Source organism: Paroedura picta, chromosome 10 (genome assembly GCF_049243985.1).
Source record: "Paroedura picta isolate Pp20150507F chromosome 10, Ppicta_v3.0, whole genome shotgun sequence".
In the NCBI taxonomy this organism is placed as follows: domain Eukaryota; kingdom Metazoa; phylum Chordata; class Lepidosauria; order Squamata; family Gekkonidae; genus Paroedura; species Paroedura picta.
The window spans coordinates 21494039-21618532 of NC_135378.1; the positions used below are offsets into that span (position 1 = coordinate 21494039).

Sequence of the window (124494 nt, forward strand, 5' to 3'; positions counted from 1 at the left end):
TGAGAGCTCAACAAAGTAGAATTGACTTCAATAATTTATTTAACTGCCAAGGACTTTGTGTTTGTTTGAAGCAGTATCAGAAAAGCATTCTCAGCACCCGTGTGGGAGGGATGGGGTGGGGAAGAGAGAGAAACAAGAATCAAAACTATGAAAGAAGAATGAAATCTGCCTCCCAATGGTTCAGTGGGGAAATCGGTGTGTACAATGCCTGAGACATGGATTTGTATATTCCCAGGTAATTGGATATTTCAGTTCAGTTCTCTGATTTTTCTCCCCCTTTTCCTTTGCCTCATTGGTCCTGTCTGTGGTGTCTTCTGAAGCAGTAAATCATGTAACTCGCATAATTGCCCTTCCTCTCAGTTCAGAATTTAGACAGAAGATCAAAGGATCTTTTTAAAAAGCTCCATTTCTGATAATTCACCAAGGAAAGGCATTTTGCTTTCTTTTCTCCCTGTCTCTCCCTACCCCATCCCACCTGGCTTTTATAAACCATTTGGTTTTCAGAAGGCTCTTTTAAAATTAGGCTGGCGACAGCCTAATTTTATCCCACCCCCCCCCCCCATAACAGGCAATGAGATCAGGACAATTTTAAAGATATTTAAAAGAACCTCTTACCTTTTTAAAAAGAACACATTTTACCTATTGTCATTGATTAGCCGAAGCTGAAGATTTGTCCAAAGATACAGATTTCTTAAAACACACATTTTTTTCTAGTGCAGAATTAAGGTGCCAACGGATTAAGTGTAATTTCTCATTTTTACCCCCTCATTATGCCTTTGCTCTTGAACATTCTCTGTGTTGTGTTAGGCAGTGACAGATTTTAATCCTGGATACCTTCGAGATTATGTCTGAGACAACTATTCTAATCAACAGGGTGGTACAAGGACATCATTTTTTTGAAGAAAAAGAATGATGAGGACAAATTAAGATATATCTTAGAAGCCTTCCCCACCCCCAACCACCACAGAGGGATGTGGGGCATACAAGTGCTCAACAAGTCTTCAGAGGAATCAGGACCAGGCTAGGAGAGACAGGAGTAGTTAGACTTGGCAAATTTATTGTATATAGAAATGTAGCCTATTAATCTCAGGATATAGTTGATGTGCTTATTTTCTAAGGGCAAGTATTTTTGCATAGAGAGACGGAACTTTGAGCTGCCCTTGCAGTCTGAAGTGATGCATGCCCACAGCATTATATGCCCACAGTCTCCTGGCAACCAATGGGCAATGGGGAGATATACCAAGAACATGACAGCTTTCATTTATAGGAAGTACGTCTTTGTTGAGCCTCAAGAAAGATGGCTGGAGAAGAGTTTAACTTGGTATAGTGTTTAAGAAAACTCAAAAATTTGGAAAACTCAGCAATGGCCACAGGATTGGTAAAGGTCAGTTTACATTCCAATCCCAAAGAAGGGCAATGCCAAAGAATGTTCAAACTACCGCACCATTGCACTCATTTCTCATGCTAGCAAAGTTATGCTCAAAATCCTACAAGCTAGGCTCCAGCAATATGTGGACCGAGAACTTCCAGAAGTACAGGCAGGATTTTGAAGAGGCAGAGGAACTAGAGATCAAATTGCCAACATACGCTGGATCATGGAGGATGCTAGGTAGTTCCAGAAGAACATCTACTTCTGCTTCATTGACTATGCTAAAGCCTTTGATTGTGTGGAGCACAACAAATTGTGGCAAGTTCTTAAAGAGATGGGAATACCAGAGCATCTTATTTGTCTCTTGAAAAACTTATATGCAGGTCAAAAAGCAACAGTGAGAACTGAACATGGAATCACTGATTGGTTCAAAATTGAGAAAGGAGTTCGGCAAGGCTGTATACTGTCGCCTTGCCTATTTAACTTGTATGCGGAGCACATCATGAGAAAGGTGGGATTAGAAGAGTCACAAATTGGGATCAAGATTTCAGGGAGAAATATCAACAACCTCAGATATGCAGATGATACCATTCTAACAGCAGAAAGCAAAGAGGAACTAAAGAGCCTGTTGATGAGGGTGAAGGAGGAGAGTGCAAAAGTTGGCTTAAAACTCAACATCAAGAAAACAAAGATCATGGCATCCAGCCCACTCAATTCCTGGCAAATAGATGGGGAAGAAATGGAGATAGTGACAGATTTTATTTTCCTGGGCTCCAAGATCACTGCAGATGGGGACTGCAGCAAGGAAATTAAAAGACGATTGCTCCTGGGAAGGAAAGCTATGGCAAATCTAGACAGCATCCTAAAAAGCAGAGACATCACCCTGCCAACAAAAGTGCATTTAGTCAAGGCTATGGTATTCCCAGTTGCAATGTATGGCTGTGAAAGTTGGACCATAAGGAAGGCCGAGTGTCAAAGAATTGAGGCTTTTGAACTCGTGCCGGAGAAGACTCTTGCGAGTCCCTTGGACTGCAAGGTGAACTGCAGGGGATCAGGAAACCAGTGGAGTCCTAGAGGAGATCAGCCCGGACTGCTCCTTAGAAGGCCAGATCCTGAAGATGAAACTCAGATACTTTGGCCACCTCATGAGAAGGAAGGACTCCCTGGAGAAGAGCCTAATGCTGGGAGCGATTGAGGGCAAAAGAAGAAGGGGACGACAGAGAATGAGGTGGCTGGATGGAGTCACTGAAGCAGTAGGTGCAAACTTAAATGGACTCCTGGGAATGGTAGAGGTCAGGAAGGCCTGGAAGATCATTGTCCATGGAGTCGCAATGGGTCGGACACGACTTCGCACCTAACAACAACAACAGTGTTTAAGAATGGCATCTTCTAATGTGGTGAGCCAGGTTTAAACTCCCATTCTTCCATATACAGCCAGCTGGGTGACCTTGAGCTCATCACAGCCCTGAGAGTGCTGCTGTCAGAGAGCAGTAACATCAAGGCTCTCTCAGCCCCACCTACTTCACAGGGTGTGAGTTGTGGGGAGAGGAAGGAAAGGTGTTTCTAAGCCTCTTTGAAATTCCTCCTGGTAGAGAAAAGTGTGGTATAAAAATCAACTCTTCTTCTTTTCATAGAATCATAGAATCATAGAGTTGGAAGGGGCCATACAGGCCATCTAGTCCAACCCCCTGCTCAACGCAGGATTAGCCCTAAGCATCCTAAAGCATCCAAGAAAAGTGTGTATCCAACATTTGCTTGAAGACTTCCAGTGAGGGGGCACTCACCACCTCCTTAGGCAGCCTATTCCACTGCTGAACGACTCTGACTGAGAAAAACTTTTTCCTGATATCTAGCCTATATCGTTGTACTTGAAGTTTAAACCCATTACTGCGTGTCCTTTCCTCTGCAGCCAGCAGAAACAGCATCCTGCCCTCCTCCAAGTGACAACCTTTCAAATACTTAAAGAGGGCTATCATGTCCCCTCTCAACCTCCTTTTCTCCAGGCTGAACATTCCCAAGTCCCTCAACCTATCTTCATAGGGCTTGGTCCCTTGGTCCCAGATCATCTTCGTCGCTCTCCTCTGTACCCTTTCAATTTTATCGATGTCCTTCTTGAAGTGAGGCCTCCAGAACTGCACACAGTACTCCAGGTGTGGTCTGACCAGTGCCGTATACAATGGGACTATGACATCTTGTGATTTTGATGTGATGCCTCTGTTGATACAGCCCAAAATGGCATTTGCCTTTTTTACCGCTGCATCACACTGCCTGCTCATGTTTAGTTTACAATCCACAAGTACCCCAAGGTCTCGTTCACACACAGTGCTACCTAGAAGCGTATCCCCCATCCAGTAGGCATGCTTTTCATTTTTCTGACCCAGATGCAGAACTTTACACTTATCTTTATTAAATTGCATCTTGTTCTCATTTGCCCATTTTTCCATTGTGTTCAGATCTCGTTGAACTCTGTCTCTATCTTCCGGAGTATTTGCCAGTCCTCCCAATTTGGTGTCATCTGCAAACTTGATGAGTAGTCCCTCCACCCCCTCATCTAGATCATTAATAAATATGTTAAAAAGTACCGGGCCGAGCACCGAACCCTGAGGTACCCCGCTACTCACCTCTCTCCAGTCTGATGAAACACCATTGACAACAACTCTTTGAGTGCGGTTCTCTAACCAATTCCCTATCCACCTAACGATCTGAAAATCCAGATTGCAGTCCTTCAACTTATCCATCAGAACATCATGGGGAACCTTGTCAAAAGCTTTACTAAAATCCAAGTAAATGACATCAACCAAATTTCCCCGATCCAGCAAACCTGTTACTTGGTCTAAAAAGGAAACTAGGTTGGTCTGGCAGGACCTGTTGGAGACAAATCCATGCTGACTTCCTTGGATCACCAAATTGTCCTCCAGATGTTTGCAGATCGCTCCCTTTAATATCTGCTCCATTATCTTCCCCACAACAGAGGTTTTGTTTAGTATTTCACCATCAAATGATGGTGTAGTCTTTAAGCCTTGTTGTGGAACATAGTAAGGTCTGCTGCTCTTAGAGGACATCTACAAATGTACCAATTGATCAACACTGTTCCATATGAGGATATCTCTAAACTCTTTCACCACATCTAATAGACTGCTGAACATACATTTTGATGGCTTACAAGTTGTGCTACCCTGACCAGAAAGGGCCAAGCTAGTCAGATCTTGGAAGCTAAGCAAAGTCAGTTATGGCTAGTTATTTGGATGGGAAATTTCCAAGGATTTGAATCCCATGATCATGATATGGAGGTAGGCAATGGGTCAGCTGTGACTTGGTGGCAGGGAAGAAAAATGATGCTAGGCATGTGATTTTGAAAGATTTCTAGACTCCAGTGTTTACAAGGTGGAGGTTAACTGTCTTTGTATACTTCATTGGTTTTTTCCCATGATTAGCAAATGCACGCACACATACACACAAGCATGTTCTCCTTGCATACAAGTAAAAATAATTCAAAAAGTAAAAATAAAAAATACATAAATAGAAGTAAAAGAATACAAAGGGTAAAAAGTAAATATACACCGATGTTCTTGATTTATATTTTGCAGGATTCAGCTTCTTGATGTAGGAATAAGTTACCTCATTTAGATTTGGATGCTTTTAAAAATTTTGGACATGTGTTCAACAAGTCTTCAAAGTGCAGCTTTTGAGTTTACATAGAGAAGCCTCTCTCAATATTTTTACTATTGAGAAACCCCTGAAACTATTCAGCCTTCGAGAAACCCCAGAAGTGACATGATCATGCAGAATATGGTTGGAAAGCACAGCTGTGTACATATCCACCTGGGGTCGATAACATTGCCACCTTCTGCAGGCCATTTTGGAAGGGGATGGGTCGACATGATCATGTATGGTCATATCTGTCAGGTTACTTCAGTTGCCCAGAAAACACAGTCTTTGACTTGATGCAAAAGATAGGTTTATTCTAAAGCAAGAAAGTGAATTCGACATATACTTTGTTGGAACAGGGGATCAGGAAATTAAACACAGCATATATCCCTTTCTCCTTCCACCCTCACCTGCGAGAACCCAAATAATGTGGGAAGCTTCAAAGGGAAAACAAACCAAGCAGCTGGGAGATAGAGGACAGGGAAGGACAGGGAAAGATGGGGAGGGAGAGAAGGAGGTGCAAATGGAGAAGGAAAGGAGAGAGCAATAAATTTTCTAGAGTGGTCTACACATCTAACAACAATAAACCGAATAGCCTAGGCATGCTGGTGAAAAAAGAACAGACATTCCAAATGGTTTGTGACAGTGTCCAGACTCAGGAATCTCCAGACGTGAACTGGAGATTTCAAAGCTCTTACAGTCCAATACATCAATGAATCCCAACAAAATTTGCAACACAAAAGCAGTTGTCCACAGGAAGGCAAGGCAATTACCACATCAGTTGGTTACTCTTCAAAGGCCAATAGTAACTATATGCAGAATAAGGTGGGTGGTGGTGGAAAGATACACCTTGTAATCACAATAATTTGACAAGAACCAAACTGGTTCTGACAGTATTACCCAATAACTATTTAACAATTTATTTATTTATATATATATACTCCCACCCATTCAGGAAACCCTTCCAGGGCTGTCAAGAAACCCCAGGGTTTCAGAAAACCCTAACTGAGAAAGCCTGATCTATAGCTGTGCTACAGAATGTGATCATGCCAAGAAACAACACTATTTATTTATGATGTGAATATAGTATAACCAGGAGCTCTGAAGACTGTCTGAATGAGGGATGTTCAGAGGTGGTTTGCCATCACCTGCCTCTGTGTCATGACCCCTAGTCTACCTTGGAGGAACTACCGTCCAAATACTTGGAGGTCTCCCATCCAAATTTTATCCAGGGTCAACCCTGCTTAGCTTTCAAGATTTGACTGGATCAGTCTTGCTTGGGATATCCAGGTCAGGGCAACAACGACACATACAGAAACACAAGCAAACACACAAACCCTCATTTTGGATTTCCCCCTTCATGCTGCAGATTGCAGAGTTATCAGCATTCTAATCCCCCTACATCAGTGTTCTGTCTGATAGAGGAATATTTGTTTTCTTATCATTGCCATCACATCAGGGATTACTTGTACTCCTTTGAACTGCTTTTTATGGAAGCCGAAAGTGTTTGGTCCCTTGTGGGTGGTAGCACATAGAAAATCAAATCGCTGAGTGAGTGGCTGTATGCAACAGCAAGACAGAGCAGGGGATAACATATGGGAGAGAACATGGTGACTCAGAAGATTTGCTTGTTAAGATGCATGGATCCCTTAATCAACAAAGGAGGGAAAATGAAAAGAAGCAGAGGACTGTTGACAGCTGATTAGGCATCACAAATTTCCACAGGCCAGAGTCCATGGGCGAATCACTGCCATCATTAAAAAAAATGGAATGACAAAGCTCCCTTATTCATTGAAGAAGAGTTGGTCTCTATGAAGAAGAAGAGTTGGTTCTTATATGCCACTTTTCTCTACCTGAAGGCATCTCAAAGCAGCTTACAATCACCTCCCCTTTCCTCTTGTCACAACAGACACCCTGTGAGGTGGGTGAAGCTGAGAGAGCCCTGATATCACTGCTCAGTCAGAACAGCTTTATCAGTGCTGTGGTGAGCCCAAGGTCACCCAGCTGGCTGCATGTGGGGGAGCACAGAATCAAACAGCAGGCATTTTCTTCACAAGAGCTGATCTATTTAGTCTGAAGATGAGCCATAATTCTTAGGGATTCACAGGTCCCACCTGGGGACTGTCATCCCTATATATAAGCTCTTGCCAGAGGCCTCTGTGTAATGCTCAAATCCCCATCAAGACAGCTGTGTTACTAAAGGTGTGGGTATTACTTTGTGAGATATATAGTAAGGTAGCATTAAGGATCATTTCCCAAAGTTTGCAAGGTAATTGAACCCTTTAGAACTCAAGGCAGACAACAGGTAGTTATAGTTAAATAATAACAATCTTTATTGGAAAGAAAATAAGGGGGGGGGATTGCAATCAGTATATTTACCAGTCCTGAAGAGCAGAGAGGCAGAGAGCGATACGACCAACCAGTAGCGTGAAGGGTATTCTGAATGGACCTGAATCAGATGTACACCTTGGCTTGGCAAAGCCAGAGTTTTTATATCTATTGGGGAGGAGGGTGTCATGCTGAGCTCATGATGGAGCATGATAGAGGCTAGGTAAGCACATGATGGAATTTTCCATGGGTGAGAAGTTCTACTCCAATGAGGTCCCTCCCTGCCCCCAAATCTCACCCAGCTCCACCTCCAAAGTCATCAGTATTTCCCAATCCAGCATTGGCAACTCAATTTATAAGTCATTATTTATAACTTACATCTTAGCTTTTTGTCCCTTTGATACAAAGCCATCACAAAAATTGTAGGTAAAGATCACACCAATATCCAAATATGTTTCCTAGTCTAAAAGCATTCACTACTATACACATGCAAGTGTTTAGCAAACAGCATTTCACAGCGGTGCCATAAAGGGACAGGTGTGTGTCATTGTTGTTGATTTTAAATTGGGAACATTGTTCAATAGCCCTGTTGGTGCACTTAGTAGGAAATGATGTACAATACAGTTGTGTCTGTGCTTCAGAATGTGGATCAATGCCCCACCATCAGGTTGGTCATTGAGGAAAATGAAAGACATTCAATTAAAACATCTGTCTGTCTAGTACACACTGAGGCAGAAATGGCAAATGATGTATTCATGCAAATCTCTTCCTCCCCATAACTGCTTTAGCATATCAAGGTGTCATTGGATTTCAGTGCTGAAGAAAGAAGAAAGCTCTGTAAAACTCAGCTGGAATGTATTTTCCCAAATCCTCAGTTAAAGGAGACAAACTCCACTTTCCTGAAAACCTGACTCACACCCTCCAGTCCCCAAGGGCAGGACACGGAGAAGTCCAAGACAGAGCTGAAAGGGGAGCTCTCTTGCCTTCCATTGTCCACAAGTAACATCTAGCTCATGTCTCCAAACCGCAGCTGGACAGCATTGACTAGGCCACTGATGCTTGGGACCAAGAGTGCAAGAAGTTAATTCTTGAGGGCACCCAAAAACCTTGGCCCAGCCCTGGAATGGTCATCATATTGAGTAGATAAGGACTGGTGGGTCACCATACCTTAAATGTTGCAAAACTGAGATCTACCTCTGGAGTTCAATACTCATACTTCTAAGGTATGAGATGTGTACAGAATTTCCCACATTGATTGTTTCTCCTGCAAGATTCATCTAAACCAGGTGTTCTCAGCTAGAGTTTCATGAAACCCTGGAGTTTCTTGACAGCCCTGGAAGGGTTTCCCAAATGGGCAGGAGTTAATTATTTTTTAAAATATTTTTAAAAATTGTTAAACGTTTATTGGGCGATATGACCATATATGCTCATATCAACCTGCCTCCCCTCTCAAAATAGTAAACGATGGACCTGGGGGTGTGTGTGAAGGGGAGGACTCCCAGGTGGGTGTATATAAAGCTATGCTTCCCAATCATGTTGTATATGATTGTAGTACTTACAGGGTTTCTTGAAGCCTGACAAATGTTTCAGGGGCTTCTCAATGATAAAAAGATAAAAGTCTGATCTAAACCCTTAATCTGGAATAAAATGAGCTAAAATAAGATGATTCTCTGGGCCTATGACTTTAGACACTAGTCCCAGGAGAAATAGCATACTTGATCACTTCTTTTGAGACAGATTCTAAGTAGGGTTGTGCATGGTGGTCCCTTCTCAGGTTGCCACCTGTGTAGCTTAAGATGGGGAGGGAGAAGCTGAAGCAATGCCTCTAAAGATAACCAAGGTGGTCCTATTGGTAGGCTTGTATGGGAGTATAGAGTTCTTAAGCTAGGTTACCACTAAGCCATGTAGACCAGCACCTTGATGCAAATTGGGAGGTAGTCTTGGTGTGTGTGTGGGGGGGGGAATTGATGTGTGACATATGACCAAGCTAAGCCCATTCTGCACATTTTGGATTGTTATTGTTATTGTTATTGTTATTGTTATTGTTATTGTTATTGTTATTGTTATTGTTATTGTTATTGTTATTGTTATTGTTATTGTTATTGTTATTGTTATTGTTATTGTTATTGTTATTGTTATTGTTATTGTTATTGTTATTGTTATTAGACCACCCTTCTCCAAATAGGTCTCAGGGTGGTTTACAACATAAACAGTTAAAACACAATAAAATCCGCATAAAAACCCCATAAAAATTTTCAATGCATTTTAGAGGTAGATTTTCCTGCTTCATGCAGGAAAATTCAGCTGCAAACGCACACGGAAAGTGCGTTATCCAACAAGTGCAGAATCTGAGCTAGTAAGAATTCTGTCTACAACATAATGCATCAGTTGTAGCTTCTGGACATTTTTTATCAGACAGCCCCATATTGCGTGCATTTCAGTAATCTAACTTAGATGTTATCTGGTCATGCACCATAGTCCTAAACTATTTTTTGCCCAGGAAAAGCTGCTACTTCAGTTCTTTAACTCTGTTGGAACGATTACTCAAAATGAGGTGCCATCTTGGACGAACCCATATCTAATTGCCAAGGAATCAAACATTTCTATTTAGTCAGCTCTGAATCTCTCATGCGGGAGTCATAATTCTTGGAACTACATGCAAAATCACTTAGAATGCAGTCAAAAGCCAAGAAACTGATTCCTTTTTTTTTTTTAATGTACAGCACTATACGTTATAAAGCAGGTACTTTTTAAGGTCCTTCGTCATAGGGATAGCCTGTAAAAATAAATTTGCAAAAGCTTGTTTCATGTTAAAACAAAAAGAAATAAAAACAAAGCTAACTTTAATTGTAACTAAGGTCACTGGTTACAAAAAGAATAATTATGCATCACTGAGCCAGAATCAGTGAACTACAGAGGGGGAGGGGGACTGAAGTGAGCAATGAATGCAATCCTTTCTCCTTTCAGTCTAAAACTTACATAGCAAATTAAGAGGTCAGCAGATTGAATTAGTTGCCAGAGTTCAATTTCCATTTTGGGGGTCAAATTTTGAACCATGCTTCAAACTGTTGGCAGAGTTTGCATCACTAAGCATCACCAAAGTTGCTTAAAAGGATGAAATAGTTTAAGCATGAAGAGAAACTACTTTCTATATAAATAAGAGAAATAGAAAATCTTGTCTAATTGCTCTGCATTCATTCAATCTGCTGTGGAGGCAAGCAGGTATGAAGTACGCTCAAAGGAGGAGAAAGTTTCCAGTAGAGCCAATCAGGACACAGGAGGAAAGACTTCTTATTCTAACTATATGCTAAATAACCATCTCCTCTGATGTTTGCAGTAGGATATTCTTCTTATGCTTCTGAATCATGTACACTCTGGCCGTAGTGCTGTATTAAATACATTTGATTTGAATCATGTGCACTAAAGATATTGCATGTTCCAACCCAACCAAGAGATAGAGCTCTCTTAGTTAAATACTATCAATTGGATTGTCTTCCACTGTAACACTTGAGGCAGTGTAGTCTGGAAGGACAAGCTAAGCCCACTGCAGGGTAGCACAGGAAGGAGGAACAAACTGTGCAATTTAAACAAATTCAAGAAGTTACTAAAAGACCAAACTGACATGGAAATGCCAAGATTAATACAATATAGAAAGCTCTTTTATTGTATCTGAAAATGTTGCGTTAATGTTTTGATGAAACAGCATATGTTAATTCCTGTGCCAGGAAGGTGCCAAGCTGTGTTCTCCTATGATGTGCCAAGATGTGCCTTGCATTTTATTATGAGATTTATTATTTTGCAGTTATGTGCTACAAGTGTGATCAGGAAAGGCTGATAAATCGATGTAAGAATGATAGCATAGGTAGAATAGATAAACCAATGGCAGTTAAGGATTAAAGAAGGGGCTGGATCCAGCCAGATTTGTCAATCAGCCTCTCTAAGTTTTTTTTCTTTTTGTAGCTCCTGTTTCACAGTACTTTTGTGCAGCCTGACATTAGCCTTTTTGTTATCAGAAATGCACAAACGTGTCCAAGACACATGTCTATAAGCAGTGGGGAATTGCTTTATGAGAGGTTGGTAATGTAGCATTAAGGATTGTTTGCCAATGTTTATGAGGTAATTGAACCATTTAGAACTCAGGCAAAAAACAGGTAGTTATAGTAAAATAATAACAAACTTTGTTGGAAAGAAAATAATAAAAGAAATAGAAAAACATATATCAGGCACACTAACAGTCAAGTGGATAGGAAAATAAAAGGGGGAAAATAATTGCAATCATTTTATTTACCAGTCCTGAAGAGCAGAAAGGGAGAGAGCGACAGCGTGAAGGGTGTTCTGAATGGATACTAATCAGATGCACACTTTGGCTTGGCAAAGCCAGAGTTTGTATATATTTTTGGGAGAGGGAGACATGCTAATCTCATGAAGGGAAGTGAAAGTCAACTTTGGACAATCTCATGAAGTGGGCATGATAGGGGCAAGGTGATTGCATGATGGAATTTTCCATGGGTAAGAAGTTGGGAACTGGCCTAGTCAAGCCCAGAGATGGGTTTTAATGGGTCTAAACAGAGAGAGTTAGACAAGAGATGGGCAGGGAGCCCTGGTGTTGGTCCTTGGAATAGGCAGTGGAAACACTACCAATGCCTGGGGCATGCTTGCTGCCCTTCTAACCTTCATCTCATCCCTAGATATGTGAGGGTGGAGGCTAAGGTGGATCCGATTTTGGTCCTATGCAATGCAAGGTTGATCAATAACAAGACCTCGACTTTGCAACAGTTTTTTGTGGAGTCTGGGGCTGACCTTGCTTGCGTGACCAAGACCTAGGTTCACTTTGAAAGAACTTGCCCCGCCAGGCTTCTTGGTCCTGCACCAATATCAGATCCATAGCAAGGGAATGGGGTGGCAATAGCAGTCCAGGAGGCTTTCTCCTATAGGGCTTTCCCAGCCCCAGGGATCAGTGCTGTGGAGTGTGTCAACACTGTGTGTTACTCAGTAGAGAGATTGGCAATCTGGTTGGTATACCAACCACCCAACACACCGCCAGATGCCCTGTCAAGCCTGCTGGAGGCAACGGCTGGCTGGGCATTGGAGTTTGCCAGGCTTTTGATACTGGGGTACTTCAACATCCATGTGGACGCACCATCCCCAGGACTTGGTTCGGACCTGGTGCCCTCCATGGAGACACTAGGGTTCTTGCAATTTGTTGCCAGGACCACCCATCAAGCCAGCCACACTGTTGACTTGATCTTTGGTGCTGAGATAGAGGTGATTCTGGATGCAGCCTTGGCTACAAGCCAAGATCAAGCTACCACCCATTTCCCAGTTGGGCAGAGGGCATATTTTTGCCCCCCAACAAATACTTATGGATCCACTTGGTTTAGGGAATTCTCTGCGGGACTCAATGCCTCCTAGCATCTATTTGGAAGCTTTGGTGGAGGACTGGCATTCCTGTCTGTCAGCCGCCATAAATAAAATTACTCCTAGAGGTCCTCTCAGCCCTCAACTCAAACGGGCACCCTGGTATATTGGGGCGTTCCAGGAGTGAGAGAACTAGAACTCTTAGTCTGACTGCATTCTCATGTGTCTCATATGATGTACTCAAGTAAGTCACTGGGAAAAAAGTGTTTACATCCTATCTGCTGATCACATGCCCTTAAGTCAATTTGCTACCTAAATATGTGGTTATGAGGGTATGAGGAATTGAGGGAAGTTTACTTAAAGAAGCAAAAGCTTTTTTTATCTTTCCAGGAGACCACTGACAAGAACTTACCATTGAAAAATTATTTTGACAGAAAGATACCTTGCTGTCACAGTAGTGAAACAATGCAATGTTTAAAAAGTAGCCATTCAGTCCATATGCTCATTTTAGCCACATGGGGAAAGGGTGTTGAATCCAGAAAAGGACTCTTTTCCTTAGCAGCCATGAAAAAAATGTCAGCTGGAACCTGAACATGTTCAGTCACCCAGAATCTAAACTCTAACTCTGTGTGGCCAAACATTATAATGTGCCTCACCAAAGGTGTTGTCAGCCTCCTAGACTTGATGTTCCTGCGATCTTCACAAATTCTTGTTTTGATGGCCCAGGATGCATATCCAATATGCAGTTTTCCACATCCACATTGGATCGCATAGATTACAGACTTGGTTGAAAACTTAGTGAAATATTTTTTTTTTTAAAAATGACTCATCTTCTGTAGCATTCTGAAATGTAGGTTTTACAGAAAAGACACAGACTGAACAGTGACCACAACTAAAGTGGTCACTGAGGAACACCATTATTATCTGTAGTGTCATTCTGTGTCTTATTGAGGTTTAATCTATTTCTGACCAACATGTCTTGAATATTCCTGGACCTTTTATATGCAAAGAGCCCTACATCTAGGAATATTCGATAATAAGTGCCAATGTTTCTGAATGGTTTCCTTGATGTACTTACAAATTCTTTTATAAGTGAAATAGAAATTAAACCCGCTATAAAAAAAATACAGTGGGCACTAGCGGGGTGGGTAGATGGATAGATGGAAGGAAGAAAGGAAAAAAGAAAGAAAGGCACGGGGTTGAGTGGTGAGGGGGGACAGGAAGGAAGAGTTGGGGGTTGAGAAGGGTGGGTCTCTGGGTGTTTGGGGGTGGGTAAGTGGCAGCGGTGGAGCGTGGGGTTGAGTGGCAAGGGGGTGGGGAGTAAGAGTTGGGGGTTGAGAAGGGTGGGTGACTGAGTGTTTCTGGGTGGGGAAGTGGCGGCAGTGGAGCGTGGGGTTGAGTAGTGAGGGGGGCAGGGGGAGAGGGTGAGGTTCAGAAGGGTGGGTGCCTACCTGCCTTGTTGGTGGGCAGCCGCGTAATGGCAGCTGTTGGCCAAAGGCGATGCAACTTGGGAGGGTAGGCGGTTCAGGAGTGCTTTGTGCCTCCCGATTCATCAGTCCAAGGGCAAGGGGCCAATCGTTGCCCCCCCATCCCGAACTGAGCCCTCCCCCACACCTCTTACTGCTTTATTTATATCACTCCTGCTATGTGGTGTAAAGATATTACGATCATTGTGTCAGGGATTTGTTTTTGCTCCCTGGGTGCCAGAAGAGATGACCTAGGTGTATTTTTTACTCTATTAAAGGCCTGTTTTAAATAGAATGTGTAAGTTCATAAAGGGAACCATTCAGAAGCATTTACACTTAAGAGGATTATAACATTAAACACCCATTCCTTAAAACCAGACTTAATGAGTTACTTTATCCCTCCTTCAATGGCTGCAGTTACGTCCTCGCGATTGTTCTCAAGAATGTAATCACATGCAAGTCCTCAATAGTGAACTGCACTTTTAAAAGCTTATAAGTGCTGTACAAACAGCTGAAGAACTGTGAAGGGTTAATTTTTATTATTATTATATTTCTTCTCAGAGCAAGAGAGCCTAGGTTTACAGGCTGTTCCAAGCATCAGCTAAGCAGCGACCGTTTCCGGAACAGGACTTTTGTTGCTCTGGCTCCCATGTGGTGACACAAATCTGGATTGGATGAGGTACACTGGGCCAAACGCTCCCCTGTACAGGAGCAGGAAGAAGCGGGGCAAACTACCCTGGCTCAAACTCCAGCCTGCATCCTGGCATGGATCCTCTAGTGTAGAAACAGTCTAGAGAGAAATTTTACAGCTGAATGCTGAAGAGGAGAAATCAGTTGAAATTCAGCCCTGACTGAGAACAGTTTAACACAAACAGGAGAATGGGGGATAGTTGACAAGGATGGGTGGGTACTTAGTTAGAGACACCCATTCAGGCCAAGGAAAGGGGATATATTTAGAGCAGGGGTGGGCAACTGTGGACCTCCAGATGTTCATGGATTCTTGGCTTTGCAACAACTACATCTCAGCTCCTTACCCTCGCCTTGGCTACTGACTCCTGAATCTGGTTTGGCTTTGACTCTCTCTCTCTGGTTTTTTACCACAGTTCATCCTGACTCTGCTCCCCTCCCTGCTTGCTGTGAATCCCTTGACTCCCAACCTTCTGGACTATACTGTGGTCTCTGGCTGGCCATCTGTCTCAGCACAACCACCCAGCCAAGTAGTTGCAGCCCAACGGGGATGCACATCCTAACACAATTGTCTGGCTGGATCCAATCTAGAATTATATTACAGTGGTGGCCACTCAGATCCTTCTAGATGATCACTGGCAAAACAAAATGAAAGGAACCCCATTAAATTCATTATAACAAAATGGAAATAATATGGTGCCACAACAAACCATCCAAGAGAAAGTCACCCTTGGAAACTCAAAGGCAGCATGAAGAGGACATTAATCAGAGAGTTGCTTCTTCTTATAATAACAGTAATAGTTATTATTTTATTCTTATGTCCTGCCATTCCCTCATGAGGGCCGGTTACACCAGAAATTAAAATATTTGAGTACAAAAAATTATAGTGTAGAATAACATGGCAATCAAATAAATTCAGGTTTTTAAATTAAATTAAGTTAAAAACTCCATCCTTATTGTCACTAGAAACTAACCCCCCCCCCCCGAGGCAGTTAGTATGTGTGTGTGTGTGGGGGGGGGATGCAGATAGATTTTCAGTTAGAGACGCCAACATCTTGATGGTGTTAGTTTCCGGACCTCAACCATAGTTATTTTTTTTAGTTGTTACATTTATATGTGTATATATGGAGTAGAGCCTCTTGTGGCACAGAGTGGTAAGGCAGCAGTCATGCAGTCTGAAAGCTCTGCCCATGAGGCTGGGAGTTCGATCCCAGCAGCTGGCTCAAGGTTGACTCAGCCTTCCATCCTTCCGAGGTCAGTAAAATGAGTATCCAGCTTGCTGGGGGGTAAACGGTAATGACTGGGGAAGGCACTGGCAAACCACCCTGTATTGAGTCTGCCATGAAAACGCTAGAGGGCGTCACCCCAAGGGTCAGACATGACTTGGTGCTTGCACAGGGGTTACCTTTACCTTTACCTTTACCTTATATGGAGTAGATTTTATCTTTAACTTGGCCATATTGAAACCTATAGCCAGTGTCCAGAAATGACATGTAAGGTGGAATATTTGGAGATGATAAGATTAATATGTACCTGCAGGGTACAACATTTGCAAAGTTTGAAATTTGGAGTGTTTGAGTTGGGAACTATTTTATGAAGAAATTCCTGTAGAGATTAATGAAGGGGAGGTTTGGGAAAGGTATTCCCCTCCCCTTGTTCTATTTGTCAGAAAGTGTGTATTTTTTTTAATTTATAGGGCTGGTTGTATGATGCCTCTTTTTGTCTTGTTTCCCTTTGTATCAGTGCCTTTATATATATATAAATTAAGAATTTTGCCTGCTGTTTCAGTCTTCCCACGCCAGAATTGATCTCCTTTTATGTGCTCATCCTTCTTCTGTTACAGAAAGACTTACCTCCCTTTTTTCAATAAATAAATTCACCACAAACAACTTTTTCCCTGACATAGTTGATTTTGCAGATGATCATAACATGGCTAGGAGAGGCTGGAATAATAGAAAATATGAGTGTCTGGAAGAAAACTATTGTTCCAATCATCCATAAATAATAGCACATGATTAAAATGCTGCAGGGGAATGGACTGCCATTACTGTCAACTGGCTACAAGCATTACTGGGGTTCAGCTGTGTTTTTCCTGTTTATTCAACAGGGAGCTCTCCTGTTTTGAACCATGGGAATTTTTCTTTTAGAGTTGCTTGCAAATCTTCTTTTTTCTAATTTATTATGATACATTGTAAATTGTACTGGTCAATGATCGTATCAATAAAAGTAGAAGTAGTTCGGTGTCTAGATGCCCCCTAGTTCTGCTGATAATTTTTATTTATTTATTTATTTATTTATTTATTTATTTATTTATTTATTTATTTATATTATTTGTATTTTGCTTTCTTCATCTCATCTCAAGGTGGATTACACAGAGTGGATCTACTGAAAGTCCCATTCATTGGTTCAGTAGGCTCACTCTGCATAAACCACCTCCAGACCAAATCCATGACAGTGGGAATGAGAATTGTAGAACCAACCAGAAATCAAAAAACAGAACTGAAGCAAAGAAGTATTAGCCTAACCTTTTAAATGAAGCAAAATTCCATTGTAGGAGGGAAGTTGCAATAAGGTAAACAGGGTAATGTGGTCCACAGTCCCTGATAACATTCTTTTCTGATTAAGTTAGTGAATCATTTTAGCAGTGAGAGACTTCCCTGTGGAGAGCAGCCATCTTGAGTAAAGTCAGGTTGGCATAGCTGGCAGAAAGCCATGAAAGTGGGACCCTTCCTGACTCCTGCAAGGAGATTGTTCACAGTAGAGAAGGCAAGTTGCTGGTTTTGCCATAATATGAAAGAACAAAGGCAAATCATCCCACTTAATTGTGTGATAGGAAATTCTAAGGGGCTTTTTGCACGCCTACAAAATAGCACAATGGTTGCCAATTGAAAACGCTACTGATTTGCTGTTATGCACAACGTCGTCGACAATCTGCCACACACCTGAAACCAATCTGCAAAAAGCGCTTCCTTGTAGCGCTTTCAGGGAAATCCCCAAAAGTGGATTCACCCTCCGGAAAGCGATACACTCCTGCAACCAATCTGCAACACTAGCGAAAAAGACCTGTGCATTAACATTGTTGCGGTTTCTACAAAGTCCCTCCCCCTGGCTCTCTTCTCTGATCTTCCGGCGAAGCGATCGCCATTTTTTTTTTCTCCGAGCGAGCGGGGATAAACGCACCAGCGAGCCTCTTTCAGTTTAGAGGCTTCCCCGACTTCAGTCCCTCCCCTTCAGTCACTAAGCACAAAGAACAGAGAAGCCCGTTTGCTGATGTATTTTCACTTTATTTTTTACACATTCATTCAGCCGAAAATCGGGCCCGTGAGAGAGGGGGGGATTTTTTTTTTTCACTCGGAGGGAGCGTGGCAACGATCAAACGACAGCTCAAACACACTAGGCAGCGAGATGGGCCTCTCCGTTGCAACGAATTAACACAGATTCGTTGCAATGGGTCTGTTTTTTTTAAAAAAAACCTTTCTTAAAGGGAAAGGGGCTGTTTGGGAGCATGCTAACGGCTGCCCATTGGCTGCTTGACGGCCAGGGGCGGGACGAGCTTGGCAATAGCGCTTCCTTTCTAGCGATTTTTGCCGAGACCGGAAGCCTGTGGGAAACGCTACAAAACGCAACTGGATTCCACTACAAAGGCAGGTATGCATAACGACGAATTCCACTATTTTAAATGGCGATTTTTCATTCAGTGACCAATTTGCTACAAAGATTCCGGTGCGTAAAGCCCCTAAGGATATGCTTTTCTACAGGATCCAGTGTAATGGCTACATGTTCATTGACCAGTCTTTTTAGACCTTTTGAATGTGGAGGTGCCATAAAAATATTTTTTGAGTCTTCAAGGTTCCCGGAAGTGATGTCAGCTGGCCATGCCTACCACAATAGCTGCCCCTCCCCCCAGAAGTGAAGGCAGCAAAGGTTTAAATTATTGAGGCCCCTCCCCTTCCTACTCCCTCCAGGACCATATTGATGCAAATTAGATGTTTATGATAAACATGACTTTGATAGATTCAGAAACCCTTTAATGGCATAATAGATATACTCATAAAAATACAATATAATGAATAAGGTTTGCAGACAAATGCATATAAGATGACAATTATGGTTCCTCATTTTATACCAATAGCTTTCATCAATGAGAGATTTATTCTTGGAATGGCCAACAAACGTTTGGCTAGCCCCAAAATAGCTGATGGATCCGTCTCACTCAGCATCATTTTTAACTAGTTGCTTCTCTTCTATGCAATCATATATCAAGTACTTCATATAATCACCCAGGGAATGCTGTACATCAAAAATGTTGGATAACCAAACAAATGTATATTTTATTCATACAGATTAGAATTTCATGATAAACATCATGATTGGGAAAATTCCAACATTATCTTGTTTCTTTCCCCTTGCCTTCAACTGTCCAAAGCAGGTTATGACTGGGGAACAAAGGTTTTTGTATCACTATGGAGGCAGCCAATCAGAGAGGAACCTAAGCTGATGGGAAGAGTTCCAGAATGTGTCATATCAAAGGCAAGGCCAGTTGAAGCCAGCCATTGGAGGAAGCAGGCATGGCAGGAAGAAAAGACAGAGAGAAGAACTGACCAAGGTGCCAATGTTTCTAAATGGGAACCATCAGGAGGGGTTACAGCCAACATTATGGGGCACATGACAAGTGAAAAAGGAGGCAACAATCTTTTGGTTCAATAAATGGGGCCAAATTTTACTGATCCATAAAAGATTTTCAGAGACCTAGAAGTCAACCTAGGAATGAGTTCTTGTTTTTCTCTATTGGAGAAATCCCCTCCCTCTTCTCTAAACCAGGGATAGTCAACCTATGGTCCTCCAGATGTTCACGGACTACAATTCCCAGGAGCCCCTGCCAGAGTTTGCTGGCAGGGGCTCATGGGAATTGTAGTCATATGGAGGACCACAGCTTGACTACCCCTACTCTACACCACCATTTATGATTTCTTTGTGGCAGTGCAGAATCCTTTCACAGAAGAGCTATGGAAGTTAGTCCCCCATCAGTTTGTCTCTCCTCCACTTTTCAGCACTCCTTCAGAGAAGAGGAGTTATTAAGAGGAGTAATTAACTCTTTGGAGTTTTGAGTTCATTAAAATGGTTGATAGTTTTTAGGCACTTGGAGTTCCAACTGGGCAGAAAAGATCCAAACGAAGAAATCAATATTGTCCTGATCTGGAATGATGGCTGGTGCAGCCATTGAGGGAGCAGCCAAAGAGAAAGATGAATATGCAGATGGAGCAGTTGTTGTCACCTATTGGAGGAGGGAATAACTGCAGGAAGAAACTGAGGCAGAGAATGAACATTGACAGAGGAGTCATAGGCAGAGGAAGCCCTAGGAAGGGTTAAAGTTAAGGAATATTATTGGGTGTACATGAGTAAACAAGAACCAGGATTCAACTTTTATTTTTTTTAAAGGACCAATATTTTGTTGATGCCCCTCCTCTCCCCAGATACATGGGTCAACTGACAGTGGAGGGGTTGAGAAAACACCCAAACCAAGAAGTAGTTAAGATAATTGCTTCTGATACTTCAATTAAGAAACGGGTAGTATAGAAATCTAAACAAATAAATAAATAAATAAATAAATAAATAAATATGCTAAGTGGTGGTGGGAAGGGGGGACTACCCCTTTCCTCCTGAGCACACCTTAGAGCAGGGGAGACAATCAGCTGGTTTCCATCTTATTGTGAAGATTGAAGCAAACATTTTTCAATGAAATGTCAAGGGCTTTCATGGCCAGTGTCATGTATCCATCGTAGACTCCCCCCCCCCTTGGCTTTCACAGCTTCCCTTCCTTCCTCTCCATCGAAGTTGTTTCTCTTATAGACTGTGAGGGGTACTATTGGGTGTCACTAAGGAATGTCAGTGTTCTTGCTAGGCAGTTCACTTCGGAGTGTGAAGGCATTTGAATTTTGATTTCATTCTGCATAACTGTGGGAATCCTGTTCAGCAGGCAAACCTCTAGGAGAGGGAAGGGGACACGGGATTTATATTCCTGGAAGACTCCACAAGGTGCTTTTCAACTGCGTGCCTTCTGTGATGAAAACGTCCTGTAGATGTTCTCTCCAGGCTTCCAATATGGCTATTTTATTCATTTCTAAGACAAGCTCTGAGTCTGCCTTGGTGTCTTCAGAGGTATGGTTCCCCAGGGACATGACAGCCAGAGTCAATATGCTGTTGTGGGTATTCTGAGCTGTGTGGTCATTGTTTCCTAGGATAAGGGGGGGCATTCCCTGGCCAGTTCTCATCATAGGAAATAATGGAAGTCAGATGGGACTCCCTCGGCCAATCTTCTGCAGTCATGTTGCAAGTTTAATGCCTTTACCTCAAACTTCCACCACCCAAAAGTCTGAATAAGTCACTTTCCCAGGCTCAGAGTAGTGGGGAGTTGGGTTAGGGAAACTCAGAATCAGCTTCTAGGTGACTTGCTAATCTCACACTGTAAAGAAAGGAAGTTGCCCCCTCAACTGTGTTAGAAAGCTGGATACATGGCTTGTCTCCCAGAAGCTGGAAGACTGGCAGCACCCAATCCTTGTGCCCCTCCCTGTCTCAGCATAAGGTTGCCCCTCTACAACTGTCCGGGAGAGCCCAATCCCATCAGCAGGAACATTCGGTGCCATGCTTCCACAACAGTATCTACAAATTAAATAACAATAATAAGAGCTATTTGGGCTCCTAAAATCTCCCAGAGCATCCTGGTACCCAGTGGGATCCATAAATTGCTGTGGCCAGGGTTTTTTAATTGTGCTCTGCCCCTGAAAAAATTGGGTGCCACATTTACACATGCTTCAAGGAACCATATGCAATTGTTGGTTCAATATTAAGTCCACGATACGCCCACCTTAATGAGCTGGGCAAGTCCCAACTTAGATGAGAGCCATGGTTGGCAAGGAGGCTAAGAAATCTTGAGCTCAGACAAGGTACTGTTATCTTGGACAGTGAAGTCCTCAGAACAGTAAATCAGGGTAGGGGTCTCCAGCACCAAGACCAAGAACACCTCCACCAGACCGGACCCTGAAGAGCTAAGTGGCTAGTTTCTAAGTAGAATCCAGAAACTATCTCTAGATGCTGTCCTGAGAACAAATTTCCTTTATGCTGCTCCAAAGGGCAAGTCCAGATCAAATGGACAAAGGTTACAGAAGGGTAGCTTTCAACTGAACATTGCAAAAAAGTTATTTTCAGTGATAACAATTTGACAACATAACCATTTCAAGGAGAACTTTACCTGAAAAGTTTAAAAGCAGGGGCTAGGAGGACATCAGCTGAGAACTTCCAAGCTTGAGATTTCTTAAACTGATAAAATGCCATCTAGTCTGAGTCTTTTAAGCCACTTCCACCCTCCTTAGTATGTGCTTCTGAGGCTGGATCTTGGCCTGCATCTTCTGTGATTCTTAGAGAGGGTTTTGTCACATAAACACTTTGCAACGTGCTGTGTGCATCAGGTGTTCTCTACTTTTTTACCAATGCTAACGTTTGTATTGGTGTTTTCATTATACAGACCATTTGCAAAATCACCCAGTGTCTGGTTAAGCTGAAAGAGGAAGAAGAGCAACAAGGGAAAAATAAATAAATAAAAGCTCCAAGATGAAAGAGGAAGATGGGGGTAAAAATGAAAGCCCCAAGACAAAAAAGGAAGAAGGTGGAGGTAAAAATGAAAGCCCCAAGACAAAAAAGGAAGAAGGTGGGGCTAAAAATGAAAGCCCCAAGACAAAAAAGGAAGAAGGTGGAGGTAAAAATGAAAGCCCCAAGACAAAAAAGGAAGAAGGTGGAGGTAAAAATGAAAGCCCCAAGACAAAACAGCAAGAAGGAGGAGGTAAAAAGGAAAGCCCTGAGGTGAAACAGCAAGAAGGTGGAGGTAAAAAGGAAAGCCCTGAGGTGAAACAGCAAGAAGGTGAAGGTAAAAAGGAAAGCCCTGAGGTGAAACAGCAAGAAGGTGGAAATAAAAATGAAAGCCCTGAGGTGAAAGAGCAAGAAGGAGGAGGTAAAAATGAAAGGATGTGTAAGCTACCAAATGACCAGTGATGTAGAGACAGAACTGACAGAAAGGGGGAGGAGCAAGTCTAATTGGGGAGGGACAGATTGAGGGAGAGATTTTGAAAGCTAGGGTTTCAAGGTCTCCTCTGGTCATCAGTGGTGGACGAGGAATACAGCATTAGCCTTAGAGACTTGGGAGGAACCTGGAGAAGACAAGGTCCTCAGTGGAGTACAATGCCATATAGTCCACCCTCCAAAGATTCCCTTTTCTCAATGGGATCTGATCTCTGTAGTCTGGGGATTAGCTGGTATTCAGAGAGATCTCTGGGCCCCACCTGAAGGATGCCCTTCCTAGTCCTAGTCCAGCACCTAGAAAGTACTAGGTTTAAGTTCAGTCTATAACCTTTGTCCCTCCTCCCCCCAAACCAGGAAAAAGTTCTAGTTGCTAAAACACCAACTGTATTGAAGTCTGAGCATAGGAACACTGGCAGCTAGGGTCGCCTGGTCCTCTCTTACTGTTGGGATTGGGAACAGGGTAGGGTTCCTAGATCCATGTTATGAAACTACCAGAGATTTGAGGGTGGAATCTGGAGAGAAATTGGACACCAGTGGGGTACAGTGCCATAGAGTCCACCCTCCAAAGCTGTCATTTCCCCCCCCAGTGGAATCCATCTCTGTAGTCTGAAGAGAAGCTGTAAAAATTGGGTATCCCCAGGTTCCACCTGGAGACTGAAATCCCTAGCTAAGAGTCCTGATCCCTCAAGTTCTACCACAACAGCTGCTTCGATGCCCTAGTCCCTGAGCAGTCAGCAGGGCAGAATCTAGCCCCCCAGGTTATGAAGTTGATTCTTGCTGACCTATGATGGATGCCTTGGAGCTTGGGCATTATTGAGATATTTCTTTGTGAAGACTATGGACAAACTGTCTTTCCTTTTTGCTTTCAAGGATCAAAGCTTGCCAAGATGATTGCACTTCAGAGCTGTGCCTTCCTGATTACCATGATCCTGTTTGCCGGAGCTACTGTGATGATTATGCTATGTAAGTTCAACTTCATCAGCAGAGACTTTCATAATTAACTGGACTGACATGACTTCTATGTTGACTCATTCCAAATGAGGACAATCTGGCCTTTGATATCCCATTGATTTCTAGGGGGAGGGGGAATAAGCATGAGATTTCCATTGGAATCCGTGAGATACTTCTGTTGCTCATGACTATTTCAATTGCTTATGTTTGAGATACATTCTAAAGACCATGAGAACTTAACCATGAGCAAGGGTGGTATAGTGGTTGAGTGGTGGCCTCTAATCTGGAGAAGTGTTTTTGATTCCCCCTTCCTCTGCATGAAGCCCACTTGGTGACCTTGGACAAGTCATTGTTTTGTTAGGGCTGTTCTTGTAGAGCGGTTATCTCTGAGCTGTCTAAGCTCTACCTACTCCATAGGGTGTCTGTTCTGGGGAGAGGAAGTGAAAGCGGTTTGTAAGCCATTAGGGGACCAGGTAGTGATAAGCGAGGTATAAAAACCAGCTCTTCCTCTTTACTTACCATACAGAATCTTCCTTGGTTTGCAAGGCTGATTGTTAGATACATTTTTTTTCCTGGAGGAGCAGTAGAGTAATTTTACATCAAATATATGATATTTTTAATTCTCCCCTGACTTCATCAAGACTGAAACATGGGATGTACTTCCATTGGTTGTGGTATCTCAAATGCTTCCAATGACACTGTGTGATCCTACACAACAACCAACAAAACTTGACTACATGCTGGGACAGCCTTGTTGATTACCATTTCCTGATTCCCCCCAAAATAGCTTCAGTGGTGACTCAAAAGCACTTCATGTCTAACAAAGCAAGAGGGTTGTGAAGTTCATGTGCCAGGAATACATTGTTTCTCTTTCACTGATTGCCAAAAATAAGACTCTGAGTTCAGATTGGTGAGGGAGGTTTACCATTGGTTAAGTATGGGTACCTGGCATGCATGCACAATCAGTTTCAGGCCTGATAGTTGCCATCTTAAATTTGGGAAATGCATGGAGGTTTTGGGGTGAAACCTGAGGATGGTGGGCCTTATGGAGGGGAGAGGCTTCAATGGGTTTCAATACTGATCCACCTTCCAAACTGGTCATTCCTTACAGGTGAGCTGATCTCTTTTGCCCAGCTGTCATCCCTGGGCATCTCCAGCCACAAACCAGAGGTTACGCAATTAAGCTGTATATTCCATTTGTGTGTGTACCAACTGGAGACTGGCAGACTTACCTAATCACTGAGGAATAGCTGAAGGGCGAGGCCTAATGAGTCTTCTTTCAAATGTAGGTTTCGGAGACTCCAGTCCAACATTGCAGAAGACATGGACATTTGAACCAGATTTATTTCCTTCCTTTCTCTTGTTTAGATGTCACTGAAATAGAAAACTTGGAAAACAGAATCAGAGCTGCCAAACGAATCCAGGCATTCATTGGCTGTAACAATGATTCCTTCCAAGATGCAAATGGTAAGCAATTTCATTGCAGTAGGGATGCTTGGGGCCTCTGCTTCCTAAGCCCTGTTGTCACTTCCCCGCATGGAAAACTTTATCCCAGGTTAGTGATCTCATTCAGTAAAAGGGGATGGGGTTGCTGGATTACAGGGATAAAATGTGGGATGGCTTAGAGTTGAACCTTGATGACCCATTTCCCCTCTCCCAAGTATCTTGTGAATATTCCTCCCATGACCAAGAACATACAATCAGAGATTGTCCTGACAAATAGACCCACAGTGGATTAGAGACTATGGATATGTTTCACTATTAGTAGCATCTTCCTTCAATTCGAGATGCCTTCCCCTAATGCCAACTATTGTTAGCAGAACAACTCTAGAGCAGTGGTCCCCAACCTTTTTTAGGCTGGGGACCGGCAGGACAACTGCCCCGCCCACGCATCGCGCATGTGCGGCCGCGGCCGCGCATCGCACATGTGCGGCCGCAGCTGTGCATCGCGCATGTCCGGCCAGGCATGTGCGAAAGTGCCGTGCATGCACGATTTCAGCCACGCATGGCACATGCCATGCGTGGGCACGGCCCTGATTCCCTCTCCCCCCCCTCCCGCAGTAAGAAGCTTTCCGGGCCGCAAGCTTGTGGCCTGGGAAGTTTTTTACTGCGAGGGGGGTGGGGAGAGGGAACCGCGGCCCGGTGCCATGGCCTTCGCAGCCCGTCACAGGGCCATGGCCTGCAGGTTGGGGACCACTGCTCTAGAGGATCCAACCCCCATCTATTTCATTGCTTGGCCACAGCAGAGAGTAACAGAGGCCCTTTACTAGTGACATAACGATGTATGTACCAATCAACATGCACAGAAGGAGAAACACACCACCTTTTGCTCAAAGGAGCATCCCTCCCTCCTCTTCCCTGCCAAGTATGTTGTATATGGGCACAGAGTACAAACTGCCCAAAACTATAACATTTGTACAGGTCTTAAACTTCAGGAATCCTGACCTGGATGGGTCAGCCTAGTCTTTTTTGTTCAGATCATAGAAGCTAAGCAGGGTTGGCCCTGGTTAAGCCTCAGATGGGAGACCACCAGAGAATTCTTGATTCACTAAACAATGGCAAGTAGTGGTAAACCACCCTTGAGTGTTCCGTCTCACAAATCACATAGGGTTGTTGGGATGACCATCACTGGTTTCCCCTCTTTTAAAGAATCCTGCCATTAGAAAAATGGAGAGTGAACTTTGTACAGGCAAAGATATCTGTGATGTGCTTGCCAGTTTGCCTGATATAGGAAGAAACCCCTGGAAGCTTGCCCATACAAGGAAAAACCCATGAACATGGCAAGAAGGATGCTAATATGTCTTGGATGATGTTTATCAAGCAGAAGTACATAGTTGTTGCTGAGATTCTGACCTACTTTGGTTGTCTTATTCTTTACAAAAATTAAAAAGTTTATTTTAATATGTTATTGAATATGTTATTTAATATGTTATTGTAATCTATACTGACCTCTTTCAAAATCTGAATCATAAATAACATCAAAGAGCAGTTTGTGGAAGGGTCACATCGTCACTGTTGTGAGGGCTGAGCTTTGTTGTTTCTGTTTTTAAGACCTAAGAATTCTGTCCTGAGTTCTCCCGGTTTGGGCGGAATTTCAGGTATTGTAAGATCAGGCCTGTAATATCTATGGACAACTTCTGCTCCAGCAAACATAGCCAGCAAACTTGCGGTCAACAGTTTTAGGTAACGAGGCCAAGACACTCCTGTGGGCATGTCAAAAAGGCACCTGCGACTTCATCAGCCCCCTATGGCTAGATGCCCCCTCAGGGAAAGGACTCCTCTGCACATCTGAGGCACGAAGAACATCTGGTCCCAGTTGTGTTATTCCGAATGTATAAAAATCTGTTTCTAGGGCAGCTCAGGAGTGCTGATTTTGGACATGAGTCACAGTGTCACTCTTTTAGTTGTCTCAGCTATTAAAATAGCATCTTGGAATAATTCTCTGTCCTGGTGTGGGACTGCATTTCTTTCCCACAACAGGTGAAAATGAACCTAAGCTCCCTAATGGCAGATGTATCCGGGTCACCACAAGTCAGTTGGGACTTGACAGTTAGTTGACCTGCACAGAGGGCTGGGAACTCAAGACTGTTTGATATCTCTCTGATGAATTTTTGCCAATCATTTAGCAACAGAACGATTTGGAGAAGCTAAACGGCTCCTGGAATATTTGAACCAGCTGACCACAAGAAATGATGAACTGAAAAAATTAGTCAGTAAGTGTCTGTGAGCTTCTGATGCATGCAAGAAACCCACCTTGAAATCACACCTGCTGAAAATACCTTCATTTCTTGCCTCCCCAAAATATTTATCTATTTATTTGATTTATTTCCTGCTCCTATTGTGGAACATCTTGCAGTGGGTTTCAGTGAAGATTTGTACCCCAAGACTGAATTAAACTAAGGCTTAAGTGACTGTTTAATAGCTGTGTGGCAATAGGTAAACAAGTCTACTGTGACTAAGTAGGGTTGCAAGGTCTGGGATGGGAAATACCAGGAGATTGAGTTTAGGAAGATGAGGGACCTGCAGGGCATAATGCCATAGAGTTTGCCCTCCAGAGCAGCCATTTTTTATCCAGGGAGACTTATGTCTGGTTTTTGGAGATCAGTTGTAACAGTGGAAGTTCTCCAGCTGCAATCTGGAGGATGGCAATCCTATATCTATGCCTTTTTGTTAGTCCTCCATAATAACTGGTTGGTCACTGCGTGAGAGGATGCTAGACTAGATGGTCCCCTGATCTTATCCAGCAGGGCTCATCAGATGTTATTATGAAGGTCTTGGCCTCCATGCTCTGTTGTTGGACCTCCAGTGGAACTGGCTGGCCAATGTGAGATAGGATGTGAGATAATGTGTCTTATCTAGCAGGGATCTACTTATGTTCTTTCTTTCTATCTTTCTATCTTTCTATCTTTCTATCTTTCTATCTTTCTATCTTTCTTTCTTTCTTTCTTTCTTTCTTTCTTTCTTTCTTTCCTTCCTTCTTTCCTTCCTTCCTTCCTTCCTTCCTTCCTTCCTTCCTTCCTTCCTTCCTTCCTTCCTTCCTTCCTTCCTTCCTTCCTTCCTTCCTTCCTTCCTTCCTTCCTTTGAATTATAACCTGCCATTCCTATTACCATCTTATGGCAGGTGACAAAGTTGTTCTTGTTCTTAGGTGCGAAGTCGTGTCAGACCCATCGTGACCCCAAGGACAATGATCCTCCAGGCCTTCCTGTCCTCTACCATTCCCTGGAGTCTAAATACATCAAATATGATTGTTTCATGTTTTCTGATTGTTATGGGGCGGGATTTTATTATGGGGTTATTAATAAAATAAATAAAGACACTATATCTGCCCCATAACTTTTCTGATTGATGTCTGAATTTCCAACTATTAGGACATTGTGTTGGATATTCTTTTTGCTTGGGGTTGAGATTTCTTAGCGAGACTAGTGCTTTTCTGCCAAGGGGAATTTGGAGCAGGCATGGCATTTCTATTTCCATTTAAGCTCTGTCATACAGCACTTGTTTGCTTTGTCACTTTTGTATGCTGGTGGCCTGAGAATAATGCTTATCCTACTTTTACAGATGCTTGGCTTCTGTGGGTTTTTGCCAGCTCTCACCAACCTGTAAGACTCAGAAAGGAGTATTTGGGCAAAGTTTCCCTCCCCTGGTTTGGAGTAAAACCTTACAAACATACTCGGGGATTTGACATAATAGTCCCTTGACAAGATGGAAAAGCTCTGTTAGATGGAATTACATGTGCACAGTGGTGGTGGTGAATATGTTGCCTTTGCTGCTATCACTGATAGACAGAAGGCCTAAGAATATGTTTTCAACTGTGCTTACTTGCGTTCATTTTGACTTTTCCTTCACTTGCATTATAACCTTCCACCCAACTGTTTCACCTACCATGCTTCCATATTGCCAGCCATAGCTGCACTATCTACCAAGGAACATGGCAGGCTGCACACAATAGGAAAGGACACTCGGGAGCAATAACTTACACCATTTGAATCATCTGTGAATTCCACGGATCAACCAGATCTGTATCAGGACTGCTGACCAGAAAATGGCTTAAGAAAACCTTCTCGTTCAATCTGCCTCCTTAGGTGAACCATTGTAAGTGACCCTCCACCCATGCCAATGTTCCAAGCATCAGTAAGCCCCAAACTCACCAGGTGATGGTCAATCTGTGACAATGAATTCAACAGTTATTCCAAGATTGCTATCCTTGTGGGTCATAAAATAATTCATCAGATTTTTCATGGAGGTCCTTAATGTCCAGTCTGTCTTGGTCAGATCAGACAGGGAAAATGATGGGCAGTGTGGTGAGTTGTAAATCAACAGAATTCCTCTTCGGTACTATGTCTAGAGAAACATCGATATATAATTTGTGACCGCGTTTTTAAAATAATCTATGTAGTTCTACTGGCTGGCTTGTACTGAACTATCTTTCTTCTTCCATTTCCTTTCCTTACTCCATATGCTCCTGACTCGGCTGAAAGATGATATTAATGGGAAGCAAAATAAGGGCTGGAAGCTATTTCTAGGGAACTTCTATTTCCTCAGTGAGCGGAAAGGCAATTTCGAGGTAGCCAAGAAGGACTGTGAAAATCAAGGTGGCTTCCTGACTGACATCACATCTGAGAAGGAGGAGGTGAGAAGACAAACGGGTGATGTAAAAGGCAGGAATAATATTTTTATTTCACAAAACTATGATGTTTTACAACCTGGGCCTTTCCTTAAGCTATATAGCTCTGGGGCATCGTCTACATGTTCTATACCTGAACATTCAAATGAGCCTTGTTCTGCTTTTGCAAGGGCAGAACCCCAGAGTTCAAGAGTTAAATACAGAAGGGGTAGCCTCTCCCAATATAGTATCTCATTTGATTGCTGAAAAGGAATGGTTCTTTCTTGCATCATGAACTCTTAGTGGTGAGAAATTTCCTACCTGGGTTAGTGCTCCTGGCTGGAGCACAGGTGGGCATGAGGGACAGAGAGTAAAGAGTGGACAGAGAAATGCTCATACTTGCCTGATTCATGCAAGTATAGATTCAGAGGTCTGAAGCAGCAGAACTAAGTTTGAGTTCAGTGGCATCTTTAAGACCAACAAATGTTTATTCAAGGTATAGCTTCTTCTTCTTCTTCTTCTTCTTCTTCTTCTTCTTCTTCTTCTTCTTCTTCTTCTTCTTCTTCTTCTTCTTCTTCTTCTTCTTCTTCTTCTTCTTCTTCTTCTTCTTCTTCTCCCTTCTCCCTTCTCCCTTCTCCCTTCTCCCTTCTCCCTTCTCCCTTCTCCCTTCTCCCTTCTTCATCCTTCTTCTCCTGTAATCTCAGAGCTCTCTCATCCTCAACCACCTCACAGGGTGTATGTTGTGGGGAGAGGAAAGGGAAGGTGAATGTAAGCCGATTTGAGACTCCTTCGGTTGGAGAAAAGCTGCATATAAGAACCAAATCTTCTTCTGGATGGCTTCTTTTTTTCTTAGGGGCTACTGGAGGATTTCCCCAAAATCTCAACCCATCTGACCTAGGCAACATTGAATGGAGACAATGATCACAGGGAGTTTATATTTCTTAAATTAGACCAGCCCATAGTTGTCTTGGAAACCATCTGTCTTGTACTGAGCTACTATAAAGAAAACTAATTCACCTTCTCTGCAGTTTCTTGTCCTCCCCCATTCGTCTCCTTACGCATTTTTCAGCTAACAGTCCAACTATGCACTAGGTCCCAGGAAAGTGTTAAGCCACTTTAACACAGGTGAGGCTAACACTTCTTTTAGTTTGCTATAGGATGGGGTAAGAATACGTCCCAGCGCCATCCCATCCATAACTCTCAGACATAAATGATTTTGTTCAGCCATTACACATAAAAGGGTATCTCATCTGAAACCTGATTTTTTTAAAAGTATGAAACTAGTATGAAAGACTGATTTCAGTAATAACTTTTCTCTCTCAAAAGAAGCTCTTTTTTCTTTTAGTTTGATTGCCTTTTTATTAGGCTTCTAAGTAGCCTTTGTCAGACTTTGCAGGGCTTGTGTGGGATATTTGACACCATGGGATGCTCCAGCAGCGGGGTATGAACACCTGGGAAGACAACGCTTGACATTTAACATCACCAGAGTGAAATTCAGAATTTTTAAAGAACCTATCTTCCTCCTCTCTTTCAACTTCTATTTTGACGAAAATTGAGTGGATTTGATACAGACTGCAAATTCCTGAAAATAAGAGGAAAATAAATGCACTGTTGATTTTCAGAGAGAAAATGGGTAAAAAGGAATCAAGAGATTTCCTCTAGACTAGAAAAACACATTCCAATCATTTACCATTCAATATTACAGCAAATTTGAGCCTGAGCTAATTTTGACCTGTTCATAAAGTCCATACAAAAAAAGGGGAGGAAGGATGGAGAATGAAAAGCACACCCATACCCTACAACAGGGGTGGGCAAACTGTGGCCTTCCAGATGTCCATGGACTACATTTCCCATGTGCCCCTGCCAGCATTCACTGGCATTGATGTCCATAGAGGACCACAGTTTGCCCACCCCTGCCATACAAGGGATCTTTCAGTGTTCATTATTAAAGAAACTATTGCTGGTGTAGCTGTTCAGACAGATTCTAATATTTGGGCGTCCGTGGTGCTAATGTGGTGCAGGGGGCGGTGTTACTATTAGTAAAAGAAGGTAGAGAATAAAGATGCTAATTAGAAAGACTACTATTATTGCGTGGTTTGTTGGTTCATTGAGGCCAGTTCACTGCAAGGGAAACACTTTGAGCAGAGAATCTAGGTTACATTTTAAATATGGCATTTGTGATTGTGCAGGAATTTGTGGAATCTTTACTCCAAAGTCATGACTTTACTTGGATTGGAATTCAGAGGATAGAGGGAGTTTGGTCATGGATTAATGGAGAGGCAGTGTCGGGCCCTACGTAAGTCTCTTATCAAAAGTTGTTTCTGTCTTGTATTTTAGGAACTGCCTTAAGATGTGCTTTCCAGAAGGACTTTAATGTCAAATTTTCACATGTGTAGAAAACACAACTACATTCCTGTTCAGGCTTAATTTTCTAAAAATTTGGGCTTAGGAGGCAACATCAGATGGTGTTGTCAAACAAGACAACACTTTTAAGAACTCTAGTAATCTACAACGGACAGTGTAGTAACACAAGGCTAAGCAATAATGGGAAATGGGGGAGAAAAATATGTAAATACACATAATGTGTGTACAAAATTTCAAGAACGAGATGACCCTGGGAAGAAGAGAGAGTGTAAAATGGGGAAATCTCTTTCTGGGATTCTGACACAGGCCCAGTTCAAAACAGAAGTCTATATAGAAAAAAATATATAAATGAGTTATAATTAAAGTTCAAGAAAGTTTAAAAACCATAAAAGAAGATCTAATCTTCTGGACACACATAAAGCATCTGAGAGTGTACACCACTACCAGCAAGGTTAGATCTAATGCATTTCAATCATAATTATTGTCCTCAGAGATCAATATGAAGATATACAGGGTTGTACTTTCCCCCCCAATTTTCAACACAAGGTGTAAATACTTTTTAAATCTGTTATGGCTGGTTCTGGTTGTGCAGTATATTTGTATGTGTTGATACGCACCCAGCAGAATTATCAGCCAGAAACTATTTATATTCTTCCCCTGAATAGTGGGAATTCCAGCTTTGTGTTTTTTTGCAAAAAGGTCCAATGTAGAGAAACACACAGCAAGATTTTCTGATATTTTAATAAATCTTGTTATTTATCCCTTTAGTCATCTTTTCTTTAAACGAAGAATCTCTAAACATTTTACCTCTGCCAACCCATTCATACTCTTGATTAAACTGTTTGCACGTAAGGCAACCAGTACAGTGGTCACCTTTCAAATGCTGCCATATCTTTGGACCTTTTCACAGAGATTTCTCAATATTCAGAGGAATAATAAGAAATATTTGCTGGCTGAGATTTCTGCCTGGCATATTTCAAGCCAAACAATAAATTGCAGGACCAGAACCAGATTAATGAGGTATTTATCCAACTGTTCTGTTTGATGAATACCTCAAAATACCTGAAAACAAATTAGCTGATAAACACCTTTAAAAAATTATGTATAACTGTGCATATTGACCTCTGAGGAAGATCAGTATTATCAAAACACACTAGGTCTGAACATGTTGGCATTAATACGATGCTTCATGTGTGCCCAATAGATAAGATATTCTTTCATGTTTTCTACTGCTAACCTTCATGGTTCTCACCTCTCTTGCGGATTGGCTTTTGTTTCCCTTCATGTTATTTTTAGGTCAAAATGAAGCAGTATCTTAATGTCATAATAGAAATTGTGTGCTGTGACTGCATTCAAAAGGCTAGCTTCTGTACTGGTTGCCTTACCTCAAAGTACATTTCATGGCTACTCGACATAATGAATAAGTTCACCTTTTAAAGGAAAGATGGCCAAAGAGACAGATAACAGAGGTTTATAAAAGTAACTAGCACTAAAGTCCATTTCACAAAAATTTCAATGGGCTCTAGGTTGCTCTCATTCCCTTTCAAAACTCCCCTCCCCCAGCCTACAATGACAGGGGGGAGTATTTAAAGGGAGCATAAGCTGTGTAACAGCTGACCAGGACAGCTGCATGGATGAAACAATCAGCTGTAATACAGGGGCCACATACATTTAAACATAGAATCATAGAGTTGGAAGGAGCCATACAGGCCATCTAGTCCAACCCCCTGCTCAACGCAGGATCAGCCCTAAGCATCCTAAAGCATCCAAGAAAAGTGTGTATCCAACCTTTGCTTGAAGACTGCCAGTGAGGGGGAGCTCACCACCTCCTTAGGCAGACTATTCCACTGCTGAACTACTCGGACTGTGAAAAATGTTTTCCTGATATCTAGCCTATATCGCTGTACTTGTAGTTTAAACCCATTACTGCATGTCCTCTCCTCTGCAGGCAACAGAAACAGCATCCTGCCCTCCTCCAAGTGACAACCTTTCAAATACTTAAAGAGGGCTATCATGTCCCCTCTCAACCTCCTTTTCTCCAGGCTGAACATTCCCAAGTCCCTCAACCTATCTTCATAGAGCTTGGTCCCTTGGCCACAGATCATCTTCGTCACTCTCCTCTGTACCCTTTCAATTTTATCTACGTTCTTCTTGAAGTGAGGCTTCCAGAACTGCACACAGTACGGCAGGTGTGGTCTGACCAGTGCCGTATACAATGGAACTATGACATCTTGTGATTTTGATGTGATTCCCCTGTTGATACAGCCCAAAATGGCATTCGCCTTTTTTACCGCTGCAGCACACTGCCTGCTCATGTTTAGTTTACAATCCACAAGTACCCCAAGGTCTCGTTCACACACAGTGTTACCTAGAAGCGTATCCCCCATCCAGTAGGCATGCTTTTCATTTTTCTGACCCAGATGCAGAACTTTACACTTATCTTTATTAAATTGCATCTTGTTCTCATTTGCCCATTTTTCCATTGTGTTCAGATCTCGTTGAACTCCGGCCCAGGGGATATGAATTCATCCAGTGCCGCTAAATGCCTCTCGACAACCTCTCTATCCATGTTAACCTGCCACCCAGACACTATCCTTTGGCTACTGCCATCTCTAGATATGCCTAAATCCTTTGACCTGTGGGAAAAAACAGATGTAAAATAGGCACTAAGCCTTTCTGCTTTCTCTGCATCTTCCGTTAGAGTTTGTCCATCCGTACCCAACAGTGGGCTTATTGCCTCCTTTACGTTTGCTCCTCACATAACTGAAAAATCTTTTCTTGTTACAATGGGCTTCCCTGGCCAATCTTAGCTCACTCTCAGCTTTGGCCTTTCTGATGATTGATCTACAGTGCCTAGTAACCTGAAGGTACTCTTCTTTAGAACTCTGTCCTTCCCTCCATTTCCTGAACATTTTCCTTTTCTTTCTTAGTTCCTCTTGAAATTCTCTGTTCATCCAAATAGGCTTCTTAGAGCCTGCCAGCCTGTCAAGGCACAACAGAAGAAAAACAGATCAACTTCAGGTGTTGTTCCAGAACTAATAATGTTTAAATTCTATTATATCAATCGTTTTTTACATCTCTTTTACTTAATATTTGGTGAAGCCAGAACGAGTTCTGGATAAACAATATCCCGTTTTCAATTTTCTCTCTTTCCTCAGTGACTTACACCTTTTTAGTACACATCCCAATTATTTATTTATTTGATTGATTTCCTGCCACCCACCGAAGGCTCATAGCGGGTTACAAATTTCAGATAAAATATTTTAAAAACCCATTAAAACCCCTGATATCAAAACCATAAAATACAACAATATCAACAGTATAGTATAAAGATGTGGCAGAAACATTGTCCCATCCCTAACATCCCCAGCAATACCTCTAGGGGCGGAGGAGAAGGGTGAGGAGGGGACAGATGGAACTCCCAAGCCACTGCTCCTATAGGGGGGCCATGAGCATCCTTGCTGCCCAGCCTCAACCATAGACCTGGCGGAAGAGCTCCATTTTGCAGGGTCTGCGGAATGCTGAAAGCTCAAAGTCTCTGATTTAAATCTTTCTATTGACTCTTATAGTATTCTTTGGCACCTGTTCAACAAGTAAATGGGATTTTTTAAAGTATAATTCTCTGTCAGGCCAAGACAGATGGGGAGCATTTAAATTCAGCTGGGCCCTACATTACAGCTGATCATGGGGCCCTTCTGGACCCTTCAGTATTAGGGTGATCTCCTCAGTTTAAGCACTCCTTGCCTGCCTTGTAGACAGGCAAAAAGCATTTAAAGACAGCCAGGCCCTGCTATATAACTGATCATAGCATCCCTGCAGGTGGGGAGACGGGGAGCATTTAAAGGGAGCAGGGCCCTCTGCATTACAACTGATCATGACAGCCCTGTGACACTGATAATCAGCTATAAAACATCAGCATGCTCCCTTTAAATATTCCCTACCATTGCAGGTAAGGCTTTGCCAGCAAAGGTGGGTATGATATATATCTTGAATATTCCAAAGCCTCTTTGCATAGACAGGGTGGGGTTAGATGAGTCACAAATTGGCATTCAGATTGCAGGGAGAAAAATCAAAAACATCAGATATGCAGATCATACCATGCTAATGGCAGAAAGCAAAGAGGAACTAAAGAGCCTCTTGATGCGGGTGAAGGAGGAGAGTGCAAAAGTTGGCTTGAAACTCAACATCAAGAAAACTAAGATCATGGCAGCTCACCCTCTCAATTCCTGGCAAACAAATGGGGAAGAAATGGAGGTAGTGACATATTTTATTTTCCTGGGCTCTAAGATCTCTGCAGATGGGGACTACAGCAAAGAAATTAAAAGATGCTTGCTTCTAGGGAGGAAAACTATGGCAAATCTAGACAGCATCCTAAAAAGCAGAGACATCACCCTGCCAACTAAAGTGTGCCTGGTCAAGGCTATGGTCTTCCCAGTTGCAATGTATGGCTTTGAAAGTTGGACCATAAGGAAGGCCAAGCATCTAAGAATTGAGGCTTTTGAACTCTGGTGCTGGAGAAGACTCTTGTGAGTCCCTTGGACTGCAAGGCAAACAAACCGGTCAGTCCTAGAGGAGATCAGCCCTGACTGTTCTTTAGAAGGCCAGATACTGAAGATGAAACACAAATACTTTGGCCACTTCATGAGAAGGAAGGACTCCCTGGAGTGATAGTTGCTGGGAGTGATAGAGAGCAATGCTGGGAGTGATAGAGAGCAAAAGAAGAAGGAGACGACAGAGAATGAGGTGGCTGGATGGAGTCACTTAAGCAGTCGGTGTGAGCTTAAATGGACTCCGGGGAATGGTAGAGGACAGGAAGGCCTGGAGTATCATTGTCCATGGGGTCACGATGGGTCAGGCATTACTTTGCAACTAACAACAACAATTATTTATTATGAAATGTACATTAAGAAGACTAAAACTGACGAATCAGAGTCTGTGCCATATTGGATGTACAGTCTCAGTAGCTACACATGGTATTACCAGGGACCACATGTGTTTCAACCAAGAGGGTCTTCATCAGTTGTCATATAAGATATATACACCCTCATAATGATACATAATGAGATCGGGTTGGTAGTATAATAATTATAAACTGTGAAGCTTTCAACAAAATATAATAATAATTCCAGATGTGGAGTTCACAATTAAACATCAAAGTAGTTAAGAACCAGAGTACTCAAAATTCAAAATCAAAGCAGCCAATCTTCAATCCTTAGGGTGCATCTTCATGTTTAAACAAAAAGGAAGTGACATTCTGTTGGTTTACACATGAGGATACACACTCAGGATTGAACCTTGACTACTTTGATTTGAACTTTGGCTACTAGGAGAGCTCTTCGTGTGTTTTTGCTTGCTACAGAACAAGTGTCCTTGTGAAATATACATTCTTGAGAAGGAAGGTTTGTATGGTTGGTTGACGATGTATCATATACAAGGGACAGCCACATTCTTTATAATCTTTTGTGAAAAATAAAGCACTTCAAAAAGACATGGATAAAGGGAAAGAAGGGCAATATACCCAATCCATGAGAATCCAAAAAGAAAGAGAATATGAAGTACTGTAAATGTTTCATTCTAGAAGCTCATTGTGTTCTTTGTAATGCATGCTACCATGTATGTATCCACAATGAACTGTTCAATACTGCCTTTATTTTTCAGTTACTGGTCAATGTCACCACCATTGGACATACCTGACTTTGACTGTGTATATGTGGGCAAATGCATCCCCCCGAAAAGCTGCTGGAATTCCCGTGCATGTTCGGATTCCGACGTCCTATGGACTTGCAAGTTAACGCCTGATCCAAAATGGGGCTAGTCAACAATGCCTCAATGGGATTGAAATGGTTGCCTAATCTCCATGCAATCTCGGGAAATGATCAAGTCCCACGGGAACATGAAAGACAAGAACAACAAGAATTACAAACAAGGACATTGACTTAGCACGGATGAGCACATTTCAAAGACAGCCACAGAGCATGTTCAAAATGCATCCATTTCTTGTTGCAATAGATCAGTGCAGAGGGTCTGTGGACATCTGTCTGTTAACTTTTTATGATTTTTACCTCTCTGATGCACCTCTTATAATAATAATTTTTAAAAGGTCTCAGGCACAAGGTCTAGGGCATGCCAGAGAGACCCATAGTGTGCAGTCTGGCAAAAAAAGAGAGAAAGAAGAAAATACATAAGAAAGAGACCACCCCACTCTTGAATAACAACTTAGCAATGCCAAAATGGAATTAACACAATGGCAGACGGGATTCCTGGCTCTGTGGAGACAACACTGAGTCTACTGTATTCTGCAAGGCTGACACTGTGGGAAGGAATTCCCTTTTCTAAAATCCTCATAGGTGTCAAGTGTAGATGGTGATCTTCCTGTCCTTCACAGTCAGCAGTCTTTTTTTTACAGGTGCCAGCAGTCAGCCCGAAAGAGCCCATCTCAGCAGGGAGGGAATCCTTGCAGAACTTCCAGATTCCACAATGCCCACTGCTGACGCTCTTCATCCCCAAGTTGCCAGCTTCCTTACACCTCTCCCACACCGACAAGAGAGGCAATACAGCTTCTGCTTTTTCGGTGTCCAATAATACAGAACTAATTTAGAATTAGTTCCGGTCAAGAAAAATGCTCACATAAAACAATTTCAAGTAAAATAGTTACATACACAGAGACACAAATTCTTCACGTAATCTGAGATGTCCAGTTTTATGGCAAGTGGTATAACTAGCAATCCACTCCTTCACATCTTTGGAGACTCCTGGGCCAATTCCGCACACATAGGATAATGCACTTTCAATGTGCTTTGGCAGCTGGATTTTCCTGTGTGGAACAGCAAAATCTACGTCTAAAGTGCATTGAAAGTGCATTATCTATTGTTTGCAGAATAGGCCCTGATCAATAAAAGGGTGAAGTAATCTTTGCAAGGGTCTCTTTAAATCCTAGGTTCCTGAGAGGGGAGCATCATGAGTATCTCTCTTAACTTCTCTTTTCTATAGTCTAAGGACAATTATTTGACTCTCAATTGGCAAAGTTGACTGTCTTCCCTTAGGAACATATTTCTGATATAACAATTCATTGACTCAACAGCTTTTACAGCTGAAGGACTGTGAAGGGTTAATTCTTCACAAACCCAGAGTGCCTAGGTTGACAGGCTGTTCCCAGAGATCCGATTGGTCAGCATCAGCTGAGAGATTTTACAGCTGAAAGCTGAAGAGGAGAATTCATTTGAAATTCAGCCCTCACAATGTGTCATTGGAAAGGAAGATGTTGGCCACTAACTGAAGGCCCTTTATCAAAGTGAAGGGTGCACTGATGAAACTGGGGCTGAGACCTGTGGCTACCCAGAATTCATGCTAATTTATAGAATTGCCTACAGGGTTAGGAGGCTGGTGGAAACAGAGCCTGCTTGGCTTCATTCTGTGAAGGTTGTTTTGTGTGGTATGGACCCTCTTTGGGGTGTCTGATCTGTGCATAAGAGGCAGTACATATGCAAGCACGGTCAAGTCATGTGGGGAGGCAGGTGGGGTAGCTTTGTCAGGTGGCCTGGAGTTAATCAAATGAGGTCTGCACCCATTGATACCCCCATACCTGTCATTTCTTGGGGGACTCAAGCAGGCAAGGGGATCTGCATTCCAGGTTGGGAATGGGTATGGACTTCCCAGGGTGCTTCTGGGGTTTGTTCTTTGCATTTGGCTGACTGCAAGTTCAGGCTCCTTCTCCTATGATACACCAATGTTCCTGCTAGAGTTAATAAAGGTTCAGGCATGTTTAAGCCAAAACTCTGTGTTGCATCTTCTTTGGGACCAAACATGCTCTCCTGCTAGTCTAGTGTTAGTATTCATATTAGTATTTGTATTTGTCAGGACGACAGGCTTCAAATAAAAACTTCACTTGTGAAAAAGTTATAAGTTTATTCGAAGCAGTTCTCCCAGGACTAACAAAGCCGAATCTGAGCAACACAGGTTACACACCAGTTCTTATCCACCACAGTTTCCCCCCTTTCCCAGGCTCATTAGGATTCACAGACCAGCCAGACACAATGTTCCCCCCCCATCCCAGGTGCCTAGCTGGAAGCCCAGCCAGACATGATAGCATTCAGTGAAATGACCTTGACGCACATCACCTAATTCTACAAGCAATACAACTGCTGCATATGGTGACCTGTATGGCCCCTTCAACTCTTTGATTCTAAGCACCATGTGTTACCTATGACCAAGCTAAGCCCATTCTGCACACTTTGGATAATTCACTTTCAATGCACTTTAGTGGTAGATTTTCCTGATTCACACAGGAAAATCCAGCTGCAAAAGCACACTGAAAGTGCATTATCCAACAAGTGAAGAATTTGAGCTAGTAAGCTTTCTGTCTATAGCATACTGCATCAATTGTAACTTCTGGACATTTTTTATAGGGCTGCCCCATATTGCGTGCATTTGACCCATTATGCACGGGGGTTTTAGCGCACATTCAGGGTGGAATGGCGGCGACTAAAATCACCGATAACGCACGGAGCCGGCTGCAACCGGCCGCAGCTTCGGTGCATGCTGCCGAAAAAGCCGCGTCAGTGAAACGCGGAAGAAAGCGCAGCTTCCGGGTGACCGGGGTGCAACCAGAAGCGGCGCCCGGATCGCCGTGTGCATAATCGGTTACTCTGGGTTTTGCCGCCGTCGCGCCCCACCCCGTACATAACCGGTATGCATCGCGTCTTCCCCCTCCGCGTTTTCCATGTGACCTGAAATCACCGTTTCGGCGGCCGTGCATAATGGGCCTTGCAGTAGTCTAACCTAGATGCAGTAGTCTAACCTAGGAAAAGCTGCTACTTGAATTCTTTAATTCTGTTGGAACAGTTACTCAAAATGAGGTGCCATCTTGGCCTAACCCATATCTAATTGCCAAAGAATCAAACATTTCTATTTAGTTAGCTCTGAATCTCTCATACGGGAGTCATAATTCTTGGAATTACGTGCAAAATCACTTAGAATGCAGTTAAAAGCTTTTTTTTAAAGTACACTATACATTATAAAACAAGGTACTTTTTAAGTTCTTTGTCATGGGGATAGTTTGCAAAAATAAATTTGCAAAGCTTTGTTTCATGTAAAAACAAAAAGAAACAAAAACAATGCTAACTGTAATTGTAACTAAGGTCACTGCTACAAGTGTGCTCAGGAAAAGCTGATATATCGAATGATAACATAGATAGAATAGATATCCCAGTGGCTGTAAAGAAGGGGTTAGATCCAGCCAGATTTGTTAATCAACTTCCCTAATTTTCTTTCTTTTTATAGCCCCTGTCACAGGACTTTTGTTCCATATCCATGATCCTGACATTAGCCTTTTTGTTACCAAAAATGCACAAACGTGTCCAAGACACGTGTCTATGCTTTACCAGATGTTGGTAACATAGCATTAAGGATTGTTTGCCAATGTTTATGAGGTAATTGAACCATTTAGAACTTAAGGTAGATAACAGGTAGTTATAGTAAAATAATAACAATCTTTGTTGGAAAGAAAGTAAAAAAAGAAATAGAAAAACATATAACTGGCACACTAACAGTCAAGCAGATAGGAAAATAAAAGGGGGGGAAAGGATTGCAATCAGTTTATTTGCCAGTACTGAAGAACGGAACGGGAGAGAGTGGTAGTGTGATGGGTGTTCTGAATGGATCCTAATCAGATGCACACTTTGGCTTGGCAAAGCCAGAGTTTTTATATATTTTTGGGAGAGGGAGTCATGCTAATCTCATGAAGGGAAGTGAAAGTCAACTTTGGACAATCTCATGAAGAGGGCATGTTAGGGGCAAGGCGATTGCATGAAGAATTTTCCATTGGAGAGGTTGGGAGCTGGCCAAGCCAGGTCCAGAGTTGGGTTTTAATGGGTCTAAACAGAGGGGGCTGGACAAGAGAAAGGCAGGGAGCACTGGTATTGGTCCTTGGGCCAGGTCATGGAAACATGACTGACAACTGGGGCATGATGGCTGCCATTCTAACCTCCGTCCCATCCCCAGATATGTGAGGGTCGAGGCTAGGATGGATCCGATTTTGGTCCTATGCAATGCAAAGTTGATCAATAACAAGGCCTCAACTTTGCAAGTTTTTTGTAGAATCTGGGGCCGACCTTGTTGCGTGACCGAGACCTGGGTGTGGGATGGTGAAACAGTCACCTTGAAAGAAGTTGCCCCGCCAGCCAGGCTTCTTGGTTCTTCACCAATCTCAGATCCATAGCAGGTGAAGGAGGTGGCAATTGTGGTCTGTGAGGCTTTCCCAGCCTCAGATATCAGTGGAGTATGTCAGCATCGTGTGGGACTCGGTTGAAAGCTTGGCTATCTGGTTGGTATACCATCCACCCAATACACTACCTGATGCCCTGTCAAGCTTGCTGGAGGCAGCGGCTGCCTAAGCATTGCAGTTTCCCAGGCTTTTGATCCTGGGGGACTTCAACGTCCAGCAGACACTCAATCCCCAGGACTTGGTTCAGTCCTGGTGTCCTCCATGGAGACAATAGGGTTTTCGCAATTTGTTGCCGGGCCCACTTACCAAGCCAGCCACACCCTTGACTTGATCTTTGGTGCCGGGATAGAGGTGGTTCTAGATGCAGCCTTGGCTGTACCATGATCAGACCACTATGCCCTACAGGCCCGGATCAAGATATCACCCTTTTCTCAATTGGGCAGAAGGCATAGTTTTGTCTGCCTGCAGAGACTTATGAATCCATTTGGTTTCCAGGTAGCTCTGTGGGACAAAGACTCCTGGCATCTCGTTTGCAGCTTCGGTGGAGGACTGGCATTTCTGTCTGGCAGGTGCCATCAACAAAATTGCTCTTTGATGTCCTCTCTGCCCTCGACTCAAGCAAGCACCCTGATAAACTGGGGTGCTTCTGGAGGAGAAGACGGAAGTGAGACAACTAGAGATTTCTTGAAAATCTAATAAAGCAATAATAAAAAATAAAAAATTAATTGAATATAATAATAAAAGTATCTGTCTTTAAAAGTATCTGTCAGTATAGACAAGGAGTCTCTGAAATCCTTTCACAGCTATGCTATAAAATGAAGAGCTTTTTTTTAAAAGTCACAAATGCCATATTTAAATAGTGGACCTAGATTTTCTTCTCAAAGTGTTTTCCTTCTGGTGAATTGGCCACAATGAGCCAACAAACTGTAATAAAATGTAGTTTCCTTAGCAAAGGGCACCAAAAGCTTCTTTAAAGGGTTTTGTTCCTACCCTTTCTGCACATGGAGCTTATGAACAGGTCACAATTAGCTCAAGGTCAAATTTGCTATAATATTGTATTTGTTGATATATACCAGGAAGAATTTTCATCCAGGGAATATTTATATTCCTCCCCTGGGTATTGGAAATTCCTGCTTTGTGTGTGTGTGTGTGTATTTGTGTGTGTGTGTTTGCAAAAAGTTCCATTAAAAAGAAACATACAGCAAGGTTTTCCAATAAACCTCTGTTATTATCTCTTTAGTCATCTTTCCTTTTAATTAAGAAGCTCTACACACTTTAGCTCTGCCAACCCATTCATCCTCTTGAGTGACCTGTTTTCACATAAGGCAACCAGTACAGTAGTCACCTTTCAAATGCTGCCATAGCTTTGGACCTTTTCACGGAGATTTTCCGATATCCAGGGGAATAATAAGAATTATTATTATTCTGCCTGGCATATTTCAACCAATACAATATACTGCAGGACAGAACCTGCCATAACAGATTAATGAGGTATTTCCCCCCCTGCCCTGATGAATATCAAAATGTATTAGGTCTGAACTTGTTGGCATTAATGGTCTACGTCCTGAGATGCCTCATGTGTGTCACAGACCCATTATGCACGGGGGTTTTAGCGCACATTCGGGGTGGAATGGCGGCGACTAAAATCACGGATAACGCACGGAGCCGGCTGCAACCGGCTGCAGCTTCGGTGCATGCCGCCGAAAAAGCCGCGTCAGTGAAACGCGGAAGAAAGCGCAGCTTCCGGGTGAGCGGGGCGCAACCAGAAGCGGCGCCCGGATCGGCGTGTGCATAATCGGTTACCCTGGGTTTTGCCGCCGTCGCGCCCCGCCCCGTGTATAACCGGTATGCGTCGCGTCTTCCCCCTCCACGTTTTCCATGTGACCCGAAATCGCCGTTTCGGCGGCCGTGCATAATGGGCCCAATAGATATTATTTTATGGTTTCACTGCTAACCTTCATTGTTCTCACCTGTTTTCCAGGTTGATTTATTGTTTCACTTCATGTTATTTTTAGGGCAAAATAAAACAGTATCTTAATGTCATAATAAAAGCATGTGTTATGGTTACATTCAAAAGGCTAGCTTCTGTACTGGTTGCCTTACCTCAAAATATATTTGATGGTTACTAAACAAAATAAATGGGTTGGCAAGTATTTAGAGCTTCATCTTTTAAAGGAAAGATGACCAAAGAGAAAGATAACAGAGGTTTATAAAGTAACCGGCAGTAAAACCCATTTCACAAAAAAATACAATGGGCTCTAGGTTGCCTGTACTCCGTTTCAAAGTCCCCACAACCTACAACAGTAGTGAGGAGTATAGAAAGGGAGCATAATCCATTCAACAGTTGACCATGACCCCTGCATGGGAGTGACAATCAGCTGTTACACCAGGGCCCAGTCTTTTAAAGACTCCCTGCCAACTTGTCAAAGCAGGCTGGGAGCATTTAAACTAAGCAGGGCCCCCAGGTTACATCTCGTAATTACAGACACATAGGGTTGTCATGATCAGCTGTAATGCAGGGACTGGTCCACTTAAACACTCCCCACCAGCCTCCCAAGGCAGACAGAGAATATTTCAATATAGCTGGGCCCTTTAAATGCTCACCACCAGCCTCCCACATACTCACACACATACTTACATATGCACCTTATTAATGCTCGCTCTTAGTCTGAGTGCATTCTCATGTGTCTCATATGATGCAGTCAAGTAAGTCACTGGAAGAACAGTGTTTACATCCTATCCACTGATCAAATGACCTTGAGTCAATTTGCTACCTAAATATGTGGCTCAAGTGTATCAGGGAATGAGAAGGTTACTGAAAGATGTGAGGAAAAGCTTTTTTTTTTTTTTTTTCAGGAGGCCACTGACAAGAACTTACCACTGAAAAATTATTTTTGCAGAAGGCCACCTTGCAGTCACACTAACAAAACAATGCAACATTTAAAAAGCAGCCATTCAGTCCATATGCTCATTTTAGGCTCATGGGGAAACGGTCTTCAAGTTATTATCTGTAGTATCATTCTGTGTCTTATTGAAATTTAATCTATTTCTGACCAACATGCCTTGAATATTCCTGGATCTTTTAAATGCAAAGAGCCCTACATCTAGGAATACTTGATAAGTGCCAATGATTCTGAATGGTTTTCTTGATGATATCTTAACCAAAAGCCTTATATATAAAAGAAAAAGGGCCATGTACGGGGCCCAGTCTGGGCCTGGACACCACCAATGTCTGGTTGGTATCCAGGTCAGTGGGCCAATGTGGATGTGCCCAGCAAAGCTGGGTGCATCCAGATTCAGCCGGCCCCTGGAGCGCCCACCTCGAAAAGCTGACTGAGAGCCACTCGTCCAACCTTGCAACCAGAAAGCTCCTAGCTGTCAAGGTGGGTGCTTCGCCGGCTCCCGCCATAGCACTGCGCACAGACCACCTGCCAACTGGCCACCCTGGCAGGTCACGGACTCCAAAGATGAGCCTGCTATCAGCCTGCCCTTTCCACCGCTGCTTCCTGCCAAAACTGCTCGCCTCACATTGCGCGTGCTGCCTAAGCCGTCTCCCGGAAAGGCCGCACCGCCAGGGGATCACCACCTTCCAGGGGGGAGCTTTCCTTCCCTCTTTGCCCCCCCCATGAATTCCGTCATGCCGCCACCACCCCCTTACCCCTTACCCCTTCCACGGCCAAGCTGCACCGCCCAGCGATATGTGTGTGTGTGTGTGTGTGTGAGTGTGTGTGTGTGTGTGTGTGTGTATGTATGTATGTATGTATGTATGTATGTATGTATGTATGTATATTAGATTTTCTTTTTAACTTGGCTATATTGAAACCTATAGCCAGTGTCCAGAAATGACAAGTTATGTAAGGTGGAATATTTGGAGATGATGAGATTAATATGTACCCATAGAGTACATCAGTTGCAAAGTTTGAAAGTTGGAGCATTTGAGGTAGCGACTATTATATTTTATGAAGTATTTCTTCAAGAGTTTAATGAAAGGGAAGTATGGGAAAGGTGTTCTCCTCCCATTGTTCTATTTGTCAGAAAATGTGTATTGTTGTTGTTGTTTTAATTTATAGGGCTGGTTATATAATGCCTCTTTTTGTCTTGTTTCCCTTTGTATCAGTGCCTTTATATATATAAATTAAGAATTTTGCCTGCTGTTTCAGTCTTCCCACGCCACAATTGATCTCCTTTAATGTGCTCATCCTTCTTCTGTTACAGAAAGACTTACCTCCCTTTTTTCAATAAATAAATTCACCACAAACAACTTTTTCCCTGACATAGTTGATTTTGCAGATGATCATAACATGGCTAGGAGAGGCTGGAATAATAGAAAATATGAGTGTCTGGAAGAAAACTATTGTTCCAATCATCCATAAATAATAGCACATGATTAAAATGCTGCAGGGGAATGGACTGCCATTACTGTCAACTGGCTACAAGCATTACTGGGGTTCAGCTGCGTTTTTCCTGTTTATTCAACAGGGAGCTCTCCTGTTTTGAACCATGGGAATTTTTCTTTTAGAGTTGCTTGCAAATCTGTTTTTTTCTAATTTATTATGATATGTTGGAAATTGTACTGGTCAATGATCATATCAATAAAAAGGAGAAGTAGTTAGTGTCTAGATGCCCCCTAGTTCTGCTGAGTAATTTTTATTTATTTATTTAATTATTTCTATTATTTGTATTTTGCTTTCTTCATCTCATCTCAAGGCGCATTACACAGACTGGGTCTACTGAAAGTCCCATTCATTGGTTCTATAGGCTCACTCTGCATAAAACACCTTGAGACCAAATCCATGGAATGAAGATTGTAGAATCAACCAGTAATTTAAAAAAAACAACAACAGAACTGAAGCAAAGAAATATTAGCATAACATTTTAAATTAGGCAAAAATCCATTGTAGAAGGCTAGTTTCAATAATCTAAACAGGATAATGTGGTCCACAGTTCCTAATAACATTATTTTCTGATTAACTTAGTAAATCTTTTTAGCACATTGAGTGTCTGTTCCCTGTGGAGAGCAGCCATCTTGGATAAATTCAGGTTTGCATAGCTAGTAGAAAGCCATGAAAGTGGGACCTTTCAGTACCCCTGCAAGGAGATTGTTCCACAAGGTCTCAATGGAGAAGGCTCTCATATGCACATTTGATGAATTTGCCATAACAAGAAAGAACAAAGGCAAATCATCCCACTTAATTGTGTGATAGGAAATTCAAAGGATATGCTTTTCTATGAGATCCAATGTAATGGCTACATGTCCACAGACCAGTCTTTTTAGACCTTTTGAATGTGGAGGTAGCACAAAATTTTTTTTTCAGGCTTCAAGCTACCAGGATGCCAACTGGCCATACCTTCCGCAACACCCCCACCCCCAAGAAGTAAAGGCAGCAAAAGTTTAAATTACTGAGACCTCTCCCCTTCCCACTCCCACAATTTGTATTGATACAAATTAGATTTTCATGATAAACAACATGACTTTGATAGATTCAGAAACCCTTTAACGGCGTAATAGATATGCTCATAAGAGTACAATATAATGGTTTGCAGACCATAGGCGGGCCCATATCCAGCCTGTGCTGAGGCAGCTGCATTGGTTGCCAATTACTGCCCGGATCAGGTTCAAGGTTCTGGTTTTGACCTTTAAGGCTATACGCGGGTTGGGACCCACATACCTGAGGGACCGCCTACCGCCCTACATCCCCCGCAGGGCTGTACAATCTCCTGATTGTTCCTGGCCCTAGAGAAGCGCGCCTGGCCTCGACCAGGGCCAGGGCCTTTTCAGTCCTGGCCCCTACCTGGTGGAACGAGCTCCCGGGTGAGCTGCGGGCCCTGCAGGATTTAACAGCTTTCTGCAGGGCCTGCAAGACGGAGCTCTTCTGCCAGGTTTTTGGTTGAGGCCGGGGTCAGCGAATGAGTGCCAACATTCCCCCCCCCCCAGACTTAGCATCTCCTCCCCACCCTCCCTGCCGCTCTGATAGCAGGGGTGGGAATAATAAGTTCCGCCATGTTGGGATTGTTTTAAAGTCTTTTAATGGGTATTTTAATGGGGATAGGACTGCTGTGACCCGCCACGAGCCTACGGGGAGTGGCGGGATATAAATCCAAATAATAATAATAATAATAATAATAATAATAATAATAATAATAATAATAATAATAATAATAATAATAATAATAATAGACAAGATGACAATTATGGTTCCTCATTTGATACCAATAGCTTTCATCAATGGGAGATTTATTCTTGGAATGGCCAAGTTTGGCTAGCCCCAAAATAGCTGATGGATCCTTCTCACTCAGCATCATTTTAACTAGCTGCTTCTCTTCTATGCAATCATATATCAAGTTCATCATATAATCACCGAGGGAATGCTATACATCAAAAACTTAGGATATCCAAACAGCAAATGTCTTCTTTTTAAAACAGATTATATTTTATTTATACAGATTAGACTTTCATGATAAACAACATGAATGGGAAAATCCCAACATTGTCTTGTTTCTTTCCTCCAGCCTTCAACTGTCCAAAGCAGGGTATGACTGGGGAACAAAGGTTTTTCTATCACTATGGAGGCAGCCAATCAGAGAGGAACCTAAGCTGATGGGAAGAGTTCCAGAATGTGTCATATCAAAGGCAAGGCCTGTTGAAGTCAGCCATTGGAGGAAGCAGGCATGGCAGGAAGAAAAGACAGAGAGAAGAACTGACCAAGGTGCCAATGTTTCCAAATGGGAACCATCGGGAGGGGTTACAGCCAAGGAACATTATGGGGCACATGACAAGTGAAAAAGGAGGCAACAATATTTCGGTTCAAAAAATGGGCCCAAATTTTACTGATCCATAAAAGATTTTCAGGGAGCTAGAAGTAAAACTAGAAAGCAGCTCTTGTTCTTCTCTATTGGATAAATCTTCTACACCACCATTTATGATTCCTCTGAGACCCCTACTTCTAATTTGTAAACTGTGGCAGCACAGAATCCTCTCACAGAAGAGCTAGGGAAGTTGGTTCCTCATCTGTGTGTCTCCCCTCCACTTTCCAGCACTCCTTCGGAGAAGAGGAGTGACTCACAAATGAACTTATTTGTCTTTTCATTTCATTAAAAACTTCTAGGAGAGGGAGGGGGGCATGGAGATTTATATTCCTGGAAGACTCCACAAGGTGATCTTCAACAATGTACCTTCTGTGATGGAAACTTCCTGTAGATGTTCCCTCAAGCCTTCCAATATGGCTATTTTATCCATTTCTAAGACAAGCTCTGAGTCTGCCTTGGTGTCTTCAGAGGTATGGTTCCTCAGGGACATGACAGCCGGAGTAAATAGGCTGTTATGTGTATTCTGAGCTATGTAATTGTTTCCTAGGATAAGGGGGGGAGGACATTCCCTGGCAAGTTCTCACCGTAGGAAATAATGGAAGTCAGATGGGACTCCCTCGGCCAGTCTTCTGTAGCCATGTTGCAAGTTTAATGCCTTTACCTCAAATTCCCACCTCACTACCCAAAAGCCTGAATAAGTCACTCTCCCAGGCTTAGAGTAGCGGAGAGTTGGGTTAGGGAAACTCAGAATCAGCTTCTAGGTGACTTGCTAATCTCACACTTGACAGAAAGGAAGTTGCCTCGTCAACTGTGTTAGAAAGCTGGATACATGGCTTGCCTCCCAGAAGCTAGCAGACTGGCAGCACCCAACCCTTGTGCCCCTCCCTGTCTCAGCATAAGGTTGCCCCTCTACAACTGTAACAGAGTATGGGGCCCAGGCTAGCCCACCTTGCAACATGCTGTGTGCATCAAGTGTTCTCTCCTGGTGATATATAGTAATGCTAACATTTGTATTGGTGTTTTCACTATACAGATCATTTGCAAAATCACCCAGTGTCTGGTTAAGCTGAAAGAGGAAGAAGAACAGGGAAAAAATAAAAGCTCCAAGATGAAAGAGGAAGATGGGGCTAAAAATGAAAGCCCCAAGAAAAAACAGGAAGAAGGTGGAGGTAAAAGTGAAAGCCACAAGACAAAAAAGGAAGAAGGTGGAGGTAAAAGTGAAAGCCCCAAGACAAAAAAGGAAGAAGGTGGAGGTAAAAAGGAAAGCCCTGAGGTGAAACAGCAAGAAGGTGGAGGTAAAAAGGAAAGCCCTGATGTGAAACAGCAAGAAGGTGGAGGTAAAAATGAAAGCCCCAAGACAAAACAGGAAGAAGGTGGAGTTCAAATTGAAAGCCCTGAGGTGAAAGAGCAAGAAGGAAGAGGTAAAAATGAAAGGATGTGTAAGCGACCAAATGACCAGTGATGTAGAGCCAGAACTGTCAGAAAGAGGGAGGAGCAAGTCTAATTGGGGAGGGACAGAATGAGGGGGAGATTTTGAAAACTCCCTGGGTTGAGGAGAATCACGAGGCAGCCTTTCTCAACTTTTTCGTCAGGTTTTGAGAAATGTAAGAAGTTGCATGATTGGGAAGCATAACTGTCTACATGCCCACCTGGGGCCCCTCGCCTTCCCAATCCCTTCAGTCCCGTCACTGGTCATTTTGGGAGTGGGGATGACCATATAAGGTCATATCACCCAATACATTTTAAAATATAATTGAAAATTAACTCTCACCCAAACAGGAAACCTTTCCAGGGCTTACTGAAATTCTGGCTGAGAAAGCTTGCTGTAAGGAAAGGACTGCAGGCAGTCTACTGAGGTTGTGTTTCCTTGAGTGAAACATGAAGCCATTCCACTGGCTTGTATGTGGGATAACCCACAGATGGAAGAAGCTTGTCCTTATATGTCCTTTAATCAACTGCTGATGATCTCAAACATAGAGAAGCCTGTATGGTGTCTGGCTAGGGTTTTAAGATCTCCTCTGGTCATCAGTGGAGGATGAGGTGTACAGTATGGCCCTTAGAGATTTGGGAGGAACCTGGAGAAGACAAGGACCTCAGTGGAGTACAATGCCATACAGTACACCCCCCAAAGATTCCATTTTCTCCATGGGATCAGATCTCTGTAGTCTGGGGATAAGCTGGTATTCAGAGAGGTCTCTGGGTCCGATCTAGAGGATGCCATTCCTAGTCCTAGTTCAGCACCTAGATGGTTCTAGGTTTCAGTTCAGTCCATAACCTTTTCCCCCTCTCTCCCGAACCCAGGAAATAGCTCTAGATGCTAAAACACCAATTGTATTGAAGTGTGAGCATAGGAACACTGGCAGCTAGGGTCGCCTGGTCCCCTCTTACTGCTGGGATTGGGGATAGGGTAGTGTTCCTAGATCCATGTTATGAAACCTGAAGATTTGAGGAAGGAGTCTGGAGAGGAATGGGACATCAGTGGGGTACAATGCCATAGAGTCCACCCCCCCAAAGCTGTCATTTCTCCCCCCAATGGAATCTGACCTATGATGGATGCCTTGGAGCTTGGGCATTATTGAGATATTTCTTTGTGAAGACTATGGACAAATTCTCTTTCCTTTTTGCTTTCAAGGATCAAAGCTCGCCAAGAGTATTGCAATTCACAGCTGTGGCTTCCTGACTACCATGATCCTGTTTACCGGAGCTATTGTGATGATTATACTATGTAAGTTCAACTTCATCAGCAGAGACTTTCATAATTAACTGGACTGACATGACTTCAATGTTGACTCATTCCAAATGAGGACAATCTGGCCTTTGATATCCCATTGATTTCTAGGGGGAGGGGGAATAAGCATGAGATTTCCATTGGAATCTGTGAGACACTTCTGTTGCTCATGACTATTTCAACGCTTATGTTTGAGATACGTTCTAAAGACCATGAGAACTTAACCACAAGCCAGCATGCTGTAGTGGTTGAGTGGTGGCCTCTAATCTGGATAAGTGGTTTTGATTCCCCCCTCTTCTGCATGAAGCCCACTTGATGACCTTGGGTAAGTCATTGTTCTCTTATGGCTGTTCTTGTAGAGCAGTTCTCTTAGAGCTGTCTAAGCTCTACATACTCCATAGGGTGTCTATTTTGGGGAGAGGAAGATAAAGATTTGTAAGCCATTTGGGGACTTTTCTAGGTAGTGATAAGCAAGGTATAAAAACGAGCTCTTCTACTTTATTTACCATATGGAATCTTCCCTGGCTTGCATGGCTGATTCCTAGATACATTTTTTTTCTGGAGGAGCAGTAGAGAGATTTTACATCAAATATCTGATATTTTTAATTCTAACTCCCCCCCCACCCCCCGACTTCATCTAGACAGAAATGTGAGATGTACTTCCATGGGTTGTGGTATCTCAAATGCTTCCAATGACACTGTGTGATCCTACACAACAACCAACAAAACGTGACTATTTGTCAAAATGAGACAGCCTTGTTGATTACCATCTCCTGATTCCTCCCAAATGGCTTCAGTGGTGACTCAGAAGCACTTCATGTCTAACAAAGCAAAAAGATGTTGAAGTTCATGTGCCAGGAATACCTGGCTTCTCATTCACTGATCGCCAAAGATAAGACTCTGTGTCCAGATTGGTGAGGGAGGTTTCCCATTGGTTAAGTATAGGTACCTGGCATGTACACACAATCAGTTTCAGGCCTGCTAGTTGCCAGCTTAAGTTTGGGAAATACATGGAGGTTTTGGGGGTGAAACCTGAGGATGGTGGGCCTTGTGGAGGGGAGAGGCTTCAATGGGTTTCAATACTGATCCACCTTCCAAACTGGTCATTCCTTATAGGTGAGCTGATCTCTTTTGCCCAGCTATCATCACTGGGCATCTCCAGCCACAAACCAGAGGTTACGCAAATAAGCTGTATATTCCATTTTTATTCATATTAGTGCATTAGATTGGCTTTGTTTGTGTACCAACTTGAGACTGGCAGCCTTACCTAATCACTACAGGGTGAGGCCTAATTAGTTTCCTTGTAGCTCTAGGTTTTGGAGACTCCAGTCCTACGTTGCAGAAGATATGGACATCTAAACTAGATTTATATTCTTCTTTTCTCTTGATTAGATGTCACTGAATTAGAAAACTTGGAAAACAGACACAGAGGTGCCAAACGAATTCAGGCATTCATAGGCTGTTACAATGACTCCTTCCAAGGTGTAAATGGTAAGCAAGTTCATTGCAATAGGGGTGCTTGGGGCCTCTGCTTCCGAAGCCCTGCTGTCACTTCCCCACATGGAAAACTTTATCCCAGATTAGTGATCTTATTCAGAAAAAAAGGGATGGGGTTGGTGGATTATAGGGATAAAGGGTGGTATGGCTTAGAGTTGAACCTTGATCATCCAACTTCCCTCTCCCAAGTATCTTGTAGATATCCCTTCCATGACCAAGAACATAAAATCAGAGAATGTCCTGGCAAATAGACCCACAGTGGATTAGAGACTATGGATATGTTTCACTAACAGTAGCATCTTCCTTCAGTTCGAGATGCCTTCCCCCAATGCCAACTATTGTTAGCAGAACAACTCTACAGGATGCAACCCCCATCTATTTCATTGCTTGGCCACAGCAGAGAGTAACAGAGGCCCTTTACAAGTGACATAATGATGTATGTACCAATCAACATGCACAGAAGGAGAAACACACCACCTTTTGCTCAAAGGAGCATCCCTCCCTCCTCTTCCCTGCCAAGTATGTTGTATATGGGCACAGAGTACAAACTGCCCAAAACTATAACATTTATACAGGTCTTAAATTTCAGGAATCCTGACCTGGATCAGCCTAGTCTTTTTTTGTTCAGATCTTGGAAGCTAAGCAGAGTTGGCCCTGGTTAAGCCTCAGATGGGAGACCACCAGAGAATTCTTGATTCACTAAACAATGGCAAGTAGTGGTAAACCACCCTTGAGTGTTCCGTCTCGCAAATCCCATGGGGTTGTCTGCATGACCATCAATGGTTTCCCCTCTTTTAAAGAATCCTACCATTAGAGAAATGGAGAGTGAACTTCGTACAAGTAAGAATATCTGTGATGTGCCTGCCAGCTTGCCTGATATAGGAAGAAACCCCTGGCAGCTTGCCCATACAGGGAAAACCCATGAACATGGCAAGAAGGATGCTAATATGTCTTGGATGATGTTTATCAAGCAGATGATGTTTATCAAGCAGATGTACATAGTTGTTGCTGAGATTCTGACCTAATTCGCTTGTGTTATTCTGTTTTTAAAATAAAAAGTGTATTTTAATGTTATAATCAATACTGAGCTCTTTCAAAATTTCAATCATTTCAATTTCAATTGTGGAGGGGTGTGGTCACTGCTGTGAGGGCTGAGCTTTGTTGTTTCTGTTTTTAAGACCTAAGAGTTCTTTCTTTAGTTCTCCAGGTTTGTGAGGAATTTCAGGTATTGTAATATCAGGCCTGTATTATTATTATTATTATTATTATTATTATTATTGTTGTTGTTGTTGTTGTTGTTGTTGTTGTTGTTATCATCATTATTATCATTACTATCATTATTATCATCATCATCATTGGATTTCTAACCCGCCACTCCCCTAAGGCTAGCGGTGGGTAACAACATGTAAAACCCCCATAAAACCCCTAATACATAAAACCCCTAAAAACAATCCCCAACCCACCCAACCCATGCCACCTGATGGCTGCAGAACTATTTGGGAAACCAGAGGTTACTGCAGATTTGGGGGGGGCAATCTAAAAAGGGGAGGCGTCAGTAGAGGCCTCAACTATAAGCCTGGCAGAAGAGCTCCATTTTGCAGGCCCTGCGGAAGGATGGCAAATCCCGCAGGGCCCTCAGCTCCTCTGGGAGCTCATTCCACCAGGCAGGGTCCAGGACTAAAACGGCCCTGACCCTGGTTGAGGACAGACGTGCCTCCCGGGGGCCAGGAACCACCAATAAATTAGTCCCTACCAAGCGTAATGCCCTGGGGGGGGCATAAGGGGGGCATATCTATGGATAACTTCTGCTCCAGCAAACATAGCCAACAAAATTGCGCTCAACATTTTCAGGTAGCGAGGCCAAGACACTCTTGCAGGCATGGCAAAGAGGCACCTGCAACTGCATCACCCCCCTATGGCTAGAGCCCCCTATGGGTAGATGCCCCCTCAGGGAAAGGACTCCTCTGCACATCTGAGGCAGGAAGAACATCTGGTCCCAGTTCTGTTATTCCAAATGTATAAAAATCTGTTTCTAGGGCAGCTCAGGAGCGCTGGATTTTGGACATGAGTCACAGTGTCACTCTTTTAGTTGTCTCAGCTATTAAAATGGCATATTGAAAAAATTCTCTGCCCTGGTGTAGAACTGGATTTCTTTCCCACAACAGGTGAAAATGAACCTTAGCTCCCTAATGGCGGATGTATCCGGGTCACCACAAGTCAATTGGGACTTGACAGTTAGTTGACCTGCACAGTGGTCTGGGAACTCAAGACTGTTTGATATCTCTCTGACTTGTATTTTTGCCAATCATTTAGCAACAGAACAATTTGGAGAAGCGAAACGACTCCTGGAATATTTGAACCAGCTGATCACAAGAAATGCTGAACTGAAAAAATCAATCAGTAAGTGTCTGTGAGCTTCTGAAGCAGTCAAGAAACCCACCTTGAAATCACACTTGCTGAAAATACTTTCATTTCTTGCCTCCCCAAAAATATTTATCTATTTATTTGATTTATTTCCTGCTGCTCTTTGTGACCATCTTGCATTGGGTTCCAGTGAAGATTTGTACCCCAGGAGTGAATTAAACTAAGGCTTAAGTGACTGCTTAAAAGCTGTGTGGCAATAGGTAAACAAGGGATCTAATTATGTCCTTTCATTCTTGTATTCATGTATTCATCTATTTATTTATTTATTATTTTATTTATATCCTGCCATTCCTATTACCATCTTATGGCGGGTATCAAAGTTATAACCCCAGAATAAAATCCCTCCCCATAATATAACATAACCAGAAAACATGAAACAATCATATCTGATGTATTTTAAGCAATACCAATCTCATTTAAATCTGATATTGAAACTCAGTAACATTTCTTTACCACTGCTACTGTGAGCAACTTAAGAGGCTGACATATGGGTCTGAGAATGTTTGAACAAGCCAAGATCAATTCCCTCATTGTCTAGCCACAGTGCAGAAAAGCAAGAGGTACACAATTTCAATTTCTTTTCTTTTGTGAAGGTTTTCAAGGGTCTCCCCATTCATTTACATTTTTTACAGGAATGTTTTAAAATATTTTATTAATGTTCGATTGCATATGACTATTTATATTTAACCATCCCACTGAAGGCAAGGGTGCAGAGAAAACAGGGCTTAGATGTAGGCCTTCCCTGATAAGGGGGAGCATGGGAAGACATGGTCCTAAAGGTATCTTGAATCCAAACTGTTTAGGACTTTAAAGGTAAGAAAAGCACTTTGAATTGTGGCTGCAAACAGATGACTACCCAGTGTATCAGAGGGTGATGTAATGGCCATAAACAATTCCTGGAACTAAAGACAGTCATTGTCTCATAACAATAGCTTGGTTGTGATATTAAGTTTTATTGGTGTAGTATCCATTACAGTAATCTAAAATGGATGTGATCATACAATAGCATGGATCTCTGTGGATACATATGCCAGAGTCCTGATCATGCAGCTGTGGGTCTGCATTGAGCAGCATTCCCACTGAACAAATGCTTCAGGAACTGTCTTATCCCTTTCACAACAGGCAGTCTTTGCAATCCTTGAACAGCTTCTCTGTTGACCAAAAGCATCCAGTGTTGTCTGACACCATTTCATTGGTTGTCATCCATCCAACAACCTTTTCAAGTATCATTTTGGAATGTGTCTATGACCTTACTGTGACACCCCAGTTAATTTCTCCCATTAAGCAGACATTATTGAATAAAGATCTTTTTATTGAAAGTATAACAGAACAGGCATCTTCAAAGCCTTGCTGAGACTAAAGCACAGTGGAATACTTCTTTATCTACCTCCTTCCCCACTCACTATCCCCAAGCCAAGATTCGGGCACAAAAACCTCCAGATCCCATTCACCCATTGTTAGCCCTGTAAAACAAAAGTTAACTTCAGACACAGCCATCTACTTTGACCCCGAGGTCAGAGAGATAACCAGTCATGAGAGGTACAAATCATACCAAGGCATAGAAAACTGCCTGTTTCTAAGTAGCTCATATCCTGCATTGGGCATCACCAGCTGAAACTCTTCCATTCAACTAGGAACAAATTGCATTCCCATTGTATCCTGAGACTGAACAATACCAACTGGATCATCTACATCACAGCCAATGCAAGCAGATTCCCCTAACAGAAGAGGCATCTGAGCCTACAGCTCTTTTTTTGCCCATTGGGGAATTATCAGTTTTTATGTCTTCCTTTTAGTTTAAGTGGAGCTAAAAAAAGGCCTTTCAAAGGTTGATGGACAGAGTCCTTCAGAGACTTAGTTTTGCTAGATGATGTGGTCATATTTAGCTCATCACGGGCAGACTATTTGGTACATCTAGAAACAGTGTTAATGAACTTGAGAGAGGCAGGCTTAACAGCCAAGTTTTCCCAGCATCACATAGCCTATAAGGATGTGGAGTTTCTAAGTCATGTGGTTGGGGCAGGTGCCATAAAGACCCATGAGGCCAAGGTTGCTACTACTATTGATACTGTATGCTAATACTGGTGTTTCAGCAATAATTTTGGAGAAATAGTCACTCCCTTAAATGAATTTTGCTGAAAGAAAGTGGTCTACTCAGCTGAGTGCAAGAGGGCCTTTGATCAGTTAAAGCAGTGTTTGGTCCAGGCACATATTCTTAGGCCCCCTAGCTATTTGAAATGTTTTACATTCACACCAACGCTACAGAATCAGGCTTGGGAGCAGCTCTGATGCAGGAGACTGAGGAAGGTGGGCTACAACTTCCTGGTCTATCCAGTATGTTTACTGGTCTATCCAGTACTGGTCTATCTAGTATGTTTCTGCCCCTGGAAAAGGCCTACTATGTAATAGAAAAGGAAGGGCCAGAATTTATGTGTGTCTTAAAGAAGCTGAAACCCTGTATGTTGGGAATAGGGTTCATAGGGGGAAAAGATCACTCTCCCTTGGTCTTTTTTCACCAAATGAAAGAGAAAACTGCCAATATCTTTGGGTGGACATAAAAACTTCAATAGTTCCAGTTTGAAATTAGGCACATTAAAGGCAGTTCTAATTTTGTCCTTGACACCTTGCTATTTCAAATTAATTGAATGTATTGGCATGTGTTTCTTTCGGGATGGTACTGTGAATAGACGTGCTTTCCCCTGTACCTAGTCCTAGTTAGAAAGCTCTCAAGGAATCTTTAGTCCCTTGTGACCTTTCCTGGGAGGGCCAAGTGAGGAGAGAAAGGACATTTTTTGTTCAGTTCTACAGTGCCACAGGGGTTGTGGGGCTATGGCAACCCCTGCTTTACATCTTTGAGGGAGGTTTACTCCTCTAACTGCTACACTGGAATTGGCAATACAACAAAACTGCCCAAAACATCCACACCTGTGTGGTTGAGTCTGGCTGGCTCTCATCTGTGGTCATCTGGTCATCTTGGTTGCCTTTTGCCACCACATCAAAAGCAGAAAGGGAGATGGATAAGATGGGATGGCTGGGTGGGTTAAGGAGTTCTTATTCTATTTCTGGAAATTGCCTTGAACCAGCTGGCAGGGGTTGGTGATTCATAAGTATAACAAAATAAACAAACAAATAAATAAAATCACTCTTGACTATAGCTGCCCCATAACTTTGGTGCTTGAGGCCTGAATTTCCAACTATCAGGACATTATGTTGGATAGTCTTTTTGACCTAGGTGCTTGGGGTGAGATTTCTTAGCAAGACTAGTGCTTTTCTGCCAAGTCCCCATCTCTAAGGGGGATTGGGAGCAGGCATTTGGAGCAGGCATAGAGTTTCTATTTCCATTTAAGCTCTGTCATACAGCACTTGTTTGCTTTGCCACTTTTGTATGCTGATGACCTGAGAATAATGCCTATCCTACTTTTACAGATGCTTGGCTTCTGTGGGTTTCTGCCAGCTCTCACCAACCTGAAGGAGTCAGGAAGAAGTATTTGGGCAGAGTCCCCCTTCCCTGGTTTGGAGTAAAACCTTACGAACATACTCAGGGATTTGGCATAATAGTCCCTTGATATGATGGAAAAGCTCTGTTAGATGGAATTACATGTGCACAGTGGTGGTGGTGCATATGTTGCCTTAACTGCTATCACTGACAGACAGCAGGCATAATAATATGTTCTCAGCTGTGCTTGGTTGCATTCTTTTTTACTTTTCCTTCACTTGCATTATAACCTTCCACCCAACTGTTTCACCAACCATGCTTCCATATTGCCAGCCACAGCTGCACTGTCTACCAAGGAACATGTCAAGCTCTACAGAATAGGAACGGGCACTCAGGAGCAATAGCTTACACCATCTGAGTCATCTGTGAATTCCACAGATCAACCAGATCCATATCAGGACTCCTGACCAGAAAACCCTCTAGAGCAGTGGTCCCCAACCTTTTGATCACCGGGGACCACTCAACGCCGGGGACCACTCACCGGGGACCACTTAACGCATTTTACTGAGGCCTGGTGGGGGGGGTAGTTTACTCCTCTACTCTCAACCACTGCCCTAACGCTCTCTGATCACTATGGTAATATTTAAACATCCCTTCAAAATAAGATACAGACATGCCACAACAATGAAGTGTGTTGTAAAGAGCTGGGGGGGGGATAAAGTAAAGGGCTGGGGGGCGAGAAGGTGTCCTTCAGGGCCCACCTCCAATTAGTCAAAGGACCACATGTGGTCCGCAGCCCACAGGTTGGGGATCGCTACTCTAGAGACTTAAGAAAACCTTCTCATTCAATCTGCCTCCTTAGGTGAACTATTGTAAGTGACCCTCCACCCATGCCAATGTTCCAAGCATCAGTAAGCCCCAAACTCACCAGGAGATGGTCAATGAATTCAACAGTTCTTCCAAGAATACCAGCCTTGTGGGTCATAAAATAATTCATCAGATATTTCATGGAGGTCCTTAATGCCCAGTTTGCCTTGGTCAGGACAGACAGGGAGACTGATGGGCAGTGTTGTGAGTTGTAAATCAACAGAATTCCTATTTGGTACTATGTCTAGAGAAACATCGATATATAATTTGTGACCACGTATTTAAAATAATCTATGCTGGCTGGCTTGTACTGAACTAACTTCTTCCATTTCCTTTCCTTACTCCATATGATCCTTACTCGGCGGAAAGATGATGTCACTGGGAAGCAAAGTAAGGGCTGGAAGCCATTTGGAGGGAACTTATATTTCCTCAGCGAGAGGGAAGGCAGTTTTGAGGCAGCCCTGAAGGACTGTGAAAATCAAGGTAGCTTCCTGACTGACGTCAGAAATGATCTGGAAGAGGTGAGAAGAAAAATGGATGATGTAAAAGGCAGGAATAATTATTTTATTTCACAGAACTATGTGAAATAGTTTCCTTAGCTATATAGCTCTGGGGCATCATCTACATGTTCTATACCTGAACATTCAAATGAGCCTTGTTCTGCTTTTGCAAGTGCAGAACCCCAGAGTTCAAGAGTTAAATACAGAAGGGGTAGCCTCTCAGAATGAAGTAGCTCATTGGATTGCTGAAAAGGAATGGTTCTTTCTTGCATCATGAACTCTTAGTCCTGAGAAATTTCCTAGTTGAGTTAGTGCTCCTTGCTAGAGCACATGTGGACATGAGGGACATGAGAGTACAAAGTGGACAGAGAAAATTTCGTACTTGCCTGATTCACACAAGCATAGATTCAGGGTTCTGAAGCAGCAGAACTAATTTTGAGTTCAGTGGCATCTTTAAGACCAACAAATGTTTATTCAAGATATAGTGCTTACACATGAAAATGTATAACTTGATGCAAGCTTTGTTCATCTTAAAGGTGCCATTGGACTCAAGCTATGCAGAAATGACAAGGAAAATATACTATGGTTGTGCAAGGGGGACCTGATTCAGCCCGATTCGGGTTCGGATGAACCCAATTTGGACTGATTCAGGTTCGTATTCAGCTGATTTTGATCGATTCGGGTTCGACCAAATTGATTTGGATCGATCCGAATAGCTTCGGAGCCAATGCAAGTCAATGGCACCAATGACTTGTATTGAAAATCCTTCCCCCAACTTTCCCATGGGCCAGGGGGAGGGAGTATAAGTTGCACCCCTAAAACTTCAAGGGTATCTCAGGGAGGGACTTCCCTGAGTCCCCGGCGAGTTTCAAGAAGATTGGCCCAAGGGGTCCAAACCTAAGGGCTCCAAAAGAGGGTAGCCCTAGCCGCTCCTTAGGACATAATGGAGATTCAGATTCTCTAGTCTTTAAACTTGATTCCCCATTTAAGTCTATGGGGAATGGTAGCAGCCTCTTTGGGAGCCCTAAGGACAGGATCCCCTGGTGTAATCTTCCCTGAGCTCCCCTGCAAGTTTCAGGAAGATATCACCAGGGGGACCTATCCTTAGGGCTCCAAAGAGGGTACTACCATTCCCCATAGACTTCAATGCTGGGAAAAAACAATTTCAGGGTTAATATCTAATTTCCTGGGTAATTAACCCTGAAATTGTTTTTTTTCCCCCTAGCAATGTCTTCAATGCTGAAGTTTGGAACCCTCTTTGGGAGCCCATAGGATTGGACCCACAGTTCATTCTTCTTGAAACTTGCAGGGGAGCTCAGGGAAGGTCTTCCCTGAGTCCCCTACAGCAGGGGTAGTCAATCAATCAATCAATATTTATTCACGGTCATTCAGACCAAAACCCAAATACATGCAGTTAAGACCAAGACAATCCAAAAAGCAGGAAAACTGCCAATACTATAAAAATGTTAAAAGTCTGACATCATAGTCAGTATTTAAAACATACTTTAAGTTACCAGTTTAAAACAAAAAAAAATGGCTTTGTACTTATAAGGTTGGATCAGAGAGAATTCTTTGATCCATATACCGAGTACGCAATTTCATGGCGGCGGTGCAAAATTTAGCTGTGCAGAGAGTTATTTGCTTATCTGCGTCTTGGAGCAGTACCTTGATTTTCTCCTTTGTGGAAGATCTCAGGTAAGTGTTCAAAATTGGCTGGATAAAGGTGCGTCTGATAGTGTCATAAATGGGGCAGAACAGAAGCACATGTTCATCTGACTCTATCCATCCGCTGGCACAAGGACAGAGTCTCTGAGCAAGGGGTTTCTTTTGGTAGCGCCCCTTCAGCACGGCAGTGGGTAGAGTTGAGCATCTTGCTTGGGCGAAGGCCCTTCTATGGGTGATAAGTTCTAGGTCTGACAGGTATGGAGCTGGAACAAGCGTGTATCGGATCCTATCTGGACACAGAAATTCTGGTGTTTTGGCTAGATCCCTTTGCCGGCTGATGTCCTTGACCCTTTGTTTAATTATGGATTTAGCTTGATCTTGCTGTATGAAGGCTAGCTGTTGTTCCATAAAGCCAAGCTGTGATAATTTGCATTTCACAGTTTTTAGCCAAATTGGCTGAAAGTTGTCTCTTAAGATCAAGGCAGACAATCGCTTTGGGTCATAGGTTAGCTTCAGCCAATATAGGATCGATGACACATAGATCTTATCTTCCACACTTTGCATACCTGTTTCCAATCTCACTCTAGCATTTGATACGCACTTAGGGAGCTGGATGATCTTCCTTAGAAATATTGACTGCACCCTTTCCAGTAACATAACACTAGATGTTGGGGTTCCTGAGAAGGAGCCATAAAGCAGCTGAGAAAGTGTCTTGGCTTTGTAGAGCTCTAGGGCAGCTGGTACAAAGTATTTCCCCTTGGTTCGATAGAATTTGAGAATGTTGTTAGCCGATCTTTGGGCTTGCTCAGCAGCATATTGACAGTGCGCAGTCCTAGCACATGAAGATTGTAATACAATTCCCAGGTACTTGAATCTGTGAACTTCTTCAATTTTACAGTTGTCTAGTTTCCAAATTTTTGGTTTGGTCCTCTTGCCGAAAATCATGACCTTTGTTTTTTTGTAGTTTACTTGTAGATGTTCTTCTTTACAGTAACTGCTAAGCCTCCTTAGCATTCTTTTGAGTCCTACTGCAGTTCTGGAAAGTAAAACTACGTCATCAGCATAAAGGAGAATAGGAATTGGACGATGGGCTAAACTAGGGGGATGAAATTCCTTGTCCTGGAATGAGTTAATTATACCATTAATGTAAATATTAAACAAAGTAGGAACTAAGATGCAGCCTTGTCTAACTCCTTTAGTAACATTAATGGGATTGGTAAGGTGGCCTTGGTTACTGCATCTGACCCTTATTGTTGTACCCTGGTAGAATAATTTAATAAGGGCAAGAAGCCGTCGGTCAATAGAGGTGTTCTCCAATTTCTTCCAGAGGCGAGATCTAGAGATGGAATCAAAGGCCGCTTTAAAATCAACAAATACAGCGTAGAGAGCAGATTTTGCAGAGGTGTATTTTTCTGCTAGGTGTTGGATAGTCAAGCAGTGATCGATAGTGGAGGCACCTTCTCTGAAGCCAGCTTGTTCGGGCCCTATCAGCCCTTCCTGCTCGCTCCAACTCGAGAGTTTCTTTAGTAGGTGTTTGGCATATAATTTGCTGGGAATACTCAATAAGCTGATAGGGCGATAGTTTGCTTGGTCACTTCGTTTGCCAGTCTTATATAAAGGTACAACCACTGCTGTCAGCCTACTACTGGGAATATGACCTGAGGAATTAATAGATGTAAAAAGAGTTGCTAATATTGGGCTCCACCATTCCTCATTATTCTTTAGAAGTTCAGGGGGGATCCCATCCAGCCCCGGGGCCTTGCCTCCCTTTAACTGATTAATAAGTGATTTTACTTCATTTTGAGTGACTGGAGGCCACTCAGGAAGCCCCTCCAATGTGCCTGGTTGGTTCAGCAGGGGTAGTCAACCTGTGGTCCTCCAGATGTCCATGGACTGAAATTCCCATGAGCCCCTGCCAGCATTTGCTGGCAGGCGCTCATGGGAATTGTAGTCCATGAACATCTGGAGGACCACAGGTTGACTATCCCTGCCCTACAGGTTTCAGAAGGATTGCATCAGGGAGTCCTATCCTAGAGGCTCCCAAATAGTGTGCCTCCATTCCCCATAGACTTTAATGGGGAACCATGTTCAGATTAGAGAATCTGAATCCTCATTATATCCAATGGAGCGGCTAGGGGTACCCTCTTTGGGAGCCTCTAGGATTGGACCTCTTGGGCCAATCTTTTTGAAACTTGCAGGGGACTCAGGGAAGACCCTCCCTGAGCTCCCCTAGAAGTTTGAGGGGTGTAACTTACACTCCCTCCCCCTCCGCCCTTTTCGGTGGGAAAAACAAGGGGAAAAAGCAGCAGAAGCAGCAGGAGACTGGAGAAGACAATGGCTACCTCTGCTTTGGTCGAACTAATTCAATTTGGCAGCCAAATCGCCGATTTGAAGCAAATTGGTGCTTTTTTTAATGCCGGGAAGCATGATTCGGACCGTTTTGGCATCCGAAACGGCAGAATCGATAGCAATTCGGCCAATTTGGACATTTCCGAATCTGTGTCACACATCTCTAATATACACACAGTAACAGCCAGTATCTGCTATATACTGGTATAGTATAATATTGTCTATACAGTGGGGGGAAGGGCAATCCTCTTTTGTATGTATTAGTGACTTTTGCTAGGCATCCAGGCCAATTTGTACATCTGAGCAAGTGCAGAAGTTGTTGCAATCCACAGCCAGAACCAGAACAGATTTGGGTAGCATAGGGTATGAGAGTGGTAGAAACAAGTATTGGTTTTATATTTTTATGTTTCTTTACCATGACAAATGAGAATCTATGAAAGACCAGACAAAAAGTCTTGAACTGCTATAATAATATCAGGGCTCTCTCAGCTGTCCTCCCTCACAGGGTGTCTGTTGTAAGGAGAGGAAAGGGAAGGCAAATGTAAGCCACTTTGAGACTCCTTCAAGTAGAGAAAAGCGACATATAAGAACCAACTAGGCAACTTTGAATGGAGACAATGATCATAGGGAGTTTATATTTCTTAAGTTAGACCAGCCCATAGTTGTCTTGGAAACCACGTGCCTTTTGCTGAGCTACTATAAGGAAACTAATTCACCTTCTCTGCTGTTCCTTGTCCTCCCCCATTCGTCTCCTTACATATTTTTTTCAGCTAACAGTCCAAATGTCTGTCTTCCTGGTTTTCTGATAGATATAAAGTACATTTTGTTCTTACCTTCCTGTTTTACTAGCAAGTTCTTCAAATTCCTTTTGCTTAACCTAACTGTGCATGCAGGTGTATTGTGATGGAATTTATATTCCTATGTATACAAGATTATCCCCCCCCTTCAAAATGACTTCCTGCCTTTTAAAAACCCCATTAAAAGGGTTATATATTGTATACCGATACAATATATAAAATACACAGTGAACAGATAAAATAACACAAGCCCCATGCCCAAGACTAATACCCACTCTTGGGGAGAAGAGGGGGCCTGGGAGGGGGAGTGATCTTCCAGTGATCTTCCTCACTGCCCTGATCTCAACCAAGACCTGGAGGAAGAGCTCCATCTTGCAGTACAATGTACTATGGCCATTATCCAGATAAATGGGCCAACACCTATGCCCTAGGTCCCAGGCTCCACATAGGATTAAAAAGGAAGAGAAGAATGGCATGAAAACATTTATTCCAGCTGGGGAGAGGGAAATCAAATTTGTGGTTAATTTTCAATACACCTAAAGGAAAATGTTAAGTCACTTACCACGGGTAAGGCCAATACTTCTTTTAGTTTGCTATAGGATGGGGGTAAGAATACATCCCAGGGCCATCCCATCCAGAACTCTCAGACAGAAATTATTTTGTTCAGCCATCACACATAAAAGGGTATCTCATCTGAAACCTGATTTTTTAAAAATATGGAACTAGCATGAAAAAAAACTGATTTCAATAATAACTTTTCTCTCTCAAAAGAAGCTCTTTTTTCTTTTTGTTTGATTGCCTTTTTTATTAAACTTCTAAGTACTCTTTTTCAGACTTTGCAGGGCTTGTGTGGGATATTTGACACCATGGGATGCTCCAGCAGGGGGGTATGAACACCTGGGAAGACAACGCTTGACATTTAACATCCCCAGAGTGAAATTCTGAATTTTTAAAGAACCTATCTTCCTCCTCTCTTTCAACTTCTATTTTGATGAAAATTGAGTGGATTTGATACAGACTGCAAATTCCTGAAAATAAGAGGAAAATAAATGCACTGTTGGATTTCAGAGAGAAAATGGGTAAAAAGGAATCAAGAGGTTTCCTCTAGACTAGAAAAACACATTCCAATTATTTACCATTCAAAATTAGAGCAAATTTGAGCCTGAGCTAATTGTGACCGGTTCATAAAATCCATACAAAAAAATGGGAGGAAGGATGGAGAATGAAAAGCACACCCATACCCTACAACCGGGTGTGCAGACTGTGGCCTTCCAGATGTCCATGTACTACAATTCCCATGAGCCCCTGCCAGCATTCGCTGGCATTGTTGTCCATGGAGGACCGCAGTTTGCCCACCCCTGCCATACAAGGTAGCGTTCGGTGCTACATACAAGGTAGTTTAGGAAACTACATTTTATAAGTGTTTGTTGGCTCATTGAGGCCAATTCACTGCAAGGGAAACACTTTGAGCAGAGAATCTAGGTTCACGTTTTAAATATGGCATTTGTGATTGTGCAGGAATTTTTGGAGTCATTACTCAAAACGAATGTCTTTAGTTGGCTTGGACTTCGGAAGATAGACCGGGTTTGGACATGGGTTAATGGAGAGAAAGTGTCGGGCCCTACGTGAGTCTCTTACCAAAAGTTATTTATGTCTTGTATTTTAGGAACTGCCTTAAGATGTGCTTTCCAGAAGGACTTTATTGTCAAATTTTCACATGTGTATGCAACACAACTAAAATCCTGTTCAGGCTTAATTTCCTAAAAATCTGGGCTTTCTAGGACCGTTCACACACTGGAGGTTTCATGCCGGGCTGCAGGCTGGAATTTTAGTCATGGCAGGTTGCCCCACCTCTTCCTGCACCCACACGGGGGAGCATTTGACTCGGCGTGTCTCATCCAACCCTGATTTGTGCTCCTGCATGGAAGCTGGGGCAGTGAAGTTCCCAGTGCATAAATGGTCTAGGAGGCTACATCAGATGGTGTTGGCAAACAAGACAATATTTTTAAGATCTCTAGTAATCTACAACAGTGTGATAACACAAGGTATTGCAAATAATGGGAATGGGGGAGAAAAATATGTAAATACACATAATGTGTGTACAAAATTTCAAGAAGGAGATGACCCTGGGAAGAAGAGAGTGTAAAATGGGGAAATCTCTTTCTGGGATTCTGACACAGACCCTCGAAATTGAATTCTATATAGAAAAAATATAAACAATTTCTTATTAGAGCTCAAGATATTTAAAAACCATAAAAGAAGATCTTATCTTCTGGACACACATAAAGCATCTCAGAGTGTATACCACTATCAGCAAGTTCAGACCTAATGCATTTGGATCATAATTATTGTCCTCGGAGATCAATATGAAGATATACAGGGTTGTACTTTCCCCCCCAATTTTCAACATAAGGGGTAAATACTTTTTAAATCTGTTATGGCTGCTTCTGGTTGTGCAGTATATTTTATTTGTTGATATACACCAGGCAGAATTATCAGCTGGAAAATATTTATTTTCCTCCCCTGAATAGTGGGAATTCCAGCTTTGTGTTTTTTTTGCAAGAAGGTCCAATGCAGAGAAATACGCAGCAAGATTTTCCGATTATTTAATAAACCTCTGTTATTTATCTCTTTAGTCATCTTTTCTTTAAACGAAGAAGCTCTACACACTTCAGCTCTGCCAATCTATTCATACTCTTGAGTGACCTGTTTTCACGTAAGGCAACCAGTACAGTGGTCACCTTTCAAATGCTGTCGTAGCTTTGGACCTTTTCACAGAGATTTCTCAACAATCAGGGGAATAATAAGAAATATTTGCTGGCTGAGAATTCTGCCTGGCATATTTTAACCCAAACAATATATTGCAGGACCAGAACCAGTTGTAACAGATTAATGAGGTATTTATCTAACTGCTCTGTTTGATAAATACCTCAAAATACCTGAAAAAAATTACCTGATAAGCACCTTAAAAAAGTTAAGTACATCTGTGTGCATCGACCTCTGAGAAAGATGAGTATGATCAAAACGCATTAGGTCTGAACTTGTCATTAATGGTCTACATCAGGGGTAGTCAAACTGCGGCCCTCCAGATGTCCATGGACTACAATTCCCAGGAGCCCCCCGCCAGCGAGGCTCGTGGGAATTGTAGTCCATGGACATCTGGAGGGCCGCAGTTTGACTACCCCTTGTCTACACACTGAGATGCTTCATGTGTGCCCAAGAGATAAGATATTCTTTTATGGTTTTACTGTTAACCTTCATGGTTCTCACCTCTTTTCCAGCCTGGCTTTTTGTTTCCCTTCATGTTATTTTTAGGTCAAAATGTAACAGAATCTTAATGTCATAATAAAAATTGTGTGCTATGGCTTCATTCAAAAGGCTAGCTTCTGTACTGGTTGTGTTACCTCAAAATACATTTCATGGTCCATTTCACAAAAAAATACAATGGGCTCTAGGTTGCCTGCATTCCCTTTCAAGATTCCCCCCTCAGCCTATAAAGATAGGGGGGAGTATTGAAAGAGAGCATAAGCTGTGTAACAGCTGACTAGGACAGCTGCATGGGTGAAACAATCAGCTGTAATTCAGGGGCCACATCCATTTAAACACTCCCTGCCAGCCTGTCAAGGCACAACAGAAGAAAAACAGATCAACTTTAGGTGTTGTTCCAGAAATAATAATGTTTAAAGTCAATTATATCAATCCTTTTTATATCTCTTTTATTCAATATTTGGAGAAACCAGAACGAATTCCGGATATACAATATCCCATTTTCAATTTTCTCTCTTTCGTCAGTGACTTACACCTTTTTAGTACACATTCTAACTATGTTCAAGGTCTCTGATTTAAATCTTTCTATTGACTCTTATAGTATTTCTTTGTCACCTGTTCAATAAGTCAAGTGGGGATTCTTTGAAGTATAATTCTCTGTCAGGCCAAGGCAGACGGGGAGCATTTAAATGCTAATGGGCCCTGCATTACAGCTGATCATGAGGCTTTTGAGGGTTGTCATGATCAGCATTAACTCAGGGTGGTCTCCTCAGTTTAAACACTCCTTGCCTGCCTTGTAGACAGACAAAGAGCATTTAACGACAGCCAGGCCCAGCTATATAACTGATCATGGCATCCCTACAGGTGGGGAGAAGGGGAGCATTTAAAGGGAGCAGCGCCTTCTTCTTCAGGGTCCTCTTCACATCCGGTGCATTCTGCATCAACTGCAATGGTTGCCAGTTGAATTCTGGGTCAGACTAAAGGTTCTGGTAATTACCTTCAAGGCCATACGCTGTCTGGGCCCAGTGTACCTGAGGGATCACCTCCCTGCCTACTCCCCAAAAAGAGCCCTGTGCTCCACTGCTACCAACCAGCTAAGGGTCCCTGACCCTAAAGAAGTTCACCTGCTCTCGCCCAGGGCCAGAGCATTCTCTGTTCTGGCCCCCACCTGGTAGAACGATCTCCCAGAGGAGATCAGGGCCCTGATGGAGCTTAAACAGTTCTGCAGGGCCTGCAAGGAGGAGCTCTTCCGCCAGGCATTTGGTTGAGACCAGACATAACCAACAGTGACCCTGTTCTCCCCGCCCCCCCTCAGAACACCACCTATATACTCTGGACCTGTTTGTATTGTTGCACTGTTGTATTGTTTATTTGTTATACTACTATACTGTTATATGTTTACAATTATCAGTTATTATTGCATGGTTATTCAAATGTTTTATAGACTGTTCCATGTATTGTTCTTATGCTATTATGTAAACTGCCCTGAGCCCCCGGGGAGGGCGGTTAATAAACAAACAAACAAACAAACAAACAAATAAATAATAGCTGATCATGACAACCTGTGACACTCATGATCAGCTGTAAAACACCAGCATGCTCCCTTTAAATAGTCCCCACCATTGCAGGTAAGGCTTTGCCAGAGAAGGTGGGAGTGATATATATCTGGAATTTTCCAAAGCCTCTTTGCATGGACGGGGCTCTGCCTGGAGGAGTTGGAATGTTCAACATGTCATAGAATTATGCACATGCAATATGGGGGAAATAAGATGGAATACTATTATCTTTCTCATTCTCACAGATTCATCTAAGAACATCTATTTTGATTTTTTAAACAATTATTTTGTGCAAATTGGACAATGTTTGAATATCTTTCTGTTTTCTGGTATCATCCCCATCTAAATAAAACATTTTCAATATTATTTTTATCACTTGCATATAAATGGCAAATGCAAGGCATTTACCTTTTGTAAATGGTAGAACAAAAGTAGGGAACAAAGCAAATTCACATATTGTTGGAAGAACTGAGCTAGGAATGTAAAATTAGATGGGAGAGTAACTTATTAATTTTTGTATAGATGGTAATGTGTTCTTCAAAAACATATCTGTCTGCAAACAAATAGACAATTGTATATATAAGCTCCACTGGATGTCCAACATAGAAATCCAATAGATTTGATAATCATTAGCAGAAGATGGAGAGCCTCCATTGTCTCTGCTAAACCAAGACTAGGAGCCAATTGTGGTATAAAATATGATTCTTCAGTATCAAAAATTTGAATAAAGCTGACAAAACCCACTAAAACATTCATATTGCCAAAATACACCATAAACAGCATTCCCGAAGAGTTTAAATGACATGTAAAGAACAGAATTGTATTACTAAGTTCAAGTGAATGTAAACTGGAAGAACTATGGGTTGAAATCAGAGATATTATCAAGGATGAATATGCAAAGACTACGTATGTGGCCAAAAGAAATGGCTGCTGAAACACTTAAAATCACTAAAGCTAGATGAGAAGCAAAACTCAGAGATGACAGAATATGTTCAGTCTCTATGCAGTGTTCCAGAGATTTGCGCATAGAGACAAACTATTATAACCAGTGTAAAGAAATTTATGAGACTGACAAAAGAGATCTCTTTGACAAGATCCAAGAAATCACAGGGTCTTTAAAGTATAGGTAGGCATGCTGAAAAATCAACATGACTGCAGACATTGATGCAGAACCTGTAGTCTAGAGAAGAGACTCCTGTTGTGATAGAACATGAAGAAACAATGTCTTCCAATTAACAAAGTGGTCAAACAAGGATGTATCCCTATCTATTCAATCTCTATGCAGAACTATAAGGACAGTTGGATAAGATTTAGATGAGGGTGTTGAAAAGAACGACAATACTTTTAGATAGGCAGATGACACCACATTGCTAACAGAAAACAGTGAAGACTTGAAACAACTGCTGCGAATGGTGCAAACAGAAAATGCCAAAGCAAGTTTACAGCTAAACTTCAAGAAGATAAATACAATGACTACTGAGGAATTAAAACAATTTTCCAGTTGACAATCAAGAAAATTAGGCTGATGAAGATTTTCTATGGCTTGATTCCCTCAGATTTCCCACATGTAATACTCAGATTTCATACAGATAAACCATTTTTCTTGCCTCTCAGAGGCCGCACCAGCACCCACATTGAGGTTGTTCCTTCCACTCTGCATCTTCCAACATCCATCCACCTTCACCAGTGTACAACCTCCATTTTTGCTTACTTTTCTCATCATTTAATTTTTTTAAACAAGTAGGATTAGTCCAGTGAAATGGTTGTATTACTAAACTTTGATCACTGATGAAAAATTATTCACAGGGAAAGCTTTAAATGCTTCGCAAAATATAACGTTGCCTTGCAATAATTTGGCTTCATGCGGTTCAGCTCTCCGAAGACTGTCTCCACAAGCTCTGAAAAAGTGGAAGGAGGGGATCAAGACCAGCAATGGGTGGTATGCTACCAGACAGATACATTTATTTCGGTCAATGACCAGTACAAAATACAAAACAGCAAAACACTATATAAGATTGATTCAAAGTTCCAAAATACTTAAAGTGTTCAATAGATCCGTCCTAACCCTTGTACATATTTAGCCATGCATTTCTACATTTAATTGCTAACCTTGCATATTTGACAATAATATAGGATGAATTCTTATTTTTATCCAAAAGGAGTGCCTTTAATTTGGCTTTTCTTGAAGTAGCCCTTAAGTTAGTAAATATGGAATACAGTAATTCCTGACACAATTGGTTGTAAATATAGCAAACAAAAATCATGTATTTGGTATTCTCAATGTTACTGTCCTGGCAAAAGCATTCCTGGGGTGGAAGCTTATTATATTTTCCCTCTACCCATGCTGAAGGGAGAGCATTATAGCGCAATAATGCAAATGCCCTTCTAAATTCAGAGTTGTCAATATTAGAAAGATAGGGCATAAAAGATAATCTATTTAGAAAAGAGGTATCATACAGTGTATTATTGATTCTATTCAAATCATGCTGTCTTTCCATATCCTGTATTATTTGCTTTACCAATTCTTTGGCACGGTCAAAACCCAAAGAGAGCAGAAATTCTTGGGATAGACCAGGGGTAGTCAAACTGCGGCCCTCCAGATGTCCATGAACTACAATTCCCAGAAGCCCCTGCCAGCATTTGCTGGCAGTTTGACTACCCCTGGGATAGACCATAAAATCCTAACTTCCTGTTAATGGCCTATGCCCATGGAGCAGTAAATGAGTCAAATAATATTAAATAGGATAGACCCCTGGGAAAGAAGATTAACAAATACAATATTGCAGCTGACTATAAACTTGCCTCGACCATTGTCAAACCTGACTCCTCACGCAGTGCAGCATTAGAGACAATTGTGGGAGCTGCAGAAGGTTTCTCAAAAATTTGGTTTGCACTCTCTCCAGGCGAATTGTATTGTCAGTGATTGTCAGTAGAGCTCCGTATAACATTTGCACCAGGGACTTAGTTTTGTACATTTTAAGAGCTGCTGGGACATTCCTACCACCTTTGCTACTATAGAATTTTAGTATAGCACCTGCACTTTTTTGCGCATTCAGAGCAAAATGGATTACATGAGAGTTCATAGATCCTGAAGCTTGAACTATGACACTTAGATATTTATATAACTGAATTTGTTCAACACAAGTAGGATTTAGGCACCACAAGTGTTTCTTAAGTTTCTATGAAAAGACAACTATTTTTGTCATGGAATGATTCAAGTCAGTTTTCATTACATTAATCCATAAGGGCCCTCAGTGCTTGTTTTAGTCCAGTAGGGGTCCTTGATAAAAGGACAACATCATCTGCATACAATAATAAAGACAAGTGTCTATTAGATAATTTTGGCAGATGGAAGTCCAAACTCCATAAATGGGTAACAATGTAATTAATATAAATGCTAAATAGTTGTGGAGCTGTTTGACACCATTCTGATGGGATCTGTTAAATGTCCCTGAGGGTTACGTATAACCCTTATTGATGTTTGTTTGTGCAAGGCCCAAATCAAAAAGACAAGTCGCTTGTCTATGTTTGTTTTCTCTAGTTTCTCCCGCAATTTTGTTCTTCACACTGAATCGAATGCTAATTTAAAATCTACAAAAGTAGCATACAAGGATGTGGTGGAACTGGAGGAATATTTTGCTATTAGATGGTCCAAAATTATGGGCCCTTCCGCACAACTTTAATGTAGCAGAAGGCTTGCAAATTGTAAACGCTACTAATTTGTAGTTCTGCAAGACGTCGCACACAATCTGCCACACTCCTGAAACAGTCCCGCAAAAAGCGATTTGTTGTAGTGCTTAAAGGGAAATCAGGAAAAGGGGATTCACCCTCCGATAAGTACTACACTCTTGCAAACAATCTGCAACACTAGCGAAAAAGACCTCTGCGTTCCCATTGTTGCGGTTCCAACTAAGTCCCCCCCCCCCCCCCGGCTCTCTCCTCCGAACTTCCAGCGAAGTGATCGCCATTTTTTTCTCTCGGAGTGAGCAGAAAGCAATGAACCAGTGAGCCTTCATTCATCCAGCGAGGCTTCTCCGGCTACAGTCCCTCAACAGAAGTGCTTTAAAGCAGCCCCGTCTGCAAGTTCCCTTTATTTTCGGCCAAAAATCATGCCCATTTGGGGGGGGGTTCTTTTCACTTGGGGGAGCATGGTAATGATGAATCGCCAGCTCACACACCAGCTGCCAGCTAGATGGGTCTCTCCGTTGCAACAAATTAATGCATATTCGTTGCAACGTGTGTGTGTGTTTTTAAACCTGTTCTTAAAGGGAAAGGGGCTTTCCCGGAGCATGATAACAACCACCCATTGGCTGTTCATTTGATTGACGGCCAGGGGCGGGACAAAGCACAGAGAAAAATCGCTTCCTGTCTAGCGATTTTTGCGAGACCTGAAACCTGTGGGAAACAAATGAAATGCTACTAGATTCCACTAAAAAAGCAGGTATGCGTAATGCCGAGATTGCACTTTTAAACATAGTGTTTCCACTTTGTGGGACCAATTGGCAACATTGGTCCTTGTGCGGAAACACCCTAAGCATTAATCTATGGTGGTTCTTCCTTCTCTGAACCCTCCTTCTAGGTAAGTATTTTGATCTAACCAGTCCCTTAATTTCCACTGCAGATATTTCACATATAATTTACTTATTGTGCTTAATAAGCGTATGGGCCTATAATTGGATGGGTCATCCTTGTTGCCCTTTTTGTATATAGGGGCAACAATAGCTGTTTCCCAGCCTTTTGGAATCCTATCAGTTTTATCCACGTTATGAATAACTTTGTCATTACTGGGACCCACCAATCAGTATTGTTCTTAATTAAATCTAATGAGACTAAATCTGGGCCTTGAGCTTTCCCTGAACTTAGAGTCCTAATTAGATATTTTACTTCAGAGGGATTGACAGGTGACCAAATTGGCAAGTTGGTTATGTTGTCCAAAACCGAATTGTCAATGTTTATAGATACATAAAGGAGATTAAAATGTTTCTCCCATATTACTGGAGTGATGGTTGAATAGGAATGAAATATTTTTGTACAGCCATAAACCAACCTCCAAAACTGAGAATCATCCTTAAGAAGAGTTGCTTGCCTAAGCTGATCCCAAGCTTTAAACATGTCCTCCTTCTTTTTATGAAGAATGATTGATTTATATTGTTGCTTCTTTGTTTTCAAGTCTTAACAATGCTTGTGTATTTGGGTTACTTCTGTAGTTGGCATATTGTACCCTACCAATCAAGCTCCAATGAGCAGAATGGCTGATAATCCTCAGCTGATCTTGTGTGTGCAGTCAAACATTTTAAAAGATACATTTAATGAAACCATTAACCATGAAGGTGGGTCAAAACAGAAAATTCATGCCTTCCATTAAAATCCATGTGGTTCAGTCACTTACATGAAAATGAACATAGGAAATGCTGTCTAGCCTTCAATAAAAGGTAATTGTTAAACTGAGAAAACTTTTTTTGGAATCTGACCCATAACAGCTGTATAGCTCTGTTTTGTTTATTTCTAAATTGGATTCTTTGCTACCAACACCTTTTATTGCCGCAAAAGCCCATCTTCTTTCCCTCATTATTTTGCATTTTATTTTACATGTGACATGAGTCTATCAATGAATGATATGGGACTTTTGTTAGTCTTGATTCCCTAGTAGAAAAAAGTGACAAGGAAATAATGGTATTTTCTCTGGCAGCTCTTCAAGAAGGCTTTTCACAAGCTATGAACATAGGGGGTAATGAAATAGGGGGTATCAGCAATGAAAGACGGTGATGTTGGAAGGTGGTGACACTTACATTTTTCACAATGCTCTACAACAGAAGAGAGAATCTACTAGATTTTGGCAATAAGAACAAAAGGGGCTTTGCAGCTGTTCTAGTCAGTTTCAAAAATAGTTTAGTCATCTTTAGGATTTTTAAAACCTTTGTCTGCATTCCTTTGTGTTCCTTTTCAAACAAGTTCATTTTCATACAAGATGAGGATTTGAATCAAAGGTGCTTATTTGATGTTACTGCGCAGCTGCAGTAAGGCAATTATATACATTTTTATTAAAAAGGCCTTTGGAGACACACCTACACACATTAAAGGTTATATTGACATACCAAGTAAGAAAATCTGTATTTTTGGGTTGCAGCTGCCAGAATAAACACACTGGAGAAAAAAAAAAGAATGGTGCATATTACAGGCACAGGAATCCAAAGGCAAGATTGAAGGCTTGCCTGCTGAGATTCCTTATAGTAAGCTTTGCATGCATAATATGCTGGGAACGGAAGCAATAAAGGCGCTTGAGAATCTCCTTAAGTGTAAGGATACATTGATGATGACCAGGGCCTCTTCTGCATGATGGAAAAGCTGATGAAAACTCACAAGATACATCGTGATTTTTCTGATCTCTGCACAGGGGAGTGAATTTACTCTGCAAAACTGATTTTGCTCTGCATAGTGAAGTGCCTCTTCAGTGCTTTAAGCATCTTTTAAGCATTGTTTTTGAAAGAAACGTTTCACCAATTCATATCTCTCCTGCCTGCCAAAGGTGCACTATTAGTCATGCAGAGAAGCCCCTTGGTTATGCAGATTAGTGACTGCATTAGAGAACAAAGCATGTCACTGGCAAAACTACATGGGGCAGGGCTATGAATTGTTCCATGCAGAAAGCATTGCAGCATAGTTTGTCAACAGACTATATTCAATGCAGAACAACGATTGTAGTATAAATACAGTGATCTAAACTGGTTGTTTTTTAAACTGTTTTATTTAACTCTGTGCAAAATACCTCCAAGATCAAGAGAATTCATCCTGCAGTATTTCCCATTACCTTGTTGGGGTGTTAACATTGAGAACCTGAAGGTTGAGCAAAAAAATATATTTAAATCAAAATACAATTATTTATTATGAAGTGTGCATTAAGAAGACAAAAGTGAAGAATCAGAGTATGGTCAATATTGGATGTACAGTCAGTGGCTGCACATGTTATTACCAGGGACCACATGTGTTTCAACCAAGAGGGTCTTGATCAGTTGTCATATAAGATATATACACACACATAATGATACAATGTTACAATAAGATCTGGTTAGTGGCATAAGAATGATAAAATCTGAAGCTTTCAACAAAATATAAGAATAACTCCAGATGTGTTCACAATTAAAACTCAAAGTAGTTAAGAACCAGAGTACTCACAGTTCAAAATCAAAGTAGTCAAGGCTCAATCCTTAGGATGCATCCTCATGTTTAAACAAAAAGCAAGTGACTTTCTGTTGGTTTACACATGAAGATGTACACTCAAGATTGAACCTTGACTACTTTGCTAGTAGCCCAAGTTCAAATCAGAGTTCATGTATTCTTTGCTTGCTACAGAATGAGGTGTCCTTGTGGAAAACAAATTCTTGAGAAGGAAGGTAGAAGAACAATATACCCAATCCATGAGAATCGAAAGAGATTATGAAGTATTGTAAATGTTTAATTCTAGAAGCTCGTGTTCTTTCTAATGCTACCATGTATGTATCCACAATGAACTGTTCAATACTGCCTTTATTTTTCAGTTACTGGGCAGAGGGACAGCCAATGAGGAGAGAAGGATATGAATGTGCAAATGTGGGCAAATGCACACCAAAGAAAAGCTGCTGGAATACATATCGGTGTACGAAATCCGACCTCCTATGGACTTGCAAGTTAACACCTGATCCAAGGTGGATCTAGTCAACAATGCCTCAATAGGATTGAAATGGTTGCCTAATCTCCATGCAATCTAGGGAAATGATCAAGTCCCACGGGAACATGAAATACAAGAACAACAATAACTACGAGCGAGGACACGTCATAGCATGGATGAGCACATTTCACTGAAAGAGCATGTGCAAAATGCATCCATTTCTTGTTGCAATAGATCAGTGTCGAAGGTCTGTGGACATCTGTCTGTTGACTCTTTATTATTTCTTTCTTGTGCTTTATCTTAAAGAGAAGGTATGCCTATATGGACTGGGAGGCCTCAAAACACACAGACACAGACACACACACACACACACATATCTATCCTGCCTTTTTAGTTTCTGGATCTTTTTACCTCTCTGATGCACCTCTTATAATAATAATTTTTAAAAAGGTCTCCGGCACAGGCTTACAATGTACTTCTAAAAGAAAAGTTAATTTAGAAGCAAAAGTGAATGCTAGGGCATGCCAGGAAGACCCATAGTATTCAGTCAGAAGAAGAAGAAGAAGAAGAAGAAGAAGAAGAAGAAGAAGAAGAAGAAGAAGAAGAAGAAGAAGTCCACCCCCCTGTTGAATAACAACGTAGCAATGCCAAAATGGAATTAACACAATGGCAGGCTGGATTCCTGGCTCTGTGGAGACAACATTGAATCTACTGCATTCTGCAAGGCTGACATTGTGGGAAGGACTATAAAATCAGAGTCCAGTAGCACCTTAAAGATTAACAATGATTTATTCAGGGTGTGAGATTTCGAGTGTAAGCACTCTTCATCAGACTATGAACTCCTTACATGACAGGGAATATAAAGCAAAAATCAATTCTGTTACATCAGTAGACTGTGTCACACAACCAAATACAGCCAGTGATAATCCTTTGTCAAAACATACAATCAATCCCTTGGAATTCAGTGTAGTTTACAGAAATACAAGGAGAAACCAAACTGCCTGTTGTCAGTGATCAAAGGCTCTCACCTCACCATATGCTGCTTGCTCCATCTGTCTCCATAAAACTGTGAAACATTCCTGCAGGGAATTGCTCGTAACTATCCCAAGTCCAAGAAGGCAAACTCAAAATTCAATTACGTTGCCATTACCCTACAGTCACATTATCTTTAACTGCTCCTAGCGGAGCGGATAAAATAAAGCAGTAAGGACCCCGAGGGCGGGCCCTGTCTGGGATGAGGAAGGGTGCCGATAGGCCCCTTCCCCCGGACTGACAATTTGCCCCTTCCCCCGGACCCTCCAATTGTCAGTCCATCAGCAAGGGACCAATTGCGAGGTGTGCACAGCTGGACTGACGAATCGGGAGGCGCCATCAACTTCATGCCTCGCTGCCAGCCCCCGCACACGACGGTGGCCTGCGCCAACACCCGCTGCCGCCTGAAATGGCTCCATCGCCCTGCGCCGCCACACACCCCACCTGCAGCTCGCCTGAAAGCAGCCACCCCGGGGCGCCCCGGTCTCAAGATCAAGGTAGGCCGTGGCCCGTGGGCCCCCATCGACCACTCATGCGGTCTCAACTGCTCATGCGGCCTCACACATCGCCCTGCGCCCGCCCTTATGTCCGGCCCATGGCTCTAGAGAGACGTGCCGCCAACCTCCCAAGCCCCGCTAGCGCACCACTGTATTCCGGGGGAATCGGGCTTTTTTACTAGTCACAAATAAAATAAATAGTGAGGAATATGGATACACAAGTTGAACAAGGTTAGCATGAATAGTGAGATTAAAAACCTATGTCCTTGTTGAGTCCTGGGTATGTCATAGTATTGAGTGTTGTAATTAACTTGCATTTCTGCAATCTTCCTCTCTAGACTGTTCTTGAAGTTCCTTTGCAATAAAACAGCTACTTTCTGGTCCCCTACTGAATGGCCTGGAAACCCTCCTAATAGGCATCAAGTGTAGGTGCTGATCTTCCTGTCCTTCGCAGTCGGTCGTTTTTCTTTACAGGTGCCACCAGTCAGCCCGAAAGAGCCCATCTCAGCAGGGAGGGAATCCTTGCAGAGCTTCCAGATTCTACAATGCCCACTGCTGCCGCTCTCATCCCCAAAGGAAGCTGCCAACTTCCTTACACCTCACCCACACTGACAAAAGAGGCAATGCAGCTTCTGCTCGGTTGGTGTCTAATAATACAGAGACCGGCATCAAAATTATATACATTTAGAATTAGTTCCAGTCAAGAAAAATGCTCACATAAAACAATTTCAAGTAAAACAGTCACGTAGTCAGAAACACAAATTCTTCACGTAATCTGTGATGTCCAGTCTTATGGCATAACGAGCAATGCACTCACATCGTTGGAGAATCCTGGTCAATAGAAGAGTGAAGTAATCTTGGCAAGGGTCCCTTTAAATCCCAGGTTCCTCAGAGGGGAGCATCATGAGCATCTCTCTTAACTTCTCTTTTCTATAGTCTAAGGACAATTATTTGCCTCTCACCAGGCAAAGTTGACTGTCTTCCCTTAGGAACATATTTCTGATATAACAATTCATTGACTCAACAGCTTTTATAGCTGAAGGCCTGTGAAGGGTTAATTCTTCACAAACCCAGAGTGCCTAGGTTGACAGGCTGTTCCCAGAGATCCAATTGGTCCACAGAGTGGAGAGAGATTTTACAGCTGAAAGTTGAAGAGGAGAATTCATTTGAAATTCAGCCCTCACAATCTGTCACTGGAAGGGAAGATGTTCCAGTTAAAGCTCACTTACTTTGGACACATCATGCGATCAAACTTGCTAGAAAAATCATTAATGCTCGCCATGGTCACTGGCAAAAGGAAACGTGGTTACCAAAAGATCCGCTGGCTCAACACGATCAAAGCCAATACAGGGAGGACCATGAACCCACTAAAAGAAGCAGTCAGAGACAGGGTTGCATGGTGAAGACTTCCTATAGAATAACCGAGGGTCGGACATGACTGAACGGATAACATCATCATCATAATCATCCTCACTTAGAGCAGTTTAACACAGACAGGAGAACAAAGGATAGTTGACAAAGATGGGTGGGTATTTAGACAGAGACCCCCCATTCAATCCAAGGAAAGGGGATATATCTAAAGAGAATGCTCCCTACTCAGTCAAACAGGGAGTGCACTCAGAAGAGTGCAGAGATCCCTGGTCTGGTGTAATTAGAAACTGCTTGTAGATATATAAGAGTTTAAATTGAAGATGAGTACTATTGTTTCAAGTACTTTGGGGACAGGAAAGAGTATACCAGCCTTCTGGAAACCAAAGCAATCATAGAATAGTCTGAACATGTGCTGAAGTGTTTGAAGAACACTGGAACAGAAGTCTCTTTCCATAATGATTTTACATAACACTGGAATAGCACAAGAAATCCTCTTTAGCCTGAAACATAAGAACTTTATTTCCTTGGAAGTCACCAGGGGCCAATCAGAAATGTTTTCTAAAGAGAGTTCAGAGGGTTGCAAGCTATCAATCTCTTCCTCATAGGATATACTTAAAAAGTATTCATGCCAAGTATAGGAAGGGATGGATGACATAGTAAAAGAATCACTGTGAAATGTTCCAGAAATTATTGACCCAAATTGCCTAAATTTATTAGAGGTTGTGTCCTGAATAAGTTGCTCCCATTGCTTATTAACAGTTTTTTCCTCTTTTATGGGTTGTTGGAGTTGACTTTTATGATTAAAATATTCTAACAGAATAAATGGAGTTTCTGCAGTTCGATATTGGTGATAAATAGTTCATAGATGTAATTTCAAGTCCCTACATTCCTTATCAAAACAGGCATGGGGAAGAATCTTTCCTATTTTAGTTTGCTCATTTGGGTGTTGATTTAATTCTTGGTTATACAATAGATTAGATCAACAAATGCTTGAATAATTACTAGAGGATCTTCAGATTCAGTTATAGTAGATCTAAGTTCCAATTTTGTTGGGGTTTTAAACAGTTGTTGGGTCATTTGAATTGAATCAGTAGATCAATTTTCTGGGGGGAAGAATATCTGAATCCTCACTAGAAGTTAGAGGAGGTAGAATTTGCCTTAAAGACATTGGAAGATTAAGAGTCAACATCAAAGGTAAGTGGCCACTAACATGGACACCTACATGGAAACCTACAAGGAAATACTCTAATCTATCTCTAAAGGAAGAGGAAGTTAAAAGGTAATCAGTCACAGTGTAATCTCTAAGGTAAATTCACCAGGGTAATCATGGTTCATCTGGTCATTTAAAGAGATTCTATTGAATTGAATACAAAATTTGGCGATTTGAATTCCTGAAAAATAAAAAAAGAATCTTTAGGATAGCTCCTAAAGAAAAGGAATGTTGGCAGTGTATCATCAAGGTCAAATCCTTAGGCTGCAGAAAGTGCAATATCATCCCTGTTCAATCTTGCATTAAAGTCTCCAGCTATAAGTATCTTGATGATGGGGTATTTCAACTCCAAATCCTCTATAAATAATATTAAATAGTTCCAATGTGAAAGTAAAGTAGAACTACCTAAACAAGGTGGTATATATAAATGAACTAAAATTAGAGCAATATTATCAAACTTGAGTTGGTAAACTTGTGCAAAAAAAATTATATGCTAGCACTGCTAACTTTACATTTAAGTATGATGATGAAAGTAAAGTTAAACTAGAATGAAATAGGCCCTTAGTGTTAGATCTAAAAGTTGTTATAGAATGAGACATATAACCTTCTACATGTACTTGGGTTTGGGCCCAAGTTTCTTGGAATGAAACAATATCAAAACCCTTAACATAATCCAGGAAATCACAGTCATTAGCCTTCTTCCTCCAACCTGCAATATTCTAAGACATGATTTTAATGATTAAGGGTGGAAAAACTTCAGGAAGTCAATCTATTACAGCTTCTTATGGTTGTTAGTTGCAAAGCCGTGTCCGACCCATTAGGACTGCATGGACAATGATCCCCCAGGCCTTCCTGTCGTCTACCATTCCTCAGAGTCCATTTAAGATTGCACCGACTGCTTCAGTGGCTCCATCCAGCCACCTCATTCTCTGTCGTCCCCTTCTTCTTTTGCCCTCAATCGCTCCCAGCATTAGGCACTTCTCCAGGGAGTCCTTCCTTCTCATAAAATAGCCAAAGTATTATAGCTAGTTGTTCTGAAGAATTATTGACTTCATAATATATGCAACCATTATCAACCAGACCCACCCCTTTATTCTACCACCATATTAAGCACTTCAGAACTTTGTTCTTGTGAGAGAGTTAAGTCATCATTGACAGAGGAAGCTTGATGGACATCTTCCATAGTCACCAGTCCTACTAACATTCTAGGTTCCTCTGTAGAATCAGCTCCTTTAGTTGGTTCAATGGAAGACTTCAGAGGAGTTTCTGGCTCTATAACATCAGGAATGCTTTGTAGGAGAGTTGTTCTTATGGATTCTAATTTATCAGCTATCATAAGTTGTTAATGAGTTGCCAAATTCTTCAAAGAGCCCAACAAGTCCTTCTCCAAGGAATCATTAATTTGAAGTATTTCCTTTGTAGGCCATTCCTCCAAAGTTGCCAAGTCCTTTGGCATAGGACCGTTACTGCCACCATGCTTAGGTTTCTTATTGGTAATAAGATTAGGCAACAGTGGGGATAGAATAATGTGAATGAAAACTGTAGCTGGAAAAATCCATCTGGTCCTTAAAAAAGGTTTCTATCTAAATAGCATCAAAGGCATTTTGGATCTAGGAAAGTTCAGCAGATCTTTTTGAGCTTGATTGAAGTTATTTAGTAACTGCCCTGATCTCAGACCCACAAAGTCAACTTGATTTCCAAAAGGCACACCTACATGTCTTCTGACAAGAGCTTTTGTTCTCCAAGAAGGAGTGTTACCTCTAAAGAGAGCCAGTTTGGTGTAGTGGTTAGGAGTGTAGACTTCTAATCTGGCATGCTGCTTTCGCTTCTGGGGGATGTGGGGGAATACATGCAGCCAGCTGTGTGATCTTGGGCTTGCCACAGCACTGAGAAAACTGTTCTGACTGAGCAGTGATATCAGGGCTCTCTAAGCTTCACCCACCTCACACGGTGTCTGTTGTGGGGAGAGGAAAGGGAAGGCGATTGTGAGCCGCTTTGAGACCCCTTTGGGTAGAGAAATGTGGCATATAAGAACCAACTCTTCTTCTTCTTCTTCTAAATTTACATACAGTCAAACTGATTTTGTAGTTGCCAAATGAAATGACAGTAGTCTTTTACTGCCTGGTCATAATGTTGTATAAAAGGCTTATTTACCTTTAAAATATGTTGTTGTAGGACAACTGGGGAGACTGATAAGAGAACATCCAAGATTGTAGGGTCAAATTTCTTATCACATAAATTAGATACCATTCTAATTAATTCCTCCCACTTGGAGTGCAACCGAGTTAGATCTTTACATATAAAATCCACTTTTTTTCCAGTTAAAAAAAGATCCTCTGGAATTTCACTTGTTACTTTGACTCTCTCCTTGGAAGCAAAATTTTGAGCAATGCCATTCTCTATGTAAAGAGAAGAATTGTTTGAAGGGGAACATCTGGCAAAGTATCAGCAGTATCTGCCAGGATTGCAAAACAATTAGAAATTGTGATTTGAGAAAGCAAGGTATTATTTGGCAAGAAATAGTCCCCAATCTTAGTTTGCTTGGAAGCTGTGGGTGGGGAATAAATATGCTGATGAATTAGATCAGGGGTAGTCAAACTGCGGCCCTCCAGATGTCCATGGACCACAATTCCCAGAAGCCCCTGCCAGCGAATGCTGGCAGGGGCTTCTGGGAATTGTAGTCCATGGACATCTGGAGGGCCGCAGTTTGACTACCCCTGAATTAGATAATATTGTAGTTACAAATGTCAGGTGTTTCCCAATAATTAGCTTCTCAAATATCTAGTTGCTCTCACGTCAAACACTCCCAGCATCATTTCTTCTCTTAAAATATTTTTATCCAAGAAGCTGGACAAAAAATTATCAGCCTTAACTGATAATGTTCAAGGTTCTTTCAGCAATGGTGTTAAAAGCAAAATTATCCTAGTGGTTGGGATGGATGGGGCCGGACCTCAATCCAATTGAGAATTTGTGGCATGACTCGAATATTGTTGTATACCAACACTACTTAAACTGTGAGAGAGTTAGAGCAGTTTGGCTTTGAGGAATGGGTGAAAATCCCAGTGGTTGGGATGGATGGGATGCCCATCTGAGGTTTGGAGACCATATTTGCATCACCTGATCCAGAAATGATTATATGAAGTGGCCTGCACTCCTTGACATCATTGCGAGGGAAGTTTAACATGCAGGCACACCATCAGCGATCATAATACATCTGATGGAAAATGAATTACCTGCTACAAATGCTTGGAGTTTATTAGACTCATCTCAATGGACCTTATTATCTGTTGAGATGGGAACACAGATCATGTGGACCAAGCTCCTCGAATGCCGTGTTTGGAGGAGCGCATCAGTCCTGGCGGGATTGACTTGGCTAGGTAAAAATTTAACAAAGCAGCAGCAAAAGTGGTTTTGAGATGGGGTGTTGTGGTTTTCTGTCACCCTGACATTGGCCACCAGCTGAAGGCATTTTATCAAAGTGAAGAGTGCAGTCATGTGACTGGGGCTGAGACCTGTGACTACTTAGGATTCATGCTAATTTATATAATTACCTACAGGGATAGGAGGCTGGTGGGAACAGAGCCTGCTTGGCCTCATTCTGTGGAGGTTGTTTTACATGGTATGGACCCTGTTTGGGGTGTCTGATCTGTGCACAAGAGGCAGTACATATGCAAGCAGGGCCAAGCCCTCTCGGGAGGCAGGTGGGTTAGCATAGTCAGTTGACATGGGGTTAACCAAATGAGGTCTGCCCCCATTGATGCCCCCATACCTGCCATTTCTTGGGCAATTCAAGCAGGCAAGGGGATCTGCATTCCAGGTTGGGAATGGGTATGGACTCCCCAGGGTGCCTCTGGGGTTTGGGTCCTTCAGGCTCCTTCTCCCATGCTACACCAATATTCCTGCTGGAGTTAATAAAGCTGCAGACATGTTTAAGCCAAAACTCTGTGTTGCATCTTCTTTGGGACCAAACATGCCCTCCTGCTAATCTGTTATTAGTATTTGTCATAGTAATATTATACCTAGTTGATTAAGGGCAGGTAACACCAGGAATTTAAAAACATTTGGTTACGATAAATCACCGTATAGAATAAAATATTAATTAAATAAGTTTAGGTTTTAAAATGAAAAAGTCAAGTCAAAGTCAAAGCACCTTTATTGGCATAACAAAAGCATTTATGTTAAAAGACAAGATATTTCAAATCCCAGTTCATTTGCAGAAAATCCTATGGAGGAACTTTGCAACAGCTTCAGTTACCTGAGAGTTATGATCCAAAAAGAGAAAGTGCACTATAGTCGAGGGATCATGAATCGTTCTCCCCATGAGAGGATTTATGAACCGATCTCTAAGATGGTTGTGCTGCTCACAGAAGAGCAGAACGTGTCCCACCAACTCAGGTTTCTTTGAAGAGCATATGCAAAGTCAGTCCACAAATGGAATTTTGGTGTAGCGACCTTTAGTCACTGCCGTCGGTAGGAAGTTTAGCCTCGCAAGCTTAAAAAAGAAACGTTTCAAGGAAGACGATGTTAACGATGAAAAATACTCCAGGGTCCTCAAAATTAAATTAAAAACTGCCTTGTTATAACTAGAATCTTACTGGGGGTGGGTTGGCCAATGTTTGGCCAGTGTTTTTTGGAAGGGGTGTGTGTGTGGCAGATAGATTCTCAGATAGGGAAACCAGCATCTTGTTGTTAGTTTCCTGACTTTAACCATGGTTAATTTTTGAAAATGTGATATATATAGATTTTCTTTTGAAATTGGCTATATTGAAACCTATAGCCAGTGTTCAGAAATGACAAGATATGTAAGGCGGAATATGTGACGATTATAAGATTAATATATAGAGAATACATCTGTTGCAAAATTTGAAATTTGGAGTGTTTGAAATAGGGACTATTGTATTTTATGCAGATTGTCTTGGGCATTGTAATGAAGGGGAGGTTCCCCTCCCTTTGTTCCATCCACTGAGTAGTGTGTATTGTTATAAGACTTGTTGCATGATTCCTTTTTTCTTTTGTTTTCCTTTGTATTGGTATATATATATATATATGGCAGTATATATATATATAGCATTTTGCCTGCTGTTTCTGTCTTTCCACCCCAGAACTGATCTCCTTTTATGTGCTCATCCTTCTTCTGTTACAGAGAGACTTACCTCCCTTTTTTCAATAAATAAATTCACTGCAGAAAACTTTCTCACTGACATAGTTGATTTTGCAGATGATCATAAAATGGCTAGGAGAGGCAGGAGTAATGGAAAATACGAGTGTCTGACAGAAAACTGTTGTTCCAATTGTCCATAAATAATAGCTCATGATTAAAATGCTGCCGGGGAATGGACGGCCATTACTGTCAACTGGCTGCAAGTATAACTGGGATTCAGTTGTGTTTCTCCTGTTTATTCTATAGGAATATCTCCTGTTTTATAGGATTGGCATTTTTCTTTCAGAGTTGCTGCAAATCTTTTTTTTTAAACTTGTTTATATATATTATATGTTGGAAATTTTGCTGGTCAATGCCCATATCACTAAAAGTAGAAGTAGCTATGTGTCTGGATCCTCCCTAGATTTGCTGAGTAATTTATATTTATTTATAGTATTTATAGATTACTTTTTTCATTTGGTCTCAAGGTGGATTATGCAGAGACAGTTTACTGAAGGTCCAATTCATAGATTCTATAGGCACACTCTGTAATCCACCTTGAGACTCAATCCATGACAGAGAGGGTTGTAGAAATGAGGAATGAGGGTTGTAGAACCAACCAGAAATCTAAAAACAACTGAAGCAAAGCAGAAGCATTAACACAACATGTTAAGTGATACAAAATTCCATCATAGGATCCTAGTTTCAATCAGATAAACATGGTAATGTGAACCACAGTCCTTAATAATGTCTCTTCCCCCCCCCCCCGAGTAACTTGGTGAATTTTTTAGCATAGTGAGAGTCTATTGCCTGTGAATAACAACCATCCTTATCTGTTGTTGTTCCTCTATATAGTTCTGAAACAGCCTAGGGGGTGGGATGTGTCCGGCTGTCCAAGTTGGAATAGTGACAATCAGGATGCAGCCAGCTTTGTCCTGATTGGCCCTACCCCTGTGGCTCCGGCCATCTGGCCCTGGACTCTAGCCTCTTTGCTCTCAGACACCTCAGTGCCTGGAACCAACAGCAGGTAAAGGGAGAAGGCCCTAGGCCCTCATGGCGGAGGGCTTGCTAACGAGGGCCTCTTGGCCTTCTAGGCTGGGCTTGCTAACGAGGGCCTCCTGGCCTGTTAGGCTGGGCTTGCTGAGGAGGGCCTTCTGGCCTGCTGATTGCCTGCTAAGGAGCTCTGTCTCAGCCCCGCTAACAAGCTGCCCAGCCCTGCCCGCCCCACTTGATTTGGCTGCCAGATGCGGCCCAAAGCCACCTTAAGCTGCCTGGCCAGGGGCCAGGGGAGGGGACCTTTTCAGGGCCCATTCTTAGGAATAGGCTTTGAAGCTAGTCTTGAATAAAGTCAGGTGTGCACAACTGGAGGAATGTCAGTGGGACCTCTCCTAAGCCCTACAAAGGATCCTAATGATGCAGAGGGCAAACTGATCCTGCAGAAACCTGAAATTTCAACATTTATTAATTCCACTTTTATGCTGCTACTCCAAGTCCGGCCGGCTTGTGGCAGTTTACAACAGGTATAAAATGCAGTAAAAAACAAGAAGGCACAATTATAACCTTATAACCTTAACCCCCCCCTCCTGTTTCTTCACCAACCACCTCACCTCAATCCCAATATAAACCTCTAAACCAAGCTGACAACAACTTCCATTTACACCCAGGGAGGTGTAACCAGGAAGGCATCAGCATCAAGACAGCAGGCATCAGAAGAATCATCAGAGGCCAGATCTTCCATATTGCAAGTGGAACAAGACATGTGACTGGCAATCCAGATCATCAATGAATCCAGGCCTGTGGCTACTGAGTCATAGCCCTGGCCTACAGAGAGGGATGCTAGTTCCCACACGATACCTGGGGATCCCAGTGCCCCCCCCCAATGCAAAAAACTTCTATATGTTATGTTTGAGGATATTTCATTCTAGCGTGTTGGATGAAGTGTGCATGCACACAAAAGCCTATACGTTGAATAAATCTTCATTGACTTGGAAAGTGCCTCTGGACTCAAACTTTGTTCCTGTGACATCAGACCAACATGGCAACCCACCTGAATCAAAGCTCAAGACTCAAGGCACCTTTATTGGCATAATAAAAATCCAATTCAGAGAAATCAGAGCTAAACACCAAAAGATCAATGATACTACACAAAATTAAGTTTGTCCCTTCCACGTTGACACATAGCAACTGTTTACTCTTCACATATTCCCAAGAACATCGGCAACTTTAGTGAACTTGGTAAGATCCCATTTGCGTCACATTGATTTAATAGTAAAGAACTGTTTCTTGAATTGGATTCTATTAAATAATCCTGAATCGCAGCTCTTTGGACCAAAAAGCCTGGACAGTCCAATGCAATATGGATGAAGGGACTTGGTGGAGCCTACCCCATGACATGTTTGAAATGAAAGAGTTCATTCTTGGCAGTAAAAAGGCCCTTCAAGATAGATGTGGGCCCAGCGAGTATAAATACGCTAGTAGGGCTTTACATGTTGGCTGGATATCCCAGAACACAGAAGATCAAGTAGCCACCAGAATCTATCTCTGTGAGATCACTTTCTTTATGAACACACAAGCGATAGAAATGAGCAGCAGGAAATCTCATAAGTCAGCCCAAGGACTTAATCCTGCATCAGATTCCTCCAAGATCAATAGTATAAACATCCCCTTCCAGCTGAGAGCCGGTAGTATGGTGGTTACAATGTCAGGCTCAAATAGACAAGACCCAAAGGTTATGCATGCATCTTGTTATTGCTATAAAATGCTAATTGTAGCCTTGTGCAGCCTCAATTTGCTTTGGGGTCAGTCAGGAAAGGAAGAGGGGGTTTAACACTTCAACCTCTATTCAGTTTTACTATTTGAAGGAGTGCTATTAGTATTTCAAAATGGGACGGGGGTGTTCTTAAAGGACATGCCCCTTCTGCCTTAAAAAATGGAATAATGAAGCAAGGAGCTCAGATCCAAATGCAAAAAGTAAACAAATAGAAACTAAAAAAACCTTTTCTCTTAATCTCAGGTGCCTCTATCCATTATTGTTTTTGTGGTATAAGGTTGAAATCAAAGAAAAAGTCAGTCTTTTCAACATTTTATAAGATTTATGAGAGAAGAGTTCTTTTATATATATAACACACACACAAACACACACCTTTCCATCCTTTCCCCACAGCAGACAAGCTGTGTGGTAGGTAAAATTGAGAGAGATCTAAGAGAATTGCTCTGTAAGTAGAGACCTAAGAGAACTGGGACTGGCCCAAGGTCACCCAGCTGGATGCATGTGGAGGAGTGGGGAGTCAAACATGGTTTTCCAACTATAGTCTGCTGTACTTTAGCCATTACATTATGCTGGCCTATAAGACCATGGTTCACAGATACAGCTTCTGCTTGGCATGCAGAAGGTCCCAGCCCAGGTTCAATCCCTGGCATATCCAGTAAAAAAGGACCAGGTAGTAGGTGATGTGGAAAATATCTGCCTGAGAGTCTGGAGAGGCTGCTGCCAGCCTGAGTAGACAATACTGACCTTGAAGGATCAAGTATAAAGCAGATGCATGTGTGTTCAATGAGTCAATGAGCACACAGATAAACCAACAGGTGCAATCTGTATATAAGTTTAAAGCTACAGGTAAGAGTTTGCTTACAGACTTCAGTGCCAGAGAGAATAAACAGCCAAGCATCCATAACAAAATGAGATATTAGTAGGCTAATATACAATCTAGTGAATGAGAGGCCCCTTTTTTTTAGCATGGCCCATGACTTAAAACATGTATTCCTAACAAACAGTGAAAATGTTAGGAGAACGCTCATGCATAAAAGGTGATTTACCTTATCCAGAAATATATTAGACAATTGTAGCTTATTCTGTCATCTTTCCAATAAGCCATGGCATGAGGGCATGCTGTAGTTAGGTACTTGAGAATGAACCCTTACCTGATACCAATATGCCAGTTTTTTTTGGCTCCTGGCTAGTTAGCAATGCCATCTTTTCAATAATGTAATCTAAATAATCAAGCAGGAATTTAGTGCAGCCGGCAGTATCGGATTCTTGGCCACTTCTTCTAATGCGATCCAGGGTCATTTCCAAAACTGCTTCATAAATAGGCCGCTTGTCATGGCTTATATCTCCAGCCATCTTCTTTGTCTTTTAGCGGTGTCGGGGGTTATAGTTGCTCTCATTTCCTCCTGCCCCTAATGATTTGTTTCTCAATCAATAGACTGACATTTGAGCACAAGCCGGGAAATTAAGAGAAATCACACATTAAGCTGAAAGTTCCATGGCCCTTGGATGTGATTATAGAGCACGGCCTCAGCACCTGCCTTTGTAATATCCACTCCATTATAAAAGAGACAGTGTTTTTTGCTGTTTTGTGAGTGATTAGAGCTGACATTTGTCAGGCTGTCCATTTGAAAACCCAAGGAATCTAGCATAAAGACCAAATCAGGCAACTGAAATGTTTACTTCTGTGTGCCCTTTTCCACAGCATCCAAAAAGTCATTTAGCAAAGCCTTTTAGAGCCACAGTCCTTTTCATGCATTTACTAAATGTGTAGTTGGGTTTTGTGGGAATTCCTACGGTATGCAGTCAATCAAACGTCCATTGAAGTTAATGAAAAGACTCATGTGGGCTTGTGCAGTTCTTTCCACGTTAACAATAACGCACTCGGCCCATTGTGCTGGAAATGTGTGGTTATGAACGTGAAGGAAGGGAATGTATTTCTGTTTCAGGATGGAAAATAAAGGCAGGGTCTCAGTGAGGGATGTGTGATCGGCTGAAAAGTATCCCAATCAGCATTGATTTCAAATAGTTGGCCCAACCCAGCCCAGATCACCAGTCCCCAATAACTGTAAGTGGCTGAATCAACCTTGCCTGAATTCATAGAATCATAGAATCATAGAGTTGGAAGGGGCCATACAGGCTATCTAGTCCAACCCCCTGCTCAATGCAGGATCAGCCCAAAGCATCCTAAAGCATCCAAGAAAAGTGTGTATCCAACCTTTGCTTGAAAACTGCCAGTGAGGGGGAGCTCACCACCTCCTTAGGCAGCCTATTCCACTGCTGAACTACTCTGACTGTGAATTTTTTTCCCTGATATCTAGCCTATATCGTTGTACTTGTAGTTTAAACCCATTACTGCGTGTCCTTCCCAAGTCCCTCAACCTATCTTCATAGGGCTTGGTCCCTTGGCCCCAGATCATCCTCGTTGCTCTCCTCTTTCAATTTTATCTACGTCCTTCTTGAAGTGAGGCCTCCAGAACTGCACACAGTACTCCAGGTAATTGTCAAATCATGATTTGGTGCAATTTGTCAATCCATGCAGGTGGCTCTTACACATTAAAGGGAAAGGAGGGGAAGTGTGTGTGTGTGTGTGTGGGGGAGTATCCCCTTTCATCTTTTCTGGGATCTGGGAGGAGTGGGAGTTTGAGGTAGTGGCACCAAACCTGCAGAATGGTTTCGAAAAGATTGGACAAAGGGGTCCAACTCTATCCAGTTTCCATTATTTCTTATATTTATGAACAAACCAAATAATCATTTTTTTTCTCATCACAGAAAATAATAAGGGTTGGATTGGGGCACCCCCTTTGGGCCCAATCTTTTTGAAACTTGGGGGTCCTTTTGGGAAGAGCCTCATGCAGCAAAGCTGAATGTTTGGGGCCTCTAAATCACCCCCCCCAGAGCCCAGAAAAGACAAAAGGGGGGGAAACCCCATAGACTTTAACAGCACCATAGGTTTCCTTGGTCAAACCAATTAAACCTATTTTTTTTTAAATGAGTGATTATGCAAATCAGATTCAGCCTGAAGCATTTCAGACCAAATCCAAAATGGTCCAATTTTTCTCTCTCACATATCCCTAGTCATAGTTACTTACTCTCAGCAGAGTAAAATAAGAAGAAAATGCCCTGGGCATATGTTTTAAGTTGCTAGTCCCTGGACGAAAAATATATTCGATCCCTTCTTTTGAGACAGATTAGTCATTCATCATAAACAACATGAATGTGATAATTCTAACATTGTCTTGTCTCTTTTCTCCAGCCTTCAACTGTCCAAAGCAGGATATGACTGGGGAACAAAGGTTTTTCTATCGCTATGGAGGCAGCCAATCAGAGAGCAGCCTAAGCTGATGGGAAGAGTTCCAGAATTTGTCATATCAAAGGCAAGGCAGGTGAAGTCAGCCATTGGATGAAGCAGGCATGGCAGGAAGAAAAGACGGAGAGAAGAATTGACCAAGGTGCCAATGTTTCCAAATGGGAACCATCGGGAGGGGTTACAGCCAAGGAACATTTTGGGGCACATGACAAGTGAATGAGCCATGGATCTTTGGTTCAAAACATGGACCCAATCATAGGATCTCCTGGCAACATTACATACATGCCATAATACAACTAAAATAAATAATACACTATATAATAAATAAATAATACAGGAGTGCTCACCTTCCTGAAACAGACCTCTGATCAAGGATACTTAAGATGGTCTTCTCCAATTTACAGCGTTTCTCCAATGTCTTGGTGGAGAAATGTCCTTCCCATCCCAGAACCTGAAATTTCTTTTGAGTGTGCAGATGGCGAAGAGTGAACCTGGATCTGTCGTTATGCCAAGCAAGTGATTTGCTGCAGAATACCTTCTTTCCTGCTGAGTGGGAAAAGACTATTTAAAATGCAGAAATGAATCAACTGGGACTCAGAGGACTTGCAATTGTCCTCTTTGTCTAGGAGTATCGCAGTATCATCTGTTTTGGTTTTGCATTAAAAAAGACAGAACATTAGACTGTTCTTTATGAGATGTCATAGAAGTACCCATTGTGACTGCTCTAAAAGCATATTCTTCCAACAGGGTAGCCCTTCCAATGGTTCCACCAAGGGGATACGGAGAAGACACCAGTCTGAATAAGCAAAGAGCATGTAGTAAGTTACTCCCCTTTTTCATCTTCCCTTCACAGGACGAAAACAGCTATCTGAAGTAATTTGTATTGGCCACTGCCCTCAAGGTAAGAGAGTGTATGAGACCACAGAGAGTTATGGTATGACACTTCCAGTCTGGCATCCTTCTTACCAGCTTTTCAGATTCATTCTCTACCAACACTATTCTAGATGTCTCCCAGCCTTCTAAGTCATGCCATTCTATGGTAAAACAAAGTTCTAGATTCGGTTGGAAGTGGGGGGAAATCTGTTGGCAGCTTCCAGGAACTTTGTGTGTCATGTTAGTGTCTACTGAATGGCTATTTGGTATCCTAAAATCTCCAGAGCATTCTGGAATCAAGTATGATCCATAAATCGCTGTGGCCAGGGTGTTTGAATTGTTTTGTGCCCCTGAAGAAGTTCAGTGACCTATTTACTCATACTTTGAGGAACCATTAGCAACTGTTGGATCACTGTGTACCATGGATCAGCCACCAAAGAAAATCACTCCCTTGCAGTACAAAGCAAAGCACAAAAGTTACATCCAGGATATGCCCACTTTCATGAGCTAGGCAAGTTCTAACCTTGATGAGAGCTATGGTTGGCAAGGAGACCAAGAAATATTGAGCCCAGACGTGGTACCTTCAACTTGGAAGGTGAAGTCCTCAAGAACAATAACTCAGGGGAGAGGTCTCCAGCACCCATCCCAATAAACACCTCCACCAGATGGGACCCTGAAGAGCTCAGTGGCTAGCTGATAAGCAGAACCCTGAAACTATTTCTCGATGCTCCAAGCCAGCTACAAAACTCATACCATTTACAAAACCATAATCCAACAAACCATGGCAGTGTACAAATGTCCAACAATTAAAAAAAACACTTAAAATCAAACATTTAAACAGTATACAACTATAAAAACACATCCAGCCTGAGTCTTTTACGCCAGGGTTAGTCAACCTGTGGTCCTCCAGATGTTCATGGACTACAATTCCCATGAGCCCCTGCCAGCAAACACTGGCAGGGGTTCATGGGAATTTTAGTCCATGAACATCTGGAGGACCATAGGTTGACTACCCCTGTTTTAAGCCACTTCCACCTTCCTCAGTTTGTGCTTCTGAGGGTGAATCCGGTCCTGCATCTTCTGTGATTCTTAGAGAGGGTTTTCTCACATAATTACCTTGTAACATGCTGTGTGCATCAGGTGTTCCCTACTGGTGATTTATACTAATGTTAACATATTGGTGTTTTCACTATACAGATCATTTGCAAAAGCACCCAGCGCCTGGTGAAGCTGAAAGAGGAGGAAGAAGAATGAGGGAATAATAAAAGCTCCAAGATGAAACTGCAGGAAGGAGGTAAAAATGAAAGCCCCAAGGATGTATAAGATGGCAACTGATCAGTCCTGTAGAGACAGGACAGAAGAGAAGGAGCAAGTTTAATTGGAGAGGGGTAGAGGGAAGGGCAGAGTTTGAAAGCTCCTTGAGTAAAGAAGAGCCAAGACAGAACCAGCCATTATGGCTACACTGGAAGAAAAGGTCTAGAAGCAGTTTAATGTGGTTGGGGTTCCTTGCATTAATTCCTCTGAATTTTATGAAAGAGAAATCAGGAACCCAAAGGTTAAGCAAAGAAAAATAAAATAAAATTAGAATGTAAACATTTATTATTTAGTGCACAATAAGAAGATTAAAAACAGCATTAAAATATAAAATTCAGAATCTGTGCAATATTACAAGTACAATCTCAGTAGCTGAACATGGAATGAACAAAGACCAACACATTTTGACCCTACGGGTCTTACTCACTGGTCAAATAAATAATATATGCACATGTGTAACATCATAATTTCACCATAAGACCTGGTTGATGACATAAGAATAACAAAATGTGACACTCCCAGTAATATATAATAACTAGCGGTAATGTTACGCCAAATGCGTGTCTGTAAGGACACGTGTCTAAATTTAGTTGTGGGGAATCAGCTAGTAGAGCCAGCAAGAGGCAGCGTGGCGTAACGTGGGACCTTGTATTGCACAGTTTACTGGGTAATTATGTCACTGAGATAGAACCAAGGCAGACAATGATCTAAACATGGAAGAATTTTATTAACAAACACTAATTAGACAAAAGACAACACATGCGCACTCTAGCAAAGAAATGTACATTCCTAGCCACTAGCACACAAGGAAAAGGCTTATAGGGGAAGAACCTATACTAAGGGTTGATTGGAAGTGATATCTACCTGTCTTCTGGGTGGAGCAGAGTTCCGGAGGTCCAGGGAAGCAATTTGGGGCGACGGACGAGGGACCAAGACGAGCGTCGGACAGAGTTTCTGTAGCCTGGAAACTGACTGCACTTTGTGGCTGTGGGAGCCCAATATTTAAAGGAAATCTGTGGCCTTAGGTTACAGGGGGCTGATCCTACCTTGTCCAGGGCTTGGACAAAGAGTTTGATGGCTGGGGCCGGGTCCCAACAAAGAAACGGGTTGCTGAGACAAAGAAACTAGCTGCTGGGAATATGAAGAAATATTTCCTGTCTAGAAGGGCTGATGGCCCATTTCTGGCAAATCCTGGATGATTGCTTGTGCCTGGGGATAGTGGTAAGGGAAAAGACAAAGAGAGTGGCCAGTTCCCCTTACAAGACAATGTGCTTGGCTGGCTGGAGGGGAGTCTTGGGTGGGGTGCCTTTGTCTCTCTGTACTTGCCAGGTGTGCTGACAAACTCCTCTTTTGTTTGCAAGCAAGTAGGTTGGGGGAAGCCTAACTCCAAGTCCTGCTTCAGAGCCAGAAGTGGGTTTTAGTTGCTCTCCCATTATGCTTTGCAAGGCTTGACCTGGCTTTTCTCTCTCTGGTGCCAGGGTCTGCTCAGGAGTGTCAGGAAGGGTTGACACGGGTGTGCCAGCCTTTGATGGAGGGGTGGCAGCCCACATAACAGTAAAACATGTGCAAAAATGCAATGGGCTCTAGGCAACCGGTGCTGTCTTTCAATATTCTACCCTATGTTTGCAGGTTGGGGGAAGTATTGAAAAGGACCAGTGGTCATTTGTTACGGAGGCATACACTCCCTTTAAATACTCTGCCACCTTTGCAGGCAAAGCTTTGTCTGGAAAGGTGGGAGGATTTTGTGCTGAATGTTCCAAAGCCTCCAGGCATGGACAGGGCTCTGCCTGGAGGCTTAGGAATGTTCAACACATCACCAGATGTATGCACACTCCTTTATGTTGTATAGATGATTCCAAATACAGAGCTCACAACAAAGAATCAAAATTGTTGCAGATCACCACTCTGTCCAGAGCCAAGATTTAATCTTGTGTGTGATTCCTCATGTGTGAACCAAAAGGAAGTGATTTGATACATTGTAGGTTTTGATTTTTATATTTTAACATTGTTTTTTTTTAATTCTTAATGTGCATTAAATAATAACTATTTGTACTCTGATTAATTTATGTACATTTTGATTCCCTTTTCTCCAGGGAACTGATCTCTGTAGTTTGGAGATGAGCTGTTATTCTGAAAGACCACCAGGCCCCACCAGGAGAATAGTATCTATAGGCCAAGTTCAGCACCTGAAAGTCCTATGATTCATTTCAGTCCATAAACTTTGTCCCCAAAAGCCAGGCAAAATCTCTATGCTATCACAACCATGTCTCTGTAGCCTGAAGCTGTACAACTGGGGGATCCCCAGGTCCCTCCTGGAGGCTGGCACCCCAACCTAAGAGCCCTGAACCCTAATTTTTTTTTTCTACAACAGCTGCCTCTATTCACCTGTCCCTGAGCAGTCAGCAGAAGAGAATGTACTCCAGGTTTAGGAAGTTGATTCTTGCTGACCTAGGCTGGATTCCTTGGAGCGTGGCCATTATTTGTGAGGTTTGTTTGAAAGACTGCAGCCAAGTTGTCTTTCCTTTTCACTTTCAAGGGCCGAAGCTCACTAAGAAGTTTGCATTTCATGCCTGTGCCTTCCTGACTACTGCATTATTCTTTACTGGAGCTGCTGTGATGACTTTTCTGTGTAAGTTCAATTCCAGCACCTGAAACACTTTCACAATGACTTACTTATTTACTTATTTATATACCACCCTCCCCAGAGGCTCAGGGTGGATTACATAAAACATATAAACAATACATGAAGTTATCTAGACCAGGGTTAGTCAACCCGTGGTCCTCCAGATGTCCATGGACTACAATTCCCAGGAGCCCCTGCCAGCATTTGCTGGCAGGGGCTCATGGGAATTGTAGTCCGTGAACATCTGGAGGACCACTGGTTGACTACCCCTGACCTAGACTGATGTGACCTCTATGCTGATTCTTTCAAAAACAGGGGGGCGATTTAGCCTTTCATATTCCATTGATTTCAAGCAGGTGGATTAAACATGGGGCTGACAGTGGAATCAGTGAGACACTTTTGTTGCTCAAAGCTATCTCAACTGTTTTGTTCGAGATGCTTCATAAAGACCATGAGAACTTGACCATGAGTCAAAGTGATGTAGTGGTTAGGAGTGGCAACCTCTAAGCAGGAGGACTGAGTTTGATTCTCCCCTCCACCACATGAGGTCTGCTGAGTGACCTTGGGCTGGCCATAGTTCTCTTAGGGCTGTTCTTGCAGAGCAGTTCTGTTAGAGCTCTCTTAGCCCCACCTTCCTCACAGGGTGTCTATTGTGGGGAACAGAAGTATTAGCCACTTTAGAACTCCTACATGTACTGATAAGCGGGTATAAAAGGGTATAAGCAGACTCTTCTTCTTTACTGACCATTCAGCATCTTCCCTGGCTTGCAAGGTTGTTTGCTAGACACATCCATGTTTTTTTCTGGAGAAGCAGTACAGTGATTTTACCTCAAATACCTGACCATAAGGAAGGCTGAGCACCAAAGAATTGAGGCTTTTGAACTGTGCTGGAGAAGACTCTTGCGAGTCTCTTGGACTGCAAGGCGAACAAACCAGTCAGTCCTAGAGGAGATCAGCCCTGACTGCTCCTTAGAAGGCCAGATCCTGAAGATGAAACTCAAATACTTTGGCCACCTCATGAGAAGGAAGGACTCCTTGGAGAAGAGCCTAATGCTGGGAGCAATTGAGGGCAAAAGAAGAAGGGAACGACAGAATGAGGTGGTTAGATGGAGTCACTGAATCGATCAGTGAAAACTTAAATGGACTCCGGGGAATGGTAGAGGACAGGAAAACCTGGAGGATCATTGTCCATGGGGTCAAGATGGGTCGCACATGACTTCACACCTATCAACAACAACACCTGATACTTTAAATTCAAAGTCCCCTTTTGAAGACTTTAGCTAGACTTCATCTAGTTGGAAACTTGGCATGTCCTTCCATGGGTTGATGTCTCTCACAAGCTTCCAATAATGCTGTGTTATCCAGAACAACAACCAACAAAACTTGATTGTTTGTTGGGACAGTCTTGTCACTTTCCATCTCCTGATCCCCTCCAATTACTTCAGCTGTGACTCAGAAGGTCTTAAAGCCTAACAGAGCAAAGGGGTATTAAAGTTTACATTCCAGAGACACATGACATCTCATTCACTGATCCCTGAAGTTAAGACTCTAAGTCAAGACGGGTTTCCCAATGGTTAGGTAAAGACACTTGGCATATATACACAAGCACTCTCAAGCCTGATAGTTAAGGTTGTCACCTTCAGGTTGGGAAATACCTGGTGATTTTGAGGGTGGAGGAGAGGGACCTCAGTGGGGTACAATGACATTCAGTCCACCTTCCAAAGTGGCCATTTCCTCCAGGTGAGCTGATCTCTTTTGCCTAGCTGTAATCCCTGGAGAACTAAAGCCACCACCTGGAGATTGGCAACTTGACCTGATCACTGAGAAACACTTGCCAGGTAAGGTCTAAGAACTCTATCCAATGTAGCCCTAAGTCTCCGGACCTCCAGTCCCACCTGGCAGAAGCCTCCGACATCTGAACCAGATTTGTTTTTATCCTTTCTCTTTATTAGACTTCACTGAATTAGAAAATTTAGAGAACAGATACAGAGCTGCAAAACGAATTCAAGCATTCATAGGCTGTTATAATGACTCATTCCGAGATGCAAATGGTAAGCAAGTTCCTTACAGTTGGAACATTCGGGGCCTCTTCTTCTTAAGCCCTGCTGTCACTTCTCCACAATGTAATTCTTGGTTAGTGGTCTCATTCAGGAAAAGGGGATGGGGTTGGTGGGTTACAGGGGGAAAAGGTGGGATGGGCTTAGTGTTGAGCCTTGATCACCCAACTCCCCTCTCCCAGGTATCTTGTGAATATATCCCCCCCCCATGCCCAAACATAAAATCAGTCATTATCCTGATAAATAGACCCACCATAGGTTAGAGGCTATTGATACGTTACACTAGCAGTAACATCTCCCTTGAGTTCAAGATGCCTTCTCCCAGTGTCAACTGTAGTTAGCAGAACAACTCTATAGGATCAAATCCCATATATTTCATAGTTTGTTCACAGCAGAGGATATTAGAAGCCCTTTACTAATGACATAATGATGTATGTACCAATCAACATGCACAGAAGGAGAAACGTCCAATCCTTTGCTCAACAAGGAGCATCCATCTCTTCTCTTCCCTGCTGGAAATGGGCACGACCCAACACACCGGTCTCCGCGAACACAAAAAATTTGGTAGTTTGTGGTTTGCAAACCAGGCTCATATGGCCACACCCCCAATGACCATGCACAACAATAGATGGGTCCTGGAGGAATAATGGTGGACCCCATTCATAGCCTCTTAGATTCCAGGCCTGATGTTGAAGGGCCTGGCATCAAACATGAGGGGAAAGTTGAGGGCTTGGTGGAGGCAGAACATTCCTCTTCCCAGTCATCCTATGTTGAACAAGGTTGCTCCAGCATTAGGGAGGTACAATTCTGGTCCTTGGTAGTCTCATGGGAGGTGGCCAGCATCAGTCAGCCCACGGAAGCTTTGAGGAGGATTCCGCCGAGGGCATTGTCACAGCACACCTTCAAGAGACCCCTGAGGCCCCCCCATTGGAATGCCTTGGAGTACTGGTCACAGAAGGCCACCATGTGGCCAGATCTTTCCACTTTAGCCATGAATCTTCTGTCCTGCCCACCACCATCATTCAGAGTGAACATGTGTTCTCTATTATGGGAGACATAATAAGGCCACGGTGAGGTGTCAAGCGAGGGGAGGAGGTTTGGAGGCACATCATCCTCCTACTTTGGGTGGTAAGGGTGGGGAGGGAGAGAGGGGCATCCCTCACCTTTGAAAGGCATCCCCTCACCTTTAATGGGTTTTGATGTGCCTTGGAGCACCTGAAGCACTCCAAGGCATACAGAGGCGCCCCACAGTATGCCTTGGAATGCCCAACTCAGCTCTGTTCAAGGGTGGGATTTGGCACTTCAAACCACCTCAGGAAGATCTGTCTCCAAGGCAGCTGTACTTGGTGGTTTTTTGGCCGAGGTGGCCCAAAGCACACATCCCTAATCTGAATGCCCCTTACCGCACCACCCTTGTGCACTAGTCAGCTGGGACTTCACAACTTTTGACCTGCACAGAAGGCTGAAAATTTCTGTTTGAGATCTCTCTAACTTGGATTCTTGCCCACCATTTAGATACAGTAAAATTTGAAGAAGCTAAACGACTCACAGAACATTTGACCAATCTAAACTTGAGAAATGATGAACTGCTAGAATCAATCGGTGAGTGCTTGAAATTAATTGATATTTTTTTGCTCTTTAGTGTGTATTTTTAAGGGTCCCCATATGCATTTTCATTATTACCACTATTGAAGTGACATAAGCTTTCCACCCACCCAGAGTAAAAAACCTCCTACCCCCAATTGTCCCCGCAGCTTGCTCCATCAGGCTGAGCACTCCACTGCCACCAAAAGCACCAACAAACACACAACCATGCAACCCCTACCTGGTGGAATGAGCTCCCGGGTGAGCTGTGGGCCCTGAGGGATTTGTCACCTTTCTGCAGGGCCTGTAAAACGGAGCTCTTCCACCAGGTCTATGGTTGAGGCTGGGGTCGGCGAGGTAGATCTGCTGCCCCCCTGGGCCTCCGGGCTTGGAATGAACATTGTTGGACATCCTTCTCCACCACCACCCCTTAGCAATAGGGGTTAGGAATGGGGTTTTTCCATTATGTTGGGAGTATTTTAAAGTTTTAATGGGGCTTTTTCTTTAGACATTGTGACCCACCATGAGCCGTCTAGGGAGTGGCGGGAAATAAATCTAGATATAATAATAACAACAACAATAACAACAACCCTGCCCCCCACTCAACCATGAGATGCTCACCCTGTTGGAGAATGTCAGCTTTTTCCATTTACTGCCACCACCAAAATATATATTAAAAAAAATAAATCCCCACCACCCTACATAACTCCTTCAGGGCTCTGGTATAATTCTGGGACACTGTACTAGGATAATAAAAATCAAATGAGCCAGTAAAAGCAGAGTAAATTAAAACAAGTGAGGGCATAAAAACAGCATAAAGTGAACAGAGTGGTCTAAAACGATTTTGAGAAAACAGTCCTCTTGCTTGGATCAGACCATAAAGCAGCTAATAAAAGATAAAATAGCATCATTAAAAGCCTGGGAAAAGGTCATGTGGGTCTGAAGGGGTGACTTCTTCAGTGAGCAAGGGTCTCATGAGAGCATTGTCCAAAGGAATCAGAATGATGCCCTTCTGCAAAGATGTGTTTATGAGCATTTGCCCCCCTTGAACTCAGCCAGCCTGGCAGAAGGGATGGTCACAGTCATGAGGGACACAAATCAAGCCAAGGTATAGAAAACTGCCTTCTTCTAAGCATCTTGTCTCCTGCATTGAGCATCACCAGCTGAAATTCCTCCATACAACTAGGAATAGACTGCATTCCCATGACATCCTGAGACTTAACAACACCAATTAGGGCATCTACATCACAGCTAGGCATGCACATTTAAAAAAATGTACGATTTCATATTCAGAATGAATCATCAGCTGAATCCGAAAAAAAAATATTTGTTTGTTTATTTATTTATTTATTCAATTTATTGAGCGCCAGTCATAGAATCATAGAATCATAGAATCATAGAATCATAGAATCATAGAATCATAGAATCATAGAATCATAGAATCATAGAATCATAGAATCATAGAATCATAGAATCAGAGTTGGAAGGGGCCATACAGGCCATCTAGTCCAACCCCCTGCTCAATGCAGGATCAGCCCAGAGCATCCTAAAGCATCCAAGAAAAGTGTGTATCCAACCTTTGCTTGAAGACTGCCAGTCCCAAAGGCTCGTGGCGGTTTACATATGTCCAACTAAAAATCCCTTTAAAACCCATTATAACCCTATTAAAAGGACTATAACAGCAACAATCAACAGCAAGTAAAGATGGCAGAACCCTCAACTACTAGAGGGAGGAGAGGGGAGAGACAAATCAGATGCTGTCCATTGTTGGCAACAGGGGGACCCCAATTGCTCTTCCTGCACTAACCTGAAGATTTCACAGGCAATTCCGGGAGATTTCATTGGCAATTAATTCATTGGCAAGCTACCTGCAGAGTGAACCAGGTGGGGGTCCAGATCTTCCTTGTGTGCTGGCCTCAACTATAAACCTGGTGGGAGAGCTCCGTCTTACAGGCCTTGTGGAACCCCGAAAGATCTTGCAGGGCCCGTAGCTCTTCCGGGAGCTCATTTCACTCATTCCACCAGGTAGGGACCAGGACCGAAAATATATTTGCGACACTCCAACAGATTTTATGTCAAGTTTCTTCTAGGGAATATCACCTCAGATGCTCAGTAGAATGTTACTTCCCTTTGGTAAGTATTAAACTGACACTTACCTAAGAGAAAGTAACACTCTACTGAGAATCAGAAGTGATATCCCCTTGAAGACGCTTAATGCTAAACGTGTTGGGGTTTCACAAATATTAATGTTTCTTTCCCTACAAGCACCATTTCCTCCCTTTGCTATTCTAACCTTGATGAGGTGCCCGCTAGAATGTTTTCATGTTCCTTGATATGAAGTCTGTCAAAGTCTTGTAATATTAGACTCCACCTGACAAGCAGATGCTGGGGGAGCTATTAATCCTATTAGGTAACGTGAAAGACTTGGCCAAGATGTTGAAGGAGAAACAGCTTCATCCAGCTGCTCTGCTCTTTTATCTGCAGTACTAGAATATTTGGTTTATTCGCTGATCAGGCTGCTTAGTCATTTCAACAAAGGATTGCGACTGTTGATGCAAGACTGGGAACCAATTGCTCTTCCTGCACTAACCTGAAGATTTCACAGGCAATTCCGGGAGATTTCATTGGCAATTCTCCCCTTCCCAGGCAGCTGAGAGAAAGGAGAGAAGAGAGAACCTGCCATATAGTTGTTAATGACAGGAAAATCATCTGCTCACTTTAAAGCCCTCCCCCCTATCCTCACACTCTCTCTCCCCATGCCTTTTCAGCTACTGCCTGAGAAAGAGAGGGGGGATGCATTTAAAAAGCCACATCATAACCCCATTGCCGGATCACAATTTGGTGGCCTCTGATTCTGACCATTTAGATGCAAAGGATGAGTGATTTGGCTTGGATAGGTTGAAAAGTACAAGAATCAGTATCAGTTCGGGTACTTTTCAGCTTATCTGTGTTGAATTGCCCATCCCTAGTCACAGCCAGTGTAGGCAATTTACCTGCAAATGGAATTACCAATACAGCTAGGAGGTGAACATTGTCAGGAATTTGGCATTATAGTCCCTTGACAACCTGGAAAAGCTCTGCTAGATGGCCTTACATGTGAACAGTAGTGATGGTGAATAGGTTTCCTTCTTTACCTGACATATAGTAGGCACAATAATATATTCTCAACTGTTCTTGGTTGCATAAAGTCTGTCTGTCTGTCTGTCTGTCTGTCTGTCTGTCTGTCTGTCTGTCTGTCTGTCTGTCTATCTATCATCTATCTATCTTTGTATACCGCTTTCCCCGGAGGCTCAGCGTGGTTTACAGGAAACAGAAAAAAGATACAGATAACATATGGTGACAACATGTGATAACAGCAATAATATTATAACAACAATGGAACTGTAAAAGAGCCTCAGCTCAACTCTTACTGGGACCAGTGGGTTAGGTAGATTGGTAACAGTTATAGTAAGAGGAGGGGCTTGGGGGCCATTTGGAAGTTTGGGTCGAACTCCATCAAATGCCTGGTAGAGGAGCTCCCTTTTGTAGGCCCTGTGGAGTTTGTCTCCACATGCATTCTAACCATCTACCAAACGGCTTTGCCACAGACAACCAAGTGGCATGCCAGGCTCAACAGAAGGAGAAACGGCTCTCAGGAGCAATTATTTCTACCACCTTGGTCATCTCTGCATTCCACAGGTCAACCAGGTTGCATCAGAAGTACCGATGGCCAGTGTAGTGAGCAGATAGGCAGTGTGGGAGACTGATGGGCAGTGTGGTGGGCAGTGCATCAACAGAATCCCTATTCTGAACTACGTCTAGTGAAATATCAATACATAATATGGAACTGTGTATTTAAAAAATCTATGCAGTTTCAATGGCTGGCTCATACTGAAGAATCTTTCTTGTTCCCTTTTTTTCCCTTATGTTGTACGGTCCTGACTTGGCTGAAAGATGACATCATTGATAGGCGACATGATTACTGGATACCATTTGGAGGGAACCTGTATTTCTTAAGTCAAGAAGACGACCTTTATAGTAAAGCTCGGACGGACTGTGAAAATCGAGGGAGTATGATGATTGACATCACCAGTGCTGAGGAGGAGGTGAAAAGAAAAACTAATAACATAAAAGGCAGGAATAAGGGCTTTTCCCCACAGATTTACGAGGTGGCAGGGAGGCATGGCCAGCTGACATCACTTCTAGGGTTACTCAAAGCCTGAAGAATATTTCAAAGGTTGCTGCACGGTCAAAAGGTTAAGAAAGCCTAGTCTACAGTATAAGGTAAAGTTATCCCTTGTGCAAGCACCAAGTCATATCTGACCCTTGGGGTAACGCCCTCTAGCGTTTTCATGGCAGACTCAGTACAGGGTGGTTTGCCATTCCCTTCCCCAGTCATTACCGTTTATCCCCCAGCAGCAAGCTGGGTATTCATTTTACCGACCTCGGAAGGATGGAAGGCTGAGTCAACCTTAGCCGGCTGCTGGGATCGAACTCCCAGCCTCATGGGCAGAGCTTCAAACAGCCTCAGCTGCCTTACCACCCTGCACCACAAGAGATTCTGGTCTACAGTATAGTAATATATACAAATATATATAAAATAATATAGTAATAAAATTAGAATATACCCTATATACTCTTGCATAAGCCCAGTTTTTCAGCACCTTTTCACACTGAAAAAAACCCTCCTTGGCTTAGACGCAAGTATATACCAGCCAGTCATTGCTCTGGCAGCTCGTAGGACATCAGTTGTTTGACTGAGGAACTATTATCTTTTTTTCCCCTTTATCTTCACTTCTTCCTCTTCTTAATCACTTCTTCCAAACTAATCTTTTGGTTTCTGTGGGTGAACAGCGGGGTTCAAAACCCAGAAACTATTCATCCTCTTGACTTTTCTGTATTTGTTGGGGGAGGGGATGCTGGATGGGAGAGCCTGTGATGATGGAGCATTTTCCACCTTCGGCTTATACACGAGTCAATACGTTTGCCCAGATTTTGTGGTAAAATTGGGTGCCTCAGCTTATATGCGGGTTGGCTTATATGTGAGTATATACGGTAGTACAAATACTATATTTTAAAATACTCAGCAGTCCCTGTCCTTTTACCCAAACATATTTTTGCACCATTTTGTTTCAGTTTAGCCTTATTCCCTGGGTAAAAATATGCCCTTTCTAGCTCAACTGGAACCAATGGTGGTGGTGAGGTACCATGATTTTACATGCTTCTTAATGCAGTTTGTCCCTCTGTAGTTGCTTGTCTCCCTTGTATTTATTCAAACAACTTGTAAGGGGATATTCTCAACATAACTTTTGAATTAATTTCATCCTATTGGTTTTGGTCCAACCCTCTAGGGTAACAGAAAAAACTCTGCTCCATCCTCTGTGACAGCCCTTCAAGTACTTGAAGATGGCTATCATATCACCTCTTTGTCACCTTCTCTCCAGGCTAAACAGACTAAGCTCCTTCAACCTTGGTCTCCAAATCCCTCACCAGTTTCATTGCTCTCTTCTGGATGCGTTCCAATTTGTCTATATCTTCCTTCAATTCTGGTGCCCAAAACTGAACACAGTACTCTTAGAGAGGTCTGATCAGAGCAGAGTAAAGCAGTAATATTACCTTGCACAATCTGTACACTATTCTTCTTTTGATACAGCACACAATCTCACTTGCCTTTTTAGCCACCGAGTCACACTGCTGACTCATGTTCAGTGTAAAGTCTACTAAGACACCTACATCCTTTTCACACATACTACTGCCAAGACAGGTCTTTCCCATCCTATAATGATGCATTTGAGTTTTCCTACCTCAATACAGACCACTACATTTATCATTATTGAAATTCATTTTAGCCCAGTTTTCCAGCCCATCAAGATCATCGTGTATCCTGAGCCTGTCTTCTGCTGTGTTTGCTACCCCTCTCAGTTTATCATCTGCAAATTTAATAAGCACCCCCTCATTTATTTACGCTCTGCGGGGGCTAACCTACTGGTCGTTCCCGGCCCCAAGGAAGCCCGCCTGGCCTCGACTAGGGCCAGGGCCTTTTCGGTCCTGGCCCCAACCTGGTGGAATGAGCTCCCGGAAGAGCTGAGGGCCCTGCGGGAATTACCAGCATTCCGCAGGGCCTGTAAGACGGAGCTCTTCCGCCAGGCTTATAACTGAGGCCGGGCGGAAAGAAGATCAGCCCCCCCCTCACAAACTGGTGGTAGAGAGCGTCACCCCTCACCGTAGATGAGGATGCGGAGAGCAAATGAGTAGGCTACGCCATCGCTGTTACAATTATTGTAAATCATTGGTTTTTATTGTCATTTTATGGTTTTAGGGGACGGGTTTATGTAAGCCGCCTCGAGCCTTCGGGGGGAGGCGGGGTATAAATATAAATATAATAATAATAATAATATAATAATAATAATAATAATAAATACATTGAACAACACAAGGCCCAGGACAGATCTGTGAGATACTCCACTTGTCATTTCTCTCAAAGAGAGTGTTGAAACATTAACAAGCACATTTTGGGTATGATCTGTCAATGCAGAGCTCTTTATATTAAGTAGAAAAAGAAAGAGTTGGTTTTTATATGACACTTTTTTCTACCAGAAGGTGTCTCAAAGCAGCTTATAGTGGCCTTTCCTTTCTTCTCCTCACAACAGACACACTGTGAGGTAGGTGAGGTATTGCTCAGTCAGAACAGCTCTATCAGTGTTGTGGCGAGCCCAAGGTCACTGAGATGGCTGCATGTGGATGAGCGGGGAATCAAACCCAGCTCGCCAGATTAGAAGTGTGCACTCCCAACCACGATGCCGCTACATCAAATTGCCTTTCTTCCACTGCGACATATAAGTCAGTGTTGTCCGGAAGGACAATCTTAGCCAACTGCAAGGTAGTACAGGAAGGAGAAGCAAACTTGCCTCCTTGTCTTTCTTTTTTTCTTTTTGAATATATATTTCTTTATTTAGAAATACATTAAAAATAAAAACAAAAACTATATATAATTAATTATATATGACAACTACTATTTAGAAGTTCAACAAAATAGTCATAGAGCTTACAGTTAACAATACCTATTAGGGTTGTGCGCAGGCATGTGCGCGCCAAGTTATGCACCGGTGCCTGGCCTCCCCTCCCCCTCCCGTGGTGTGGTGCTGGCGGCGTCAGCCTGGAACGGCCAATTTGGACGCCACCACGCACAACCCTAATACCTATCCTGTTCTTTTTTCTCATCTTGAAGTTACAGACTGCTTTGTCTCTCTAGTTAACATATCCAATCTGAAGATTTGTTTTTTTTTTCCCAACTTAAGTTCAATATAGTCTAATATTGGCCCGAGAGTGAACATTCCCAGAGTGATATTCTGCAGTTTTACAGAACCTCCTTTCCTGTCCCTCCTCTCTTTCAATTTCTCTTTTGATCACAATTGAGTGGATTTGATACAGATTGAAAATTCCCAAAAAATAAGAGGGAGAGAAATGCATTGTTGGATTTCAGAGAGAAATTGGATAAAGAAGAATCAAGAGATTTCTTCTAGACTAGGAGAAACACACTCCAGTTATTACCATTCAACATTACAACAAATTTAGGCTTGAGTTAATTGTGACCTGTTCATAATGTCCACACACAAAAAGGGGAGGAAGGATGGAGAATTAAAGGCACACGTACACTGTAAAGAATAAGAAGAGTTGTTTTTGTGCCCCACTTTTCACTGCCCAAAGGAGTCTCAAACTAGTACAGTCAACTTCCCTTCTTCTCCCCACAACAGACACCCTGTGAGGTAGGTGAGGCTGAAAGATCTAAGGACTAGTCTGTGGGAACAGCTCTGAAAGACTGTGACTAGACCAAGGTAATCCAGCTATCTGCATGTGATGTGGGGAAACAAACCTGGCTTGCCAGATTAGAAGCCGCAGCTCTTAACCATGACACCAAGCTGGCTCTTTTGATGCCCATTGATAAGGAAACTACATTTTATAAGTGTTTGTTGACTCATTGCAGCCCATACACAACAAGGGAAAAACTTGAGAAGTGAATCTAGGTCCATTTTTTTAAAACACGGTACTTGCGGTTTTTGCAGGAATTTGTGCAGGCTATAATGGAACGTCATGGTACTACCTGGCTTGGACTTCGGAGGAGAAACAATGTTTGGGTATGGCTTACTGGTAAGCCACTGGAGAACACTGGGTGAGTCTCTTAATAAAAATTCTATTTGACTTGCACTTTAGGAACTGCCTTAAAAATGTATTTGTGTATAGGTGTGTGCGCTTTCCAGGAGGTCTCTTATGTCAGCTTTTCACAAGTGTATACAATAAAACAAGTATCCAGGTCAGGTTTAATTTCCTGAAAATCTGGGCCTTTACCATTTCTAGGAGGCTATGTCGGACAGGGTTATCAAATGAGACAATGTCTTAAGGTTTCTAGGAGGCTACATCAGACAGTGTGCTAACACAAGATAGTACAAGAAAGGGAATGGGGAGAAAAACATGGGAACAGAGAGAATATGTAGAAAATGGGGAATAGAAGAAATGCCTGGGAAGAAGAGAGGGTGTGCAAAATAGGGGGTGGGGGAACAATCCATTTCTGGGATTCTGCCATATAACAGTATCCTAATGTCATAATTTAAAAAAAAAACTTATGCACTGTCCGCCATTGAAGGGCAAGCTACTGTACTGTTTTCCCGACCTCAAAACACAGTTTATGGGACTGTAGAAGATACAGAAAAAGGTTACTCAACAAGATGAATGGGCTGGCAAAGCTAAAGTACTGAGAGCTTCATTGTTTAAAGAAAAGATGACTAAATGTATTTGTTTATTGGTTTATTGGTTTGTTTATATTTTAATTTATATGCCTCCGCTCTCAAGGACTCGCGGTGGTTTACAATAAAAGAATAAAACAAACCCATAAAATCCCCTATACATTAAAAGATGGTGATTCATTGAAGTTAACCCCATCTCCCCTCCCCTGTCCAGCTGCAGTCAGGAGCTCTTTCCTTAGGAGCGAGGGTCCTGATCTCACTGATTCTAGGGGATCCATAGATGGTAACTCTGGGACCTCAACCCATCCTCAACCATACCACTGGCGAAAGAGCTCCATCTTGCCGGCCCTGTGGAAAGCTGATAACTCCGTCAAGGCCCTTAGCTCTTCTGGGAGCTCATTCCACCAGGCTGGAGCCAGGGCCGAAAAGCCCTGACCCTGGTTGAGGCCAGGCGAGTGTCCCAGGGGCCCGGGATAACTAGCAGGTTCATACCCGCAGAGCAGAGTGCCCTGCAGGGAGCATAGGAAGATAATAGATGTTTATAAAAGTAGTACAGAGAAAATAAGGATGGGATGCTATAATCTTTCTCATTCTCACAGGTTCAATTTGATTTTTTTTAATTCCTTGTGGAAACTGGACTGAGAATTAAACAAAAAATTTTTTTTAACCATTTTCTATTTTCTGGTGTCTTTCCCCAGCTAAATAGCATATTTTCAACATTATTTTTATATTGAATATAAATGGCAAATGCAAGGCATTTATCATATGCAAATAGTAGTACACAAGCAGGAAACAAAGCAGAATCAAATATTGTTGGAAGGCCTGACCTAAGAGCGTGAAATGAGATGGGAGAGCAACTCATCAACTTCTGGATAGACAGGAAAATATTCTTTGAAAACACAAGTTTCTGGCAGCCAAAAAGATGATGGTATACGTGGACATCACTGGACGGCTAATATAAAAACCATAGATTGCATAATCAGAGGCTGAAAGTGGTGAAGCTCTATGGTCTCTGCTAAATCGAGTTCAGGAGCCGTGGTCCCAAACATGACTATTTAGTCTCAGAAATTAGAATAAAGCTGGAAAAAAAAACCCACACCAAAACATTCATATTCTAAACACCATCCCTGAAGACTCTAAACACCATCCCTGAAGACTTTAAAGTCCATGTCAAAACAGGTTTGCATTATTAAGTTCAAGTGAATGTAAACCAGAAAAAACTACAGGTTGAAATCAGAGATGTTATCAAGGCAACAACACAGTACCCAGCTCCCTGTGGAATCTACCCTCTGTCTCGGTTTAAGCAAAGCTGGATATCCTGCCCTCTTGACAGCCAGGACACAGGGTTGGCCAGACTCCATTTTCTATACATTTCAGTTTGACCAAAGCCACTGGGTGATCCAGAACACATGCGGTGATCTCAACTTGAACTCAGTCCATCACTCCCCCCCCCCCATTCCATTGTATTGCTGATCAGTGGCTGGCAGAACTTGTTTGCTTTAGGGTTTCCTTGCCCAAGTTCTTTGCCTTTCACCTGTGGCTCATGCTAGCCACTCTGTCAGGTACTCTATTCATTTCCATTCTGTATTTATTTCTGCCAGCTTGCGCAGAAAGTTGATCTTTATAGTCTAGAGATGAGAAGCAAATCTCTCCAGGCCACAGTTGGAGGTTGGCTACCCCCGGGTTGGAAATATTTATTTAGGTTTGTAAGTGGGGCCTCACAAAGGTAAAACGCCTCCACAGCCACCTAACCAGCCACACATTACCCCTGGCCTATTTCAGTTCAAGAAAACATTGCAGAGAAGTGGTAGGGTTGCCAGATAGGTGTAGGTTCATGCTTTGGAATTCCACACTTCTTAAGTGTGTTTGAACTTGACTTGGGTCAGAACTGTGGTGCACGGAGGGACCTCCGCTCAGGGTTGCCAGCTTCCAAGTGTGTCACAAAAGCTAGCATCTGTTACATTACAGCACTCAACAGGCTTTACTTCTAGTTGATTATTAAGATCATTAATATTTGCACATACAGTCTCATTCATTACACATGGTTTGACCATGGGCCAAACACATTTCAACCAGACTTTCATTTGGTTTACACATGAGAATGCACAGTCAGGATTGAACCTTGGCCTTGGAGTGGTAGTTCTTGACTATTTTGACTACTAGTAGATCTCTTTGTCTGTTCTTAGTGAGCTACAGAAGACGTTTGCTTGGGAATCACACATGCTTGAAATGGTAGGTAGGTTTGGTTGGTTAAAGATAGATCAGATATAAGGCACATTAGCATTCTTTATAATCTTTTGTGAGAAATAATTCACTGCAAATACACATGGACAAAGGGAAAGAAAAAGAAAACAATATACCAAATCCAATAGAATCCAGAACAGGTAGAAAACAAGAAAGAGAACATGATGTACTGTAAATGTTTAATTCTAGAAGCTCTATTGTTAATGCTACTGTTCATTGTAATGCAGAGAAGCCTGTATGAATCCATGATGGACTGATCAATGTAGCATTTTCTTTTCAGTTTCTGGGCATCTGGTCATCCAAGGAACGACAGAGATATGAACTGTGCATATATGTACAAATGCAAAGCAAAGGGAAACTGCTGGGAATCGGGTGAATGTCCCCTTTTCAGAAGATATTGGATTTGCAAGTTGAGACCCGATCCAAGATGGGTTTAGCCGACAATGCTGAATCAGGAATGAAATGGTTTCCTAATTTCCATGCCAACTAGGGGAATGTTCACTGGAATGTGAAAGACAAGAGAAACAAGCATTACAAGCATTGATGTGTCACAGACAAAAAGCAAGGAGGAGCACCTTTCAAAGATGTAGCCGCTGAGCATGTGCAAAATCCATCCTTTTTTTTTCTTATAATAGATCAATGTTGAATGTCTCTGCACATCTGCCTGTTGACTTTCCCTTTATGATTTCCAGCTTGTGGTTTAGATAATGGAGAAGGCATGTTTTACAGAGAGGTTTAAGGTCTGGCACTTAAAAAAATAAAAATAAAATATATTCCAAATCGGGGGGGAGGAGCAGTTCAGGAGGAAAGGTTAAAGGTTGGTTTTGTGGTGGGATAGTAACATTAAATAGGGTCACTTTCATAGTTCTGCAGTGTTCTGTTGTTACTAGAATTTCATTTTTTAAAGTCCTTTTTGTGGCTGATCCTGCATTGAGCAGGGGATTGGACCAGATGACCTATATGGCCCTGTTCAACTCTTTGATTCTATGACATATCTTAAGACATGCGGTGCTATTGGGATAAGATACAAGGGCTTTTGGCAAGAAGTATTGCCACTAATTGAAAGGATTATTAGATATTGCATTCCAAGCCATCAATTATTTTATGAGGATATTTGAAAGATATGAAGAGATGGCTATATAAATTCCACTGAGACATAGGCTTATAGCAACAACTCTACCCACGTTCTCGCCATAATATGAAAAAAAACCCAATATCAACAGCCTGTCAGGCACCAGATATGTACCAAAAGACTGACCAGCTGGCAATGCTACCATCTTGTAGTCAGCCAAAGAATGGGAGGAGTAAGATAATAAAAATTCATGGGACTGATAATAAACATTCATGGGACTGACCAAAAGGAGAAATCCTATACATATTTAGTCAATGACAAACTCAATTCATTTGTTGCATCAAAGCAACAAGGACCACGTGGTTCTTTTTTTTTTTTTTTAAGGGGGGGAAACATGCATTTCTATTACTGTCCCTGTGACACTGGAGAAAACATATACACACATCTATTACAATGATTGATAATGAGCAGTGTGTGTGTGTGTGTGTGTGTGTGTGTGTGTGTGTGTGTGAGTATGTGTGTGTGTGTGAGAGAGAGAGCATTTTAAAATGTAGCCTCAAGTACTTACTGGAAGTTCTTACTGAAAGTGATAGAAAGTAACTCTATATTAAAACCACAGAGTTTCCTCCAATTCCTAGAGCTACTCTATCCCTTCTGATAAGAACTCCCAATCTTTAACCACTCCTAGCGGAGCGGATTAAATAAAGCAGTAAGGGCCCCGAGGGTGGCCCCTGTCCGGGATGAGGGAGGGTGCCGATAGGCCCATTCCCCCGGACTGACAATCGGAGGGCCCAATCGGCAGGCGCTTTGTCAGTCTGGCGGTAAGGGACCAATTGCGAGCCGCCCACAGTGCGGCTTGCAATTGGTCCCTTGCTGCCGGACTGATTAATCGTACCTCGCGATCCACCCCCCTTCCAGTTCACCTGTATGCGGCCGCCGCCATTACCTGCCTCGCCTTCAAGATGGCAGGTCTCTGCTTCGCCGCGCGGCCAGGACGGGCCAGCCACAGCGGGCATGGCACCGCCCCCAGCCACGGCCGTCTGCACCACACCTGGCCCCTGCCCGCACGGCCGGGTGCGGACTGTGCCGCAACCCAGCGCAGGAGGACATGGTGGCGGCGGCCCCCACTCCGCACACATACATACCTGCTTGGCCGCCGCCTCATGTCGCCCACCGGCCCGCCCGGCGGATGAACCTCGGGAAGCAGTTGTGGAGGCGCAGACAGTGCTGCCGCCGACCATGATGCCAGCTCCGCTCGCCGCCAAAGACACGGTCCATCAACAGCAGCCTTGCCTCCTGCTCCACCGCCGACTTTTACTCCATTGCCCCCACACACCAAGGTAGGCTGCGCCGTGGGGGGGGGCAGGACAAGCCGCCACTGGCTCACATGCCACCCCACGCCCGGCCTCGGGTCTGGCCCCTGCCCCAGCACAACCGCAGAGCCGTCCCACGAAACTCCTGAGCCTCGCTAGCGCCCGTTGTATTTCGAGTACAGCGGGCTTATTTTCTAGTAAGTACATAAGGCTGCATAAAAAAAAAACTTCCATCATTGCTCAGAGAGGTAGGAGACAAAAAGGCCTGGACATTTGGCAGCTCTAAGGGGATTCTATCTCCAGTTATTCACAACATTGGAAACATTATTTTTTTATGCCCCACTTGTCACTATCACTTGTTGTTTGTTATGCCCCAAAGCAGCCTCAAAGCGGATTAAAATTGCCATCCCTTTCTCTCCCCACAACTGGGGGTTTGAAGGGTTCTTTGAATGGGTAGGAGTTAATTATGTACATGCATGCATGCATGCATGCATACATGCATGCATACATACATACATACAATTAGTTGACCATTTATCAAGCAATATAACCATATTGTCATCGTTGCTCTCCCAACCTCCTTGGGAGAGCTGGCTTAAAGGTTCAACAGGACCGCGGGTCCTTTACCCCTCCCTGGCTCCACATTCCTGATTCCTTTCTGTACCTTCCCTCCTTCCCTTCCATCCCACGGTTTATGACAGAGTACTCTCCCTTATCTGTCGCCTTCCTTGGTTCACATGGTGGGGGTTACAAATTTACTGCCAGGAATGGCAGGGAGTGCAGATTGACTGTCTCCTGAATGTGCACCTTTTACATCAAAAGCCTCTTCTATGAGAACAGCTTCTCCTGCTCAAATGAACCCTATATATATAGAACTGAGGTTGCTACCTGTACTTATCTCTGTCAATGCTCCTGTTCCTGCCAAGCTCTGTCTCACTGCAATCCATGGGTTCCCTCAATAAAGAGTGATTTATTTGCACCACAAGTATATGGAGCAGTTCTCTACCAGGGGGTCTCCTTTGGTCAGTTGGACCAGCCTACAGTTCGTGACACATATATGGTCATGTGGACCCATTTCCCCCCTTCCAAAATGGCCAATGGTGGGCCTTGCAGGGGGTAGGGAGGGCACCTCCTGGGTGGGCGTGTCCACAGCTATACTTCCCAACCATCATCTGCAGGATCACACCACTTCTGGGATTTCTTGAAGCCTGAGAGGCTGTCTTAAGAGGTTTATCTGCTTCTACTTGGAATAGGAATTGTGGATGATGTAGAAAATAAGCATGCCTGCCCCCCATTATTTTTCTCCAGAGAACAAGCATTATAGTGAGAACAGGGGCATACGTAAAAACTATCTGGGTGCTATGAAAATTTCAATTCTTCCAAACTTCTCCTTCACTTTCCGTAATCTATTATGCAATGTCCTGAAGTCATGATGACATCTTAGTCCAACTAGTAGCATCAAATACTGGAGAGTGAGGGTTGGGATATGAGCAATATCATGACGTGAGATACATTAGACGAGGAGTGTCTTGGCTCAGTGGCAGAGTGTCTGCTTGGGGCACAGAAGGTCCCAGGTTCAATCCTCAGCATCTCCAGTTCAAAAGACCGGGTAGAAGGTGGCATGAAAGACTTTTGCCTGACACCATGGAGGGCCAGTGCCAGTCTGAGTACACAAGGCTGATTTTGATGAACCAAGGCTATGATTTGGTTTCATGTGAGATAGTTCCTTGCTGCAGATCACACAGTAAGCTACCTTCAACAGTGAAGGATTGGACTGGAATTCTCATAAACAAAATCCAGTGCTGAAATAGTTCCACACACTTTTCTTTACATACACACACACACTCACTCACCATTGTTCATCAAACAGCTACTACAGCCCTATGTCAAATGTCAAATGGTGCTGCCTCTGAGATAGCAAACATTAGTTGTCAAACACCAGAATACCCTTTCCAGTCCAGTGTGTAAAAATATTGAATGTCAAAAGTGGTCAAATGTCAACTATCCGATGTCAAATATAAAAACGCCAGCCCTGGTCAATGATCAAATATTATAATTTATCACATAAGGTAAAGGTAAAGGTATCCCCTGTGCAAGCACCGAGTCATGTCTGACCCTTGGGGTGACGCCCTCCAGCGTTTTCATGGCAGACTCAATACGGGGTGGTTTGCCAGTGCCTTCCCCAGTCATGACCGTTCACCCCCCAGCAAGTTGGGTACTCATTTTACCGACCTCGGGAGGATGGAAGGCTGAGTCAACCTTGAGCCGGCTGCTGGGATCGAACTCCCAACCTCATGAGCAAAGCTTTCAGGCGGCTGCCTTACCACTCTGCGCCACAAGAGGCTCTTTATTTATCACATATTACGTGTCAAATTGCCAAAATCATTAGAAGTCAGGGGGGGAAAAAGAAAGGTATCAGATGTGAAATATCTTAAGAACACCCTAAGAAATAGCAACTCCCTGAAATAAAGGGCAAATTTATTTCGGCTGTATTTCTGAATCATTGGGGTGGGGGGTGGGGGGTTGGTATTCCTTCAGGATGAGCGGCTCCCTTCCCACACTGTTCCTTTTCATTTTGCGATGGATTCGTTCTGCCCTGCTTTTGTTCCCGGTGAATTCCAGCTTAATGAGAAGAATTTCTAAGAATAATTCTGTAGAGGAGCATCGATAGTTGGCCACAGCATTTATTATTTCTAGCCCGGGTGCCTTTCTCTCACCCTCCCACATTGTCAATGCAGAAGGTACAATTCAAAAATGCTCGTTTCATGCGATTGTTCATGTATACTGTAGAGCAGGGGTAGTCAAACTGCGGCCCTCCAGATGTCCATGGACTACAATTCCCAGGAGCCCCTGCCAGCGAACGCTGTCAGGGGCTCCTGGGAATTGTAGTCCATGGACATCTGGAGGGCCGCAGTTTGACTACCCCTGCTGTAGAGGAAGGAAGACTCAGAAAGATGTTACCTATATATACACACACAGCCTTTCTGAAAATATATATATGTATAAAGGAACCATGGGGAAATCCTAATTCATCAGAAGCACTGTACGGTAAAGGCCAAGTAATTTGAACACCAAAATCCAAGGAGAAATTTCAGGTAGGTCGAATTAGGAAGCATGCCCAATTATGCTCCGTGTCAATGACAATGAACGTGGGTACAGAATTCATCAGTAGAAAATGACCTAATTTTTGCTCCTGCATAATAATATGTACCTCTGACCCTTTCCACAAACTTTTGTCTCCTTTTTATCCACCGCTGACTGCATGTCTTAAATATCTACTCATTATACTTAATTTCCTTCCACTCAATTATCGAGGCATTTGTGAGGCATCCAGTAATTCATTAGGGATTGGAGAGGTTTTCCTGTGGGCTTTACAGTAAAATTTAACCTAAGGCAACATTCAGAGTTACTTTTGGCATTCGTTGTCACATAGTGTCAGGATCTGATAGTGCAGTGGCGGCCTGCCATGGTTTCCCGGGGGGGGGGGGTGTTGTTTCTCTGGGCAAGGAAGGATGCATTCTTTTGCTCCTGTGTGTAGTTTCACTTTTGTGTTGTGCCCTTCATCTGTTGTATAAACTAGTTACTACAGTAGGCTAACCCTAGGTGGGAGTGAATGGGTGGGAGTTAATTAATGTGTAATTTTTTTTAATGTTAAATGTTTATTGGGTGATATGACCATTTATGGTCATGTCGACCCACAGCCCCTTCCAAAATGGCCAATGAGGGCCTGGAGGGGGTGGGAAGGGGAGAGGGCCCAGGTGAGCCTATAAACAGCTCTGCTTCCCAATCATATTCTGCACGATTGTACCACTTCTGGGAACCCCCTGAAACATTCTTCAATGTTCCAGGGGTTTCCCAATGGTAAAAAAAGTTGAGAAAGGCTGTACTAGAGTTATGTTGACAGGATGGGCTAGTTGCTACACTCAAGTGCCACTTTCAGCACCCAAGGCCAAGTAACAGATAACACTTCAGCTACCTGTCTCTCAGTGTCATACTTTCCACCAGGCATACAATGACTTTCACCCCACTATCAACCAATCTATGCAAGAAATACATTTTCTGGACACTACTGTAAGAATAAACAATGGATGCCTAGAGACTACCTTTTACCGAAAGCGTACTGATCGGCAAACGTACCTGCATGCCTCCAGCTACCATCCTAAACATACCAAACAATCCACTGTATACAGCCAGGCCACGTTATGACCACGTCTGTTCCAATCCTATGGACAGAGATTACCACCTAAATGATCTACAACAAACCTTTCTGGAACTAAAGTACCCAGCTAGTGAGGTCAAGGAACAGATTAACAAAGCCAGAAGGGTACCAAGAGAAAACCTGTTAGAAGACCCAAAAGAGAAAACAACAGAACACCACTAGTGGTTACATATAGCCCTCAGCTCAAGACAGTACAACACATCATCAGTGACTTACAACCCCTACTAGATAATGACAGTTCTCTTTCCCAAGCACTGGGGGGGGGGTAAACCTTTTATTTCACACAGACAGCCACCCAATCTCAAACAACTCCTCACCCACAACAATGCAGCATCGAATGTGAACATGGACACTGGTACTAGAGCTTTCAACAAACCCAGATGCCAACTTTGCTGCCATATATGCTCCAATGCCACAATTACTGGACCTAATAACATCACCTATACCATCAAAGGCGTATACACCTGCTCATCTTCAAACTTAGTATATGCCATCAAGTGCCAACAATGTCCCTCTGTTCTCCACATAGGGCAAACAGGTCAAACCTCCCAACATAGAATTAATGGACACAAGTCAGACATCAAAAGCCACAAGATTGGAAAACCTGTAGGGGAACACTTCAACCTTCCAGGACATTCAATAAAGGACCTGAAAGTAGCTGTGTTATTACAAAGGAACTTCAAGAACAGGCTAGAAAGGGAGATTGCAGAAATGCAAGTTATTACAACATGCAATACTTCGACATACCCTGGAATCAACAAGGACAAAGGTTTTTTATCTTATTATGCATGCTAACCTTGTGTAACTTGTGTATCCACATTCCTGACCATTTATTTTAATTGGGATTATGTGACTGCTAGTAACATCTAATGTAATTTTGAATTATATTTTTTGGTCCCAAGACTACATAGCTGCCGGCTTAGCTTCTACTTGTAGGAATGTTTCACACTCATATGGAAACAGATGGGGCCAGCAGTAAATAGTAGGGTGTGAGTTGTGGCATTGACAGTTTTATTTCTGATATGTCTTTGTGAACTACAAATGGGTTCGAGGGGTTTGATTGGCTGGTTTGTCAGGGAGTTATCACATGGCTGTGTTCAGATGCTGTGACAACAGTTTACTAATGTAACAGGATTAACTTTTGCTTATATAGTCCTATTGTTATGATGGTCAGTTCTTAGTCTGAGGAAGAGTGCTTGCACTCGAAAGCTCACACCTTGAATAAATCTTTGTTGGTCTTAAAGGTGCTACTGGACTGATTTTATTGTGCTACTTCTGACCAACACGGCTACTCATTTGAAGCTAATTTATCTAGTTAGTACAATGTTGTTACACCACCACGTAAACAAAAAAGGGGTTCCGTGTTTACAAGGAGATAATAGCTGTACAAGGCAAATGAAATTTAGGCATTAACACTCCACTATGTAACATGTCATATTCCACAATACAGCATGAAATTAATGTGAAAGAACTTGAGGTGTGCCAAATTGGATTACAATGCAGTAGGAAGGATTTCTCCAAATGAAACATATTTATGTTGTAGACATGATCCTCCAACAGACACCCATTTCAAATAACCTTCTTTGAGGAGTACATCATCATCAATGATAAATCATTAGCTTCATGTAACATCTATATAGTATAACAAGCATACCATATAAAGTCATATCATCATTCAGAACAAGTCTTGCTTACACACATATATGGAGCTAGTGCTTCCCGCCCCCTCCACCCCCAATAAATCTGGGAATTTAATCTCCACAGCAATAACATGCATATAGATGTCTACCGTATATACTTGCATATAAGCCGACCCGCATATAAGCCAGGGAACCTAATTTTACCACAAAATCTGGGCAAACTTATTGACTTGCATATAAGGCGAGGGTGGGAAATGCTCCATCATCACAGGGTCTCCCATCCAGGCTCCCCCCCACACACACAAATGCAGAAAAGTAAAGAGGATGAATAGCTGCTGGGTTTTGTACCCTACTTTTCACCCACAGAAATCAATAGAATAGTTTGGAAGAAGTGATTAAGAAGAGGAAGACGTGAAGGCAAAAGGGGAAAAAAGATCAGAGTCCCTCGGTCAAACCGTTGATGTCCGATAAGCTGCCAGAGCAACAATTGGCTGGCTGGAGCAGGCTTTTATTTCAATTACCCACGTATAAGCCGAGGAGGGCTTTTTCAGTGTGAAAAAAGGGGCTGAAAAACTAGGCTTGTACCTGAGTATATAGGGTATGTTGAAAAATAAACCTGACAAGTTATTTCTGAAAGTTTTACTGAAGAAAGCCTGGGACATCTGTCTGGGACATCGAAAGTGTAATGATGCTTGCCAGTGTTTGAGCATAGGGGCAGAAAGCAGTGAAGGTTTCATACAAAGGCCATTGCCCATGACTTGGCTCTGTCACTAGGCAATGTGCCCCAGTGCTTGGAAAGGCAAGGGGGAGGTCACAGGGCGATCAGTTCGCTGGCAATAGTTCAGTGGCTTCGAGATACGACAGCACTTGGAGGTTGCAGTCATAAGGCAATGATACAGACTCTGCAGTTGTTGGGACAGACTCTTTTCTGAGGAGGGGGAGAAGCAATTTGATGCCTCTGGTCCCATTGAAGCTTTAAAAAAATATTAAAGTCCAACCAAGAAACGTAGAATGATAGAGTTGGAAGAGGCCATACAGGCCACCTATTCCAGCCCCCTGCTCAATACAGGATCACACTAAAGCAGCCATGATAAGTATCTGTCCAGCTGCTGCTTAAAGAAAACAGAAGAGGAGCTCACCACCTCCTTAGGCAGCCTATTCCACTGCTGAACTGCTCTAACTGTAATTCGCACACACACCCCACCCCCGATATATAGCTGGTACCCTTCTACACATAGTTTAAACCCATTAGTGCAGGTTGTATCCTCTACTGCCAAAAGTAACTGCTTTCTATCTTCTTCTAAGTGACAACCTTTCATATACTTCAAGAAAGCAATCATGTCCTATCTCACCCTCCACTTCTTCACGCTGAACATTCCCAAGTCCCTCAGCCTTTTCTCTGAGGGCTTGTTTCCCAGGCCCTGGATTAACCTTGTCACTCTCCTCTGCAGTTTCTCAATTCTGTCCACATCTTTTTTGAACGGAAGCCTCCAGAACTACACACAGGACTCCAGGTGCAGTCTGATCAATGTGGTATACAGCAGGAAGATGACATCTTGTGATTTCGATATGATGCTTCTGTGGAGACAGCCCAAGACTGTATTTGCCATCTTTACCACTACATCACACTGTCTGCTCATATTTAGCTTACAGTTCACAAGAACCCCAAAATCTCATTCATGCACAGTGCTACCCAGAAGTCCCATCCCATCCTGTATGCATGTCTCTCAGTTCTGTGAGCCGAATGTAGAACTCTACACTTATCCTTACTGAATTGTATCTTGTTCTCATTTCCCCACTTTTCCAGCATGTTCAGATCTCATTGAACTTAATCCCTGGCTTCTGGGGGTGTTCATTATTCAATTTGGTGTTATTCTGGTTCCAGGAAGAGGTGAAATTATACAAAAGAAATGTCTTTTTTTTCTTATGCTCCTATTCCATGCCTCTTATCAAAGGAGCTAATGGAGGCTGAAATGGAGATCACAGGTTCTGGTAGAGCTGGATGGTCTACCCCAGCCACAGATGGGGGGATGGAGGGTGAGGGTTGCCAGATCCACAGAGAGAAACTCCTAGAGATTTGGGGATGGAGCCTGGGGAGGACATGACCTCAGTAGGGTACAATGCCATAGAAACCATCCCTGGGAGAAGGGAGAGGGAGGCTGGTGCGAGGGTGGGACATTGGAGGCTGAGATAGCGTTTCCTTGCCTCCATACTTTTATTTGGCTGGTGGCCTGCTGGTTGCTCTCCATTAGATAGCGCTACATAGGTTGGTGAATCCACTTTTTGGGATACACCAATTAATGCTTAAAAATGGAGGATGTAGCCATCCGTTTACTGCCCAGATGCTGCATGTTGGCGACGTCATATGGAGGGGCCAGAATATAATGACAACAAAAGGTAAACATTTCACTATTTTTATTGGGTGCGTAAATCCCCCAACAATTGGTGCTTGTAGGGAAAGAATCTTTATATTTTATTTATTTATGTATTTTTCAATTTTTAGCCTGCCACTCCCGGGAATGCTCGTGGTGGGTTACATCCGATAAAAATTGCCAGTAAAATACCCCTAAAAATATACAGACAACAATCCTATCCAATATCCAACATCCAAGAAATATGTCGCGACCTAAAAACAACTTAAAAATACACCCCTAAAAAACCCAATTCGGGGGTGGGCATGGGAAAACGATCTCAAGCTACCTGCAGAGTGGACCAGGTGGGGGTCCAGATCTTCCTTGTGTGCTGGCCTCAACTATAAACCTGGTGGAAGAGCTCCGTCTTACAGGCCTTGTGGAACCCCGAAAGATCCTGCAGGGCCCGTAGCTCTTCCAGGAGCTCATTTCACTCATTCCACCATGTAGGGGCCAGGACCGAAAATATATTTGCGACACTCCAACAGTCAAGTTTCTTCTATGTCAAGTTTCTTCTAGGGAATATCACCTCAGATGCTCAGTAGAATGTTACTTCCCTTTGGTAAGTATTAAACTGACACTTACCTAAGAGAAAGTAACACTCTACTGAGAATCAGAAGTGATATCCCCTTGAAGACGCTTAATGCTAAACGTGTTGGGGTTTCACAAATATTAATGTTTCTTTCCCTACATGCACGATTTCCTCCCTTTGCTAATCTAACCATTTCCTTTGCTATTCTAACCTTGATGAGGTGCCCGCTAGAATGTTTTCATGTTCCGTGATATGAAGTCTGTCAAAATCAAAGTTTTGTAATATTAGACTCCACCTGACAAGCAGATGCTGGGGGAGCTATTAATCCTATTAGGTAACGTGAAAGACTTGGCCAAGATGTTGAAGGAGAAACAGCTTCATCCAGCTGCTCTGCACTTTTATCTGCAGTACTAGAATATTTGGTTTATTCGCTGATCAGGCTGCTTAGTCATTTCAA

At 42.6% G+C, this 124494-nt stretch overlaps 4 protein-coding genes and 1 pseudogene across 8 annotated transcripts; 3 read left to right on the forward strand and 2 right to left on the reverse strand.

The window, feature by feature from the left end:
* The first annotated feature begins 19375 nt into the window (after positions 1-19375).
* LOC143819723 (uncharacterized) lies at positions 19376-38407 on the forward strand. 2 transcript variants are annotated; one of them, XM_077301629.1, is made up of 8 exons: positions 19376-19462; positions 22379-22861; positions 23800-23892; positions 25249-25347; positions 27507-27593; positions 29860-30011; positions 32174-32280; positions 38007-38402. In XM_077301629.1, the coding sequence occupies exons 2-8, from the start codon at positions 22465-22467 to the stop codon at positions 38161-38163; spliced, it is 1092 nt and encodes a 363-aa protein (XP_077157744.1). In that variant the 5' UTR covers positions 19376-19462; positions 22379-22464; the 3' UTR covers positions 38164-38402. The 2 variants fall into 2 exon arrangements, with proteins under 2 accessions (XP_077157744.1, XP_077157745.1); XM_077301630.1 differs by lacking the exon at positions 32174-32280 and having other exon boundaries at positions 38007-38407.
* On the reverse strand, positions 26890-27093 carry LOC143819724 (ubiquinol-cytochrome-c reductase complex assembly factor 6 pseudogene; annotated as a pseudogene).
* A 10720-nt stretch (positions 38408-49127) lies between the features above and the next one.
* LOC143819725 (uncharacterized) lies at positions 49128-78364 on the forward strand. Of its 2 annotated transcripts, XM_077301631.1 has the most exons (8): positions 49128-49277; positions 50411-50798; positions 52010-52102; positions 53498-53596; positions 55916-56002; positions 60699-60850; positions 67159-67265; positions 77999-78364. In XM_077301631.1, exons 2-8 carry the CDS (start codon positions 50486-50488, stop codon positions 78153-78155), a joined length of 1008 nt encoding a protein of 335 aa, XP_077157746.1. In that variant the 5' UTR covers positions 49128-49277; positions 50411-50485; the 3' UTR covers positions 78156-78364. The 2 variants fall into 2 exon arrangements, with proteins under 2 accessions (XP_077157746.1, XP_077157747.1); XM_077301632.1 differs by lacking the exon at positions 67159-67265.
* On the reverse strand, positions 54739-55483 carry LOC143819781 (ubiquinol-cytochrome-c reductase complex assembly factor 6-like). The gene is made up of 2 exons (XM_077301747.1): positions 55391-55483; positions 54739-54849 (listed from the first exon to the last, which is right to left on the reverse strand). The coding sequence occupies exons 1-2, from the start codon at positions 55481-55483 to the stop codon at positions 54739-54741; spliced, it is 204 nt and encodes a 67-aa protein (XP_077157862.1).
* A 15101-nt stretch (positions 78365-93465) lies between the features above and the next one.
* Positions 93466-113507, forward strand: LOC143819726 (CD209 antigen-like protein B). Of its 3 annotated transcripts, none has more exons than XM_077301634.1 (10): positions 93466-93577; positions 94183-94253; positions 95506-95602; positions 98159-98251; positions 100009-100083; positions 100198-100296; positions 101818-101904; positions 105820-105971; positions 109929-110035; positions 113131-113507. In XM_077301634.1, exons 3-10 carry the CDS (start codon positions 95584-95586, stop codon positions 113285-113287), a joined length of 789 nt encoding a protein of 262 aa, XP_077157749.1. In that variant the 5' UTR covers positions 93466-93577; positions 94183-94253; positions 95506-95583; the 3' UTR covers positions 113288-113507. The 3 variants fall into 3 exon arrangements, with proteins under 3 accessions (XP_077157749.1, XP_077157751.1, XP_077157750.1); XM_077301635.1 differs by lacking the exon at positions 94183-94253 and adding an exon at positions 94289-94336 and having other exon boundaries at positions 93481-93577; XM_077301636.1 differs by lacking the exon at positions 100009-100083 and having other exon boundaries at positions 93467-93577.
* The last annotated feature ends 10987 nt before the right edge of the window (positions 113508-124494 follow it).

Coding starts and splice junctions, on each gene's coding strand:
- LOC143819723 (XM_077301629.1), top strand. CDS start 22,465: ATGAAAGAGGAAGATGGGGGTAAAAATGAAAGCCCCAAGACAAAAAAG. Junction 22,862..23,799: donor GAAAGAGCAAGAAGGAGGAG/GTAAAAATGAAA, acceptor TTTGCTTTCAAG/GATCAAAGCTTGCCAAGATG. Junction 23,893..25,248: donor TACTGTGATGATTATGCTAT/GTAAGTTCAACT, acceptor TCTCTTGTTTAG/ATGTCACTGAAATAGAAAAC.
- LOC143819725 (XM_077301631.1), top strand. CDS start 50,486: ATGAAAGAGGAAGATGGGGCTAAAAATGAAAGCCCCAAGAAAAAACAG. Junction 53,597..55,915: donor CTCCTTCCAAGGTGTAAATG/GTAAGCAAGTTC, acceptor CCAATCATTTAG/CAACAGAACAATTTGGAGAA. Junction 67,266..77,998: donor GAGAAAGTGTCGGGCCCTAC/GTGAGTCTCTTA, acceptor TTTATTTTTCAG/TTACTGGGCAGAGGGACAGC.
- LOC143819781 (XM_077301747.1), bottom strand. CDS start 55,483: ATGCCTGCAAGAGTGTCTTGGCCTCGCTACCTGAAAATGTTGAGCGCA. Junction 54,850..55,390: donor CAGAAGTTATCCATAGATAT/GCCCCCCTTATG, acceptor TAATAATAATAA/TACAGGCCTGATATTACAAT.
- LOC143819726 (XM_077301634.1), top strand. Junction 98,252..100,008: donor TGCTGTGATGACTTTTCTGT/GTAAGTTCAATT, acceptor TCTTTTGCCTAG/CTGTAATCCCTGGAGAACTA. Junction 101,905..105,819: donor TGAACTGCTAGAATCAATCG/GTGAGTGCTTGA, acceptor CTTGGCTGAAAG/ATGACATCATTGATAGGCGA.